Source organism: Megascapheus bottae, chromosome 10, assembly GCF_031878675.1.
Source record: "Megascapheus bottae isolate mThoBot1 chromosome 10, mThoBot2.hap1, whole genome shotgun sequence".
In the NCBI taxonomy this organism is placed as follows: Eukaryota; Metazoa; Chordata; class Mammalia; order Rodentia; family Geomyidae; genus Megascapheus; species Megascapheus bottae.
The window spans coordinates 65655841-65795252 of NC_143518.1; the positions used below are offsets into that span (position 1 = coordinate 65655841).

General features: G+C 57.7%; 2 protein-coding genes across 2 annotated transcripts; one reads left to right on the forward strand and one right to left on the reverse strand.

Moving 5' to 3' along the window:
• Nucleotides 1-25148: 25148 nt before the first annotated feature.
• Nucleotides 25149-100121, forward strand: Itpkb (inositol-trisphosphate 3-kinase B). Its single transcript, XM_090341559.1, has 7 exons — nucleotides 25149-26723; nucleotides 95157-95256; nucleotides 96511-96724; nucleotides 97977-98181; nucleotides 98678-98779; nucleotides 99377-99448; nucleotides 99823-100121. Exons 1-7 carry the CDS (start codon nucleotides 25149-25151, stop codon nucleotides 100036-100038), a joined length of 2484 nt encoding a protein of 827 aa, XP_090197685.1. The 3' UTR covers nucleotides 100039-100121.
• Nucleotides 100122-115165: 15044 nt separating this feature from the next.
• Nucleotides 115166-138812, reverse strand: Stum (stum, mechanosensory transduction mediator homolog). The gene is made up of 3 exons (XM_090339972.1): nucleotides 138613-138812; nucleotides 117640-117819; nucleotides 115166-115404 (listed from the first exon to the last, which is right to left on the reverse strand). Exons 1-3 carry the CDS (start codon nucleotides 138797-138799, stop codon nucleotides 115370-115372), a joined length of 402 nt encoding a protein of 133 aa, XP_090196098.1. The 5' UTR covers nucleotides 138800-138812; the 3' UTR covers nucleotides 115166-115369.
• Between the last annotated feature and the right edge of the window lie 600 nt (nucleotides 138813-139412).

Consider the following 139412-nt stretch of genomic DNA (forward strand, 5'->3'; position numbering starts at 1 on the left):
CCAGACATTTCTCAACTGGTTTTCATTCCAGTTTTCAAGAGCCACAAATCACAACCCCTGCTCGCCACAACTTCTCCTGAGCCCGCCTTCCTGAGCCTTCCCCTCCCCAGCAAACCCGGCCCCCATTCTCTCCTCAGAATCAATCTTACACTTGTCGTTCTTTGCTCTCTCCCGGCCCTTATTTCCAACTGCCGTACGTTCTGGTGTGATTATGTGACTGCTGCCGGTCAGCTTTGTGTTGATGTAACAAATAACCCTAGGAACAAGAGGTTTCAGTCCAGGGTCATCTGGCCTTGTTGGTTTGGGGTCTGTGCACTTGTGGATCAGGGCACAGGTGGCTAGCTGCCCCACTCCTGGGGCTGGGGGAGCAGAGAGCCATTCTGAGACCCTCTTTCATGGTAAGACGCATGGCCTAACAGTCCCCCAACCTCCCCACAGGGCCTCCAGAGATCTAGCCTGTGGTGCGGGCGCCCTAGAGGGACACCCGGACCCATACTATAGCAACTACCCGCCTTTATAAGCTGAACGGTTTGTCTTATTAAGACAGAGAATCAGAGAAAAAAACGATTTCAGAGGATGTCATTATCTTCTCTTGTATATATCTTAACCTATAGCACAAAACTAGACTTAAAGTAGGATTTACCTCAACAAATTGCTTACTGGGTAAGTAAAGCCTTCTGAAGGGTAATTTGTGTCAAGACCCAAATTTTTTCTACTCCCCTTTTCTAGCCCCCTACACCATCAAAGGGATTTGTTTCTTCGCACCTCTGGGCTTTGTCAAAAAAGCCATATTCCAGTATAATTTGATTCCATTGTAATTTGTATATTTTATTTCATTCATAAAAAACATTAGTCTCCTTGGGGTGGGGGGATAGCTGGGCACATTGCTGCTGAAAATAGAGATCACATCTCCCAGCCCTGTGGCATTATAGAAATAGCAGTGTTCCCAGGTCCTTAGAAAGAGAGATTACATTCATTCTCCTTTCTCAGTTTGTCCCCTCGGAGTCCTGGACTGCAGACATAATGGCTCACATTGCAGCAACTCAGTTGGGCCTTGGGAATGGAAGCCACAGCATAGAGCATGTGTGTGCATGTGTGTGCATATGTGTGCATGTGTGCGTGGTGCATGCACGTGTGTAGTTCAGGGTAACATGTGTGCTTTGTGTGTGTGCATAAGCTCTTGGGTTCCATCTCTAGCACTTAATAAAATCAAATAGCGGGGGGAGGGAAACGGGTACCAAGACATGTGAAAGGGTATCAATGTATGTGAATTAATGCACCTTCTATCTGGCAAATATCATGTAACCCTTTACTAATTACAATAAAAAAATATATTAAAAAAAATCAAATAGCATCCATGAATCTTACTGATAGCAGAATAGTTTTAAATCTCTAGGTAAACATAACAGAAAACAAAGCTAAAATGTCTCTGCCCATCCCAGCGGCAGGGTGAGATGTGGACACAAACATCACTTATTCAGAGCGCTGGCACCGACGGGCCCCGACCCTCTGTCTGGACATGGTGGCTCACATCTGGCCAGCCCGTGTGGAGGCCGCAGGCTGGGTGAGGGGGCAGTGGCCACAGGGTGGTGAGACGAGCTGAGTGGGGAGGGGGAGGAGAACCTTCGCCAAGGCCAGAGGAACGACTCAGCCTGGGCTTCGCCAGCAGCCCCGGAGTTCTCCTCGGAAGCGCTGTCATCTGCTCAGCCCTTCTTGTTTAACAAGATGGCTGAGCGAGCTGGTGCTGGGTCTCAGGCCCGTCATGAACCCCGGCTACTCGGAAGGGTGAGATCCGATATGTGGTCTTCCACGGAGCCCCACTCCCATCCCTACCACACTATTTAACAGCTCGTCATGCCATGCAGCCATCACTCGAGTTCCAGAACATTCCCACACCCACCACAGGCCTCCATCCACCCTAAGCTTTCCTCCTCAGGCCCCGCTCCCCCACCCCAAGCTGCCATCGTCACCCCAGAGGACGTACCGACTGTACACACTCCATGTGAATGCCAAACAACAGCCTAGGCGCTTTCCTTCTGCAGCCGGCCCGCTGCTTAGCACAGTGCTTCCGAGGTCCACCCACGTCACAGCCAGCCAGTCACAGCCAGCCAGTCACAGCCAGCCAGTCACAGCCCAGGATTCCCACTCTTCCATCAGGCTGAGGTGGATTCTACCACACCTGTCGGCACCGTTGCTTACCCTTCCCCCACGGAGGGAAGCTTGCAGGGGCTCCCGGTCTTTCTGTAATGTCTCTGCCAAGGGAATTTTGCCAGACCTGGAAATGGGGGGTCAGAGGATCCTCTGATTTGGGTCATCTCGTCAAGCCCTATCACTTTCCGCGTGGGGCTCCCCAGTGCCCTCAACTGTCCTGGGGTGACACAAGGGGGGCCAGAGGCGTGGTGCGTGCCCTCTGCCTGCAGCCTCACTGCGGCACTAAGGAGAGACAACACGAAGTCTGGGTGACCTCGGAGAACCCTCCAGTTCAGAACCTGGCAGAGCCTTTCTTGTGGCAGATGGGGTCCACCTCCTTGAGGGACTGTGGTTCAGGCTGAGGTGGGAGCGCTGGATATGCCACCTCCCTGGCAGGTCCGCACGAGCAGGTGGCGCAGGGCTCCGGTCAGCGACCCCCTCGTGACGCACGCACTCCGTCCACATTTCCTCCACTTTGCACGCACACGGCCAAGTGTGGCACATCTACTCACTGATCTCACTTGCCGGAGCCTGGCTGGGGAGCTCCTGGCTGGCGGGGTGCCAGGTGGCAGCCCCCAGGTCCCTGGCACACGTGGGAGGCAGGACCGTGGTCTGCAGAGTGGAAGATGGAGTGAGCAAATCAATACGCCAGACACCCCTGAAGCCTGGGCAATATTTTCTGGGCCAGCCCTGCCTGGGGCTTGAACTCAAGGCCTGTAGGCTGTTCCTATGTGTGTTTACCCAAAGCCAAGGCTAGTGCTTCAATTCCAGCTTTTCACTGGCTAACTGGAGTTAAGAGTCTCCTGGACTTGCCTGCCCAGGCTCTGAATCACGATCCTCAGATCTCAGCCTTCCGAGTAACAGGTCAGATCAAGGCGTGAGCACCACTGCCACTGACCCTTGGCAGCTTGTTCGGGATTTTTTAAATATTTATTTCTTTTTGCCAGACCTAGGGCTTACACTCAGTGACTGGGCACAGTCCTTGGCTCTCTTCAGGCTGACGCTCCACCACTTACGCCCCAGGACCACCTTCAGTTTTCTCTGTGTATGTGATCCCAAGGAATTGAACCCAGGGCTTCCTGCATGCCAGGCAAACATTCTACCACTAGGCCAGGCCTGGACCAGCTTGTTTATTTTGCTTTGAAAACAATTGCCAGGTCTCTCCCAAACCCTGGCAGTCAACCGTTCAGCTAGCGAGCACTCCCTCGTCCAAGGAAGAAGAGACAGAGCCCAGAGCTGCTTCCCTCCCTCCCTCTCTCCCTCCTCCCTCTGTTCCTCCAGCTTTTTTTTTTTTTTTTTTTTTTTTTTTTTTGCCAGTCCTGGGCTTGAGCTCAGGGCCTGAGCACTGTCCTTGGACTTTCTCAAGGCTAGAGCTCTACCACTTGAGCCTCAGCACCACTTCCAGCTTTTTTCTATGTATGTGGCACCAAGGAATTGAACCCGGGTCTTCATGCATGCTAGGCAAGCACTTTAACCACTAGGCCAAACTCCTGGCCTGTTCCTCCATCTTTTCCTCCCTCCCTCCCTCCATCTTTCCCTCCCTTCCTTTCCCTCCCTTTTCCTTCTCTCCATCCCTCCCTCCCTTCCATTCTCCCTTTCTTGCCTCTTCCCTCCTTCCTTCTGTATCCAGAGCTTTCTTCACACTGCCCTCCCGCAGCCCAGCAGCCAGGACAGTGGATATGCGGATGGCTTTCTGGCAGCTTCCAGTGCAGCTCAGTCCTAGAGAGGTGCTGTGGCTTATCTCAACATTGTCAAGATGGGAAATAAATTCTCATGTAAGCAAAAGGCCAAAGAAACCCAGGCTGGGGGTGGGAGGAGAGCTCAGGAGAGAGAGGAGACAGAAAGGAGAAGTCCAAGTCTGACAAACTGCAGGCCAAAGAAAGGCCTTTCCCTCTTTTTTGTCCCTAAGAATAAAAACTCCCCGACAAGGCCGCGTTCCTCTCCCCATTATGGCCAGAGGCCCGGGCCCCGAAAGCATTTGTTCCCAATAAACAGAGGTGGGCAGCTTGGCTGGGCCGTTCTTTTCCTTTGAGAGTCAAGCAAGCTGTTTGTGGCCCTAAAAGCCCTTCTGCTTGCCATCTGCTCTTTGAATTACTGGGACCCCGTGGGGTTTGCTGAGGGTTCCGGGGCCCAGACCCTTATTAGGCTCTGGAAGAGCTCACCGCGCCTGCAGGAGGCCATGGACGAGGGAGGAACGGCTCAACGATGAGGTCAAGACCCAGGTGCTCCCAGACTACTGGTGCCGGCTGTGGTGAGAAGGGGCTCTAACCATGAGGTGGAGGGTCACGAGACTTTCGTGGTCAGATAAGCTTGGACTCAACTGTTGGCCCCCCGATCTACTGGACAAGCACTTCTCTCTGAACCTCAGCTTCTGCCTCACAAAATCAAATGAAGAACCTGCAGGAAGAGGAGGGCCTGGCGAAGAGCCCGGGAAGGGGCTGGCCGGGCAGCCGAGGCCTCTCAAGGTCACAGGTAGCTTGGCGAAGTCACCTCAGGTGAGGCTGAGTCACAAAGAAAGGAGATCAGGAGTGTGTGGAGCCCCGCACGTGCCCCCCCTTGTGGCGGGGGGGCCACCAGGTGAAGGTGAGATCTCTCTCTGATGGACCTGCACCTGTGTCTGGGCATCACACGCTGCCATCCTGAGCATGGAAGGTTCTAGAAAACGGAGCACATGTCTATCTTGAAGCTCTCACCTCCCCTGAACCAAGACTTCTAACCAAGAAACTCATGGAGCCCTCTCTGAGCTAACTCCACTCTTGACTCTTGGTGAAAGCTGGAAATGGTTTGGCTAAAGCCAGCAGACACGAGGCCTTGGGACAGAGACAGTTCTGGGTTCTGCTCAGTTTCTGGTTTCTGTTCTAACTAGCTATGTGACCTTGCCCCACTCCTTCCGCCTCTACAGGCCTGTTTGCTGGTCTTGAAAACAAAAGCACAGTCTCAGATGGTTTTTTAAGGTCTTTCTTGCTCTGAAACTCTGTGACGATGCATCTGCCAGAGGGATTCCTTCTGTGTGCCTTGGACAGCATCCAGCCTCAGGATTACTTACTCCGAAAGGCACTTGTTCCTTTGTTTGCTGGCCTCAGGGGAACCCAAATGTTTTATGATGCTATGGGGGCTGGGCATGCCTGGCAGCTGGTGCCCTCCGCCCAGCCTCCTTGTGTGGTCAGACACCTGCCTTCAGGGAAGTACTGCCCAGACAACAGAGGCGTCCCCACCCCGGCAGGCAGTCGGGAGCTCTGTGATGGTTCCCCCAGGGAACTCCTTCAAACCACGACTTATTTTCAGCAACTTATTGAAATGGACGTTTCTGTCAGTCCATCTTTTATTACTGACACAAGTATCTATGAGTCCGAACTTGTAAAGAAGAGGCTTTTGTTGGGGGGCGAGGGGGTGATTGACTCAGTCTGAAAGCTTCCAGGACGCAGTCAGGCCTCTGGTGGGGTGGGGGTGCTGGATGACAATGTGGGAGGGCATAGTGGACCAAAGCTAGTCACCTCATGACCTGGAAGCGAAAGAGGGAAGCAGGAAGTGCTAGCGTCCCACAATCCCTTTCTAGAATACCCCCCAATGACCTAAAGGCTTCTCATTAGGTCCTTCCTCCTAAAACGCCCATCGCTTGCTGATGGAACCGTGGGCATTTAACAACAGGCCTTTGAGGAAGCCTCCCGATCCAGACAGGGCTAAGATGACCTCATGGTCTCCACAGCAAGGGTCAACTGTTCATACGGAACTTTGAGCAGATTTCCAATGAGCATCCACTACTGAGTACCTACTGCATGCCAGGCACACGCGAGGTGCGAGGTGGCATGTGCTAGGTGTGGGGTCTTCCAAGGAGCCAGGCCAGCTCTGGGAAGAGCCCCCGGGGCACACCCACGGTGAGAGCACAAGGTGAGAAGCTGGCCACACGGGGACCACTGTGGGGGCAGGCCGGGCGCAGCGGGCATGGGTGCTCCCGGGACAGAGGGGAGGGGGCACTCTGGCTCTCCTTCTTCAGATAGGAGAGCCGGCCGTCTGGGAGAATCATGGCATGTTGTCCAGCAGGATGACCGCAGACGAGGCGCCCGGCCCGGTCTGTGGAACCAGAATGTTCCATCCTTCTGCGGACCATCAGTGGCTCGGGGGGACCGTGTGGAAGCTCTCCAGAAATAGGCTGGACCTACTACAAGAGCGTTCCTTCTCCTACGAGCTATCTGACATGGCACACCTGGATTCCCAAGTGGGACTCCATGTAACTTTAGACAGTGAACAGAGGGAAGGGGGAAAGGGTGAAGCGAGGTCGTGGCCCTCTCCGAACTTTGGCTCCAGCTGGGCCTGAAACACAAACAGCCCAGTCGCAGGCCCAGGATGGTACCGCTGGCCAAAGCTACTTGTACTGGGTTTCTGGCATCTGCTTCCATCGGCGCTTTCTACTACACTAAGTTCTGTTTTAAAACAAATAGAAACTTTTAAAAAAGACAAGACATATCAGGTAGAGTTTGAAAACACAAAGGAGTTGATCCAGGGAACAGCAAGGAGAAAGAAGAGCCAACTCGAGAGGAGTTACCTAGCATTGACACGGAAGGAAGGCCCTGGGTTTGAGCCCCACCACTAAAACCTTGTCCAGTGGCCTTGAGGAACTGAGGAAGAGTACGGAAAGGTCTGGAATGGAGTTCCAGACTCCCGGGAGTGTGGGAGTTGGACAGGATGCAGGCCTAGCCCAAACCCCCGCTCCCCCGCCCACATCATCCTCACGGAGGACGAGTGGCCCCATGGACAGGAATGTTTTCCCAGCCCAGCAAAGCTGGAGCACCACACTCTGGAGTCCTCACTCCTCTTTCTTTCCTCTCTGCCCAGCAGGAAATGTGTTTCCTCTCCCTCGCATTTCTTCCTAGTTTGTACTGTTTGTTTTTTCTTTTGCCAGTCCTGGGGCTTGAACTCAGAGCCTGAGCGCTGTCCTTGGGCTTTCTCAAGGCTAGAGCTCTACCACTTGAGCCATAACACCACTACTGGTTTTTCTATGTATGTGGTAGGGAGGAATCGAACCCAGGTCTTTGTACATGCTAGGCAAGCACTCTACCACTAGGCTAAACTCCCGGTCCACTAGTTTGTACTATTAAAAGAAGTCCTTGCTAAAACTTACTTGTATCTTCTGAGCCTCTTTTGTTTGTGAGCCTCCTTGAAACACTTTTCCAGCGCCTGGGAAGCTGAGTGAAGCCCTGGCCCAGCCCTGGTGATCGGGTGACTGCATCTTATCCTGTACACACGGAGCCACGTGTGAAGACCACTGCCGGGAGAAGACACTGAAGAACGTGGAGAGAGCCTTGACCTGTGGGAAAACAAATTCCAGAGAAGAGGATGACAGAGACGCAGGTGGAGACATCTGAGGTGACAGAGGAGGACCTGGAAGGTTCGAGGCCATGAAGGGAGAGAGCTGAGCTGGGATGAGGCCTTGAGTGCCAACCCAAGCGTTACGATGCCCCATTTGTTTGCTTAAATCCCAAGCCATCTTTTCATTTCCCTCTCTTGTTGTGTGTTCCGTCGCTGAGTCCAGTGCTGGACTCAACATCCTAGCTGGAGCGAGGAGGGCCAGCCCCCCTGTGTGGCCCTGAGGGCGTCCTCACTCAGTTCTGGGTTACTTATCCCCCCCCCCCGTCCATCCTGACGGGTGGCTGTAGGGATGCTGTGATTTTTATTTGCATTTTGCTGCTGTTTGGGGAACTTCACCCGTAGGCTGTTCTGGCAGAGCGTGGGTGAAGCTGGGTTCTCACTTCCTTTGTATTCCCGTCCCTCTCTTGGTTTCATGGGGACAGCAGGGGAAATGGGTGAGGAGGGGCAGGGAGAATTTGGAGCAGAGTGGTGGTGCCCCCTGGCCTGGCTTTGTCCGTGCAGCCTGGGCTCTTCCAGTGGGGTCACTCACACTGTCCTGTGGGAGCCAGGCCTTGTGCCATGGCCCAGGTTTATGGTCCTGCCCCAGAGCCTTGGCTGTGGTTGGGATTCACGCCCCCCCCCCACCTCCCTCGCTGCCAGCTCTCCACAGCAGCCTTTGCTGTCACTTTCAGTCAGTGGAAGCGGAAGCACGAGGACACTGGGTGCTTGGCATGGCCAGCCTGGGGGACCAGGGAGGCCCTCAGGCCTCCAGTGACTCTCCTGGCCCCCGGCCAGGCCTTTGGGGCCCGCTCCACTCTTCCTGAAGCTGCCCTTGCTTCCCCTCCCTCCCTTGGAAGCTTATGCCTCTGCTCAGTGCTGCTGAATCTCTTCTGTTTATTTTGACTTCTTAATTCCTTTTTGAGGAGAGACCATTGTCATATCAGCCAAGCATAACTCAATGGGAAACTTTCAATACTCCATCTTAGAAGAAAACCTTTTTTTTTTTCAGTCCTGGGCTTGACCTTGGGGCCTGGGCACTGTCCTTAGACACTTTTTGCTCAAGGCTAGCGCTCTTGCACTTCAGCCGCAGCACCACTTTTGGCTTTTTCTGAGTATGTGGTACTGAACCCAGGGCTTCATGTATGCTGGGTGAGCCCTCTAGCCCTAGGCCACGTTCCCGGCCCAAAAAACTTCCTTTCTTATTATGTTATAATGCTATCTGTCTCCCCTGTTGGAAGGCACATTCCTTAAGGACAGGGATTGGGCGTCTTTGGTTTTTAAATCCAAAAATAGTGCAGAACAACAAGTGCTTGATGACTATTTGTAGGATGGATAGTGAGTGGTGGATAAGTCAACGGACAGATAGTGAATGGATAGATAAATGGGAAGAAAAAAGAATAGGGGTGAGCAGTAGATGAGAGGATGGGTGGATGGACAGATGGACGAATTGATAGGTGATGGGTAGATGGATGAAGGGGTGATAGTGAAGGCGTACAAGGATAAGTGGCTAGGACACGGATGGATGAGTTATTGGGTAGGTGAATGGATAGATGGGCAGACAAATGGGTGGATGTTGGGTGGGTAGATGGATAGATGGGTGGGTGGCTGGTGAATGGATGGATGGGTAGATGCTTGAATGGGATAAGAAATTAGCAGGCTTTCCCCATGGTTCATGAAGGGGGCCAACATGGAGGGGATAGGTGGATTTGACTCCCACGAGGGTCAGAGGGGAGTGCCAGTGTATGAGAACTCAGGGGAGACCAAGGGCCTTGAGTCAAAGGAAAGTTGGTGGTTTATGATAAGCTGAGGACTCTTGGGCCCTTTGTTGAAGGAATGGAGTTGTCGTGAGGAACAGAAGAATGAGTTGAATTTGGATTTTCTGTGCTTGAAACCTTTCGGCTGCCTGACACAGGGCTGACATCCAGAAGAAAACAGCTGGTTGGTGTGTGGGGAGTTGTCAGCAAAGGTAGAGGTTGAGGCAATGAAGAGAGAAGAGAAGGGAAGGGAAGGGAATGGAAAAGAGAAGAGAAGAGAAGGGAAGAGGCGAGGAGAGGAGTGACTTAACCACATGTAAAGTTTGGGAGAAATCAGAGGTGAAGGCTCTGATTCCACTAAACCTCCAGTTCCAGGAAATCTCCAGAAATCTCTATTTAAAGACAAGCAGGTGTACATGTTTGTGCCCAGCCTGGCCCCCTCCACGTCCCACCATGGATTCCCCACTGAGGGCTTCCATGGCACATGCAGAAAATGCAGGTGACATGACCCGGGAATTCATCGCTTCAGCCGTGGACATGGGATTTGCTCCTCTCTGCAGCCCCTCAAGTGCACAAGGTGAGTCATGGAGCTTCTGAAAATTCAGCAAGGTGTAAGCATTGTGGTGCTCCAGCGAGCTGAGCACCAGACCGAGGGCTCAGGGAGTCTGGGAAGTTCACTTTGGGGAGCTCAGGCCTAGGGAGCCCCTCCTTCCCAGCCCGCCCCCCTCTCCCCGCCTTGTGCCTTTCTGTCTGAGGGAGCGGGTGATGATTGCGTGCTGAGTCTCTGAGTTGGGTCCTGAGGCCAGGCTGACCACCACGTCCCCGCATGTCATCACAAGAACTCAACCATGTGTCCTTGGGTCCCAAGGGACTTCAGTCACCGCAGGCCAGTCTGAGCCAGGAAGGTTTTATGAATTTCTCAGCCTTCTCCATCTACCTGGAGGACATCAGATAAGGTGTATCGCCGGATGATCACAAACAAAACTTGGGCTCACGGATACAGATCTTTATTTTTGTGGTGTATTTACTTATACTGCATAATTAATATATACGAAATGTTCATATAACGAATATTTTCTAATCATGTGCTTCCAGTGTGCTGGCCCCTCGAGGACACTGACTGAATGATGTCATGGCCTCGTTTACTCTCCCTATCATTTCCATGTTGTCACTTGTCACTGCGTAAGCGTACCCCTTCCTGGGCTCATCCAGTCCCAGCTGTGTTGGAATTCAGATCCCTTCCCTAGGCGGTGGCTGGGCTGCCAAGGTCTCCCAGACACCCCCTTGGGAACGGCCTGCAGCCCAGGGCCCTCCCGTGTCCATCCCTTGGGAGACGCATTCACAAATGGACTGAGGGCTTCAGCTCTGAGTGTCTCGAGCCCTGCTGGCAGCAGCAGGAGGAGCAGAATGGACAGAGGCAGGCTTGAGCTCGCACACGTCTCTGTAGTGGTGTATCTTGGATACATTGGTCAGCTAGCTGCTTTGAGGCCTTCTGCCCGCATTATACTGTGTGTGTGTGTGTGTGTGTGTGTGTGCGCGCGCGCGCGCGCGCGCGCACATGCGCGCGCTGGGACTTGAACTCAGAGCCTTGAGCATTCCCTGGCACCAGGAGAGCAAGGTTGGTGTTCACTCCCTGGAGCCACACATCCAGCTTTTAAAAATTGAAATAGTATCCATTAACTTGCATCTTTTCTTGCCAAACCACTTTCCCACTGGCTGGGGATCTGGGGAGAATGGAAGGAAGGGTGGCTGCAGCACACAACGTGTCCCAACTGAAGATGGCAGCTTCCCCTGCCTGCTCCCCAGGGGAGGGGACACGGCCAGCACCAACACAGCACTCCACACTGCAACAGCGTGGAGCGAAAGACACCACGCAAGGACAGCCTCCACCACGGCTCGCTGCTTCTGTATCTACTTGCTTGTTCACACGCTGGGGATGGAAGTGAGGCCCCTGAACAGCAGGCGGGCATCCACCCCGAACTCCTTCTCCACCTCAACACCTCTGCCTGGCCATGCCAGCCATGGTGACTCACCCAGCTCCGTGGACCCCTGCCAGTGGTCACACTGAGGACACACTGCGGAGGCAGGCGGGAAAATGTGGCTCCGGCTGGCTGCTGACCAAATGAGCTTTGAGGGCTATTTGTCTGTGGAAGTGACAGGCAGAGGGAGATTTGTATCTCAAACATTGCTTTGGTTTTGTAGTTACATTCGACTCCTTATAACACGGTGTTGACCCACCATCCCATGTCTGTATACATTTAAGGAACTTATAATAAAAAATGAACTTGCCCATGCTGGGGTACCCTGGAGAATACCTTTCCTTTAAGGGTGGGGTAATAAATTGGTGAGCTTTGTGTTCCAGTAATAAAACCACTCAGAGGTTCAGAATGAAATCTTAGAGAAGTTAAAGGCTTGGCCCAAAGCTGTGAAGAAGCCAAAGTTACAGGTGAGTCCAGAGTCCTAGCTCCAAAGTCCGTATTCTCTTAATGACACCTTGTCACAGCTTCACTGGCCACCAGTAATTCAGCACACAATTGGAGCCGTTAAATACTGTCCATATGAATAAGTACCTGGAAGGGTGATGGTGGGTAGATAAATGTGAGCATGGGTAGGTGGGTAGGTGGGCAGTTGGGAAGATGGGTGGTAGGGTAGATGGGAGAGATGGCGTGTGGACAGTGTATGGACAGACAAGTGGTTGGGTAGGCAGATGGGTGGATGGGAAGTGGAAGGGAGGATAGGTACATGCAAAAGAGAGGGGGGGAAAGTAGTGGTTAGGTAGGTGGGTGGATGGACAAGTGTTTGAGTAGATAGATATATGGGTGGGTGGGTGGGTGGGTGGTGGATGAATTGGTAGGTGGATGGTTGGGTGGATGGATGGATGAGTGGATGAGTGGATGGGTAGGTGGCTGTGTAGACAGATGAGTGGATGGATGGCGGGGTTGGGTGGTTGGGTGGATGGATGAATGGGTAGGTGGATGGGTGGATGAGTAGGTCAGTGGATGGATGAGTGGTTGGGTGGATTGATGAGTGGGTGAGTGGATGGGTGGGTGGTTGGGTGGATGGGTGAGTGAGTGGGTAGATGGGTAGATGGGTGGGTGAGTGGGTGGTTAGGTGGATGGATGGGTGAGTGGTTGGGTGGATGGGTTGATGGTTGGGTGGATGGATGAGTGGGTGAGTGGATAGATGAGTGGATGGGTAGATGGTTGGGTAGATGGGTGAGTGGGTGGATGGATGAGTGGATAGGTTGGTGGTTGGGTGAATGGATGGATGGGTGGGTGTATGGATGGATAGGTCGGTGGTTGGGTGGATGGGTGGGTGGGTGAGTGGATGGGTGAGTGAGTGGGTAGATGGGTGGGTGGATGGGTGGGTGATTGGGTGGATGGATGAGTGAGTGGATGGGTGGGTGGTTGAGTAGTTAGGTGGATGGGTGAGTGGGTGAGTGGATGGGTGAGTGGTTGGGTGGTTGGGTGAGTGGATAGGTTGGTGGATGGGTGGATGGGTGGCTGGATGGATGGATGGATGGGAAGATGGGTGGGTGAATGGGTAGATGGGTGTGTGGATGCATGAGTGGTTGGGCGGATGGGTAGACGCATGAGTGGGTGAGTAGGTGGGTTGGTGGGTGGATGGGTGGGTGCTTGGATGGGTGAGCCAGGGGGTGAGTAGGCTAGTGAAGGTGGGAGTGTGGATGGGAAGGGGAGGGAGGAGAGGTAGGGGGAGCGGGAGAGGGTGAGTGGATGAGTGGAGGAAGGGAATGAGTGCCTGAGTTACAGTACTGTTCCTTGAACACAGCACACTGCTGAATTTCATCCACATTAAAGATTATATGAGTTTAGTTAATATTAAACTAACATTGGTTATCAATAATAAGCTATTCTATTATCAATAAAAATTATTGAAAAATTAACATAACTACTTCATGAAATAAAGTTGTTCTTTAAAGTAACATCTCATTGCTCATCGTAAGTGTTAGGAAGCATGAATTATTTCTATTTAGTGTTTATAATGCAAAAACAAGAAGACAGGAGGCAGTGTTTGCTGGCTAGTGTTTCGTAGACCATTTCAGCCACGAGGCTTAGCAGCCATCCTTTCCAATGCCCTCACTGTACGCAGAGCCTTTGGAGACGAGTGAATGACTGACTGTCTTGTTATAGGCAGAATTTCACTTTCGTGTGTGTGCATATGTAAACATGCACGATGTGTTATATATTTGTACATACGTGTGTGTGCACGCAACACATGCACGTGTAAACACACACGATGTGCTACATATTTATACATGCATGTATGCATGTGTGCACACAACACATGCACGTGTAAACACACACGATGCGCTACACATTTATACATGCATGTATGCATGTGTGCACACAACACATGCACGTGTAAACACACACGATGCGCTACACATTTATACATGCATGTGTGCATGTGTGCACACAACACATGCACGTGTAAACACACACGATGCGCTACACATTTATACATGCATGTGTGCATGTGTGCACACAACACATGCATGTGTAAACACACACGATGCGCTACACATTTATACATACATGTGTGCATGTGTGCACACAACACATGCATGTGTAAACACACACGATGCGCTACACATTTATACATGCATGTGTGCATGTGTGCACACAACACATGCACATGTAAATACACACGATGTGTTACACATTTATACATACGTGTGTGTGTAATGTATACCTGCGCACACACACACACATACACACACACACTTTTGACTTTTCCAGCCTGCCCACACGTGAGGGTCGCTGCCCACAGTGGGCCCTGGCCAGGCTCCAGTATGTCAGGATATGTGAGTGTTTCTCTCATGCCTCAGTGCCCTGGAACCCCAGGGCACCCGGAGGCCCAGTGCTCACTCGGCTTGCAGATTAGGAAGGGGGGTGTCCATGGCTGCAGGACACCACTCAGGAGAGCTGGGGCTCAGCCTGTGTCCCCGGACGCTTTTCCAGGGCTCTACCTGTGTGAGAGGATGAAATGATGGAGAGAGTTCAGGCCCTTGGCCTCCCAGACCTCTGACACCCACCACGCTTTTACGCTGTCCTTGTTTGGACATGGTTCAAGCTCTGGCTCCCTCTCTGGAGCCAGACGACTCCCCAGAACCTCAGGATTCCTCCTCTCAGACACTGAGGCTCCCCTTCTCCAGTACGGCCATGCAGTAGGCAATGGTGGCCTGTCTGCCAGGCGTGTGCCCTGACCCCTCAGCTTCCAGGAGATGGACACAGAGGGCTCCTGTCCCCATTTTCCATCTGTGCCCCTGTCTAGACAGCTCTTTCTCCTTTGCCTAGGAAACTCCTAATTGCCCTTCAGAGTCCAGTGAACAGCACCTTCTCCTGACACCTTCCCACCTTTTCTTGTAGCCCAAGGCCAGCCCAGTGCTGTAACTCTTGGATACTCTAAGACAGAACACCGCAGCTCTTACTGAATTACAGCTCCTTTTAAGCTTGACTCCCAGTCCGTGGGCACTGTGAAGATCAGTACAATCTCTCTCCATTTCCTTCCCCTCCCACCCACCTCCTGCTGCCTGGACAAGCCACAATGGCTGGATGAGTGAAGGAGTGGCATTAATAGTAATCCCAGAAGCTAAAATGGTGCTCGTAAATTAAACAGTGGCCCCCACTGCCTCCTGCTGCCATCCTTGTAAGGAACAGAAGAACTGGGGTGAGGAAAACTCCCCTTCCTGCTAGAGAAAGCAGAAGACTGCGGGGGACCCGTTGGGAGCCTCTGCGGCTCGACGGCTCCGGCTCACACTTCACATTCCTTTCCGGTCCTGAATCCATATGTGATGGAGCCAGAGGGGCGCGGAGGCTTTCCTCCCGAGACCTCCGAGTTCAAGGCCACCACCAACCGGGACCACTGAGGTGGTGCCTGTGCCTCTCGCCAGACACGCCTGCTCTTGGTTTTGTCCTACAGGGGCCCTGGGTGTCACAGGGCCCAGAGATCCCGAGAAGGGCACCGGGCGTCTGCTGAGCAGCCCCTGTAGTTTACACGGAGGCTGCTTATACGGACGCAGCGACAGTCTGCTCAGCAGGCCCTGGGTTCCAGCCCAGCTCAGCCCAAACACCCCAAACAAACCTAAGAAACACGGGACAGTCTTCCAGTCCCACCCAGACTCCCCACGCTCGCGCTCCTGCCATCCTCTGACAGCGGGTCACTCTGCACCAAAATGAAGTTCTGCCACTGCAGCCGATGCCATCCAGGTTTCAGTCGTCACATTTTGAGGTGAACAGTAATCACATCTTTTCAGCCCAGCTGTTACCAGTTCGTGTTGCTTCTAGACAGGGCCTTGGCCGCAGACCCAGCCTCAGACGGTTGCTTGAGTAGGATTTGCAGCGAGCCATCCAGCGAGGGAGTGTGCTAAGGTTGGAAAGCATTTGAAATGAGGTCCCTGCTTCCCTGTCCACCGGAAAATGGATCCACCTGAAAGTACCTTAGGCTTTGCTGCAGAAATATTTCCAGAGCACATGACCATATTGAAGGAAGGAGGGAGAGAGGGAGGGAGGGAGGGAGGGAGGGAGGGAAGATCTGTTATCATAGTGTGCTCAGGAAGGGGTCTAACTAGGACTGGGGACAGAGCAAGGAAAGAGCATGACTGACTGTGTATGGAGAAACCTGTCTTCTCACTGGGTAGCCCAGTCCACTGCCTCAACCTTCCACGTTCTGGGAATATGCTACCCCAAAACAGTCAATGATTTAAAAAGTAAGGATCAAGCTGAGTGCCTATAATCCTAGCTGTTCAGGAGGCGGATATCTAAGTGAGGAGGAGAGCTGGGCTGGGCTGGGCTGAGGCCTCGAGCACTAACCCAAGTGGTCTTTCTTTTTTTGCCAGTCCTGGGCTTGAACTCAGGGCCTGAGCGCTGTCCTTGGACTTTCTCAAGGCTAGAGCTCTACCACCTGAGCCTCAGCACCACTTCCAGCTTTTTCTGTGTATGTGGTACTGAGGAATTGAACCCGGGTCTTCATGCATGCTAGGCAAGCACGCTACCACTAGGCCGTGCTCCCAGGCATTTCTATGGTTCCCCTCGGGAAGGTAAGAGATGCAGATCGAGATGAACATCTCGTCCTGAGAGGCAGTGAGAGGCCTCTTGGGCTCTAACGGGTCATTTGAACTTGGAGAGGGACGTCAGCGGAGGACACTGTGGCTTTCTGTGGGAGCTCTACGCAGGAGCGGCCAGGCCACTGAGGGGACTCAGCCCCTGCTCAGCTCCTTGACCTCTCTGCCATGGTCCTGAGTCCAAGTCAAGTCCATGGGAGAGATGGAGGCAGACCCCGCCCTGCTCAGCCAGGGAGGGTCCTGGCATCGGGCTGTGGGCACAGGCCTCTCTGAGCCCACCTCCATGCGCAGCCGGCAGGCTTGTGAAGTCTGCCTGGCGTCCCACTGCAGGGTGAGCTCAGACCACAGCAAAAAGCATCTGCGCCTCTCCTGTTTTGTGCCAGCACCTGAACTTAGAGCCGGGTACGCTTGCTAGGCCGAGTATTCTTGCTCACAGCTGGTGCTCTACCACTTGAGCCACAATTCCAGCCATTTGCTTCTCTAAATCGGGAAATCGCCAAGGGCCTAGCAGGTGGGCCCCAGCTGGCTCCTCTCCCAGGCTAGGGGGTCAGAGCTGAGCCTGGGGGAGCTTGTGCCTGGGTGCTCAGAGCTGCAAGGCCTGCGGGCCTCACACACACACACACACACACACACACACACACCCAGGCGCCCTTCGCTGGCTCCAGCTCTTGCTTCTCTCTTCCAGCTCCCAGGCTTCTGAGCACAAGTTTTCCTCCCATCATTGTCATGGCTTCTGTGAGAAGGAACCAGGGTCACGGTCCCACTCCGTGCCCAACCCACCGGTGCAGAGGGCAGCAGCCTGTGGCCGGCCTGGCTGTTTAGCTTGGGCGCGGGGAGCAGGCCAGGACTCCCATGGAGGGGCACTCGGGCTGCCAACTGGCAGCTGAGTGTGTCTGAATATGGGCATCGCTGTTGAGAGGTTATGAGACTGCGGAGCGGAGAGAAGCCGCTTGGCAGGCCCACGGGAGCCTCCCACCCCTCTGCCCCACTGTACAGCAGTGGGAGCCCGGCAGGCAGCACAGGGAGGGTCCCCCCCCCAGGCCTGGCACAGCAGGGTCTGTGGGGAGGGGGTGGGGAGGGAAGGCTGGGGGCGCCCTGGCCCCGCCTCGGGGTGCAGGCAGAGCAGCCCCTCTCCTGGCAATCCTGGCTGTAGACTCCGTCCTTCTGCACAGTGACGTGCTCGATTGCTGGCTTCAAACTGTTTTTATAAAGTGATGACTTACATCATTGGCACGTATTTGACATGTTGTAATTGGGAAGTTTTCACACACGCACACGCGCATGCGGTCATGTGAACTCATCTTCACCCCCTCCCAAGGTGACCTCTTCCCTTCCCTGGGCCCCCCAGTTCCATCCAGCCACAAATCCACTTCCTGTTACCATAGTTTGTTTTCTAGAGTTTCCTTTTTTTAAAATTAAGGAATTAACATTGATTTTTACATCATATTTTCAATGATGTTTTTAACAAACAAGTATTCAAGAAGGGAATCTCTATATACAATCTGGCACTTGGATTTTAGAACATAATTAAAATTAGGCTGAGGGTTTGTATGTCATAGATACATATTAATCTATGTAATAAAACATTATGTCTATAGAGTCATAAACTTTTATGTCTCTATGTAGTTGTGTTTATATTTCCAATACCATGTCCATAGCACTGGGTACGCAAATATTGAGTCATCACTCTTGTACTGTTTGGATCTAAGAGCCACATATTAAGGCTACCATGCGCCTTTTGTTCCTTAGAGGAAATCATACAGAAAGTAATTTTTGGTGTGCTTCTTTCATTCAGCTCAGCTACGTGTGTGGGGGGTGAGAGGGAGGGAGAGGGGGAGAGAACCCAGGTCTGCACCTATGCCTGCTGGTATCAAGACTTGAAGTGGAGGCTTTCGTATGGCTGATCCTCTACTACCTGGGTCACATCTCCAGCCCAGCTTTTTGCTGGTTCACTAGAGCTGGAATCCTACAGGCTTTTGTGCCCAGGCAGACTCAGCCTTGACCCTCCAACCCTCAGCTCCTGGGTAGCAAGGGTTACAGGTGGGAGCCACTGACGGATGTGCCCCCAGCTGGTTTGAACTTCAGCCCTTTTCTTAGGCTCAGTGGTTCATTTCTTTTCATTGACGCACGCAATTCTAAAATTATATGGAAGTCACACCACCACAAGTTCTTCGTCCACTCACTTCTCGATAGACATTTGAGGTGCTTCCGACGTTCTGGTTGATCCAGGCAGAACTGTAAAGCTGCGAGGGACATTATGTGCGTGTTCTCCCACTCTGTGGCTCTCGCCATGCCACCCCCAGGGCTGAAGCCGAGCCCAGCGTGCTTTGCTGTCTGGCCAGTGCTCCATCCAACTGAGCCCAGCCCCCGCCCCCTTTCGCTTTTTTTCCATGCTCTTTGTGCTGTTTGAGACAGGACTTGCTACACAGCCCGGGAGGATCTGGTCCTCGAGTCTCCTGAGAGCTCTGAATACAAGTGGTCCACTCTGCCAGCTTCTACAGTTTTGAGTTTTTAAACTTTGATGTAGTGCAGTTTTAGGGTTGTGTCTAAGACATATTCGTCATGATCATGATTCGATCATGATCGCAGAGATTTTCCCTTTTCTCTTTTCTTTTGTGCTTTCTTTTCCTCTTTCTTGTTTTTCCTTCCTTCCCTCCCTCCCTCCCTCCCTCCCTCCCTCCCTCCCTCCCTCCTTCCTTCCTTCCCTGCTTGCTCCCTCCCTCCATTTCTCTTTCTTTCTGTGTTAAGGATTGAAGTTGGTGTCCACTGTACTTCCTAGACTGGCATTCCACCGCATGAGCCTTCCATCCAGGCCCCAGTGCGTCTGGTCGTGATCTGCTGCTAGGTTTCCATCATCGCTGGGCCTTGAGCGGGCACTGTGTCCACCTCCCCTCCGTGGTGGTGCAGCCTCTCAGGCGTCCCTGCCTGGGCTGGCTCACCACGGTGCTCCTCCACAGACCTCCCACACTCCCCCCAGTCCTCCCACACTCCGCCCAATCCCCCCTCCCAGGCAGTTTAGAACAACTGTGCACCCAGCCATGGGTTGAGAAGGGGTCTGAAGAAATTCTCGGCCTGGGCTCACCATGTACCATGATCTGACCACTTCGACCTCCCAAGTAGCTAGGATTACACTCGTGAACCGCCACACCCAGCTCCTCCTGTGTTTTCTTACACAGTTTTCTGCTTTTCCGTTTGACCTATGCGCTATTTTTAAGTTATTTTGTATAAGACACAATGTATGCCCTGCGTTTCTTTTTTGCACATGGACATTCAACTGTTTTTGCCATCATCTGACAAAAACATTTCCTTGGGGCCGGGAGTTTGGCCCAGTGGTAGACTGCAGGAAGACCCAGGTCAGATTCCTCAGTACCACATACAGAGAAAAAACTGGAAGTGGTGCTGTGGGCCGAGGGTAGAGCTTTAGCCTTGAGAAAGCTCAAGGACAGTGCTCAGGCCCTGAACCCAAGCACGGGACTGGCCAAAACCCCACAAAACAAACAACAACAACAACAAACCCATTTCCTTTTCTTCTACTTTTCTGCCTCTCTGTCAACGCTGACTCTCCCATTGTGGATCTACTTCATGTGAATTCCACGCCAGGGGTTGTCTGCCCTCTTGAGTCATCTGGAGAGGTTCCGTGGAGGTTGGGCCTTCCTTCATGCTCAGGCTGTGGGCTGCACAGCTGCTCTTTGTGGAGAAGCCAGCAAGCCCTGTGCCTTCCCAGCCCTGCGCGTCCTGCTGCTGGAGAAGCGGAGTGTCCTGCCTCCTTCTGCCTGCACTGACCTTGAACCCGGATCCTCTGGTCTCCATTTCCCAAGCCATTAAAATGACAGGCTTGAGCCACCGTGCCCAGCACCGCCCAGCCTTGATTGCTGAAGGTTCACAGCCCCTCCAGGCATTTATAAGAGGTCTTCCACTCATTAAGCTGTTTCTGACTGGTTTAGATCCTTTATATTTCAGTACGATGCTTATAAAGTAAAAAACAAAAAACAAAAGACAATGAAAACCCACGGGAATGGAGTGATTCCACTGGCTCGGTGGGTCGGTGGGTGGGGAAGACCTGAGCCTTAGGGTGCACGGATACAGCAACAGCTCCACTTCTTCAGGTCGTCTATTCTCTTGGTAATTCTTTGTAGTTTTCCTATTTATTCCCAAGCATTTCAATGTATGATAAAGGTGTTATTTCAAGTTTTTCTTATTCTGTGAGTACATTAGCATACAATTAATTTGGGCACGTGGGTTTTGTATCCTGTAACCTCACCGCTATGGGTGAATTATAAGATAGACATTGGAGCCCTAGTACCTCAGAATCTGACCATACTTTGAAACACGTCTTTAAAATGGTAACTAAGGAGTCAGCGCTGGTGGCTCACCCCTGTAATCCTAGCTACTCAGAAGGCTGAGATCTGAGGATCACAGTTCAAAGCCAGCCCAGCACTAAAGTCTGTGAGACTCTCATCTCCAATTAACCACCAGAAAACTGGAAGTGGGGCTGCGGCTCCAGGGGTAGAGCGCTAGCCTTGAGCTGAAGAGCTCAGGGACAGCGTCCAGGCCCAGAGTTCAAACTCCATAACCAACCCCCCCCCAAAAAAAAAAGAACTGAAAGTGGAGCTGTGGCAAAAAAATAAGTGATAGAGCACCATCCTTAAGCAAAAAAGCTCAGGACAGCACCTACATCCTGAGTTTAAACACTGGGGCTTGAACTCAGGGCCTGGGCATTGTCCTTGGACACTTTTGGCTCAAGGCTAGCGCTCTGCCGCTTGAGCCATCGTGCCATTTCTGGCTTTTTCTGTGTATATGGTACAGAGGAATCGAACCCAGAGCTTTGTGCTTGGTGGGTGAGCCCGCTACCACTACGGGATTAAGTTTAAATGAAGTCGCTACAGGGGGCTCTAAATCATGTCACCAGCATCCTTCAAAGAAGAACAGATTACAACACAGAATACAGAGAAAATGGTCTATGGATACGTACTGACAGGAAACCACGTGAAGGTACTGAGCGGAGATGGTCTAGGGCAAGGAGAGAGAGGCTTCGCTGGAGACAGCAGTCATTCTGGAGTGGTCACTCCATTTCATCACATCTTTAAGGCCTTGGGTTCAGTTCTAGCACAGAAGGAAGAAAGGAAGGAGGGAGGGAAGAAAGAGAGAGGAAGGAAGGAAAGCCAAAAGAAAGAGAAAGGGGGGAGGGAGGGAAGGAGGGAGGGAAGTGAGAAGGAAGGAATCCTAACATCTTAATCTCATATTGCCAGCCTCTAAAATGATGGAAAAAGAAATTTAGTTTTTAATCAGGTGGTACATTTCCCATGACAACCTTAGGGAAAAAAGAACACTTTTTCTAAAGGTCACTGATGACTTCTAGTAGCTTTTAAAAAATGGATACCATAATATTTTCTGAAGACAATCATCTTATTTAAATGAAGACAATCTTACTTTTTCATTTTCAGTATGGATAGTCTGTGGCTTCTTTTATTTGTCTTGTGACCCGGGTTAGCACTTTGAATAGGACATTGAAAGCAAGTGTCCAAGCAGGCGTGCTGTCAGTTCCTGGAGGCTGAGAGAGGCTAGGACTTCCATGCCTCATTGCTGGGGGGTGGGGGGCAGTGGCAGACCTGCTTGAGCTGAACCTTGTCCCAGCCAGCCAGCGGCCTTCGTTTCCAGGCCTTCACTTCTGTTGGGGAGGCAGCCCTCCTCCTGCACAGTGTGGAAAAGCAGCTGGGGGTGGAACTGTCTCCACTCCTCCAGCTTGCTGGGCTCAGGGCTGGGGACTCTGTACTTCAATCCTTCTTCTAGAAGATGGGGCATGGAATCCCTCCCTGGTAGAGTTGTGAAGAGGACAAATATGTATATTTATAATGCACCTAAGTGCGTATCTGGAAAATACCAGGTGCTTTGCCAGATTTGTACAATTTTGCAATTCTGGAAGCTACTAGATTCCCTTGTACAGCGCCGGCCCACCAGGCTGGCTCCCAAGCATTAGCTTTGACCTCTTTCTCTCAACCCCTGCAGCTCTCAGCAGCAGCTCACCTTTCAAACTCGTGAGATGATCACCTGGTCCCACCTGCATCCAAGACGGCACTGGCGTCTGCAGGGCACACACCCCCGCCTGCTCCCTGGGCCTGCTTTGCTGGGCACACGGCTAGGGAAGGCTGGTGGCAGCGTGGCTGCAAGGTGAGAGGCCTGCACAAGGCTTTCCGGGGGCAGAAGCTGAGCTCTTGAGGCCAGGTACCCCCTACTAGGTTCTCTAGCTGCTTCTCGACACTGGTGTTGGCATCTCTGAGGACACAGCTGGTCAGACGCAACTCCAGTGTGTGTGGTGGGGTCTGGCAGTTTCTCTTTCTTGCCACTAGGGAACCAAACCTGGGGCAGGGACAGGGCTGGTGTCTTTTCTTAGACTGCCCTAAAGCCTGCATAGACTCTGGGCTCTTTTTATTCAGCCCCAGTGAGCGGGAGAAGAGGGTCTGTGGGGGTGGGGGGAAGAGTTGCCAGGGTCTGACTCCCAGGAATCGCTGGCTAGCAGATCTCGTGTTCCCGGTTTGCATTTGCCATGAGAAGGCTGCTTTTGCTCACTCACAAGGCACGGCGACACAAGCGAGCAAGGGATCTGTGTGTCACGGGCAAAGTCAAACCTTCCACCTAAAGCTCAGCTGCAGCTGTCAGGACGTCTGAGGCTGACTCTGGATTTCAAATCTCCCGAGCCCAGCAGCTGTGTTTGCCCTGCTTCCACGAAATGCTGTAGTTTTAAGAGTGGTGAGCTATGCAAAGCACACTTGCAGCGCCCCGGCTGGGGGGGAGAGGGGTCCCTGCCAAGTCACCTGTCCCCACCAGGTCACCTGCAGTGCCCCTACTGTGGGGGTGCCTGCCAGGTCACCTGCAGCGCTCCAGCTGGGGGGGGGAGCCCGCCAGGTCACCTGCAGCACCTCAGCTGGGGGGGTCCCCGCCAGGTCACCTGCAGTGCCCCTACTGTGGGGGTGCCTGGCAGGTCACCTGCAGCGCTCCAGCTGGGGGGGGAGCCCGCCAGGTCACCTGCAGCACCTCAGCTGGGGGGGTCCCCGCCAGGTCACCTGTCCCCGCCAGGTCCCTCTGGCCTTCCTCCCCCGCTTCTTCTGAGGGTGAGGGTTTCTGACGTTGCTCAGGACCACGCACTTCTCAGGATCTCGCTTGAGAATTAAATACAACACGGGGTGCGCGCCCGGCGTGTGCACGTGTGGGCAAAACGTGCACGGTGCGCGTTCACACGCTAGCAAGCCGCCGCGGAGCCGGGGCGCCCCGGGACAGCCCGGCCCCGGGCCCGCCGATCCCCACCCCGGCCTCCGCCCCGGCCCCGCGCCCGCCCGCGGGGCGACCCCGCCCGCCCCTAAATCCGGTCCCCGGCGCGGAGCCTGCACGGCCAGGTGCCTGCGGATTTGCACGTTTGGGCTTCGCAACGCGACGCCCCAGGCCGCTCTGCTCGGCCCCCGCGCTCCGGCCGTGGAGCTCGGCTGGGCCCCGAGCTCGGGCCGTGGCGCTCGGGGCCGTGGAGCTCGGCTGGGCCCCGCGCTCGGGGCCGTGGAGCTCGGCTGGGCTCCGCTCCGCGCCCCGGGTTTGCAGACGCCGCAGCCCGTGGAGCCGGGCGGGCGCGCCCTCCCCGCGGGGGGAGGGGGGAGGGGGGGAGGGAGGAAGGGGGGGGGGCGTCCGCGCGGCGGGGAGCCGACCATGGAAACTTTCTTCAGCGTTTCCCTCCGCGTCCGCCGAGCAGCGGAGTTCAAAAAAAGAAGAAGAAAAGAAAAACTTGTTCCGCTGAGCTCAACCCGGCGGGCTGCGACTTCCTTCCTGCGCTCCTCCCGGCCCCCGCCTCCTCCCTCCCCTCCCCTCCCCTCCCCTCCCCGCCTCCCCACCCAGCTTTTTTTTTTTTCTTACTTAGTGGGAGCCCGGAGCGGCCGGGGCAGAGCCGAGGCGGCGGCGTGCGGGCGCCCGGCCGAGCCCCTGCGTCCCGCTCCGTCCCCGTCCGGCCCCGCCGCCCGCCCCGCTCCCCTCGCGCCCCGGGCGCTCCAGCGCTTTTTTCTCTACTTTTCCGCCGTCCTGTGCTCGGAGCCTGCGCCCGGGAATGTAGCCGGGGACGGGAGCCGAGACCTCGCGGGTAAGCTCGGGCTCGGGCTCCGCCGCCTGCGCCCCCCCCCCCGTCCTCCCCGGCGGAGGAGCTGGGGCGGCGCTCGGCCGCCTTCCGGGCGGGCGTCCGCGGGCGGCGGGGAGCGCGGAGGCCTGGCTGGGCCGCGCGGAGGCTGCCGAGCCGGGGCGGGCACCCGGAGCCCCCGAGCGCGGCCGGGCCTGCGCGGGCGGCCGCGGACGCAGGTGTCCGGGCGTGCACGCCGGCTCGCGGCCCCGGGCGCAGGTGGACAGGTGTGCCCGCCGGCCTGGGCCCGCTGCCCGGGCTGCCGAGCCTCCCCCGGGCGCCCGCGGGCCCACGCGCTCCGCACCCCGGGGTCGGCGCCCGGGTCCAGGCCCGGCTCTCCGGGCTTCGGGGGTGGCGGGGCGCGGAGGGGGCAGCGGGTCCCGGCCGCCCCAGACGGCCGTCTGCCCGGCGCAGCTTCTCGGGGGCCGGGGGGCCGGGCCGGGGTCCTGACGCGTCTGCTTCTCTGTCTCCACAGCGTCCCGCGGTCGTCCATGGAGCTCCGGGCGGGGTCCGCGCCCGCGGCGCCCCCCGCCGGCCCGGGCCGCGCCGCTCCCCGGGCGTCCTGAGCGGGGCCCCGCGGGCGGCGGCGGCGGCGGGGCGGGGCGGGCGCCGCGGCCCCAGTACTATGGCCGTGTGCTGCTGCGCGCTCAGTAGCCTGGTGGTCATGAGCAGCGCGGAGCAGCGCCCGGGCGGCGGCCCCGCGGCCTCGCCGCCGGCCGGGCCCGCGCTCAGCCCCGGCGCCGTCTTCAGCCCCGGGCGGGGCTCCCGGTTCCTCTTCCCGCCCGCCGCGGCGCGGCCGCCCGGGGAGCCCTCGAGCCCCGTGGCCTGGCGCGGCGCCCGGCGCCGGCTGAGCGGCCCCGGCAGCCCGAGCCCGGCCGCACGCCCGCCGGGCAGCCCGCCGTCCCCGGGGCCCGCGCCCGAGGCGGCCCGGGGGAAGCTGCGGGCCCTGCGGCGGGAGCTGCAGCACGTGCGGGTGACCCGCACCGTGGGCCTGTTCGAGGCGCACATCCAGGCGCAGCGCGCGGCGGCCCGGGCGCGCTCGCCCTCCCCGCGCCCCGCGCGCAGCAGCAGCCAGCCCCCGGGCCGCGCGCCCGCCCCCGGCGCCCCCGGCCAGGAGCGCAGGGCCCGGTCCTGGGGGGAGCCCAGCCCCGACAGCCCGGGCGCCGGCCCCGCGGAGGACGAGGAGCCGCCCGGGCCAGCGGTGCCCGCGCGGAGGGAGGGGGGCGCGGCCCCCGCTGCCCGCCCCCGCGGCTCCCCCACGGCCCGGGGAGCCGGGGGCCCCCGGGCGTCCTCCTCGGGCCTGGCTGGAGCCATGGCCGGCCAGGAGGCCGCCGCGGCGCCCACCGGCACCCCTTGGCCGCCCCGTCCCGCCCTGCCCGAGCAGCCTGGCCAGCTTGAGAGGAGGGGGCAGGTGGCAGGCCAGGACGCCAGCCCCGCCCCAGCAGAAGAGCCCCCGGGGGCGCTGGAGAGGGGGACTCTGCATGGTGGCGCGCCAGGCTCCAGAGGACCCCGATCCCCAGAAAGGCCAGAGGGGACAGCTGTGAATGTGCCAAGCCCAGCGCCCTCCCCGGCCCAGACCCGGGCCAGGCCGCCTGGAGACGCGGGCTCTGCCCCTTCTGGGAAGGCCGGAAGCGGAGCCCCGACTCTGGGCTTGCTGGGGGGCAGCCGAGGGGCCCAGCCAGTTCCTGAGGAGGTGGCGGCAGGAATTCCTTCTGGCGGAGTGCTGGAGCCTTTGCCCTGCTGGGAAAACAATGTGAGAGAAGCACAGCGCCTTCCTGGGGACAGAGCGGACCCGCAGCCTCGGAGTTCCAGGGCCTGGCTGGGCGCCACGGAGGACCCCGGCCCGGCCTGGACGTGTAGCACAGGGGCACAGTCTGTGGGGACTTGGGAGAGTCCTGCCCATCACAGCGACCCTGAGGATCCGGACAAGGCGTCCCCGAGAGACAGCTGCAGCGCCCCTGCCATCCCCGCCGTCATCATCACGGACATGGGTGCCCAGGAGGACCCGGGCGTGGAGGAGCCCCAGGGGAGCCCCGGGGGCAGTCTGCCCCTCAGGAAGCTGTCCTCTTCCTCTGCCTCTTCCACGGGCTTCTCTTCCTCCTACGAGGACTCCGAGGATGATATCTCCAGTGACCCCGAACGTACCCTGGACCCCAACACAGCCTTCCTGCACACCCTGGACCAGCAGAAGCCGAGAGTGGTAAGTCTGAAAGGGTTTTTAGAATTCGTGCTGCTGTCGGCAGACCTTGTCTGCTCCTTTTCCCCCCTCCCTCGCTGTTTTTGCTTTCTACTGAGTTGGTTCTGAGGAAGTCACAGCCACCAGCGTTTTTCTCCAGGTGTGTGAGCTGGGGCTAGGAGGGCCTCTGACCATACCCATTGTCGTTTGGGCAATGAGTCTGTCACCCGACTGTTGTTTCCACCTGTGGTTTTAAAGGCACTCCCTCCAGGATACCCCTCTTCGTGGGAATATGGGTGTCACCCAGAGCTTCCTGCTGTGTCCCCACAGTGAGTGAGCAGAGCTGCCGGGTGTCACTTCTGACTGATCAAGTGAAACACTTACGCAGGGATTCATTCGAGCTGCCAAAGATGTCATCACATTAACCTGGCCTTTACTAGTAGGCCAGAACAATGAGTGAGGATTGGGTGACAGGCCTGACACCTGGAGATGTGTTTGTGGTAGGCCGTGGGGGAGCAGCCGCGGGGCCTCGGTAGGGCAGGCCAGGCCAGGACGCCGCGGTATCGTGTGGTAGAGTGACGGAGGTGTAGCTTGATGGATGGATTCTAGTGGAAACCGTGCTGTTAGCTGTGCAGGTTCTTTGGTGACAGTGTTGGACGAAGTGGAGCTGTCTGCAGTGGGCACCTCAAGGTAAGAGAGTGTGCTGGCACAGTGGGTCCCTTTCAGGCGTGTTTTCTCGTGGGTCTGTGGGTCTGGCCTGCTGGGATCTGGTCTGGCCGCGGTGTGAACAGCTGATTCCACGGTGTGGATCGTCGTAGTCTCCTCACCATCTCGTGGGATCTGTTCTTCTCGGAACAGTCAGCCTTTCTCTTGGCAGAGCGTGTGGGGATTCCCTTGCTTCAGGCACGAGGGGTTGAGCTGCCTGGTGGTGGCCTGTGGCAGTGGCCTTGGGACCCAGCCTCCGCGGGCTGACGCCGTCCCCTGGGCCTCAGGAACTTCTTCCGCCATAGCCCACGGCTTTGGGTTTCTGGCCCTCAGCCTTTGCTCTGGGGCTTTGGACTCCGGAGCATGCTTCTCTCCTGCATCAGCTTCAGAAATCAGTCTGTGTTTTGAAAACCAGTCATTTCTTTTCCAGTTGCAGCTGGTGGTCTGGACACAAGGGTGAGTTTGGTGTCAGGACAGAGCCCCAGGCTTCTTGCACCTGCCACCTGTAGAGAGGAAGAGGAAAGGGCCGGCGGCCTGGAGTCCTCCCTGCTACTGTAGAGAGGGAGAGAAAAGGGCTAGAGGCCCGGAGTCCTCCCTGCCACCTGTAGAGAGGGAGAGGAAAGGGCCAGAGGCCCGGAGTCCTCCCTGCCACCTGTAGAGAGGGAGAGGAAAGGGCCAGAGGCCCGGAGTCCTCCCTGCCAGCCAGCAGTTGAGGGCCCGGGGAAGAAAGGCACATACTCCTCTGCTTTTGAAACCCTGAAGTTTGGCCGCATGCCAGGTGGCTTTAACTTGTTCTCCAACTTGTTGCCCTTTCTCGTGGTGGGTTAACAGCTCTTGCTGGCTGGTTATCAGAGCAGTTTGTGTAGCCTGATGCTGGAGACGAGGTCTTGTCTGCAAATGCACTGAAGATGAGATACCTAATGACGGTGATTTTTTTTTTCCCCGTTTGCTAGAGGAGAGATTCCAAGTGGGAAGCTAGAAGGGTAAGTGATGTTTTCAAGTTAGGTAAGAAATTTTGAAGTAGCAATGAGGGTAGCTTGTTGTTTCCCTCCAACATACAAATAGGTTTTTAGATACCTCGAAGTAGAAGGAGGGAACGCTGTCCCTGACCTCCCCCTCTGAAGTGTGTGTGTGTCTGTCTGGGGGTGGTAGCCGGCTGGAGATTATGGGAGGGGGGGCTTTCAAACTGTGGCTGAGTGCTTGCACTGTAAGCAGAGTTGTTGTCCTCCTCCTCCACCTCCTCCCCCCCCTTGTCCTGGGGCTTGAACTCGGGGCCTGGATACTGTCCTTGGGCTTTCTCAAGGTTAGTGCTGTGCCACTTGAGCCACAGCACCACTTCCGGCCTTTTCTGAGTATATGGTACCAAGGAACTGAATCTGGGGCTCTGCGCGTGTGGGGTGAGCACTCTACCATCAGGCTATGCCCTGGCCCCGAGTTTTCTTCTTGAATTCACTGTGGTGCTGGAGTTTACCTGTGATGCCAGAACATGTGTTCTTTGAGCCAAAAAGCACCTCTTTCTCAAGACCCATGCTGTCTCCAGGAGGGCCAGACATTGGTCCCCGGGACCTCGCCCGCCGGGCTTCTCAGTGTTTGGTGGATAAAAGATGAGCCTGGGCGGTCAGCCGCTTCACCCCAAGCTGAGTTCTTCTCTCTGTGGCACTGCAGCTGGGCACTGGACTCCGGCAGAGGCACTGGTGCTCCCAGGAGGCCTGGCAGGGGCGGGCACTCGCCTGTCTCCCGCAGAGGACATGTGGATGCAGTCCACAGACTCAGAGCCCCCAGGGGCCCCGGGGGCCTGTGCACTGCTCTTCCAGAGAATGACGGCGTGACTGTGTGGTCCGGAGGGGACTGTCACACGCCCGCCTACAGTGAGTGGCTTATATTTGGACACGTGGGCGCTGCTCCGTCAGACTCTCTCCTTTTAGCCAAGTCAGACTGGCTCTCGCTTTTCCACGCTCTTCTCTGTTGGTCCGTGTAAGACGGTCTGGGCCCCAGGGGAGAAGTACTATAGCTTGTATTGATTTTCCCAAAATTGTGCTATCAGTTATATGTACACAAACAAAACAAAGCTGAGCCCTGGTGGCTCACACCTGTAACCCTAGCTACTCGGGAGTGTGAGATCAGGAAGATCAAGGTTCAAGGTCAGCCCTGGCAGAAAAGTTTGTGAGACTCCATCTCCAAAATAAGCACCAAAAAAAAAAAATCAGGGCTGGATGCTTGAGGTCAAAGACCTTATCAAAGATGAAAGTATTTGACCACCATAAAATCCACATAAATATTGATTGCCAGTATTGCTTGTCATGCAAATGTTTAGGCTTTGCCAGAGACTGACCAGGCCTTTCGATGTACAAGAAAGCCTGATGAACTAGAGGCTGGATCCAGCCATCCTCAGAACCAACTGAGAATTGCTACTTGCTGCTGAGTGCTCTTCTGATCTTGATGGCACAGTTGGGAAATATCGTGACAGACTAGATTATTTTCATGTCGCTTATTTCATTCCTAGGAGCACTGATAGCATTGCTTTGGCTTGTTTTGTCAGGTGTCAGCTTAGTGAAATGTGACATTTTTCAGGTATTTAATAGAAAGGGTTTATAATCTAGCAGGGAAGTCTTTAGACTTCAAATAGACAAGTAGTTCACAATTAGCTCAGGAATTCCTCTACCTTGCGTTGAAAGGAGCGGGGAGACCTTTGCCTCAGCGGCTATGGGTTTTGCATTCTCATTCCCACAAGATAAAACTGACATTGTGAATCAGGAAGAGTTCACTGCTTACAGGATCGCCACATAAACAGTCCCCTGGGGTGCCAGCTATTTCGTGGAGATTTTACATGACCAGTTGCAAGAGTGTTCCTTGGCCATACACCATGAGGTGACAGAACCAAGAATGAAGCGTCACCTCGGAGGCCTGGGGAAGGCTGCCGTCTTGGTCTCGTGGCTCTGCGTTCGGCCTCATGTGCCCCTGGGTCTCAGGCCTTGTGCAGTTGCACAGAGCTCTGTGCAGTTGCAGGACTAGGGATTCCTGGAAGACTTAGGCTCCAAGAGACATGGATAAAGAACTTACAGCAGAGGTGCCTGTTGTATTTGGGTCTCAAGGGAAAGGCCAAGCACGACCCCTGTGTGTGGAGCCCGTGTGCTGGGCTCAGGTCAAACCCCAAGGCAGGGCGTCAGGCTTCAGATAGTCATTTCACTCCCATTTGTTTGGTGCGTGTCGCAACAATTCTGTGAAGAATGCGTTGTTAGAGAATGGAAGTGTGGCTCAAGTGATAGAGCATCTCCCAGGCAAGTGTGAATCCCCGAGAGCAAGTTCCAGCACCACCAGGAAGGTAAAAAGCTCAGTGTTAGGAATCCATCTCCTCCCTGGGTTGATCTTTACCTGGGTATTCTATTGACTTGATAGCACATAATGGAAACGCATTCAACCAAAGTCAGAGCATTAGCTTGTATTCCTTCAAGGTTTTGCTTCTCTTAGTTCACCCTTCACACTAGCTCTGTGAAGCCTTGTCACTAACCAGGGCTGGGGACACATCTCTGTGGAGCGAGGCCCTGGGTGTGATCTCTAGCCGTCTAAAATAAAGTAGCTTATACATAACAAAAAAGTCAGAGCTCGGGCCGGGAGTGTGGCCTAGTGGTAGAGTGCTTGCCTAGCATGCACGAAGACCCGGGTTCAATTCCTCGGTACCCCACATACATAGCAAAAAGCCAGAAGTGGTGCTGAGGCTCAAGTGGTAGAGCTCTAGCCTTGAGAAAGTCCAAGGACAGTGCTCAGGCCCTGAGCTCAAGCCCAGGACTGGCAAAAAAACCCAAAAAAGTCAGAGCTCAGGCGATGGGGCAGAGTGGACCTCTGCACGTCCCTCCTTGTGTCCTTTCCTAGTGGGGCTGGGAGTGGTTTTTACCTCCCCATCTATGTGGCTGTAGAAAAACAGCCCCCGGAACCTGAACAGTGGTGAGGATCCCTTCCTGGTGCCACTCTCCCATCCTCCTGGTGGCCTTGTGTTTTACTTTGTAATCAGGTTCTGGTGGAAAGGGAAAATGAAATGATAATCACAGTTCTCTCTGATTTGGTGGCCAAGACGAGGACTCACCTGTCCTTGCAGTGATGTGTTATGATGCAGGCCTGGGCCCTCCCCCCCCAGCCCTGGGCCCTCCCCCAACCCTGGGCCCTCCCCCCCAACCCTGGGCCCTCCCCTCCAACCCTGGGCCCTCCCCTCCAACCCTGGGCCCTCCCTCCCAGCCCTGGGCCCTCCTCCCCCAACCCTGGGCCCTCCCCTCCCAGCCCTGGGCCCTCCCCTCCCAATCCTGGGCCCTCCCCCCCAACCCTGGGCCCTCCCCTCCAACCCTGGGCCCTCCCCTCCAACCCTGGCTTTCCTGAATCTGTTGGTCCCGAGCATCCTGGGAGGTTTTACCCTTGGCCCTTGGGCATTGGTGGCGTTTCTTTCATTACCTCTTCTGAGGGGCTGTCTACACAGCCTCCTCCTGCAGGCATCCACTTAGTCATAATGAATAAACCCATTGTACTGTTTTCCAAGAAGAAGCAGTGATACATTTTCTATCACCACACTGAGGGTGTGTTCAGCCTGCAGCGGAGGGAGGGAGGCGGAGAGGGGTTCCCTGCCGCCTGTGCCTGCCTGCCATCTCCCTTATTATTGCGGCAGCCAGAGCTTGGGGCGGGCCCTCCTGGCTGGGGTTACCTGGGCAATTACAAGGGAGGTCGCTGCCCCCAGGCAGTGACCAGCAAGTGTTTTCCAGTGTCAGCCACATTCTTTCCAGGCTCAGCTCAATTTGTTTTGCTCTTCACCATGGCAATTGATGACTAGGTTGTAAACCGTGTAATTGGGCCGATCTCCTGCTAAGGGCCCAGTGGGTAGGGGCTGGTGTTTGTCCACTCCCCTGCTTGGCACACATGTGTAATCGTTTCTTTACAAGTCGGTGATCTCAGGGGTAGAGTTAGTAAGACAGGCCTCCCTCCTTACCGAGGGCCGGGCGCTGGCTGTGGGCAGGAATGGGGCGGGCGGGTCTCCTGTAATCCTTATCACACCTGAATCTGTGAGCAGGAAACTGGAAAGGCTGTGTGTGGGACAGTCAGATAAACAGTTTAGTCTCCTGACAATGTCAAGTGGAAAATCCAATTGCCTGCCAGGAGTCCGAGCACTGGCTAGGAGATTTTGTCAGGGCCACATAATCCCAAAATGCAGATTACTGAGCGGAGGGCTGGGAGATGGGAGGGGAAGCGGCCGAGGCAGGATGGGTGAGGCCACTGAGAGATGCACTCACTGCAGGGGCCTTCCAGTTGACATCTTCGTCTTGATGGGCACCAGCCCTCCTGATCCCTCCCTGCTCCCCGGGCCAAGCCTGCGTCAGTGCCACCAAGCGTCACGCAGGACCCCGTCCCCCTTCTGGGAACTTTAGTGGGTGACCCTAAGGGTCAGTAGTGGTTGTGGACTTGGCAGCTGACCTCTTCGGGCTTGGTGCCCTGGTCTGTGAAGAGGACGCACTTGTAGCCTTCCGGCCTCCTGAGCTCTCTGTTCAGGTTTCCCCGTGGAGCCCGAGCCCCTCCTGCCCGCGTTAGCTTTAATCACAAAAGCAATGTTGTTTGGAAGTTTTCTCAGGAGGAGGCTCGCCTGCACTTCTCTGTGCTGTGCCGGGAATAAGCACAGGCGGCTCACGCTTGTGATGCTAGCTACTTACGAGACTGAGATCTGAGGATTGTGGTTTGAAGCCTGCCTGGGCAGGAAAGTCCAAGAGAGTCTCCAAAGGCGGGACGTGGAACCGTGGCTCCCGGGGTGGGGGTGCTAGCCTTGAACAGACGCGCCAAGGAAGAACATCCAGGCCCTGAGTTCAAGCCCCCACACTGGCACGTGCCTGCCTGCATGTGCACACGCATACACAAGGAAGTAAGTGAATAAAAACATGGAAAAAAAAATTAGAAATAAGCCGCACAAGCTTTCTGCCATGGCAGAGCCAGCTCTGAAGCAGGCATGCCAGCCTGGCACTGCGAACAGCAGGGATAGAGATGGGTAGACGTCCTGGCCTTCTGGCTTCGTGGTCACTGGGAGGTCGCCTCCGCCTGAGCGGTCACTCTGGCCAGCATGCACCGGGCATGCGGCCTCTCAAGAGCACACCAGTGGTGTGAGAGGGACCTGGGGTTTGAAGGATGGTGTTGAGCACTGATTTGCCACTGCCTTGAGCTGGCTTCTCACCTGTGGCCTGGAAAGGGAAAAAACGGATTTCAGCCAAGGCTTCAGTGTTTAACAGTCCACACATCTGTCTTGAGTGCCTCTACTGTAACCTGGCCCTGGGATAGTTCTAGAAACTTCTACGTGTCTTCCCAGGGAGCTGGGTCTCCCTTGCAGTGGCTCTTCATGCAGAGACGTACATGTCACACCCAGTGGCTCCCCAGAGAATGGGCGTTGGTGTGGTGCAAGAAGATGCCGGGGCTGTCACTAGGACAAATTTGTCCCTGCCAACAGACACCTGGAATATTTGTAAAACTCAGGAAGCAGTTGTACGACCACTGCACAAGCACACTCGTCAAATATAGTTAACAAATGGTGAATCCTCACCGGCCATGAAACGCAGAATGCTTCCAAGCTTGCCGGGGAAGCGAGAGTAGAAGAAGAATTGGGGTTGGGCAGCCCGGGTGCAGGCCTGGGGGGTGTGCCACTGCGGTGGGGCTGTGATAAAGGCCTCTGGCGTCGGGAGGTTGGAATGAAAGGGGAGACATTGGATCCCAAGATGGATGCCCAGCAGATGCAGAGTGCAGAGCCTGGGATCTGGAAGTCGCTGTGGTGTGTGGTGGTGTCACTCCTCAGTTTCCTGGCTCCTGCATGCCTGTGCAACACACACACACCCCTCCCTACACCTTCTGTCATCCAGGGCTGAGCCTGCCTGCCTGTCTGCTCCGGAGCTCCGCCTCAGGCTCATTCAGACTTCTCCACTGCCCAGCTTCCAGCACCAGGACAGTGGCCCTCTTGCACCTGCATGACCAGTGTGGTTTGAGCCCCGGGCCTGGGGATAAAGGAGCCACTCTTCATTCCTTCCCACGGCCTTGACCCCCCCCCCTTTTTTTTTTTGCCAGTCCTGGCTGGGGCTTGAACTCAGGGCCTGAACACTGTCCTTAGATACTTTTTGCTCAAGACGAGTACTCTGCCACTTGAGCCACAGCACCACTTCCGGCTTATTCTGTATATGTGGCTCCAGGGAATTGAACCCAGGGCTTTGTGCTAGGCGAGCACTCTACCAGTAGGCCATGCCCGGGCCCCAGGCCTTGACCTTTTGCTAAGCCTTTCTGCCTCGGCACTTTTGCTTTTAGTCTGTCTTTTCCCACGAGGTCTTTGTTTTTTTCCCAGGTCTGGAGGTCTGGCAGAGGTCCTGAGTGGCCGGGGTTACAGGCCTGTGCTGATAGAGCTTTTAAGTGGGTCTCTAACTTGCTTTCTAGTGTCCCACCTGGCCACCCTCAGTGTCGCAGGCGCTGGGTAGTGATGGCACAGGCGGCGGGATTTGTCTCCAAGGAGGCCCTTGCCTGCAGGAAAGACCTCTCTTTGTTACCAAGGCTGTGAGCGTGAAGAACTTTCCGAGCCAGTCCGCTGTCGGCACAGAGTGACAGATTCGGGCCGGGGACCAGCCTCTTTATTCTGGTTTGGAGGTGGAAACTGGACGTGGTCCTCTGGGCACAGAAGCCATGGCCCTTGGTGCTGGGATTACAGATGTGTGCCATCATGCCTGGCACTGTGTCTGTCCTTTAGTTATTTGTAGCTTCTGCAGGGAAATGATTGAGAAGGGACCCGTGTGTGCATGCGTGTGTGCGCGCGTGCGTGTGTGTGTGTGTGTGTGCACGCGTGTGTGTGCACGTGTGTGCGTGCTCGCGTGCATAGGTGTGCACGGGTGTGTTTGCATATGCTTGTGACTTGGTGGTTTTGTCCCTTCCCCTGCCATTTGGCACCTGGTGTCCATGCTGCTTAAGCAGGCCTTCCCGACATTAGAGGCACGAAGACTCAGGACACAGCCCCTGGGCTCCATGGCCCACGTGCCCACTCTGGCAGTGTTACCCCTGCCTGAATGGAGCCCAGCATCAGTCCTTGCTGGAGTCTACCCTGAGGTGACAGGGTGGAAGGAAAGCCCCGTCCAGTAGGCCCAAGCAACCAGCTCAGCACTGAGAACCGAAGCAGCCTAGCCTGGCGTCACCCCAGGTCTGGGTGTGCCATTTGCCACCACGGCCATCTCTTCTGCTGTGCAGGGGTGTGTGAGGTGGCTCTGCTCCCGTGGCTCTGGCGGCGTGTAGAGAGGTGTTGATCCTGGGAGTTGCATCTCCCCTGGCTAGGCCTCTGAGGAGTGCCTGTCCACTCTGAACGTGCTGGTGAGGGGCCGTGTCCCCTCTGGAGTGCTATGCCTGACCCCAGCTGGGAGGGCGTCCAGGGGCCAGAGGCTACGCAGGAGCAGGGCTCAGGCAGTCCATGGCAAGCCTGCAGGACAGAGGTCCCTTATTGCGGGGCCTGGAAATGTACACAGGACAGTAATTAGTTTTGATTTCAGGGAAAGCCATATGGAGCAGCGTCTGAGATGCTGTTTACCTTGTGGTATTACACTGTATGTTAACCCCCCCCCCCAGCTGGCTGAGTCAGGAGCTGTACCGAGCCCTGCTGGCGGGGGGGGGGGGGGGGGGGGTGACTCCGCGTCAGAGCACCTGCAGGAGGTAGGGCGCCGCCCTGTGTCCCTGCACCACGGAGGAGAAGTCCCGAGCGCCCTTCCTGGCTTCCTGACTTTGGCATTGGGTCCTGGCCTGAATTTTCTGATCTGTCACCACCCTTGAGGAAGGAACCGGAGTCCTGTGGGAGTGAAGGTGGCAGGGCGTCCAAGGCCGGGGGCCTCGGGGGCCTCGTGAGCCGGCGGGGACTGGGTCCTGACGGGGTGCGGGGGGCACCGGAGGCCTGGGCTCCACACCACACCTCTGAGAGACGAGGGCTGGACCTGGGAGACGGTGTGTCCAGGGCTGTCCCCAGTGTCGTGGGAGAGGCCGGACACTCACTCTCTTCTCACAGAGGGGAGTGAAACAAGAGCAGACTCTTCTTGGAAGGAATGCGCCTTTGTTTAAAAGCATGGGCCTAATGGACGCGTCTGAGGCAAGAGCAAGTTTCTGGAGCTGCTCTGCAGCCCTGGGCTGCACGCTGCAGGGTGAGGAAGGCCTGCGGCATGGCTGTGGGACCCGGTGGCCAGGGACACAGGCCTCCCGGGAGCGCCGTGCGGCATGGGCCGAGTCCCAGCAGACAGGGGCTGGTTCTGTGGGCACAGGTGCATCCCCGGCCCCAGTCATCCAGCAGCCAGGCCTTCTGCAGCTGGCGGCCCCGGCATGCATCTGCAGATCCTTCTAACGTAGCATAGGAAGACCAGCCTGCACGGAGGTACCCCAGTGCTCACAGCCCTCAGGGAAGTTGGGTGTTGAGAGGGAGAACGTGTCGTTTCAGAGGCGTTGCCAGACTTCTCCTAACCGGTGGTCTCGGGTCAGCAGAGAACCGAGTCACAGAGTGTTCTCCTCATAAATGGGACCGCTGTGGAATGTCACCGTGACCGCGTGGACAGAGAGTGGCTGGGACTGGGAGGACAGTGGGCTCTCTGAGCCTCCTGACTGGCAGGGCTGCCAGCCTCTGCTTGGGTAACCCTAAGGGTCAGAAAGGCGAGAGGCTTTTCAGAGGCTGCTTACCCACAGTCAGGGTGGACGCGCCCTAGGCGTGTGTTTTCTTCGTCTGGGATGACAATGCCTGCCTGAATTTATCTCACCTTCCACAGCTGTCTGACTGGGAGTCAGGGCCATTGCACTGTGGTCCAGGGTTTGAACTCAGAACCCCTAGGCAAGGTTCTGCCACGGAACCTCTCACAGCCGTTTTGAATTGTTCCCTAATGGCAGATTTGGATGTAAGTGTTTATTTGCCATCCCTTCCATGAATGATCTGACTCTAAGCCAGGGTAGGAGGTACCAGGAGAATGGGCAGAGCATTGAGGCCCTGGGCCGTGGTGACGGGGCCCGGTCCTCCTGCTCTCAACATTCTCTGTCCAGGGGTCATTCTTGGTGGGAGCTGTGGTGCCAGGGTGGCGGCCGGCCCACATGCCTCACCCCCCAGCCGTCTCCACAGGACACCGCCCAGCCCTGGTGACTCAGGTGCTGTATTTAGGGAACATTGTCCAGAGACGGTTGGGCCTGAAAACAAAAAGAAAAATGAACGCACAGCGTTCCCTGGCCACGTCCCTCTGCTTTCCCCTGGGCTTCTCTGAAAGAAAACAGTGAAGGAGAAGGAAAGGCCCAGCCAGAGCCCTGCGATCCTGAGCCTGCCCGCTCCTCAGCTCCCTAGGGCCTGGAAGTGTCTGGAGGACGTGTGTGCCCCTGTGCAGTAGGGAGGAGGAACCCTGAGTCTGGGGCCCGGAGACAAATCTTCCACGCTCTCCCCACCGCCCATCTGGGTGCTCAGCGGATGGCCCGGCACTGAACGAAGGTGGGATGCAGGCAAGTGACGATGTTCTGATTTTCCTTTTCCTGTTCACTGTGTGTTTTCGGGGTACCGGTGAGGTGCTGTTTTGAAGTTACTCAGTAGGGCTGGTTACATTCCTGGTTCAGATCAAAATGGGGTGCTTGTGCTCCACCTGTGTGTGGGTCCACGAAGTGCCTGCGGTCACTCCTCCAGGGTAACATCTTCCTTGTAAAGTTCATCTGCTGTGAACTTGCATTCCTCCGGGGTGGTTGAGTGTGTTTGTCTTCTGGTTTCTTAAGGGCCTGAGCACTGTCCTTGGACTTTTTCAAGGCTAGAGCTCTACCGCTTGAGTCACCGCGCCACTTCCAGCTTTTTCTGTGTATGTGGTACCAAGGAATCGAACCTGAGTCTTCATGCCTGCTAGGCAAGTACCCTACCATGAGGCCAAACTCCAGCCCCGTCCTCGTTTTTTTTTAAATATTGAGTTCCTGTTTTTGAATTTATGCTTTGCAATGACCTCTAAGTAATAAGCGCATGGAAGTTAGCAGTGTCTTTGCTGAGCAGAATGCATAGCTCTGTGTTTCTGGTACCTGGCAGAGGGTTTGATCTACTCTGTTACTGGTAAGCTTTCAGAAACAGGCGAACTAAGCGCACTCAGCCTACGTGTGCGTGCGGAGGTGGGGAGGGGTGCAGGCAGGTGAAGCTTCTGAGACACGTGGTAGTGCTCGACAGGCACGTGGCGTCCCAGTCATGGAGAGTCAGCTGTGACCTTGGACGTGCCCGCTGTGGAGCAGGCTTAGCGCCCCCGGTGTGTTCTGCTGTGGGAGTTTCTGTGCACCGGAGGCGTTCAGCCCTCCACACCACTGAGACAGCCAAGGCCTCCTCGCCAAGCCCTGGGCTCACCCGTTACCAAACAACCCCGGAGGAGACAGGACCATAGGATCGCCGGAGGGTGGCCTTGGCCACATAGTGAGATCACGACCCGCCGCAGGTGTCCTGAGGGGCGAGGCCCTGGGCCAGAGGCCACAGTCTTGGACCTCGTCCTGAGTGCCAGGCTTCTAGCCTTCCCAGGTGGAGGTGTGTGGAGTCCAGGACAGAGGCCAGCCCTCAGGTCAAGGGCACGAGAATCGTTCTCAGATGGTGCTGTTCCGGCCCAAGTTGGAAGCGTGCAGCTCCCGGTGATGAGAAGGGGAGACCGTTTAACGCATCGGGCCTCCCAACGCCAGAGCGTGCAAGCCCCCGAAGAGAAGGCGGGCCTCGGAATGTCGAGTTTGCTCCGAACTCTTCCTCCTCTTCTCAGGTAGCAAACCAGGTCAAGTTTTGTAGAATAGTCCGGACCAGTAGGTGATGCTATAGTAACCACCTCTGCGCCAGCGGCTGAAAAGGCAACAGAGGCAGCCCCAGCTCCACCTGCCCGGCTCTGGGTGACCCTGGGCTGTGGGCCCTGGTCACCTGGTGGAGGCAGAGGGGATGCAACCACAGCACAGGGGAGTAACGTGTCGCTTCTGCTTGCATTTGATCAGCACGCCCGTCTCCAGTTCCAGTCTCACCCACGGGGGTGCAGGCAGGCCAGGCCTCTGGAGAGCTGGACCTGCGTGGGCCCAGCCGTCAGATGTGCAGGAATGTGCGACACCCGACTCCTTCAGAGCCCGGATGGGGCTTTGGGTGTCCAAGGTGTGTGGGGGCCATGTCATTGGCCTGGTTTTTGTGTTTGTGACTGTGGTGGGAGAGGAAGTTTTAAAAATGAATACTGTGTGCAAGTGCCGGCCTATCTGACGGAGGGACGGGGGAGTGGCTGCTCAGGACGTGGTCAGCTCATGTCCATGTGGTAGGAGGAAGGGAATTCACAGCTGTGTCGAGGCGTGCCAGCAGTAGTGCCCACCATGGCTTTACAACACCTAAACAAAGCCCTGCAGAGTGAGGCGGCTTCTCCGTCCAGCCCGGGCTCTGGGAGGAGGAGATAGGGAGCCAGCTACCGCCGATCTAAAATGGGATGAGACCGGAAATGGGGAGGGCGGGCCCGGTCCTTGTCAGCCCCTACACAGGGCACTGAGGGCGTCGAACACAGATACAAATAGTAGTCGTGTGCCACTTCACGGGAAGTGCCACTTCACATGGCGTGCGGTGGACAGTACGCCCTGGGTGGAGCGGGTGATCACTCAGGGATACTGAGGCAGGCAGTCTGCCCACGGGGAGGGCCTGGTCTAGGGTTTCCTCAGACCCTGTGTGTGTTAGTGAATGTGTGCGTATGGTGTCCGTGTGTATGCACATGTGTGTGTGCACACGTGGGCATGGGTCTGTGTGTGTGTGTGCAGGGCTGGCTGCAGCAGTCGTGGGTGCACACATGTGTGCAGGGATGTGGCCGTGTGCACACATGTGCCCAGAGATGCGGGAAGCCGTGGGGGATGCCATCACTGACCAGCCTGGTTTGCTGACAGCCGCCTGCTCCTGGTGGCAGTTATCTTCTCTCTCTTCTCTCCCTCTCCTCTTCCTTCCTCCTGTCTCTCTCCTCCCTCCTCTAGCAGAAGCCCTGGACTCGACATGATGCTGTGGCTCTCTGGTGTTTTCATACCTTGGTCTGTATAGTTTGTGTCTCACTGAGTGGGAGCCCGACAGGCTCATAGGACCAGGCAGTGGGGGGAGGGGCTGGCAGGACCCCAGGCTTAGGGACAGGAACAGGCAGGGGCATGCAGGCATAAGTGTGTAGTGGCCTGCTCAGAGACGAGCTGGGGTACAGGGGTGCAGGGCCACAGGGTGGGGGGAGGTGGAGGGGCGCAGGCTGGGGTGCAGGGGTGCAGGCTGGGGTACAGGGCCACAGGCTGGGGGGGTGCAGGGGTGCAGGCTGGGGGGGTGCAGGGCGGCAGGCTGGGGGGTGCAGGGGTGCAGGCTGGGGGGTACAGGGGTGCAGGGGCACAGGCTGGGAGGTGCAGGGGTGCAGGCTGGGGTACAGGGGTGCAGGCTGGGGGGTGCAGGGCCGCAGGCTGGGTGCCCCCACTTGCCGTCCCTTCACTAGTGGAGAACTTGCCAGCCGTGGGCTGAGGGGCCCTGACATTCCCAGGAGAGGCTGTGGGGGGCTGGGCCCCAAGTTGGGGTGAGTCTGTGTGTGACAGGAAGGTGGCTCCTCCCATCCTCCCCTGCTCTGAGGTCTCCGGAAGACGCAGGTGCTATATATAAAACCACCGCCATTACCTCAGCCCTGTGAAGTTTCCACCGTCCCGGGGTTGCTGTAGGCCTTGGGGAGGAGACTTCCGGGGCCCCCGGGGGCCTGAGACAGAGGGGCCCTGGAAATGGACCCCCACCTCCTGGCTCGCTTCCCGGGCTGCAGGACCCACCTCCCTGACACCGTGGGAGGACACAGAAACCCCACTCACCCCAGCCTTCCCAGCCTCCTCTGCCCGGGGAATGCCCCTGCTCCTGGGGTAGGACAGGCCTCCCCCCGCGGGGCCCTGCAGGGCCCTGCCCCTCCCTAGCCTGTGACATACTCAGACCCCTCTCCTGCTTTCGTAAGTACTTCTCCCTCTGGGCATTCTGGGTAAGGCCGGCCAGCTAGACCCTGGGCACCTGGTGGCCAGGAGGGGTCAGTGTCGTGGGCTGCCCCCGGCCCTGGAAGGTGTGCACTTGCTGGAGCGTCCTGGAGCTCCATACCGAAGAGCAGTGAAGAGCCACGGCTGTGTCCGGCCCTTTGTGGCAACACCTTCTGCTCTCTTTCTTTGGGGGGCCGTGGGGCTTGAACTCTGGCCCTGGGCGCTGTCCCTGAGCTCCTCAGCTCAAGGTTAGTGCTCTACAACCCGAGTCCTAGCCCCACTTCCGGTTTTCTGGTGGTTAATTGGAGATAAGAGTGTCATGGACTTTTGTGCCTGGGCTGGCTTTGAACCATGATCCTCAGATCTCAGCCCCTGAGTAGCCAGGATGACAGGTGTGAGCCACCAAGCCTGGCCATGTTCTGCTTTCTTTCTTCTTCTTTTACTTTTTGCCAGTCCTGGGCCTGAACTCAGGGCCTGGACGCTGTCCTTGGGCTTTTTCCTCAAGGCTAGAGCTCTACCACTTGTGCCACAGCACCAGTTCTGGCTTTTTCCTATGTATGTGGTACCGAGGAATCGAACCCGGGTCTTCCTGTGTGCTAGGCAAGCACTCTACCAGTAGGCCAGGCTCCCTGCCAGCCATGTTCGGCTTTCTGAATGTGGGAGCACCTTCTCCTCTTGGCACTGGAGCTGCAGGTGACGCAGCCTTCTCTGCTGACTTTCCTCTTACCTGAGGCTTCCCTGTGGTTCCCCCATTCCTAGGTGTGAGGCCAGGCCCTAGGAAGCACAGGTGCTCCCATCTCTTGTCCCCTGCTCCCCTAGAGATCAGAAGGCTGGCGGCTCTCCTCCAGACTGCCGGGGCCTCCCGGCAGCAAATTGGGGTTCCTGAAATAAGGGGCAGGGACTGGAAAAATTAGAAGAGAGACAAACACATCGGGTCCAGGAGGTCTGCAGCCCAAGCAAAAACTGCCGCCTCGTTTATTCTTAACTCAAAGTTTTTATCCCTTCCCGAGACCAGGGCACTGCCAGGTGTTACATCCAGATGGTTAATCAGGGAACTGTTGGGGGTTACATTCATATGGTAAATCTCAGATCAATAGAACAGGAGAAGGCCAAAAAGCAATAAGACAATCAAGCAATTATCTGATGCAAATCAAAGTACAGTTTGATTCCACTCTTGCTCCCGACATATCCCCCATCTTTATTTTAAAAGAAACACAAGTGTAATTTCTATTCTTTCCACTATCTCTAATTATCTCATTATCCTGTCTCACTTTCCAAAAATGACTGGTCCCTTCATCTAAAGGGGATAGATGGGAGGAGATTCAGCTTCTGTGACTTCTTCAAGCTGACTCAGGGGCGTTGTCTCTGTGCTTGACCAGGGACCTTAAGAAGTCTAGCCTGTTTTATTAGGGATTGCAAGGATTAGATATCAGGAATGATAATTTGCTCCAAACTGGAGATCATATTTTAACATTTAACAACTGCACGAACCATTTTTGGCTACAATAGTGTAGTTACATAGCACCCATTTGCAAAGGCCTTTTCTTGATTGTCTGGGGAACTAAATTTCTGCAACCTTAACAATGCTTCAGTTGTCAGATCTAAACAGATTAATAGAGACACAAGTCTCAGATCCACAAACTTTTCCCGAATTTGTGGCTGGTGTCAAAAATAAATAAATAAATAAATAAATAAATAAATAAATAAATAAAAATTTCGCTCAATTAGGGCTTTAAACTACCCACTATCACAGAAGATTGACAAGTTCCTGCCCAGTTATGAAAGGCACGGGCATTAGTAAGGCATGCTTACAAACTATTCTATGACCTCCCGGCTCTGATTAATTTGATCGGCCAAGCACAAGTGACTAAGATCTGACACCATCTCTGCCATCCAAGCAGAGGCTTTCTGCATCGTGTCCCAGTAGAGTTTCTCCACACAGGGATAAATGTCCCATTGGCAATTCACTTGCTTAGTTTCTGGACTTGAACTCAGGGCCTGGGCACTGTCCCTCAGCTCTCCAGCTCAAGGCTAGCACCCTGCCACTATTGAGTCCCAAACTCAGGGCCTGAGTGCCGCACCTCAGCTCTGCAGCTCAAGGCTTGCACTCTGCGGCTTCGAGCTCCAAAGCAACTCTGCTGCCAGATTAGACCCCACAATCTCACAGGGACTTTGCTTCGCCCGGGGTTGGCTCAAAACTGCAGTTATCAGATCAGTGAGTCCTACAAAAAGGCCACGTCTCTCCAATTAGAGCAACAAGGTGGTCGACACAGAAATAGTCTCTAAGCATGAGCTTACCTAGAACCTGGAAAAGGCCAAAGTTACATCTGAATAAGGATTGCTGTTCTTCTCCAATGGGCTAGCTGGAAGTTACAAGAGCAAGCTGAAATAGTAATTAAGCAATTACTTTGGTAGTCCTGATTTTCCTTTTCTCTCTTTCTTTAAACATTTAAGACAACTTCACTTTCAAATATTGTTTAGAAACCCATTTCCAATGTTCTTAATAACTTTTACTGATACTGGCTTAAGCAATTAACACCTTAGCCTTTATTTGCAATTGAAAAACCTTTAAGGGCACAAAGAACTCCTGCCCTCAGGCCCCCTAGGGCCCAAGGCACTCCTCTTGCCTTTTAGAAAAAAGGGGGTCTTATGCAGTTTAGATTACTGTCTAAAACTCCAACAACAGTTTAAACTCAAATAACAGTTTTTCCCTAATGCAAGAACTATAGACATCAGTGCACCAAAAGTCTAAATCTGGACTTAGTTTCCTTCCCTTTTTTTTTTTTTTTAAACATTCCTTTAAAATACTAATCACATTGTCCACATTTTACCATCAGATTTCTAGTATCAGTTTGCAAGAAAGGACAGGCAAAGTTTCTGACGTTAATGAACAATTTTACATTTAAATCTCTAATACATGTTTCCAAACTTTAACTTAAAGTAATAAATCCCAAATTCCCTAACACCTCTGTGCTGAACAGGATACAATGTTTACAATGTAAACAGCTGTATGCCCTGCAATAAAATGCAGATTTCAGGATCTAGAAAAATATTTACCAGTTTTTCTTTAAGACAACACAATAATTCTATGAGACATTGTAAAACATTCAAACCTAATATTTTTCTTGAAGTTTTAAGCTTAGATTTACCCAATTGTCTTTGTGTTTAAGTATAAATTTGTCCATTGTTTTATACAGCATGCTGACAATTTAACCTTGAACATGTTCACTCACTCATTCACACACATTCATACTCAAAGATCATAAAGCGCGCAAAATTAATATCGGCCGTTCAATTTCCGGAAGTTTGTGTCAAGAGAGTTTTGCCAATTTTACTCTTACAGGTGAGAACCAGGTTCGAAACAAAACTTTTTGCAAGGCAACTTAGCTGGAATTTATTTTTCCAGGGCTTGTTACAACTGCAGACATGGGGGAGCGGCCATGCTAGGCCCAGAAATGTTCAAATAAATAACAAGGATGTGTGCTTGAGTACGCACAGAAAAACCATAAGGATCCATACTTGGAAATGGTACCAATTTTAAAGACAAAAACTGGACAAAGAAAAATATGTAACACGAACAAGACAGAGAAGCGGAGACTTTTAAATAATCAGACATTGACATATAACAAGAAAATTGGACTCAATTAAATACACTTAACACAAAAAACATGAGCTCAAATGAATGTTTTCACCAAACAGTTATTTTTAAATTTAGACATGTCTTGCTGGTGGGACTCTCAGGTATGCCTTGTTATCGACAAGAAACTCAGAAGGGGAGGGGGGGTCAAGGCGTCCCTTGACCACCCAGGCCTCTGTTTTAGGCTCACAGTGCACCTTTTCAAACAAACAAACAAAAATAAAATAAAATAAAATAAAAATAAAATGCAGACATACAAGGGGGTCGGCCGACTTCTACTTACCTCTGGAGGCCTTTGCTTTTCACCTGGGCATCTTTTACAAAAAAGGTTATTAAGAAGAGGGCTGGTAAAGACAAAATAATGTCACATATTAAATTGTGTAGAGTCAATAAATATGTTAAAAGGTCCCTACATAATAGTAAAAGGAGGAGAAACACAGCTCATATGAAAGTGTGGAACAAGTGGATCAGTAGCAGTCCCGATTGACATGCACAAATAACTCAGGTCCTTCCCACGTCGCAGGATGCACCACTGGAGGGTTGGGGGTGTAGGCCCAGTGAGTCGCTGCTTGGATGGCCACTGTCACTCTCCACGATCCGAACGCAGCGTTCAGGCAGCCAGCGGGCGTCATTTTCTCCTTGTGAAAAAACACATACATGCCCTCGACCCCAGGTTAGAACAGGATCTGGTCCGTGCCAAGCACCAGTTAGGGGATCCTTCCATTTTACTAAGGCAAAAGGACGCTGCGCTCTTTTTTCCCAGAATCGCTGAGCAGCAGATAAATTATTTGAATCCAAATTCAAAAAATTTAAAACAAATAAAGCATGATTAAGTATATTCACAGGGGTAGCGGGATATGACTCTCCTTTCTGTATTTTAGCAATTTGATGTTTTAATAATCCATTAGCTCTCTCCACGATGCCTTGACCTTGAGGATTGTAAGGAATGCCTGTAATATGAGTGATATTATAGGAATGGCAGAAGGATTGAAATGCTCGGCTTGCATAGCCAGGGCCATTATCTGTTTTTATTTGCGAGGGAATCCCCATCTCAGCGAAGCATCGAATGCAGTGAGAGATACAATGTTTAGTGGCTTCCCCAGCAAGGGGGGTGGCCAAGATAAAATTAGAATAAGTATCTACAGTAACATGAACATATTTTAATCGGCCAAATGATGGAACATGCGTGACATCCATCTGCCAAATGTGATTAGAAAGCAGTCCTCGTGGATTTATGCCTAAATGGGGGGCTGGTGAAAAAGGGACACAGTTGGAGCAAGTCTTAACTATTTGCCGCGCGGCTTCTCTAGATAATTTAAACTGTCGGCGCAAGGCTCGACTGTTTTGATGATGGATGGCATGTGACTGCTTAGCAAGTTCAACCTGAGTTAAGTAAACTCTGGTGGCGGAGTCAGTAACTGCATTGCCCTCACTTAAAGGGCCAGGAAGATTAGTGTGAGCTCGAACAAAGCCGAAAAAACAGGGGTGGTTGCGAGAACAAAGCAAAGTTTGTATTTGGCGAAATTGGGTCTGAATATTGGAGTTAGTAGTTCCAATAAAGGGAACAGTTTCTATGACTTGAAGAGCACGAATTACATATTGACTGTCTGAGTATAAGTTAAAGGGCTCGTCTTGTAACAGGACGAGTGCTTGTAAAACAGCCTCTAATTCCACCTCTTGGGCGGAGGAAAAACCTGTAACCCAAGATTGAGTTTTCCCATTAATGGTCAGAGCAGCCGTTCCATTTGAGGATCCATCTGTAAATACCAAAGCGGCAGAAGATAAAGGCAAGGCCTGTACTATGGAAGGAAATAGAAACGTATGACACGCAGCAAATTGGAGAAGTTTGTTAGACGGGTAGTGATGCAAAATTTTTCCCGTATAATTGGCCCAAGCAATGGCCCAAGGATCGCAATGGGCGAATAGCCAATCTTGTTGTTGTAAATTATATGGGACACAGATAAAATGAGGTTCCTGACCTAAATATTTACGGGAATCCACTCGGCACATGTGTATCAGATTAGCTACCAATTCGTAGTAGGGGGTCAGCACTTTGCCGGGTGTTGATGGTAGATAAAGCCATAAAAGTGGGCCATCCTGCCACAATACAGCAGTTGGGGAGTGAGAAGTAGCTAAAATGTAAACTCCCCAGGGTTTAGAATAGTCACAATAGGTCATTTACCAAAGTAATTGCTTAATTACTATTTCAGCTTGCTCTTGTAACTTCCAGCTAGCCCATTGGAGAAGAACAGCAATCCTTATTCAGATGTAACTTTGGCCTTTTCCAGGTTCTAGGTAAGCTCATGCTTAGAGACTATTTCTGTGTCGACCACCTTGTTGCTCTAATTGGAGAGACGTGGCCTTTTTGTAGGACTCACTGATCTGATAACTGCAGTTTTGAGCCAACCCCGGGCGAAGCAAAGTCCCTGTGAGATTGTGGGGTCTAATCTGGCAGCAGAGTTGCTTTGGAGCTCGAAGCCGCAGAGTGCAAGCCTTGAGCTGCAGAGCTGAGGTGCGGCACTCAGGCCCTGAGTTTGGGACTCAATAGTGGCAGGGTGCTAGCCTTGAGCTGGAGAGCTGAGGGACAGTGCCCAGGCCCTGAGTTCAAGTCCAGCAACTAAGCAAGTGAATTGCCAATGGGACATTTATCCCTGTGTGGAGAAACTCTACTGGGACACGATGCAGAAAGCCTCTGCTTGGATGGCAGAGATGGTGTCAGATCTTAGTCACTTGTGCTTGGCCGATCAAATTAATCAGAGCCGGGAGGTCATAGAATAGTTTGTAAGCATGCCTTACTAATGCCCGTGCCTTTCATAACTGGGCAGGAACTTGTCAATCTTCTGTGATAGTGGGTAGTTTAAAGCCCTAATTGAGCGAAATTTTTATTTATTTATTTATTTATTTATTTATTTATTTATTTATTTTTGACACCAGCCACAAATTCGGGAAAAGTTTGTGGATCTGAGACTTGTGTCTCTATTAATCTGTTTAGATCTGACAACTGAAGCATTGTTAAGGTTGCAGAAATTTAGTTCCCCAGACAATCAAGAAAAGGCCTTTGCAAATGGGTGCTATGTAACTACACTATTGTAGCCAAAAATGGTTCGTGCAGTTGTTAAATGTTAAAATATGATCTCCAGTTTGGAGCAAATTATCATTCCTGATATCTAATCCTTGCAATCCCTAATAAAACAGGCTAGGCTTCTTAAGGTCCCTGTTCAGGCGCCAGATGCCGGGGCCTCCCGGCAGCAAATTGGGGTTCCTGAAATAAGGGGCAGGGACTGGAAAAATTAGAAGAGAGACAAACACATCGGGTCCAGGAGGTCTGCAGCCCAAGCAAAAACTGCCGCCTCGTTTATTCTTAACTCAAAGTTTTTATCCCTTCCCGAGACCAGGGCACTGCCAGGTGTTACATCCAGATGGTTAATCAGGGAACTGTTGGGGGTTACATTCATATGGTAAATCTCAGATCAATAGAACAGGAGAAGGCCAAAAAGCAATAAGACAATCAAGCAATTATCTGATGCAAATCAAAGTACAGTTTGATTCCACTCTTGCTCCCGACACCAGACTTCACCAGTTGTAGAGTAGAGGGGTGGAGATGGAGGCAGGGACAGCACATCTGCTGGAGATGGAGGCAGGGGACAATGTGTCTGCTGGAGATGGAGGCAGGGACGGCGCATCTGCTGGAGATGGAGGCAGGGACGGCACGTCTGCTGGAGATGGAGGCAGGGACCGAGGGTCTGCTGGAGATGGAGGCAGGGGCAGCGCGTCTGCTGGAGATGGAGGCAGGGGACAATGGGTCTGCTGGAGATGGAGGCAGGGGACCGCGGGTCTGCTGGAGATGGAGGCAGGGGCAGCGCGTCTGCTGGAGATGGAGGCAGGGGACAATGGGTCTGCTAGAGATGGAGGCAGGGACAGAGGGTCTGCTGGAGATGGAGGCAGGGGACAATGGGTCTGCTGGAGATGGAGGCAGGGGCAGCGCGTCTGCTGGAGATGGAGGCAGGGGCAGCGCGTCTGCTGGAGTCCCCCTGGTCATGCGTCTTCTTGAAGGGGAACGGTTTCCAGGCTCTGGGCTCGTGCTGGCCCTGGGCAGGACAGAGGGCCTGGTCCAGGACCCCAGGCCCTGAGCTCCGTCACACCTTTCTGAGGCTGTCTTAAGGAGTTGGCTCAGGCCCTGGCTGGGAACAGCTGTGGACTGCAGCCTGGGGGGGATCAGAGCCCAGCGTGGCTCCCCAGCCACCAGCAGTCTTGGGTGATTCCTATTAGACCGTGTCTGAAGTCCTTGCAGGTGTGGGCTGTGTGTCAGGCCCCGGGCACAGCCACCCGCACCACGTCAGACGTCTCAGCTGCAGTGACCCTGCCGCCCTCACTTACATTTTTTAAGTTTAATTTTTAACTATTCAATTCTTTCAAATATTCCTTTACACAAACCCATGATTAATACTCATTGTCACTTAATGGTTAACAAAAAGCAGCAGGTGTGGTGGCTCACGCTGTCATCCTAGCTACTCAGGAGGCTGAGATCTGAGGATCGGAATCATGTTGAGTGAGACAAGTCAAGGCCAAAGGAGCAAAAGGCACATGGTACCCTTCATATGTGGATGTTAGATCCAAACAGTGCAAGAACGATGACTCAATATTTGAGTGCCTGATGTCATGGACATGGTCTTGGAGATATAAACCTAACTACATAGACATAAAAATCTATGATGGGCTATATACTCTATAGACATAATGTTTTATTACGTAGATTAATATGTGCTTATGACATACAAACCCTCAGCTTAATTTTAATTATGTTCTCAAATCTATGTGCCAGCGAGTATGTGCCAGGAGTCCCTTCCTGAATACTTACTTGTTAAACATGACATTTAAAATATGATGTTAATAAAATCTTAAAAAAAAAAAAAAAGAGGGGCGGGGAGTGTGACCTAGTGCCTGCCTAGCACGCACGAAGACCCGGGTTCAACTCCTCAGTGCCACACACAGAGCAAGCAGCCGGAAATGGTGCTGAGGCTCAAGTGGTAGAGCTCTAGCCCTGAGAAAGTCCAAGGACAGTGCTCAGGCCAGGACTGACAACAAGAAAGAAAGGAAGGAAGCAGGAGAAGCTGGGCGTGCTGGCTCACGCCTGTCATCCTAGCTGCTCAGGAGGCTGAGATCTGAGGATCGAGGTTCAGAGCCAGCCCGGGCACTAAAGTCCAGGAGACTCCTATCTCCAACTAATCCGGCTCGGGAACTGCTCCAGCTTCTTGCCTTCTTGGCTGGCCGGTGTGTAACAGGAATTGCTGGGCTCCCCCCTTACTCCTCTTCACGGCCACTGGGTGTTGGCTGCAGTCCCAGTGTCCCCTGGGGGACGCCACGATATCCCTGGATGCAGGGAGGCTCTTGCTGCTGGTCAGGGTCTCTCAGAAGGCTCCAGCGCCTCTCGGTCACCTTGAGCAGAGCAGGCTATGTGCTTGGTGCCTGAGAGCCGTCTTCATGTCCTGGGACGAGGTTCAGGCGCCCAAACAAATTCACTTCCTCCCTTGCTTATTTTTGTTCGCCATAAAAACTTCAGCATTGCACAGAGAAGCTGCCTAGATCCTTTGATCACATTCCGAGTTTCTTCGTTCCTTCACTTTCTGTACCAGGGCTTGAACTCAGGGACTGGAACTCTTGCTTGGCTTATTTGCTCACGGCTGGCACTGTACCACCTGAGCCATGTCTTCTCCGGTCTGGTTAATCGGAGGTGGTGTCTCTAAGGACTTTTTCCTGGGCTGGCTTCAAACCTCGACCTCCAGTCTCAGCCTCCTGAGTAGCTGGGATTACAGCTGTGAGGCCACAGCTTGTTTTTTGCTTTTTTTTTTTTAAAAAAACTTCATTTTGTTTTCCATAGCTATAATCTGCTTTTTATCTCTTGATTTTTATCATTTAAACCCATTTCAGATTTTCTTAGTTTTTTGGGGGTGGGAGTGGGGACACAGTATTTGGGTTATACTCAGCGCATTGTACTTGCTAGGCAGGGTGAGCTACACGTCCAGCCTTGGTTGCTTCGAGTGTGTGTGTGTGTGTGTGTGTGTGTGTGGTGTGTATGCGTGTGTATGTATGTGGTGTGTGTGGTGTGTATGCATGTGTGTGTTTGTATGGTCTGTGTGTGTGTATGTGTGTGTGTGTGTGGTGTGTGTGGTGTGTATGCGTGTGTGTGTGTATGTGTGTGTGTATGGTCTATGTGTGTGTGTGTGTGGTGTGTATGTGTGTGTGTATGTGGTGTGTGTGTGTATGGTCTGTGTGTGTGTGTGTGTGGTGTGTATGCGTGTGTGTGTGTATGTGTGTGTGTATGGTATCTGTGTGTGTATGTGTGTGTGTGTATGTGGTGTGTGTGTATGTGTGTGTGTGTGTGGTGTGTGTGGTGTGGTGTGTATGCATGTGTGTGTGTGTATGGTCTGTGTGTGTGTATGTGTGTGTGTGTGTGGTGTGTGCATGTATGGTCTGTGTGTGTGTGTGTGTGTGTGTATGTGGTGTGTGTGTATGGTCTGTGTGTGTGTATGTGTGTGTGTGGTGTGTGTGTGTGTGTGGTGTGTATGCGTGTGTGTGTGTATGTGGTGTGTGTGTGTATGGTCTGTGTGTGTGTATATGTGTGTGTGTGGTGTGTGTGGTGTGTATGCATGTGTGTGTGTATGTGTGGGCGTGTGTAGTGTCTGTGTGTGTAGTGTGTGTGTATGTGTGTGTGTGTGCTGTCTGTGTGGTGTGTGCATGTGTGGTATGTGTGTGGTGTCTGTGTGTGTCTGTGTGGTGTGTTTGTGTGCATGTGTGGTATGTGTGTGGTGTCTGTGTGTGTGTGTGTGGTATGTATGTGGTGTGTGCGTGTGGTGTCTGTGTGCGTGTGTGTGTGCGTGCGTGCTTGCTCACGCATGCTTGTGCACGCCTGTGTACTAGTCCTAGGCCTCAAATTCAGGGCCTGGCACTGTTCCTGAGCTTTTTTGCTCAAGGTTACTTTTCCACTACTTGAGCCAACGCTCCATTCCCGGCTTTTGGGGATTGGCGATAAGAGTCTCAAGACGTTCCTGCTAGTCTGGCTTAAAAGTGCAGTGCTCGGATCTCAGCCTCCGGGGTTGTGAGGCTGCCGGCGTCCGCCCCAGGCTGCTGTTGCTTCTGAATAGGTCTCCTGCACCCCGATCCTCTTCTTCCTTCTTTCCACCTCTTTTATAATTGGTAGGACAGGCGCACTCCACCTTGCCAGCTTACTGTTTGTGATTGAGGTCTTTGGAACTTTTTGCCCAGGCTGGCCTCAAACAAACCTCCATTCTCCAGATCCCAGCCTCCTGAGCCATGAGCATTTCAGAATATGAGCTCCTGTGCTTAGACATGTCACGTTTCTCTTTATTATTGGCACAGGTCATCGGCCTGTGGCTTAAATGAACACAGAATAATAACATCCTCATTCATGAATTATCCCATTGAGACCTCATGTTTGATGAGGTGCACTCTGTGACCCTCTGACCTCTGGCCTGAACTTTGAACTATTCCCTGCCCTGCTGACATTACCAGCATTTACCTGTGGGCAGCCTTGCCCTCGGTGGCATTTGTCAGCTAGGCAGAAACACGCATGCTCATAAAAGTTGCCTTCTCTTCTCAGTTTAGTCACTTCCTTGGGAAATGTTCCTCTCAGGGTAGGTCAGGGTCAAAGGGCAAGGCCAAGTGTGGCTGGCTTGCTTCACTTTCCCACACTACTCTCTGGGAAGGAAGACCCAACAATTTCAGGGCCACATACAGAGTGCGAGTTCTCCCTTTCTCCACAATCCCTGGGCTTTATTTGTGGTTTGCATTGTCCAGTTGTCCCTTACAGCCTAGATTGGTAATTCTTCTGCTATCAAGAGCAGCTCTGCAAGTTTCTTTGTGCAGATGGTACTTAATTACACTTTCGTAAGCTCCCTGTCCATCTGGCCACATGCCAGTAGTGGGGTTATTTTTTGCCAGTCTTTGGGCTTGAACTCAGGGCCTGGGCACTGTCTTTGGGTCTTCTCAAGGCTAGTGGTCTGCCACTTGAGCGACAGCACCACTTCCAGCTTTTTTCTATGTATGTGATACCGAGGAATTAAACCTAAGTCTCTGTGCATGCTAGACAAGCACTCTGCTACTAGACCAAACTCCCTGCCCCTGGGCTTGTTTTTTTAATAGAATAAGTTATTTACGGATGTTATTCCATCCAGTGTTAATCTCTGAAAAGTGTGCCTCATTTGCAACAAAGCTTTTGTTCCTAACTGGCCTAGTATAGATTCCTTGTGAAGCTGGTTTTCATTGGCCTGCCCTGGATGTGGAGACCAAGTGGGGACTGATTTTCACTGAACTGTTTCTTCTGCAACCAGGAGTGTGGAACTGAAGACAGGGCTTCCTAGAAACTCCTTTTTGAGCCCCCAGAGGCAGTTTGTCTGATAGCTGGTATCTGAGTGCCAGCTGGCTGGCAGTGGCTACCCCCACCCACCTGAGTGAGTCCTGGCTATCTGTCCACCTCCACTGCAGAATTGCATCCGACACACCCAGGCCCGGAAAGCCAGACAGAGTGGCGGCGAGGGCCTGCCTGGAATCCTTGTAATTAGAAGTGGAAAAGGCTGTGTGAGCGCCTGTGGTTGGCTTCCTCCTCCACGCACAGGCCCCAACCAGCTTTAGAAGCTGGTGTATAATCTGCTCCTCCGCTCCCTGGAGCACGCAGAGGGGTTGTCTGGGCCTTATCTGTGATAATCCAGAAGCTGGACCAGAGTAGAGTTGCATTTTGTTTTGTTTGTTTGTCTCTCTTTGCCAGTACTGGGGCTTGAACTCAAATCCCTGAGCTCTCATTCATCTTTTTGTGACCATGGCTTTTTGCTGCCTTGTAGACTATTCTGCCCAGTCTGGCTCTGAACCTTGATTCTCAGGTTTCAGCCTCCTGAGTAGTTAGGAGCGTAAGCTACCTGCACCCAGCTCAGGTAGAGTTGTTGTTTTGGGGGGGTTTTTGTTTTGGTTTGGTTTTTTGTGGGGTTTTTTTTTTTTTTGGTGGGGGGGGTCAATCATGGGTCTTGAACTCTGGGCCTGGGTGCTGTCCCTGAGCTCTTAAGCTCAAGGCTAGTGCTCTACCACTTTGAGCTACAGTGCCACATCTGGTGTGCTGGTGGTTAATTGGAAAGAAGAGTCTCAACAGACTGTTGTGCCGAGGCTGGTTTTAAACCTCAGACCTCAGATCTCGGCTTCCTGAGTAGCTGGGATTACAGGCGAGAGCCTCCAGCACCTGGCCCAGATAAGAGTACTTTTAACCTGGGCCAGGAGCGTGGCCTAGTGGTAGAGTGCTTGCCTAGCAAGCACGAAGCCCTGAATTCCATTCCTTGGTACCACAGACACAGAAAATCCCAGAAGTGGTGCTGAGGCTCAAGTGGTAGAGCTCTAGCCTTGAGAAAGTCCAAGGACAGTGCTCAGGCCCTGAGTTCAAGCCCCAGGACCGGCCAAAAAAAATGTTTTTAGCGTATTTGGGGTCTGGTACCATTTTAAAGAGCCACGGAATCCCTTTTCCCGGAAAAAGATACATTTCACAGGCCATTGAGTTCCTCCAGGAGCTTTGTAACTTGAAGCCTGTGTCCACCTGAAGTTTTAGAATTCAAAGGCTTGTTGATCTGGGATGTCCCTCTCTACTTACAGAACTGGCTTCTAGAAGGTTCCCAGGGTGGGGGCCTCTTAGGCTAACTCGCAGGAAACCACTGTCCAGTCCACAGGGTTTCACTGCCACGTATTGCTATGGATTATTTTTATCATTTGTTTCTTTTCAGAGCAGCATTGTGGTATTATGTTCAGCATATTCTTTTCAAGTTGTTTACAGCCTCTGCCTGGAACTGTGCTGGAGTTCTCCCAGGGTGGTGTGGGAATGGAAGGAGGTGCATCTGGTAACTCAGCATGTCTGCTTCCCAGCCTCCCCCTCTCAAAGCCCGGGCAGCTTGGAATAGAAGAGAAGAGGGGGACTGGGTTGACGTTTTTGTGGCTGCCCGAGTGCCTGGGAGTTGGAAAATGGAAGACACATTTCTTCCAACTTGTCCACGACTGCCTCCCTAGCTAGCACTCCAGGTTTGCTTATTTAAGTTGACTGCCCTCCTGGCACTCGGGGCTTGCTTGTTTAAGAGGCTTTGCTTCATTCCCCAGGGACTGGGGTTTCTAATTCCTCAGATGACCTCTCTGGCTGACAGGGAAGTCTGCGGAGCTGACTTCAGCCTCGAGGATCTGCTGTCAGGAGTCTGGAGAAAACTCGGTGTAAGTGGGCGTGCCTGCAGGGAAGAGTGCTCCTGCTGTGCCGCCGGCTGGCCTCTTGAATGGAGAGGAGGCAGTTGCAGTCAGAGTCTTCCTGGTGGAGGTTAGATAGTCACATGGCGTAAAGGCATTTTGCATATTTGGGTTTGGCCCAAGAAGCTAGTTAGTTGGTAAGTTGTTGGGCATGAGGCCAGAGTGGGGGAGTATCTGAACCTCAATTCCAGTTTTGTATTTCTGGAATCTCTTCCATCTTCCTGTCCATTAGAATGTTTTTGAAAAATAAAGGGATTAGCTCCTAATATTCTATGAAATTTTTGGACGATTTTACTATGTGAGAGACTGGCCTTGAGTATGAAGAGCCTGTGGGTTGCTGACCTTGAACTTTTCTTAGACCTTTTTGGTGTCTCATTGTTACTGATGTTCTTTTCATTTGCTCCCTATGCTGGAATTCATCTCAAAACGTTTGGCCAAACAAGAGCGATACTGTGCTTCTTTTTTAAGCCCATACTTCTCTCAGTAACTTTCCTTTCAAATTCTGACTTTTATGAGGAATTTGTTCAGATTTTCTCATGAGCTGTGAAGGTAGAAACCAGTTGGTCCCAGATTTGGGCACACATTGGGGACTCTCCATGTATTGTTTAAGTAGCTGATGACCTCAACACTGCCTGTTGTTGACAAAATGATGCGCTATGTTATCTCAAGCCCCTGTAAACTTTCTTTCCTTTTTTTTTTTTTTTTTTTTTTTTTTTGGTCCTAGGGCTTGAACTCAGGGCCTAAGCACTGTCCTTGGGCTTTCTCAAGGCTAGAGCTCTACCACTTGAGCCTCCGCACCACTTCTGGCTTTTTCTATGTATGTAGTACTGAGGAATTGAACCCATGTCTTTGTGCATGCTAGGCCACACTCCTGGCCCCTCCCCTGTCAGACTTATCTGCATGCTTTGTCACATCTTTTTGTCTACTTCCCTACTGAGAAAATGTCACATTCTCCAGAGAGACAGTTTTCATTGTTGCCTGTACAGGAAAGAGAGAACTGGATCCTCCTCCATCCCGCCTTATACCTCTTCTTCAATGTGCAAGTTTTATACAGGAAATTCTCAGACATTGACCAGTTTTGCTAACTATTTGGGTGTGACCAGCCTAGATTATATGATGATTTTTGAAGATAAGTTGTGTTAATACTCTCTTAGCCATGTCTAATTACATTTGGGATCTAATTTAATGAGTTAATCATTTGTAATTGGCCTTTTATGGCTTGCTAAACATTCTGAAGTGCTTGCAGCATTGTTTACACTAATCAGTGGGCCCCCTTTTTTCATACTATGAAGATAATAAGTTAAGCTAAGGACAAACCATCAGCTCTCTGAGCGTCCTCTACCTAGCCTGGGAAGGTGCCTCCCCTCCCTGCGGAGGCCACGCCCTCGCCTGTGCAGGCCCCGCCCTCGCCTGAAGAGGCCCCGCCCTCCCCTGCGGAGGCCCCAATCCCCTGCGGAGGCCCCAATCCCCTGCGGAGGGCCCCCCCTCCCCTGCAGAGGCCCCGCCCTCACCTGTGGAGGCCCCAACCCCTGCGGAGGCCCCGCCCTCACCTGTGGAGGCCCCGCCCTCACCTGCGGAGGCCCCGCCCTCCCCTGCGGAGGCCCCGCCCTCGCCTGCGGAGGCCCCGCCCTCCCCTGTGGAGGCGGCAGACCTCTGCAGGCTGCTGGCAGGCGGGGTGGACAGTGCGCATGCACAGAGGTGAGGGTTTTACAAGCTGCTCCTTGCGCGGCGTTGTGCAGAAATCAGACCTGAATCCGTTGCCTCTGGGGTGAGGGCGCCTGGAGCCCCTGTTCCAAAGGGGACACGGGGACTCGGCGCGCTCAGCGCTGGCCCCTGCGCCCACATGGGCTTGGCGGGGCTGGGGGCGTGTCTTCCCGGGCCCCGCCCAGGCCACGCCCCTCACAGGCCGACCGCGCGCGGGGCACGCTGGGAGGTGCGGCCCCTGCGGCCGGGTTTTCCGGGGAGGGGCGCGGTCACCACGCAGGGACCAGGGCGGAGGATGGCGGCTCCTCCCTGTCCAGACGGCGTGGCCTGGCCGCCCCGGGGTCCGCACGGAGGATGGCGGCTCCTCCCTGTCCAGGCGGGGTCCCCTCCAGGGCAAGGCCGTGGCCCCCTCTGCCCCCCCCACTCCAGGCCAGCCCCCCCCCACTCTGGGCTGGCTCCCTCTCCATGGTGGTCCCCCTCCAGGCCAGCCCCCCCACTCCAGGCCAGCCCTTCCTCCAGGCCAGCCCCCCCCACTTCAGGCTGGCTCCCTCTCCATGGTGGTCCCCCTCCAGGTCAGCCCCCCCCACACTCCAGGGCAGCCCCCCCACTCCAGGCCAGCCCCCACACACTCCAGGCCAGCCCCCCACACTCCAGGCCAGCCCCCACACACTCCAGGCCAGCCCCCCCCACACTCCAGGCCAGCCCCCCCCACTCCAGGCCAGCCCCCACACACTCCAGGCCAGCCCACACACACTCCAGGCCAGCCCCCCCCCACTCCAGGCCAGCCCACACACACTCCAGGCCAGCCCCCCACACTCTAGGCCAGCTCCCCACACTCCAGGCCAGCCCCCACACACTCCAGGCCAGCCCCCCACACTCTAGGCCAGCCCCCCACACTCCAGGCCAGCCCCCACACACTCCAGGCCAGCCCCCCACACTCTAGGCCAGCCCCCCACACTCCAGGCCAGCCCCCCACACTCCAGGCCAGCCCACACACACTCCAGGCCAGCCCCCCACACTCTAGGCCAGCTCCCCACACTCCAGGCCAGCCCCCCACACTCTAGGCCAGCTCCCCACACTCCAGGCCAGCCCCCACACACTCCAGGCCAGCCCCCCACACTCTAGGCCAGCCCACACACACTCCAGGCCAGCCCCCCACACTCCAGGCCAACCACACTGAGGACTGGCTCCCCCTCCAGACAGGTCCCCTCTCCTGGGCTGGAGTGAGGATGCTTTCTCTCCACTGCCATCTGCACCTTTCTTCAGGCCCACAGACACCCAACACCCAGGATGGCCTCCTTCCCCAAGCCGCCTCTTGGTCCCAGCAGGCCTTGTGGAATGGCAGCGCTTAGCGCTCGGTGTGGCTCAAACACTGGTTATGTTTGGTTTGACAAGTTTACTGTTAGGAAAATAAATCACCTCCTGCAGCGGCACCAGCTCAGATTGTCCCTCGGAAGGTGTGGTTTCTTTGGGAAAGGTGAAGTTCCCGGGGTTGGGGACTGCTGTAGCAGAAGCAGTGACGTGGGTGAACCTTCCTTAAGCTTCTTTCCCGTGCGCACTCCCTCAGCTTCCCCAGTTCTGGCTGGCCCTGGAGGGCCCCAGACTGACAGTGCAGAAATGGGTCGGGCAAAGCCACTGCCTGGGCCTAGTGATCCAGGAGGGACTGAGTTAAATGGCGCCCTCTCTAAGCAAAAGGTAGTCTATTGCGCTCATTTCTCTAGGAATGGTGCCAACTTTTTAGCAGAGAGTAGCCATGGGGGCTCCTGAGAAAAGTGTGGACACCTGGGCAGAAAGGTTTCCTTTTCTGTCCCTCCATAATAAAATACAGGACCCACCAGCTAGAGCTTTGAGTGGCCCTTCTCATCAGCCATGACCTGATGCCATTTCCTTGTTTCTTCTGTTCTCTGGTAGGTGTGTCCCCTGGTCTTAGGCCAGCACTTCTGCCCTTCTGTAGGAGTGTGGATGTGGGGTGGGGGGCTGGGAGAGGAAGGGCCCTGGTCAGGGGGCTCTTGGTGAGGAGAGAATGGCTGTTTGCTACTCGGATTCTACAGAACTGGGGAGTGCTGATGGTGGGGTATGGGCAAAGAGTCAGAAGGACTCATGGGGCCTCATGGGACTCATGGGGACTCACAAGGGTGGGAGAAGGCGGGCAGGGAGGTGCCCAAGTGAGCTCTTCAGGCCTGATCGGCAGCTTAAGGAACACAATCACTCTCCCCTCCCCCCCCCCCCCCCCCCCCCCCCCCGCCCGCACACGAAGCTCTGCAGGCTCCGTAGGTCGGTGCTGAGGGCCTTGGAAGAACAGGAAAGTTGAAGTTTTTGAAGCTGAGCATGAGGACAGTCTGTTGGGGTTTCCTTTGTGTGGGGTAGAAAGGACACCGTCGCCTCTGGGGAGCAGGAGTGTGGCCTGCACGGATCCCGTGGCTGGCTTCTGATGCGGTGTCCCACAGCCTCTGAAGCTCCTGGAGTGCGAGTGCGAGCCCCCAGCGTCCTGGGGCGGCGGCATGTGGGGGAGTCCACATCCCTGCCCGCCTGCAACTGGACGTGCTCCTGCAGGGTGGAGGCTGGTCAGCGTGGGCAGAGGAGCAGCTGGCCAGGCCGTAGCACCCTGCAGGCCATGCACCCGCAGGCCGCAGCACCCCGCAGGCTGAGCACCCCGCAGGCCGCACACCAGACCTCCCTGAGAAGCTCAGCCTGGGTGGGTGGGCTGGGGAGTGGAGCAGGCACCCGGGTATCTGGGTGCATTTACTGAGTGTTGGTTGTGTTCGGTGGTTTGGAGACTGTCCTGAAGGCTTGTCACCGAGAGCTGCCCATGGAGGGGACCTCCTGCCCCAGCCTCCTACACCTGCTCCATCTCTACTCGCTCACGTATGCCCTCTCCAGGGGAGGAAGCCATGAGGGGTCTGAGTTTCTCAGAGCACGTGACCCTTCATTTTGTGCGGTAGCCTAGGCTCCCTGGGAACTCCTCCCCAGCTTGGGGGGGAATGGGGGGACTCCTCCGCAGCCAGGGGGGAATGAGGGGACTCCTCCCCAGCCTGGGGGGAATGGGGGGACTCCTCCGCAGCCTGGGGGGAATGGGGGGACTCCTCCCCAGCCTGGGGGGGATGGGGGGGACTCCTCCCCAGCCTGGGGGGGATGGGGGGACTCCTCCACAGCCTGAGGGGGATGGGGGGGACTCCTCCCCAGCCTGGGGGGAATGGGGGGGACTCCACCGCAGCCTGGGGGGAATGGGGGGGACTCCACCCCAGCCTGGGGGGAATGGGGGGGACTCCTCCCCAGCCTGGGGGGAATGGGGGGACTCCTCTGCAGCCCCTGCAGTGCTCCTCTGGATCCCCAGCTCAGCAGTGCTCGCCTGCCCTGGGAGCTCCCTCTCTCTGTCACCATATGACCAGCAGGCCACTGCTCTGCCATCCTGCCAGCTGCACCAATGGCCACCGAGGACTTTTCCTCCTTGGCTGGAGCCTTCCCTTCCCGGGCTCACCAGGCTCTTATTATGGGCATGTCAGAAAGCCAGAGCTGTTTCCTTATGGGAGGTGGAGGGGGTGAGAGGAGGCCAGAGGGCCATGCAGAGTTCAGGGCACCCAGGAAAAATGTGCAGCATTGTTCCCAGCCCTCGGCTCTTCTCTGGTCCTTCCAGAAGTTGCTAGTGTCCAGATAAGACTGCTTGGAGTCTGGTTTCCTCCCTTTCGGGGCTGCCAAGCTCAGCCCTCTTGACTTTCAGCAAGTAGACACGGCAGGTGGAGAGATGGGCAGAAGCAAGGCACTGACCCTGCCCAGGGCTCTTCTCGGGGACCTGCAGCTCTGTGAGTAACCGTGTGCTCGCCCTGGGGCCAGTGGCAGGTGGGCGGACACCAGTCTGGATGGGCTGACCTCTGCACATCATGGCCGGCTGCTTCTCACTCCGGCTCCATGCAGCAGCTAGCTAATCTTGGGGTCCCCGCCACTCCCTGAGAGCTCTGTCCTTCCCAGGCCCACCCTTTCTAGGCCCTGCTCTGAGTCTGGGGAGAAGCAGGGGAGGGGAGGGGCTTGTCTGACAGGAACCTCTTGTGATGGCTCAGGGCGCTCTCAGTGGGGTCTCTGGGCTCTGACTCTGGAGCTCAGCCCTCTAGTCCAGAGGCGAGTGGCCGGCCGGGTGAGGGATCTTGAGGAGTCTGATATTCTCAGACATTTCCTGAGCACTTGCTTGTTGCCAGGCATGGCGCTGGGTGCTGTGTAACAACGATAAGCCAGAGCGAGTCTCACCTCCAGGTCCGTGATGCGGTTTGGTGATTCCCTTGGCCCTTTGCCAGTTGCATCTGTGACATTTAAGGACGGAAGCAGACTGGAACCGGTCTCGCAGCCACAGCCTGCAGTGCCCGGGGCAGTGCCCGTTCCCCAGATCCCGCTGGGTCTGCTGGCCCCGGGCTGGTGTTTAGCCAGCTGTGTCTGTGACCGAAGCTGCCCCAGACAGAGGCCCCTTTCCACGGGGGACCCCTGAGCATCCAGCTGTGGCAGCCCACCCACTGAGGCTGAGAACTGGCATCCTGGAGGCAGTCTTCCGTGTACAGTTCTGGTTCTGTGCCCAGGAAGCTGGAGTGTTGTCTCCACATTAAAGTCACCTGGGCCAGACACGGCGTTTTTCTCCTGTGACCTCTTCCCTTCACCACGCTGCGGTGGGGGCCAGGAGCTACCACGCTTGGGCGATGGTCCAGGGCTGTACATGCCACTGTGCCCAGCGTCAGCCTTTCCCCAGCAGAAGTGGCCAGGTGGTATTGTCAGAGGCCGAGTCAGAGCTGTCACCACACTGAGGGGACAGGAGCCACTTGTTCGGGTGGACACGTTTGGTGACTACAGTTTGTTTACCAAAGGCCTGGATGTAGGAGCCGTGTGGTTGAACTGTGCCTGCTTTCCTGTCCTTCCTGTCGGGAGCTGGCACTGTGGCCTGTGCCCCATGCGGTTTCCCAGAGTGGGCAGATGTCCTGCCAGCTTCCCTTTCCTAACAGAACATTACAGCTCCCGTGAGGCTCCGGCCACATCTCCCCTGCAGTGGACCTCTTCTTGAAGAGTCCTCTAGCTGGTGTGTGGGCACTGCGCTGTCTTTCTGCTGCTGACGTGGGCTTGAATCTTGGGGGCCCATCGGCTCTCGTAACGATTACTGTCTCCAAAGGGACTCAAGAAATCGTATCAGCTGATGCTTCCCTGAGCTCCCGTGAGAAAAGTCCCTAGGACAGTGGTGTCCCCAGGGGCCAGGCCTGCGCTGCTTCCTCTCCGAAAGGTGGGACCGTGCAGCAGATAGTGAAGTATGGCTGCCACGGGCCAGCTGGGATTCACATGCATCTACCTGGCAACAGTGGCCAGAGAACGTGGAGGGTGACAGGACAGTAGCCTATAGCTCCTTGCATATGCACTTATAGTTCCATTAAGTCTCACCGAGGGGGAGCCTTCCTGAGGCAGGACCTCAGCCAGGCGACCTGAAGGGTGGAAGTCACTGGTGGAGGAGGGGAAGGAAAGCAGCCCTGAAGGCTAGAAGGGGCCATTGTCTGTCTGTCCTCCAGGTGCCCTGCTGCTCCCTGTCCCGCTCTGTCTCCCGGTCCTTCTCCCAGTCCCGTGCCCTTTCCTCCTTCCTCTCTCACCACACCCACTGTGTGGGGGTAGGGTCCTGGTAAACCCCTGCTCCTCCCCACCCCCACCCGCTGCCTCTCCTTCTCTTCCTTCTTCCAGCTGTCTTCTAACCTGCCGTATGCCTGACCCCTGCCAGGAGAGGCAGGTGAGGAGGGGCAGAGCCCGGACCTGCAGGGAGCCTAGGATACTAGTGCCTTGTCCTGCTGGACAGCCCAGAGCCACGATGGGCAGAGTTTGCCGCCCTCCTCCCCCCACCACGTCTTCCTTCTGCACAGCCATTGCTTCATCTCCTCACAAGTGACATATGGACTTTTGCCCTCTTCAGTTACTCATTGTGGCTGAGCGTTTCATTTTGTTTTTGCCTCCGTGCTGGGCATGGAATCTACAGCAAAGCATCAGGCGAATGCCTTCCCATGCTTACTCCTCTCATGCTTCTGTGGCGTCTCCGAGCTTGGCGGCCGCGTTGGTGCCCGTGCCCAGCCTCGTTCTTCTGAGGGAGATCCTGTGGCGGCCAGGGGCGTTAGATTACCCCATTCTCATCAATATGTCACCGTGGATGACGCGTGCTCTCCAGACAGAGGGATACAAATCCGTCTGCACTGACCCATGATAGCACAGACCTTGAGCTCAGATAGGTGGGACTGGCTCCTGTGAACCACGACCTTCAGACGGCCATTGGTTCAGATGGCTTTTCCAGTGGTGAGGACCTTACCACGGGCACAGGCAGGTAGCGGGGTCCTTCTGGCTCCGGTGTGGCTGGCGGAGGGCCTCCCAGAGCAAGGCCTGGTGGGTATTGTAGATGCTACAGATGAAGATGAAACCCCTGCACCACATGTCCCCTCTAGCAGGGAGAAGCCAGTGCTGGTTTGGGGTGACTTTCTCTTAGGGGACTAGCCAGCAAACTTACTGTCCAGTCCACAGCACCCTTGGGAGCAGGGACGGGGGCACTGGGACCAAGTTGGGCCCCAGCTGCTCTGGAAGTACAGTGAGAAGAGAGAACAGCAGGCCCACAGGGCCTTCAGAAACTTAGCACTCAACTGAGGTCCCCTGTCTCTTTCGGAAGCCTTGAGACTCGCTTCATGGGACGCTCCCTGCCCTTTCCTGTGACTGGGACAGAGCAGCTGGGCGAGGCTCTTTCTCCCCAGATGGAAGGTTGGGCCAGGCTGAGGCCTGTGGGAAGCGTGGTGGCAGCTTGGAGGAATAGAAAGTGAGCTTCAGGCAGGGCTCAGGGCTCTCACCTCGAGGTCTGCTCCTTGGTGTGCGACTGCCTTCTTCCATCTTCTCGTTTATGCGCTTGAACATTATGTTGAAGACCTGATAGAAAACAGAGACACAGCAGTGTTCCCGTAGCAACCCCCCCCCCAGAAGAGCTGAGGTCCGTAGGCATTTCAGCTGTGACGCCCAGACCTGCTGTTCCCATCGTGACCCCGTGGGTCATCTGTGTGGCCCAGGCACCAGGGGACCCAGAGCTGCAGGGGACCCAGAGCTGGAATCCCCGGAGACCCCAAAACCCACCTTGGGTCAGGGCCAACACACGTCGCTGAGGTATTAGGAAAAGTTGAAGTTGGGCAGAGCACAAAGTTTTCCTAAAGACATCAGCCTTAGGACAGGCCGTCTCTTCACTGCTCCTTCATCAGAGTGTTCTCCATTGGGCCAACTGCGCTAGCCAGAGCCACTGTTTTCGCCAATTTCAGGGGGTAGGTGCAGACGTGCTAGGTCTCCGGGCCTGATTCGGGCTCGGCCCAGGCGTTCCTATACATCCGGGGGTCTTGTGGGCTGCTTTTAGAAAACTTGCTTGCTGGGCGTGCAGAGCTCTCCCTGCCTGAGCCACCCAGCCTGCCTCTGAGCTGGCGCTTCTGAAGCCTCAGGACCTGAGCTTGGGGTGAGAACAGAAGAAACCATACACATGTGTACATAGTTCCCTTCAGGAAAAGATATGCTTCCGTTCAGTAGCCCCAAATGCAAGGGGTGTGTGTGTGTGTGTGTGTGTGTGTGTGTGTGTGTGTGTGTTGCCAGTCCTGGGGCTTGAACTCAGGCCTGGGCACTGTCTCTGAACTTCTTTTGCTCAAGGCTAGCACACTACCACTTGAGCCACAGCCCCACTTCCCATTTTTCGTGTTTATGTGGTACTGAGTAATGGAACCCAGGGCTTGCATGCTAGGCAAGCACTCTACCATTATCAGCCCCAAGAAATCGGTTCTTTAATTGTACAAAAATTCATAAGGTAAGCACCTTTACAATTTTAAGTAAGTAGTTTAAAAGTGTGGCATTAAACACATTATCAGCTGGGTGCTGGTGGCTCACGCCTGTAATCCTAGTTACTCAGGAAGCTGAGATCGCAGGGTCTCAGTTCAAAGCCAGCCTGGACATGACACACATGAGACTCCAGTGAACCACCAGAAAACCAAAAGTGGTGCTGTGCCTCAAGTGGTAGAGTGAAGAGCTCAGGGTCAACACCCAGGCCCAGAGTTCAAGCCTTGTGATCAGCTGTTGTGCAAGCAGCATGAGCCCTCTTCTCTAGAACTCATCCAGCTTTGCAAGCCTATAGAAGCTAAGTCAGTGGTAGAGTACTTGTCTAGCCCACATAAGTTCTGGGGTTCCAGTCCCAGTACTGAAAACAAACCAGCAGAAGCTTAAATAATTGGCCTTTCCCTTGCCCATCCCTCAGCAGCCCCTCTTCCGCTTTCTTCTCTGTGAAATTGATGCCTCTCGGCCCAGGTGGATCCATGCAGGATGTGCCTTTTGTTTTTAGCTTACTTCCCTGGCACACGGTGTGTCCTCAAGGGTCACCCACACCCCTCCTGTGGACCCCAGCTCGTCCCCTCCTTTGAACCCACACCGAAGCAAGTCTGGCTGCGTAGAGATGGCAGTGGAATGATGGTGTCTGCTGGGGAGGAGGATGTGTTGAGCAGACAGCTGTGTGTGAGTGAGCCGGGCTGTGCCGGCGTGCCTGGCCTTCGACTCCTTCCTCAGCTGACAAGCCCAGTTCTCTATCTGAACACAGGCGCGTGCCTGCTAGGTTTGTCAGAGCCTTCTGATGAAAGGTAGTTGAGGTGGAGCGGGGCGTGGCCAGGCAGGCCCAGTTCCCCACCTCCTGCCCTCCCTCCAAGGCCTCTCCCCAGCCGCCCCCTCCCTGGGTCCTCGGGGGTCAGTATGGGGCTCAGCATCCCTAGCCAGGGCCAGCGGCACGACGTGGACGGTGCCACTACTGTCAGACTTGTCCTTTGCAATTGAGAGAACCTGGGGCGTGTTTCAATGACACACCAAGATCTGTGCCTAGGCCCTGGTTACGGGGCATGTTTTAAATAATCCCTTGTCCCCTTTATCCCCCCCTGCACTGGGCAGTGCACCTACCCAGGGACAGCCCCACTTGTTACCTGTGGGCACTCCCACGGGCCACCCGCAGCGCCAGGCCTGAGGGGCAGGGCCAGCCGTCCATGCCCAGCCAGGCCCTGTTGCTTGCTCTGGAGCAACCTGTGCAGGGCAGAGGGGGAGGGGGAGCTCTGCACAGAGCTTCTCCTATTCATTTGGATGGCCAGATTCTGGCTTGTTTGAAAAACAAAGCCCTGACACTGGCCTGGTTGCTTTTTTGGTCATCCACTGCCCCTTCGTCTGTGGAGGTTTTAAAGAGTTCACTGGTTGGGACTTTAAACATAGGCCAGTTGTCACACGTCTTGGCAAAAGAAGGGATCCCACTGGCCCTAGGAATTCTCATAAAGGCAAACCTCACTCCTTGGAGAGGGCTGTTTTAATTGCCAGCCTCTGAAAACCCTGAGGAGGCCCAAGCCGGGGCGTGGACAGAGGCCAGACACGGTCACGTGCGAGAGTATGGGGCTGTGAGGGCAGAGGGATGCCTGTGAGTGGGAGCAAAGAACGTCCGTCATTCTTCTGGACAGGGCCCTCCCTCCTCCCATTTCTCTGTGTGGTGGATGGGGAGGGCGAGGAGGGGGAGGGCAGGGGGAGGGAGTGGGGGGAAAAGCTAGGCACTGATTAATTAAACACTGCAGCGCCCTGCTCTGCGAGGGGCTTGTCAGTGCTCGAGCACCGGAGCACAGCTGGTGCCCGGAGCCCATGCCGCCCCTCAAGGGGCCCCGTGTGGGTGGTGTGTCTCAGCCCCCCCCACCGCGGGAGCAGAAGGCAGCACACAAGTGGCCCCTTCACAATGAGGCCAGCTTGTGATGTTGCTGGGGACCCTCCCCAGCTGGCATCTCAGTGGGCGTGAGTGCCGGGTGAGTCTGGGCGGGGCCTGGGAGGGAGCTGGGAGGGAGCTGGTGTCCCGGCCTGCGGCCTGCATGGCCCACATTCCTTCCTCCTAGGAGGCCGCGTGGTCTCCACGCGTGGTCTCCATGGGCAGAGCTGTCTGAGGACAGAAGGCAGGGTGCCATTCTCCTGCCAGCACCCACGTGGGGCAGGGACCAGGGACATAGATCCACAGCAGATGGCAAGTCAGATGTCAGCTCTGCGGGTCCCGTGCTCCATGCTGTGTGGGGCCATGTGGGGCCATGTGGCCTGTGGGAAGCTCTCTGTGCTGACCCTGGCCTGACAGCCCCAGAGCTGGCCTCCCAGGCCCTAAGCACAGCAGCACCATTCACCACCCCTGCCCTCCCCTCACCACCCCTGCCCCCTCCCCTCTCCACCCCTGCCCTCTCCCCTCTCCACCCCTGCCCTCTCCCCTCACCACCCCTGCCCTCCCCTCACCACCCCTGCCCTCTCCCCTCACCACCCCTGCCCTCTCCCCTCACCACCCCTGCCCCCTCCCCTCTCCACCCCTGCCCCCTCCCCTCTCCACCCCTGCCCTCTCCCCTCTCCACCCCTGCCCTCCCCTCACCACCCCTGCCCCCTCCCCTCTCCACCCCTGCCCTCTCCCCTCACCACCCCTGCCCTCCCCTCACCACCCCTGCCCTCCCCTCACCACCCCTGCCCCCTCCCCTCTCCACCCCTGCCCTCTCCCCTCTCCACCCCTGCCCTCTCCCCTCACCACCCCTGCCCTCCCCTCACCACCCCTGCCCTCCCCTCACCACCCCTGCCCTCTCCCCTCACCACCCCTGCCCCCTCCCCTCTCCACCCCTGCCCCCTCCCCTCTCCACCCCTGCCCTCTCCCCTCTCCACCCCTGCCCTCCCCTCACCACCCCTGCCCCCTCCCCTCTCCACCCCTGCCCTCTCCCCTCACCACCCCTGCCCCCTCCCCTCACCACCCCTGCCCCCTGCCCTCCCCTCACCACCCCTGCCCCCTCCCCTCTCCACCCCTGCCCTCTCCCCTCACCACCCCTGCCCCCTCCCCTCACCACCCCTGCCCCCTCCCCTCACCACCCCTGCCCCCTCCCCTCTCCACCCCTGCCCTCTCCCCTCACCACCCCTGCCCTCCCCTCACCACCCCTGCCCCCTCCCCTCTCCACCCCTGCTCCCTCCCCTCTCCACCCCTGCCCCTCCCCTCACCACCCCTGCCCTCTCCCCTCACCACCCCTGCCCTCTCCCCTCACCACCCCTGCCCCCTCCCCTCACCACCCCTGCCCCCTCCCCTCTCCACCCCTGCCCTCTCCCCTCACCACCCCTGCCCTCCCCTCACCACCCCTGCCCTCTCCCCTCTCCACCCCTGCCCTCTCCCCTCTCCACCCCTGCCCTCCCCTCACCACCCCTGCCCTCCCCTCACCACCCCTGCCCCCTCCCCTCTCCACCCCTGCCCTCTCCCCTCACCACCCCTGCCCTCCCCTCACCACCCCTGCCCTCTCCCCTCTCCACCCCTGCCCTCTCCCCTCTCCACCCCTGCCCCCTCCCCTCTCCACCCCTGCCCTCTCCCCTCACCACCCCTGCTCTTTCCACCACAGTTGATTTTAGTGGAAGTGTCAGTGACCCTGTAGGGTTTCCTTCTTGAGGCATTCCTTCCTGGTCACTGTCTGCACATAAACTAGCAACCCAAAGAAGCCAATGTCCTATGGCTCCAGGGGAGCAGGCCGGAGGGGGCCGTGTTCCCCGGGGATTTCAGACAGCAGCTCTGGGCAGGGGCAGGGGCAGGGTTTGTGGGTCTTCTCCTGAGTCTCACTTTCCCTGTCTGCCTGGAGCTTTAGGCCATGTTCCTGAAGGCCATGGTGGTGCTCTGAACTTGCCACTTACACCCCTACCACAGACGCTGAGGATGGGGGCTAAGTGATGGCATCTCTGAGCCCTCAGGGAATTGTCCCACTTTCCTTAGAAATCACAGTGACCCTCCCAGTCTGGTCCCATGTGTCCAGAAACTGGGTGGCCCTGGGGACATTCTCTGGCAGCATCACCCCATGGTGATTATTGTCTGGGTGGCCGCCCGCCTCCGCCGGGGATGGAGCCGGTTTGGAAGCCTGTTGGCCTGCCTGGCTCTCTCTCTGGCCCCTCCTGAGTCCCCAGGCCTGTGTGGGTGGGGTGTGGCCTGTCTGCCAGCTGTGTGACCCATCTCCTGCCTGTACCAACTTGCCTCCTTAATCTGGGGTTGGTTTCTGTGATAAGACTTCCCTGTTATCTTCATCCCCCCTCCTCTTCTCCCACTCCCTCCTCCATTCCCAGCTCCCTGTTTCTGTGCCTTATTTCTCAGCCCAGAGGAAAACCTCTGCTGGCCTGCAGCCCTGAGATGCTCCACCACGGGCTTGCTCTGCCTCCATCTCCACAGTTTCAAGGCCCGCACAGCAAAATTCCTTCTCTTGTACCGATTGAGTATCCATAATCCAAAAATCCAAGCCCTGAGACGTTCTGAGCACTCATATGTGAGTGGAGAACTCTACTCCTGACTTCATGTGACACAGGCACACTAAAAATATTGTATAAAATGGCTTTCAGACAGAGCTGGAATGTAGCTTAGTGGCAAAGCGCTTGCCTAGCAAGTGCAATGTCCTGGGTTTGATCCCCATTACCAAAAAAGGAAAAGACCCCCCAAAATACAGTTTTTTAAAAATCTAAACAGGGCCGGGAGTTTGGCCTAGTGGTAGAGTGCTTGCCTAGCATGCACAAAGACCTGGGTTCGATTCCTCAGCACCACATATGTAGCAAAAAGCCAGAATTGGTGCTGTGGCTCAAGTGGTAGAGCCCTAGCCTTGAGAAAATCCAGGGACAGTGCTCAGGTCCTGAGCCCAAGCCCAGGACTGGCAAAAAAAAAAAAATCTAAACAAAAAGGACTTTCAGACCATGTACAGAAAGTGTATATGAAACATAGAATTTCATATCAAGGGGTCCAGGAATGTGGCCTAGTGGTGGAGTGCTTGCCTAGCATGCACAAAGACATGGGTTTGATTCCTTGGTACCACATACACAGAAAAAGCCAGAAGTGGTGCTGTGGCTCAAGTGGTAAAGCTCTAGTCTTGAGAAAACCCAAGGACAGTGCTAAGACCCTGAGTTCAGGCCCCAGGACTAGCAAAAAAAAAATTTTCATATCAAGAATTGGATTCCATGCCCAAGATTTCTCATTTTGTATATGTAAATACCCCAAAATCAGGGAAAAATCCAAAATCCAGTACACTTGTGGTCTCAAGCATTTGAGTTAGGTTTGTTCAGCCTGTGCATGTCCTCAGGCTTCTCAGTAGTCACTCGTGTGCTCACTTTATAAGCACTGAACTGAACACCTGGGGCATGCCAAGCGGTCCAGCTGAGCAGGCCCTTGTGCCTGCTCTGGGGAGCTGGGGTGTCGGTCGAGAGCCAGGCAGTCAGGTCACAGTGGTAGAAGCTTCAGGAAGGCCTCAGAGGGCAGGGCCAGGTGGGGCCCCTCCTGTCCCAGGGTTGCTGGGAGGCTTCCCCAGCCAAAGCTTATCTGTGAAGGTTCGTGGAAGAAGAGGCCGTGAGGCCAGGTCTCGCCTGTTGAGTTTGGTGGCTGGGCACAGAGGAAGATCTGAATGAGCAATGGCTAAGAGACCGGAGAGGACTTGGCAAGACAGGGAGCTGGTAAGTGGACCGGTGTCCAGCTCCTAGGAGCTGGGTGGATGCAGGCTGGCAGGCTGTTGTGGAGCCCCAAGGTCTGCACAGATTGAGTGTGTGTGTGGTTGGGGCTTGAACTCAGAGTGTGGCACCGTGCCTCAGGATCCTTTGCTCAAGGCTAACACTGCTTTCTCGCTACAGTTCCCGGAGGCTTTTTGGTAGTGGAGATAATAGTCTCCTGGACTTCCCTGCCTGGGCTGGCTTCAAACCTCAGCCCTTGGATCTCAGCCACCTAAATAGCTAAGGTTACAGGTGTGAGCCACCAGTGTCCAGCTGCACAGATGGAATTTTGAAGTGAGACGTTGTGAGGCAGATAAAATAAGCTGTGGACTGCCTGTGGATGTCCAGACGCTGTGACTGACGTCTAGGGAAGGAACTCTGGTGACAGACTCTGGATGGGAGTGCTGTTGTACTCCCACCAAAGGCTGTTTGCTTGCCAGTATCAAAAAGCACCTTCCTTTCCTTCCCTCCCTCCATTGCCTATCCCCCCTCCCCGCCTCCATCTCTTTCCATCTTAGTTTCACCCTCTGCACAGGCTGGGAAACGGGTAGCCTCTTGCATGCTAACTAAGCAAGCACTTGAGTCACACCCCAGCCGTCACACACACTTCCCCACAAGAAAGCCGCATAGTCGTCTGCATGCGTGCTCTGTATCTTTGTCACCTTTGACTGGAGCTTAACAGTGCCCACTTCAGACCAGGAATACGAAAACTATTCTCCCTCCCCTCCCTTCCCCTCCCCCCTCCCCTCCCTCCCTCCCTCCCTCCCTCCCTCCTCTTGGCTTGAACTTAGGGCCTAGGTGCTGTCTCAGCTTTTTATGCCCAGGGCCAGCACTCTACCACCTGAGCCACAGCACCACTTCTGGCTTTTTCTGTATATGTGGAACTAAGGAATCAAATCCAGGGCTTCATGCATGCACTCTACCACTAAGCCACAGTCCCAGCTTACCCTCCTTTCATTCATATGGTAAAAAAAAGTTTGGTAAGGTGAGGGCTACGTCTTGTGACAGCATCATTGTAGGTGGCTTAGAGGTTGTTTTGGTCCTTCTTCACCCTGCTTTAGGCAGATGGCTTTGGCACATCTCAGATGAAGAAAGGAGATGATAGGTTCAGGAAAGAGGGAAGGCTGTGTTGCCCACACTCACTGTTTAGAATGGATGATATAACCAGGGGTTAGGGCTCAGCTAGAGCCCACGTTCATACGCATGCCCCGTCCACTGCCTTCCCCATTTAGCAGATGGCTTATATCACCTAGTAACATGAGGCCACGCAGTGTGTGAGGGCCTCTGACACAGGCAGAGGGCTAGAGGCATGATGGGTTCCTGACACACAGACTTGAGTTCAAGTCCTCACTCTGCCTGTAATGGGTTCTGTAGTCTTGAGTAAATTCTGACGCCCACCTGAGCTCTTGTGTTCTCCCTGGTGGATCAGGACAGCCTTGGCCCCGTCCCCAAGGGCTGCTCTGAGCACGGCAAGACGTCATGGTGCATAGCGCCCTCTCTGAGGAATGGATGCCACATAGACAGGCGAAAGGCAGGAGAGAGGGCGATGGTACAGCCGCAGCTCTTTGGTGCGGCTGCGGGAGCCAGAGTGGGGAAGGCAGACGGAGAGCTGGGACTCGCTCTTTCCTTCTCTGCTCAAGGATATCTGGAACGGGTCCACTTGGCTGTTGGGCTTTCCCATAAGCATCCACCTCCCCTGAGGTGGGGCAGAGGTGGGAGTTGTCCTGGATGAGGAGCTGCTTCCCCACTCGCCCCCTGTTTCATTTCTTCAGCCTCCCTCTGGAGGGGACTGTCACCCAGCATCAACTGTCCACAAATGCGAGTGAGTCCCAGGCCAGTGCGCTTGTTAATGGTCACCTGTGCCTCAGGCCTCGTCTTGGAGTCTTAATTCTTAGGAGGTCTTGTGAGGGAAGTGCAGCTATTCACACCTGTTGTACGGATTTGAGGATGACAGGTGTCTTGTCACTAGATGTCACTCTAGTGAGCAGGGCCGGAGCTCAGATGGAAGTTTCTGCTGACTTCCAGACTTGTGCCACCATCTACTTCACTACCAAGGGCACAGGCTTTCCAGCAGTCGCTGTTCTCATCTAAAATGGCCCGATGCCGGTGCCTCGCATCTGTAGTCCTCGCTGCTTGGGAGACTGGGCTTTTTGAAACTGTGCTTCACGACCAGCCTTGGAGAAACAGGTTTCTGAGACGCCCTTCTCCAGGGAGAGCTAGACATGGCGGTGCAGGCCTGTTGTCCGGCTACCAGGAAGGCAAGCCTAGGTGCACAGTAGGGAAGGAACGGAACGTGTCTCAGCGCTCGGCAGTGAGGGCCGCTCAGCTCCTGGAGTTCTCGTCACTCTGGGGACATTTTTGGAAAGTTCAGGGTGATTCGCAGCACATCCCTAAGTCGGAGACCCGGGAGGAGGCGGGCGCAGGGTCTGCGGCTCTCCTGGATGACACTGAATGTTAGCGGGCCGAGCGCGGCCCGGGCGGTGGGGGTGCTCGCCCCGCGGGAGCGCGGGGGGCAGGGAGCTGCCGCCCTGGGATTTCAGGCGTGCGCCCCCGGCAGGCACCCCGCGCCCCCCGCACCCCGCTGCGGTGAAGTTTTCATTGGAAGACACACGCGTGGCCTGGAGAGTAGGCTCTGCGGCGGCAGCCGCCCCGAGGGCGCTGGGGCAGGGCGGGGGGGCCGTCTCGAAATGACGGCTGTTACCGGCGGAAGGCCGTGCGGAGGGCGGGGGCCCATCTGGACAGCCTCGGTCGGCTGCCCTGGGCTTTCCACCGGTCCGGGAGGGGCGGACGGACTGACTGGGCGCGGGGCGGAGGGCTGCGGGGCCGGAGGTGGGCGGGGCCTCCGGCTGGGGTGGGCGGGGCCTCGGGCCGGCGGGGCGGGGCCGCAGGCCGGGGTGGGCGGGGCCGCAGGCCGGCCGGGCACTCCCGGCGCTGGGCTCCCCGCGGGCCGCGTCCGCACTCTATGGCCTGCCGGTTAGCCCGGCCGAGGGGCTGGGCGCTCCGAGCCGCGGGAGAAAGGGCCCGCAGGCCTCCTGGGGACTGGGGCGGCTCCCGGTCCAGGTCTTCTCGCCGAGCCCCGGGTTGGACTCGGTGAGAAGACGCAGACGGTTGCTTTGCTGAGCCGGGGCTTCAGGGCAGAGCGGGCCGCCTCCGGCACGCCGGCCGCCGGCCTGGCCACGGGGTGCTCGCCGGGGGCGCCCAGAGTGGCAGCGGTTCCCGGGTCCGGTACCCACCGCCGCGGCGCCCGCCGGCCTCCCCCGCGCCGGGCCCACGCCCGCCTTTCCGAAACCAGTGGAAGCTTAATCCGCTCCTCCAACCGCTCCCGGAGGAGACCCCAGACCTCCACGTTCAGCCCGCGGGACGGGGAGTCGGGTTCCCCTCATTCTTGGCTGCGGCGTTCTCCGCCTCTCAGATCTGCGGCCTCCACGCGCCACGCCCTTCGCAGCCCTACCCGCCCGCCCCGGCCCTGCGCGCTCCGCCCGCGCCGGGGTCCCCGCCCACCGCGGCTGCTCGCCCGGCTCCACAGGTCCTCGTCCGCTCAGCCTGGCTCCGCCCCACGGCCCCGCCCCCTCCGGCCCCGCCCACCGCGGCTCCTCGCCCGGCTCCACAGGCCCTAGTCCACTCAGCCTGGCCCCTCCCCCTCAGGCCCCGCCCACCGCGGCTCTGCGCCCGGCTCCACAGGCCCTAGTCTACTCAGTCTGGCCCCGCCCACCCTGGCCCCGCCCACCGCGGCTCTGCGCCCGGCTCCACAGGCCCTAGTCCACTCATCCTGGCTCCGCCCCGCGGCCCCGCCCCCTCCGGCCGCGCCCACCGCGGCTCCTCGCCGGGCTCCACAGGCCCTAGTCCTCAGTCTGGCCCCGCCCCGCGGCCCCGCCCATCCTGGCCCCGCCCACCGCGGCTCTGCGCCCGGCTCCACAGGCCCTAGTCCACTCAGCCTGGCCCCGCCCGCGGCCCCGCCCCCTCCGGCCCCGCCCACCGCGGCTCCACCCCTCGCGCGTCATGGAAAGGCGGGGCGGGGCCACGTCCCCTGCGCCCGGCGATGCCCGCCTGGGGTGCGGGTGAGGAACCCGTCCCCACGGTGCCTTAGCCCTGCGGTGACTGCTTTCCTCCTCCACGCCAGGCCGGCGTGGGAGCGGTGTTACCCCTCCACTGTGTCACTACCCATCCCTGGCCCTGACCCACTTTAGAAATGTCGGGCGCAGCGGGCGCGAGGGCCCGGAGTGGCCGAGCCCGGCGGCTGCAGCCCGCAGGCCCGTCTGGCCCTGCAGGGACCCGGTTCCTTGTCTGGAGGAGCCATTGCCGTGTGCCGTGGGCTTTCCGTAGACGGCCCTTCTTGGCTGGCACATAAACGTCACGTACTGACTGGTTCTCTTGTGCGATTTTTCACACGAACGACGTTCAGACAATAGTCTTGGTCAGCTTTCATATCCTCGCTTGGCATCTGAACAGCCGCGCCAGAGGTGCACTCTGTAGTTGCATGAAGCCACTACTGAGTGGCAACATGTCTGGCTTTCCTTTTAATTCCTTCCTTTGTTTCTGGGTCTGTTTGTTTTAAGCGTTCCCACCATGCCCACAGAGGCTGTGACATCTGCACAGGTGAGATGGTCGGCCACAGCAAGACCTGTTACTGTGCTGTCCCCCCACTCCTCCTTCCAGGGTCTTCAGTCAATGGCCTGTCTGTCACCCGGGACGATGCCACCTTCTCCAGACCTGCAGGGGCTGTGAGAAGCCATGGGTGTTAATGACAGTCCTGTCCTGTGCCCCGGGGCCACAGTTAGGGGCATCTTTGCCCGGAAGAGGGGATCTTCCATCTTCCTCGCGCTCAATCTCCAGGTTTCCCCAGCTTGCAACCTGATCTCCCTAGGGGATCAGGTGACTAAGGCTGGCTCCTGGGGGCAGGGGTGTACCTCCTGCCACTGCAGGGTGGGCCCCAGTTTCCTGGCTTCAGATCGTGGGGCCAGGCGTGTCTGTGGTTGGGTTGAGGTCAGGTTGCCGGGGGGAGGAACGCGAGGCTGCTGGGAGCTCCACCCCTGAGCTTGCTCTGGAGGAAACCTCAGCTCCACCTGCTTCTCCCACACACCTCTTCCTGCCTCCTCCCTTGACACAAAGGGCTGTCCCCAGCCCTGGTGGCATCTTGCCTGGGTTGCTAATAATAGAGAGGGTGCACCTAGGGGGCTTAAAGCAGAAGAAGCCTTCTCAGCTCTGCTCATGTGAACTCGTCCTGGAAGCCCTGCCTCCTCCCTGGTGGGAGGAGGGGGGAAAGGGTGTCGCGTCCTCTGGGAAAGAAGATGGATGGTCCGGCCTCAAACTGTTAGCCATGCAGCATTTCAAATAGCATTAGGCTTCCAACCAAGGCTGGGTGGAGGGGTTGCCAGTGTGAGGAGAGCTGCCAAGAAGAGCAGAGAGGCTTCTGGGAGACTAGGGGTCCTTCTTATCCACACCGCAACACCATCTTGTTTCTATTGGCTCCTTTCAGGGCTCAGGAGAGTAAAAGATGTGTAGTTTTCCTGTTGTCTGCAAGCCATCTACCCAGCTCAGTGGGTTGTCTGTATAAATTGCTCCAAGAAACATTTAGAAATTATTTAAGAATGCTTCTGCGTAGCTATCCTAAGTTCTCCCCGCCCCTTTTCTCCTCCCTCTCCCTCCTTCTGCTTCTCCCTCTCCTTTACTCTAGCCTGTGTTGACCTCTGAGTCCTCCTTCCTCAGCCTTCAGAGTGCTGGGATCACGCGTGTGTACCCCCGTGCCTGTGCCCTGAGTTCACAAGTCAGGGTTCCCGGGTGACTCAAAGCTCTTCTGCTGCGCAGCAGTAGCTTGCACACATTTTGCCGTCTTTTGTGGTTGCAGAGCCCTTTCCCATCTGCCTTCTCGCTGGGTTGTCATGAAACTCTGGGAGCCAGGCCCAGGCTTGTCTTCTCTTACCCCTGTTGACAAGGATGAAGCCAAGGTGTGCTCAGGGTCTGGGAGACAGGCCAGGTGGTGGAGAGGGAGACCACACTGTCTCGCTTCTCCATCTTGTCTCCTGGGGCCTAAAACCTCTCTGAACTTTTAGGAAAGAACTCTGCTGTTCTTGGGGCCTTGTTAGAGGGGCTTTTCTGAACTGCCACTCGTTTCCTTAGAACTTTGAAGCTGAGCTGACTGGCAATGCCAGACCATCCCTGGCTTTATACCATGCTAAAGCAGCAGGAGATAGAGTGGGTGTGGACAGTATGAGTTTCTGCATTGCTCTGAACACTAGACTCACCTGCAGATAGGACACACTGGAAGACCATGCATTAAAGGCACCCTTCGGCAGCCAGCTGTTCGCTGTACTCAGTGGAAAATATGACTCACAGCCGGGGCCAGACTGACCCTGGGAGCAGCCAGACCGACCATCCCTGAGGATGATGCAGTCTCTGCCTGTGGATTGTAAGGAATGTGGGAGCAGGCAGTCTAGGTTCTAGGGTTTAGTTTTTCCCACTTCTGTTTTTGGGCTTGGTTTAGGCCCCTTTGCCCGATGCTGAGTATTCCAGCAGAACTGCAGAAGCTGGCAGAATTGCTCTCCGGCCTCCGAAGGTGACAGGGGAAGGACTCCAGCGGAAATCTGTGAGGCTGCATTTGAGGAGTGAGGTCAGGGCTCAGAACAGCGCTGCAAGTGCTTTAACACTGAGAGGAGCCGTGGGGACTCCACATGCTTGTGTTCTCTGTGCTTGTCACAGTGGTGGAGCAGTGAGTGCCTCCTCTGCGGGAAGGCAGGGTGTCCTGCCCAAATCCTACCCCAGGTGATGGCAGAGAAGCCCAGGAGCCAGCTAGGCCTGTCAGCCCCCACCCCCATGCCATCCAGCCCTGCTCCTCCTCCTCCCGTAGCTCCCCCAGGCCATGTCGGCATCAGGTCCCTGGTTGCAGAGCTTTCCCGTGCTGCTCCATTGCTGTGTCTTGTCTGTGTCCCTATCTGTGTTTGGTTCAGGGTCCATGTACCACATCCTTGTCCGGCTCTGTACCTGGGGCTTGAGTGAAGGGGCTGCCCTCCCTTCATGGCTGCCCTCCCTCCATGGCTGCCCTAGGATGCAGGCTAATGCTGTGCAAGCATTTCCATGAGCCTGGCCTGAGGCTGCTCATGGAAAGTACTGTGAGTTCCGTTTTCCTGTCCCCTGCGAGCGTTTCCCCTTGGGGTTACAGCACCACTTCCTCCTCTTCACCAGGGAGGCAGGCACTGGTAAACACCAGCCAGGCAGCGCCCCCACCCCCAGGACCTCCCTGGCTTCCTGGTTTTGTCCTTTGTCTTTAACATTCCCCAGGGTGGGAGGATGGCCTCTGGTCCAGTGCTCAGAGCCCTGCAGTGGCCTTGGACTTAGAAGCTGCAGGAAGGTCACCCTCACTGGGAGGGGTCAGCTGGGGTCACCTTGGTGGGGACACAGTTCACACAAGTCCCAGGGTCCTTAAGAAGGATCTGAAAGTGGGGACTTCCAGAGCAGGACTTGGGGAGCAGGTATAAAGGAAAGGGCACAGAATACTGGAGTAGGTGATTAGGAGATCTCAGATGCATAGCTCATCCATCCGTACTGTGAAGAATACCTGCCATGCTAGCTCGGAATGACAAAGAACCTCTTCTGAATCTGCCTCAGCTTCTTTCAGAGCTGCTCCAACCCAGACTCACCACACGTGAAGATGGCCTGTGTGGGCCAGAGCCCCGCCTGGGATGATGGGACACGGGGCGTGTGGGGCATCTGTGACAGAACAGCCAGGAAGGGGACACAAGCCAGGCCCCTGTGTGTGCAGCCCCAGCCATTATGCATTATTCAGGAGAACAATGCAACCCAGGTCATGGCCTGGTGGGTTTCCTGCAGCTCTGGAAAGATCTCAAGGCAGGCCAGATATAGAAGCTTCCATGGCAGGCATGCCTGTCGGGTTTCCTACTTTGTGAGGAGACATAATAAAGGGGGAAGGCCAGGAAAATAAACAAGAAGCCTGCATCTGCTGGTCAGGATGCGTCTGTCTGTCTGTCTGGGGGCAGACAGCTGCCATGTGGGCCAGGGCCCCCCTCTGCGTCTCCCTCTGCCCCAAGGAGCAAGACCACCGCTGCACTGCAGCTGAGCTTTCTGCAAACCACCCGCGTTTTCCAGGTGGACCTTTACAGGAGGCCTGTAGATGGCGGGTAGCCCTGGACTTGTTCCCCTCCCCAGACCCCCCCCCCACGCCCTCCCTCCAGCCCCTTCCCACCCCCAGCTCATGCCTCCTGCACAGTGCTCATTGGAGGGGCATGTCCTGTCATCACTGCCACTCTGCGAACTGGGAGGGGGGTTCACAGAGCAGGCACCCACTCAGGGAAGTCCTAAGTCTTGGCCTTATGGAGCCTGCGCAGGGGAGAGGGAGTCCTGTGTGATCCCCGGACAGGAAGGCCAGGAGGAGGCCTGGCTTGTGTGTGACACCTGCTGCTTGATGACGTGTGTGCGTGTGTGCATGTGCGTGTACAAACAAGTTGCCCACAGTCCTGAAACTTTGAAAAGAAGGAAAAAGGACCTAGATGATCATAGCATAACTAAACATGCTATCCATTATCAACTTACCTTCCATCTTACTCAGGAGGATTTGAGGATACCCAGAGCGTATTTGCATGCAGTACAGTAGAAGATAATAAATAGAAATCTGAGGCTGGGTGGTGGTTGGTGGAAATCAATATACAGTTGATGTGCGGAAATGCCTACTCACAGAACTGCTGCGATCAGTCACTTTCTACTCAGGTGTTTGAAGTTGATGTCTGGAGAGTCGCTTACTGGTAGAACACTTAACTCGGCATGGGGGAGGCCCACCTGGGGTCTGACCCTCAGCTTTGCAAAATGTATGAACAACTGGGTAAATAAAAATAAATGCACACGGCCTATCTTCCTCTCTCCCTTCACATTATAGTAAAATTTTCCATGTATCTTTCTCCTAATTGAGCTGACGGTCAGCTCTAAGGAGGTCCTATAACTTGTCCACTTCTCTATTGTTGAATGCCCAGTTGTTTCTCAGTGCTATTTTAATGAGGAAACAATGGTTTAATTAACGTGATTTTTTGTGCGTGTAATTTTTTCCATATCTTAGTGCGCTTCCTTAAGTAGGTTTCCAGAGGCAAAATAAGTCAATGAAAGGTTGAGCCATTTTATGGTCCTGGAAACATTATTGGCTGGCTGTTTTCCCAAAAGATCACATGCAGTTTTGGACAGGACCCAGCAGAGGACTGCTCTGAGCTCCCCCAGCTCTTCAGGCCTGTGCCATCTTTGCTGTGTGCTGGCTCACTTGAAAGGCAAGCCGTGTATTTTCAGTGTGTGTGTGTGTGTGTGCAGGGGTTTGTGTGTGCTGCCAGCTGGTCATTGGCACCAGATTTGCTTGTACCTTTGACAGAGGGCTATCTATGCAAACCCACGGGGTTGAATACCTCAACCATAATAGATTCTATAAGATGGGGATTCACCAGCGTACTTGTTTTCCTTTGTGGGCCTTTTGCTTCCGACCCTGGAGTTTTACGTTTACATAGTCAGGGGCTTGGCAGTTGTTTCTGCCATTTACAAAGTTCATCTGCTTGCAGCAGGGGGCCTGGTGAACCCTAGTCATCCTGGCTTAGTTTTTCCAGAAGCTTCACCTTCTCTTTTTCCCCAGGGCGTCCCCTCAGGAACGAGCCCCAGCAGTTTCTAGTGGGTTTGGCACCTACAGCAGATAATTATCTTCAATACTCCCCTCTTTGGAAAAAGTAAAATAAAGAATAGAAAAGAATCACAGAGGTGGCACTTTTATCACTGAATTTTGCGTCTGTGGCCGTGCTGATCAATGTAAAGGGCGGTGGCTATAATGGATTTGATCCTGACGGTGTCTATTCTGTACACTGTGGAACGGGAGAGCTCGCCTTGCGTGTTGGTCTGCAGGGTGAGGAAGAACACGGTCGTTTCTTTGGGGGCCTTCTAGAGATCTGTGAAACTTCTTTGTATATTTGTCGTGCATCATCTTTCAGGCGCGCAGGCAGAGGCGGGGTTTGAAGGCTGGGCTGTCCAGCTCTCCATTCACCCTTTGAACCAACAGCTGATTGTCAATCTTCTTTCTTTTGAAAACTTTCTCCTACTTGAAGCAGCAGACGTGTACTGGATAAGAAAAGTCACGGAGATGATCTATCAGAAGCGTGAGAAATGCCAGGAGCCACGGTGCCGCCCTCCTGTTTACTTGCGCCAGACCGTTCGTCTGCGCTGGTGAAATAGCGCACTCTTGGCAGGGAGGTGGCACAGGGCTTGGGGGACAGGCTACCCCAGTGCTCGTTTTGTACCTAGAACTCAGACAGCAGGCACAAAACTCCTCAGGGGCTGATAGACCCCTGGGCCTGTGGGTACAACCCACCCTTTATATATGACTATATCTCAATAAAATACTGTTTGTCTATCCTATCAGCTGGAAGTAGAAAACTGATAAAGGCACCCTTGAGCTGGACTGTGAAACGAGAGCAGCTGAGCAGTGTGTGGGGACGACGGGCTTCAGAACTAGAACCATCTAAATGAGTTTCTGTGTGGGATATGCGGCTTGTAAAGCATAGGGAATGAGTCTCTCTGAAGTGAGGTGAGGCTTGTGTGTGCGTGTGTGTGTGTGCATGAGCGTGTGTGTGTGCGTGTGTCATGTGCGTGTGTGTGTGCGTGTGTGTGTGCATGTGCGTGTGTGTGCATGAGTGCATGTGCATGAGTGTGTGCGTGTGCATGAGCGTGTGCATGTGCGTGTGTGTGTGTTCGTGTGCGTATGCATGAACGTGTGTGTGTGTTCATGTGCGTGTGTGTGTGCATGAGTGTGTGTGCATGAGCGTGTGCGTGCGTGTGTGTGCCCTTCTCTGCCTCTGTTTATCTCTTCCCAGGTCTGGAACCCCCCACTTCCTCAGCCCGAATGCCACCTTTCCCACCCAGCGTCCTCTGCTTTCTCCTCTTCCTCCCCTCTGACTTCCTGCAGCCCCAAGCCTGTGCCTTCTTTCGTAAGGTCACTGTGTTTCCACCCTCTGTTCCTGGTCCCCTGAGCCGCAGGCTCCCTGGACATAGGCCTGAGCTAGAATGGACGGGGCTGGGTGGGGATGGGCTCCCTAGAGGGCTGGCTGGCCTCTGCTGAGCCTTCCGGGACGCTCCTTCCTGGCTGGGTCATGCTCTGGAGGCCTGGCCTTGTGCCCCAGTATTCAGTGAGCCACCTAGGGTTCCCCGGGCTCTGTCTGCCCCGGGCAGCCCTAGGCCACATGTGGGGAGAACTCAGCCAGCCACGCTCTCACAGCTCCGGCCATCACTGAACCGCAGAGGGCTGGTGGCCTGACAGGCTGAGGGACCTACTGGGCCCCCGCTCTGCCCCGTGCTGCCCTGGTGGTGGCACTCACACTAGCCTTGGGAGTTGTGGCTTCCAGTTCTTGGTTTCTGGGTGTGCCTGAGGCTCCTAGCCTGTCCCAGAAACCCCAGCCCAAAGCCAGGCCCCTGGGTTCTGGCTGGGCTCTGAGCAAGCCTCCCTCTGCCTTCCGGGAGAGCCTGGGACGGCAGTGCCCTGGGCTGGCTGCAGCCAGCAGCGCTCTCAGGAGCCCAGGTGCAGAGGCCCTGCCAGGAGGAGGAGCAGGGGACCTCGGAGGCCTTGGGCACGGGTAGTGGAGTCGGGGAGAGAGGAGGTGCTGACCTGGCTCGGCCTAGAGCAGGAGCTGGAATTTCCTGGCAGGCTCGGGCAGGGGAATTCCAGCCACAGGGCCCCGCACAGAACAGCACGGGCAGCTGTGAACACACAGTGCTGTGGACAGAGGCAGGGGAGCCGTGGAATGGAGCTTGGTTATTGGGGGCCAGCCTAGTGTGATGGGCACAACCATCACTGAGGGGCACAGTGTGGAGACAGGGGTCACAGGAAGACCCACGGGGGCGGGGACAAGGCAGGAGCTGTGCTGGAGACAGGCGGGGGGGCGCCTGCTGCTGGCATGGGACAGTGGCTTCCCAGATGACGGTGGTCAGTGGTGTGCTTCCTCCAGGAGCTGTGCCAGGTCCCCGGGCCCCACAGGGGGAGCTCCAGCCTTCATTCAGTCTGAATCTGTTTATTATTATGGCCTCATCAGTCCTCTGGGGTGAGGGCCCCAGACCTGGTCTGCTTGTGTCTGTCTACCCAGAGACCCCGGACTCCTGGCCTCCATTCTTGCATGCATGGTCAATTCTTTTTTTTCTTCTTCTTCTTCTTTTCTTTTTTGCTAGTCCTGGGCTTGAGCTCAGGGCCTAAGCACTGTCCTTGGGCTTGCTCAAGGCTAGAGCTCTGCCACTTGAGCCACAGGACCACTTCCGGCTTTCCTATATATGTGGTGCCCAGGAATCGAACCCCGGTCTTCATGCATGTGAGGCAAGCACTCTACCAGTAGGCCACACTCCCAACCCTGCATGGTAGATTTTTTACTGAGGAGCTGGTAGGGAGCAAGAAACTCTCTTGCTCCTGGCGGGTGGCAGACTGGCGCCTAGATCCCACTGCCTTCTGGTCCCTGCGCCATCTTGTGTGCCCACCCCCGGGAGCCCAGCACACAAGGCCACGTGGAGGGAGTTGGAGCAGATGGGAGACTGCCCCCATGTCGCTCCCCTGTGCTTAGCTCTGGAGCAGCCTGTCCACCCCTCTTGGGCAGGCTGGGGAAGGGAGATGGCGGGCGGTCAGCCCGGGGTGAGCTGTTGTGGGGGCATTGCCATCCACGAGGCCCCTGCCCGAGCTCCCACACGTCCCTGGCATGGCAAGCGTTAGAAAAGAGGACCAGTGAGTCTGGGGCCGAGTCTGCCCTCCACCGGCTTCCGTCCCTGCTGGCTGTCCTGTGAAGGGAGGGGAGGGGCACGGGCAGAGGGGCTCCAGAGCTGCCCCTGGGCAGTCCTGTGGGACTTCACCACTCGCTTCCTTCTCCAGTGATTGGAAGGACGGCTGGGTGAAAGCATTTCCGTTGCATTTTTCCGTTTTACTCAGAGGCAGATGTGCCCTATAAGAGCAGCAAGAGTTCAGGGAGGGAATCAGCCAGGTGCTCTGTTCCCTGCAAGTGATGAGACCTTCCTAGGTGTGGGCGGTCCCCAGAGACCCGAGGGGCTGTGCCGGCTGTGTGGGGGGTCCTGAGGGGAGTCTGGAGTGGGCTGTGGGGAGGAGGAGTCCTGAGGGGAGTCTGGAGTGGGCTGTGTGGAGGAGTCCTGAGAGGAGTCTGGAGTGGGTGTGGGGTGGAGGAGTCCTGAGAGGAGTCTGGAGTGGGCTGTGGGGTGGAGGAGTCCGGAGAGGAGTCTGGAGTGGGCTGTGGGGTGGAGGAGTCCTGAGAGGAGTCTGGAGTGGGCTGTGGGGTGGAGGAGTCCTAAGAGGAGTCTGGAGTGGGCTGTGGGGTGGAGGAGTCCGGAGAGGAGTCTGGAGTGGGCTGTGGGGTGGAGGAGTCCTGAGAGGAGTCTGGAGTGGGCTGTGGGGTGGAGGAGTCCTGAGAGGAGTCTGGAGTGGGCTGTGGGGTGGAGGAGTCCTGAGAGGAGTCTGGAGTGGGTGTGGGGTGGAGGAGTCCTGAGAGGAATCTGGAGTGGGCTGTGGGGTGGAGGAGTCCTAAGAGGAGTCTAGAGTGGGCTGTGGGGTGGAGGAGTCCTGAGAGGAGTCTGGAGTGGGCTGTGGGGTGGAGGAGTCCTGAGAGGAGTCTGGAGTGGGCTGTGGGGTGGAGGAGTCCTGAGAGGAGTCTGGAGTGGGCTGTGGGGTGGAGGAGTCCTAAGAGGAGTCTGGAGTGGGCTGTGTGGAGGAGTCCTGAGGGGAGTCTGGAGTGGGCTGTGGGGTGGAGGAGTCCGGAGAGGAGTCTGGAGTGGGCTGTGGGGTGGAGGAGTCCTGAGAGGAGTCTGGAGTGGGCTGTGGGGTGGAGGAGTCCTGAGAGGAGTCTGGAGTGGGTGTGGGGTGGAGGAGTCCTGAGAGGAATCTGGAGTGGGCTGTGGGGTGGAGGAGTCCTAAGAGGAGTCTGGAGTGGGCTGTGGGGTGGAGTCCTGAGAGGAGTCTGGAGTGGGCTGTGGGGTGGAGGAGTCCTGAGAGGAGTCTGGAGTGGGCTGTGGGGTGGAGGAGTCCTGAGAGGAGTCTGGAGTGGGCTGTGGGGTGGAGGAGTCCTGAGAGGAGTCTGGAGTGGGCTGTGGGGTGGAGGAGTCCTGAGAGGAGTCTGGAGTGGGCTGTGGGGTGGAGGAGTCCTGAGAGGAGTCTGGAGTGGGCTGTGGGGTGGAGGAGTCCTGAGGGGAGTCTGGAGTGGGCTGTGTGGAGGAGTCCTGAGAGGAGTCTGGAGTGGACTGTGGGGTGGAGGAGTCCTGAGAGGAGTCTGGAGTGGGCTGTGGGGTGGAGGAGTCCTGAGAGGAGTCTGGAGTGGGCTGTGTGGAGGAGTCCTGAGGGGAGTCTGGAGTGGGCTGTGGGGTGGAGGAGTCCTGAGAGGAGTCTGGAGTGGGCTGTGTGGAGGAGTCCTGAGAGGAGTCTGGAGTGGACTGTGGGGTGGAGGAGTCCTGAGAGGAGTCTGGAGTGGGCTGTGGGGTGGAGGAGTCCTGAGAGGAGTCTGGAGTGGGCTGTGGGGTGGAGGAGTCCTGAGAGGAGTCTGGAGTGGGCTGTGGGGTGGAGGAGTCCTGAGAGGAGTCTGGAGTGGGCTGTGGGGTGGAGGAGTCCTGAGAGGAGTCTGGAGTGGGTGTGGGGTGGAGGAGTCCTGAGAGGAATCTGGAGTGGGCTGTGGGGTGGAGGAGTCCTAAGAGGAGTCTGGAGTGGGCTGTGGGGTGGAGTCCTGAGAGGAGTCTGGAGTGGGCTGTGTGGAGGAGTCCTGAGAGGAGTCTGGAGTGGGCTGTGGGGTGGAGGAGTCCTGAGAGGAGTCTGGAGTGGGCTGTGGGGTGGAGGAGTCCTGAGAGGAGTCTGGAGTGGGCTGTGGGGTGGAGGAGTCCTGAGAGGAGTCTGGAGTGGGCTGTGGGGTGGAGGAGTCCTGAGGGGAGTCTGGAGTGGGTGTGGGGTGGAGGAGTCCTGAGAGGAATCTGGAGTGGGCTGTGGGGTGGAGTCCTGAGAGGAGTCTGGAGTGGGCTGTGGGGTGGAGTCCTGAGAGGAGTCTGGAGTGGGCTGTGTGGAGGAGTCCTGAGAGGAGTCTGGAGTGGGCTGTGGGGTGGAGGAGTCCTGAGAGGAGTCTGGAGTGGGCTGTGGGGTGGAGGAGTCCTGAGAGGAGTCTGGAGTGGGCTGTGGGGTGGAGGAGTCCTGAGAGGAGTCTGGAGTGGGCTGTGGGGTGGAGGAGTCCTGAGAGGAGTCTGGAGTGGGCTGTGGGGTGGAGGAGTCCTGAGAGGAGTCTGGAGTGGGCTGTGGGGTGGAGGAGTCCTGAGAGGAGTCTGGAGTGGGCTGTGGGGTGGAGGAGTCCTGAGAGGAGTCTGGAGTGGGCTGTGGGGTGGAGGAGTCCTGAGAGGAGTCTGGAGTGGGCTGTGGGGTGGAGGAGTCCTGAGAGGAGTCTGGAGTGGACTGTGTGGAGGAGTCCTGAGAGGAGTCTGGAGTGGGCTGTGTGGAGGAGTCCTGAGAGGAGTCTGGAGTGGGCTGTGTGGAGGAGTCCTGAGAGGAGTCTGGAGTGGGCTGTGGGGTGGAGGAGTCCTGAGAGGAGTCTGGAGTGGGCTGTGGGGTGGAGGAGTCCTGAGAGGAGTCTGGAGTGGGCTGTGGGGTGGAGGAGTCCTGAGAGGAGTCTGGAGTGGGCTGTGGGGTGGAGGAGTCCTGAGGGGAGTCTGGAGTGGGTGTGGGGTGGAGGAGTCCTGAGAGGAATCTGGAGTGGGCTGTGGGGTGGAGGAGTCCTAAGAGGAGTCTAGAGTGGGCTGTGGGGTGGAGGAGTCCTGAGAGGAGTCTGGAGTGGGCTGTGGGGTGGAGGAGTCCTGAGAGGAGTCTGGAGTGGGCTGTGGGGTGGAGGAGTCCTGAGAGGAGTCTGGAGTGGGCTGTGGGGTGGAGGAGTCCTGAGAGGAGTCTGGAGTGGGTGTGGGGTGGAGGAGTCCTGAGAGGAATCTGGAGTGGGCTGTGGGGTGGAGGAGTCCTGAGGGGAGTATGGAGTGGGCTGTGGGGTGGAGGAGTCCTGAGGGGAGTATGGAGTGGGCTGTGTGGAGGAGTCCTGAGAGGAGTCTGGAGTGGACTGTGGGGTGGAGGAGTCCTGAGAGGAGTCTGGAGTGGGCTGTGGGGTGGAGGAGTCCTGAGAGGAGTCTGGAGTGGGCTGTGGGGTGGAGGAGTCCTGAGGGGAGTATGGAGTGGGTGTGGGGTGGAGGAGTCCTGAGAGGAATCTGGAGTGGGCTGTGGGGTGGAGGAGTCCTAAGAGGAGTCTAGAGTGGGCTGTGGGGTGGAGGAGTCCTGAGAGGAGTCTGGAGTGGGCTGTGGGGTGGAGGAGTCCTAAGAGGAGTCTAGAGTGGGCTGTGGGGTGGAGGAGTCCTGAGAGGAGTCTGGAGTGGGCTGTGTGGAGGAGGAGTCCTGAGAGGAGTCTGGAGTGGGCTGTGGGGTGGAGGAGTCCTGAGGGGAGTCTGGAGTGGGCTGTGGGGTGGAGGAGTCCTGAGGGGAGTCTGGAGTGGGCTGTGGGGTGGAGGAGTCCTGAGAGGAGTCTGGAGTGGGCTGTGTGGAGGAGGAGTCCTGAGAGGAGTCTGGAGTGGGCTGTGGGGTGGAGGAGTCCTGAGGGGAGTCTGGAGTGGGCTGTGGGGTGGAGGAGTCCGGAGAGGAGTCTGGAGTGGGCTGTGGGGTGGAGGAGTCCTGAGAGGAGTCTGGAGTGGGCTGTGGGGTGGAGGAGTCCTAAGAGGAGTCTGGAGTGGGCTGTGTGGAGGAGTCCTGAGAGGAGTCTGGAGTGGGCTGTGGGGTGGAGTCCTGAGGGGAGTCTGGAGTGGGCTGTGTGGAGGAGTCCTGAGAGGAGTCTGGAGTGGGTGTGGGGTGGAGGAGTCCTGAGAGGAGTCTGGAGTGGGCTGTGGGGTGGAGGAGTCCTGAGAGGAGTCTGGAGTGGGCTGTGGGGTGGAGGAGTCCTGAGAGGAGTCTGGAGTGGGCTGTGGGGTGGAGGAGTCCTGAGAGGAGTCTGGAGTGGGCTGTGTGGAGGAGTCCTGAGAGGAGTCTGGAGTGGGTGTGGGGTGAAGGAGTCCTGAGAGGAGTCTGGAGTGGACTGTGGGGTGGAGGAGTCCTGAGAGGAGTCTGGAGTGGGCTGTGGGGTGGAGGAGTCCTGAGAGGAGTCTGGAGTGGGCTGTGGGGTGGAGGAGTCCTGAGAGGAGTCTGGAGTGGGCTGTGGGGTGGAGGAGTCCTGAGAGGAGTCTGGAGTGGGCTGTGTGGAGGAGTCCTGAGAGGAGTCTGGAGTGAGCTGTGTGGAGGAGTCCTGAGAGGAGTCTGGAGTGGGCTGTGGGGTGGAGGAGTCCTGAGAGGAGTCTGGAGTGGGCTGTGGGGTGGAGGAGTCCTGAGAGGAGTCTGGAGTGGGCTGTGGGGTGGAGGAGTCCTGAGAGGAGTCTGGAGTGGGCTGTGGGGTGGAGGAGTCCTGAGAGGAGTCTGGAGTGGGCTGTGGGGTGGAGGAGTCCTGAGAGGAGTCTGGAGTGGGCTGTGTGGAGGAGTCCTGAGAGGAGTCTGGAGTGGGCTGTGGGGTGGAGGAGTCCTGAGGGGAGTCTGGAGTGGACTGTGGGGTGGAGGAGTCCTGAGAGGAGTCTGGAGTGGGCTGTGTGGAGGAGTCCTGAGAGGAGTCTGGAGTGGGCTGTGTGGAGGAGTCCTGAGAGGAGTCTGGAGTGGGCTGTGTGGAGGAGTCCTGAGAGGAGTCTGGAGTGAGCTGTGTGGAGGAGTCCTGAGAGGAATCTGGAGTGGGCTGTGGGGTGGAGGAGTCCTGAGAGGAGTCTGGAGTGGGCTGTGGGGTGGAGGAGTCCTGAGAGGAGTCTGGAGTGGGCTGTGTGGAGGAGTCCTGAGAGGAGTCTGGAGTGGGCTGTGGGGTGGAGGAGTCCTGGGAGGAGTCTGGAGTGGGCTGTGGGGTGGAGGAGTCCTGAGAGGAGTCTGGAGTGGGCTGTGTGGAGGAGTCCTGAGAGGAGTCTGGAGTGGGCTGTGTGGAGGAGTCCTGAGAGGAGTCTGGAGTGGGCTGTGGGGTGGAGGAGTCCTGGGAGGAGTCTGGAGTGGGCTGTGGGGTGGAGGAGTCCTGAGAGGAGTCTGGAGTGGGCTGTGTGGAGGAGTCCTGAGAGGAGTCTGGAGTGGGCTGTGTGGAGGAGTCCTGAGAGGAGTCTGGAGTGGGCTGTGGGGTGGAGGAGTCCTGGGAGGAGTCTGGAGTGGGCTGTGGGGTGGAGGAGTCCTGAGAGGAGTCTGGAGTGGGCTGTGTGGAGGAGTCCTGAGAGGAGTCTGGAGTGGGCTGTGGGGTGGAGGAGTCCTGAGGGGAGTCTGGAGTGGACTGTGGGGTGGAGGAGTCCTGAGAGGAGTCTGGAGTGGACTGTGTGGAGGAGTCCTGAGAGGAGTCTGGAGTGGGCTGTGTGGAGGAGTCCTGAGAGGAGTCTGGAGTGAGCTGTGTGGAGGAGTCCTGAGAGGAGTCTGGAGTGGGCTGTGGGGTGGAGGAGTCCTGAGAGGAGTCTGGAGTGGGCTGTGTGGAGGAGTCCTGAGAGGAGTCTGGAGTGGGCTGTGGGGTGGAGGAGTCCTGAGAGGAGTCTGGAGTGGGCTGTGGGGTGGAGGAGTCCTGAGAGGAGTCTGGAGTGGGCTGTGGGGTGGAGGAGTCCTGAGAGGAGTCTGGAGTGGGCTGTGTGGAGGAGTCCTGAGAGGAGTCTGGAGTGGGCTGTGGGGTGGAGGAGTCCTGGGAGGAGTCTGGAGTGGGCTGTGGGGTGGAGGAGTCCTGAGAGGAGTCTGGAGTGGCTGTGGGGTGGAGGAGTCCTGAGAGGAGTCTGGAGTGGGCTGTGTGGAGGAGTCCTGAGAGGAGTCTGGAGTGGGCTGTGGGGTGGAGGAGTCCTGAGAGGAGTCTGGAGTGGGTGTGGGGTGGAGGAGTCCTGAGGGGAGTCTAGAGTGGGCTGTGGGGTGGAGGAGTCCTGAGAGGAGTCTGGAGTGGGCTGTGGGGTGGAGGAGTCCTAAGAGGAGTCTGGAGTGGGCTGTGTGGAGGAGTCCTGAGAGGAGTCTGGAGTGGGCTGTGTGGAGGAGTCCTGAGAGGAGTCTGGAGTGGGCTGTGTGGAGGAGTCCTGAGAGGAGTCTGGAGTGGGCTGTGTGGAGGAGTCCTGAGAGGAGTCTGGAGTGGGCTGTGTGGAGGAGTCCTGAGAGGAGTCTGGAGTGAGCTGTGTGGAGGAGTCCTGAGAGGAGTCTGGAGTGGGCTGTGGGGTGGAGGAGTCCTGAGAGGAGTCTGGAGTGGGCTGTGGGGTGGAGGAGTCCTGAGAGGAGTCTGGAGTGGGCTGTGTGGAGGAGTCCTGAGAGGAGTCTAGAGTGGGCTGTGTGGAGGAGTCCTGAGAGGAGTCTGGAGTGGGCTGTGTGGAGGAGTCCTGAGAGGAGTCTGGAGTGGGCTGTGTGGAGGAGTCCTGAGAGGAGTCTAGAGTGGGCTGTGTGGAGGAGTCCTGAGAGGAGTCTGGAGTGGGCTGTGGGGTGGAGGAGTCCTGAGGGGAGTCTGGAGTGGGCTGTGGGGTGGAGGAGTCCTGAGAGGAGTCTGGAGTGGGCTGTGGGGTGGAGGAGTCCTGAGGGGAGTCTGGAGTGGGCTGTGGGGTGGAGGAGTCCTGAGAGGAGTCTGGAGTGGGCTGTGTGGAGGAGTCCTGAGAGGAGTCTGGAGTGGGCTGTGGGGTGGAGGAGTCCTGAGGGGAGTCTGGAGTGGACTGTGTGGAGGAGTCCTGAGAGGAGTCTGGAGTGGGCTGTGTGGAGGAGTCCTGAGAGGAGTCTGGAGTGAGCTGTGTGGAGGAGTCCTGAGGGGAGTCTGGAGTGGGCTGTGGGGTGGAGGAGTCCTGAGAGGAGTCTGGAGTGGGCTGTGTGGAGGAGTCCTGAGAGGAGTCTGGAGTGGGCTGTGGGGTGGAGGAGTCCTGAGGGGAGTCTGGAGTGGACTGTGTGGAGGAGTCCTGAGAGGAGTCTGGAGTGGGCTGTGTGGAGGAGTCCTGAGAGGAGTCTGGAGTGAGCTGTGTGGAGGAGTCCTGAGAGGAGTCTGGAGTGGGCTGTGGGGTGGAGGAGTCCTGAGAGGAGTCTGGAGTGGGCTGTGGGGTGGAGGAGTCCTGAGAGGAGTCTGGAGTGGGCTGTGGGGTGGAGGAGTCCTGAGAGGAGTCTGGAGTGGGCTGTGTGGAGGAGTCCTGAGAGGAGTCTGGAGTGGGCTGTGGGGTGGAGGAGTCCTGAGGGGAGTCTGGAGTGGACTGTGTGGAGGAGTCCTGAGGGGAGTCTGGAGTGGGCTGTGGGGTGGAGGAGTCCTGAGAGGAGTCTGGAGTGGGCTGTGTGGAGGAGTCCTGAGAGGAGTCTGGAGTGGGCTGTGGGGTGGAGGAGTCCTGAGAGGAGTCTGGAGTGGGCTGTGGGGTGGAGGAGTCCTGAGAGGAGTCTGGAGTGGGCTGTGGGGTGGAGGAGTCCTGAGAGGAGTCTGGAGTGGGCTGTGTGGAGGAGTCCTGAGAGGAGTCTGGAGTGGGCTGTGGGGTGGAGGAGTCCTGAGGGGAGTCTGGAGTGGGCTGTGTGGAGGAGGAGTCCTGGGCTGTGGGGTGGAGGAGGCCTGGGGCCCTGGCGTCCTCCCCTCTCGTGGACTGCCCCTGCTGGCCATGGCCAGGAGATTCCTGGCCCACTCCCCAGCCTCTACCATCCAGAACAGGTTCAGAACCCCTCCTCCACACCACCCCGCAGGAAGCAGGGAAATGGTCTCCAGACCAGCAGCCTGGGTAAGTTGAGGCAGAAGGAAGCCAGGGGCAGGTGAGCCAGCCCTCCGCAGGGGAAACCCACCTAAAAAACCCACTTAAAGAAGATGCTGAAACATTGTTACCCAACACAGAAAACCACAGTAAGTGGTGGGCATTCTGCCCCCTGGGTGCGGGGGGGATGAAGGGCTGGCAGGGGCAGGGGCAGGGGCAGCCGTAGCCTGAGGGCCCAGCCCCTGGCCATTCTGCCAGCCTCCAGGAGAGGGAGGGGCTGCCATGCTCACACTACAGAGGGAGAGCGCTAAATAAGCACCCAGCTTCCCCAGGCTCCAGAGACCCCTGTACCCGGGAGGGTGACAACTCCGCCAGGAAAATCACACACGGCAAGATGGCTGTGCAGGAGAGGGGCGCGGATACGCCAAGTCCTGCTCGTGTTGGGGTTTGCTAGCACGCTTGTTGGGCCACCTGTGCCTCGGCAGCCTCTGCATGGACAGAGGCCTGGCTGCTGGACGGGGGCGCAGCCTCTGGCTGGCCCGGCCGGGAGGGAGCCTGCAGGAGCAGGTTCCCTGGGGACCGGCCCAGGTGCCGACGTCCACACCAGACCCCACGCCCTGCTCTTGTAGGTGTAGCTTCCGATCCATGCTGCTCGCGTGGACTTTGCCAGGTTTCCTCGATAGAAATCCCTTCGGTGGGGCTCCCCCCGCCAGCAGTGGAGTCCCAGGCTCCCGAAGACCCCCCAGCCAAGCCCCAGCCAGGGCCGTGTTCCCAGGGGCGCTGGAACACCAGCGCTCCAGGACAAATGTTGGGGTGCCACTGACTGAGACCTCCGCCCCTCAGGACAGGCCCATTGGCCTGGGGTTTGGCTCTGGAGCCTGGGGGCTTTTCCTCCCCAACGAATTTCTAGGACAAATGGAGGAGGTGCCAGCAGCCCAGGGCTCCTCTGGCCAGGCTGGGCTGTGCGAGTGAGGCGGGAGGTGGCATTTCAGGCCCCCCCCCCGTGTCCCTGGGGAGGCCCGCTCACGTGTCTGGCCTCGTAATGTCACCCGGGCCAGGCTGGCAGAGCTGTCTTGTCTGTGTGGCCACTGGCAGAACCTGTCCTGCTACTGGCGCCCCGTGGAAACAAGCTGGGTCCTGACTCGTCAGCCCGGGGGGCCTGCAGGACACAGGGCTCCTCTGGGACTCACACCTCACACTTGTGCGCTGGTGCAGACGTGGCTCCGGGCACCCTGGGGTTGCATGTGAGGCTGGCATGGGCAGGACTGCCAGGCAGGGCCTGCGTCCTGCCTGTCGGGGTCTTTGCCTTCCACTCCCCCTAGAGGAAGAGCAGCATGGTCAGGCCTGCCGCTGGCACTGCCCCACAGGCTCTTTCCCTGGGGGCCTCAGGACAGCTCCCATGGGCACAGCAGGCCCTGCATGGAGAATTCAGTGTGCAGCCATCCTGTTCTGCTGAGAAGCACTGGGAACCTGGGTGACTCCACCAGCCGGGCATGGCAGGGCCTGAGCTCTAGTTGTCCTGGCTGTAAAGTCACGTATTACTGAGGAGACGTGATGTGGTCTGGGGCCCGTGGGCCGCATCGCTCCCTGGCGTCCACAGGTACTATCTGCAGCCTTGGACATGTTGTCTCATCCCCGTGCCCCCGTGAGGGTCCCTGAAGAGGGGGGATGACCTTCCCTCACCCACACAGTTCTCACCAAAGACCCCGCACCAGGGCACTCTGCCCAAGTGCGCTCACAAGGTTGCATTGTCACCGTGGCTGGGACAGCGCTGTCTCCCTCCATTGGCCTCCACGGGCCAGGAAGAGGGACTGGGCTCTGGAGCCCCAGGCTGGCACAGCGGTGGAGGAGGCAGAGGGAGGAGGGGTCAGAGGCCATCAGCGGCGAGGACGTCCCAACAGAGGCCCCACAGTACGTTTCCACCCTGTGTAGCCACGACTTGTTTGCATTTTCTAAGGTAACAACAAAATCTGCGGGGAGGAGAGGACAAGGCAGAGATGGGCCGGCTGGCAGGCACCCCGCCACTGCCTCCCAGGGGACAGGCTGAGACCCTGCCTGTCCTCTGGCCTTGTCCACCAGCCTAGGCTTGAGCGGAGTGGAGGCCGCCCTCCAGAGCGCCGGCTGTGCCCAGCGTCCCTGCCCACCCGGCCTCCCACTCTCCTCCTCCTCTCGCCCCCCATCGTAGTTCCCTAGAGAACGGACTCCAGGAGGGAGGAGAGGAGAAGAGGCAGAGCCAGGAGACTCCAGGAGGGAGGAGAGGAGAAGAAGGAGCTGCTGGCCGGCTGGGGAGGGAGGCTCAGGAACTTTTCCACATAGGGTGTAGGGTCACCTCCATTCCTGGGCAGCCAAAGGAAGATGGTTTGGCAAGACTGCCGTCCTCACGGTGCCCACTCCTGGGAAGTTAGGACAGGAAGGAGGCAGTGCCGAAGCCCACCCGACATCCTGCCCACGCTGGCTGGCTGTGAGGCCTGCCCACAAGATGGTCCCAGAAAACACGGGGACAACGGTCCTCGCGGCCACCGGTACCTCGGGCGCGGGCCCACTAGCTCTGCCTCACAGCAGAGACCGTGGAGAGCAGGCCGGTGGAGGCAGGGGCTGTGGCCAGTGAGAGGCCTTGGGCGGGGTGGCAGGGGGAGGGAGGGCAGCGCGGGGTGAGGGCAGCGTCGTGGGGACTGCACCAGGTACTCAGAGGTGGATGTGGGGGCCCAAGATGTGGGTTCTGAAGGAGGCACAGGTGAGCTGTGCGCTGTCCCGTGGCCCGGGGAGGACACAGTGGTAACGTGTGCCTGGCCGACGCGCTGTGCACAGCACCTCTCCGCCGATGGACAGAGGAGGTTGGCACGGGGGAGAGGAGATGCAGGGCCTGGCCTGGCACCAGGCTTGTCCCCATAGTGATGGGTGGGGGCAGTGGATCCTCAAGCCAGACTTCCGTGGCCAGAGCTGCTGGCTCCACCACGCCCTGGGCATTATCTTTGCAGGCTCGGCTCCCTCAGTGGAAGGGAGCACCCGGCCCTGGCACAGCCCCTCCCTCTGCTCGGAGGGTGCCGGGGGTCTGCTAGCCAGGAGCTAGCTCCCTGACTGGGAGGGGGCGTGCTCAGCGGGCCAGCCCGGCGTGGTGGGGCCACCGGAGCTGCCTCTTGTCCAGAGGAGGACATCCCAGCACCTGCCTGTGGACCTGCGGGGGCAGCCAGGGACACAGGGGCCGGGCCAAGGATGCGAGAGGACTTCCCTGGGCGGCCAGAGCCCTTCTGGCACCCCGCGGGGCTGGGCTCAGCCCCAATCAGCCGGGCAGCCCTCACCCCAGACCCAGGGAGCAGGAGCATGCAGGGAGAGAGGCCAGCTCTGTCTGCGTGCTGCTGTTTAGAGACCTTGAGAAGTAGGTGCAGTGCTCACGCCTGCCATCCTAGCTGCGCAAGAGGCTGAGGTCTGAGGATCAAGGTTCAAAGCCAGCCAGGCACGAAAGTCCGTGGAACTCTTATTTCCAGTTAACCACCAGAAAACCAGAGTGGGGCACAAGGAGTAGGGTGGTAGCCTTGAGCTGAAGGGCTCAGGGACGGCGCCCAGGCCCAGAGTTCAAGTCCTACACATCAAAAAAAAACACAAAACCCTTGAGTAGCCTAGCATAGTGGCTCACGCCTGTCATCCTGGCTTCTCAGAGGGCTGAGATCGGAGGATCAAGGTTCAAAGCCAGCCGGAGCACAAAAGGACCGGAGACTCTTATCTCCAATTACCCTTTAGAAAATGGGGCGAGCAGGGCAAAGCGCCCCTGACGGTGCTTGGAGCCTGTGGACCGGCCCCCTGGTCCCGAGGCCACAGGCAGTGAGCTCCCTTGCTTTGAATTCACTCCAGTCGGAAAGCAGCAGCTTGTCCTCCTAATGGGGCACTTTTCCTTGGCTTGTTTCTAGAGCAAATCATGGAGGAAAATCAAAAACATGGTGCACTGGTCCCCCTTTGTCATGTCCTTCAAGAAGAAGTACCCATGGATCCAGCTGGCGGGACATGCAGGTAGATACTGCCCTGGGGCTTCCTTAGGGAGGGGCTTGGGGTGTGTGGGAGGGGTTTGGGGTGTGGGAGGGGCTCGGGGATGTGGGAGGGGCTCGGGGATGTGGAGGGGCTTGGGGTGTGGGAGGGGCTTGGGGTGTGGGAGGGACTCGGGGATGTGGGAGGGGCTTGGGATGTGGGAGGGGCTTGGGGTGTGGGAGGGGTTCGGGGGATGTGGGAGGGGCTTAGAGTGTGTGGGAGGGGCTTGGAGACATGGGAGGGGCTTGGTATGTGGGAGGGGCTCCTGGCCTGGGCACTGGGGGAAGAAGACACAGCTTCTCTGAGATGTCCCCACCTGGAGTGTGGTACAGTGACAAAAGCTGTGTTTCCTCTGCCTTGTGAGTGAGCCCAGACACCAGTGAACACTCCAGTGTCTGGCCCCATGCTCCTGATACCCATATACTCTCCACCCTCTGCCCATCCATCTCTTCCTCTTCCCAGCTCTTTCTCTCTCTGACACTCTTCCAATTTTACTCCCTGGAACTGGTGGTACTAGTGTTTATGGTCTGCCCACCAGACATCCCCCCAGACGAAGCTGCTTTGCTGAGCGTCAGCTGTGCCTGTGTCCTATGGTAGCAGCGTTGAGGGTGGGGTGGTCTCTGCCCCAGGCTGCCCTGGGGCTTGTGGAAGCTGCAGATGAGTCACAGGCCCTGCCAGGTGGAGTTGGCTGGGGTTCTGGTCAGGGTGTCAGGAGGGAGTGAAGTGTCTTCTGCCTCCCCTCTAGCGGCCACCTGTGGACTTGGTCCTGGCCAGCACGGGCGTTTGACCTCAGGGCCCTGCACTTGCTAGGCAGGTGCCTGACCACCTGAGCTGTGCCTCGAGCCCTCTTCGCGTTGGTTGCTTTTTCAAATAGGGTCTCACTCTTGCCCTCACTGGCCTAGGCTGGGTTCTTCTGCACGCGTGCACACCTCCACACCCCACCCCTCACCAGCTGTGAGGTGAGACGGGCTCTTGACCTTTACTCAGGCTGTCTTTGAACCACAATCCTCCAGACCCTCTGTGTCCCAAGTAGCTAGGAGTACCCAGTGCTTCTTTCGTGCCCCCGACCATGCTAGCTCAGCCTGGCACAGGGTGGATGGTCTGCTAAGCTCTCATCAGGAGTACCACCCAGTCCTGGACCCAGGAAGGGGGGCGCTGGGACCCTCCAGGGGCTGCCTGGTGTGTGATGGCCCCTTGCCACCACAGCTGGGGACTCAGGGCTTCTCCCTGGACTTGCAGGGAGCTTCAAGGCGGCCGCCAACGGTCGGATCCTGAAGAAACACTGTGAGTCGGAGCAGCGCTGCCTGGATCGGCTGATGGCCGATGTGCTGAGGCCCTTCGTGCCCGCCTACCACGGAGACGTGGTGAAGGACGGAGAGCGCTACAACCAGATGGAGGACCTGCTGGCCGACTTTGACTCCCCCTGTGTGATGGACTGCAAGATGGGCGTCAGGTGAGCCCGGCCGTGTGGAGGGCACCGCCGTGCAGCTTTTCCCTGACAGCCCTTCCTCCTCCGGGGAGCGGGGGACCAGGAAACAGGCGCTGGCCACCCTCCAGTCAGCTGGGCAGGCTGAGCGGGCAGAGCAGCAGGGTAGCGAGAGAGGGCTGCAGGGAGTGAGGAGCAGAGGGGGCCCACTGGCTGCCCCGGCTTCAGCTGTGCCAGCCTTGGCCAAGGAAAAGGCCAGGCGGACCCTTGGCGTCTTAAACGGAGGTTTCTTGGGACCTGGCTCTGTGGGGACAGACCCTGTCCCAGTTTGGGGGTGTTCAGAGCTGGTGACCCCAAGGATGTTGGGAGCTGGGGTGCTCTCCGCTGCCCCTGCTGCTTGCCTCTGCACCAGGAGAAGGCCCAGCTGGCCTTGACCACGCTCGAGCGCCGCGGGCGGGGCCTGCCAGGTCCTGTCTCCTGAAAGGTCGAGTTCGCACCCAAGGATTTGGGGGCTCCTTGCCTTGTTCTTTAGTACAGATATCCATTTTGATAGAGTACTTCCTGAAACCCCATCATCTCTAAGATGTAGGCCTCTATCCAGCCTAGCGATGGTGGAACGAGCGTGGGGACCCAGGGGCCCCTCTGTTCCCTCGGGTGGAGGAGACACCACCTCCCCAGCCCTCTGCCGACGGCCGCCTGGGGCCTGCAGCTCTGGGTGTCTGTCTGTGGGCGGCAGGGCCCTCTCGGGTGGAGGCAGGGCGAGTCACCCCTCCAGGTCAGAGGTGGAATCCTGGGTGGCTCAGGCCCTGCCCAGCTGCCTCCTCCAGTGTCTCTGGCCCTTGCCAGTCCACCAGCCGCCTACCCACGTGTGCATTTCTGAGCCCGGAGGGCCTCCAGCCTGCACCTCAGCCCCCAGGTGCCTGCCCTGCTGCTGCCCCCAGCTCCCAGCACACGTGGGAAAGGCCCAGAGCTGTTGAAGGCAGACTCGGCCTCCACTGAGGACAGGGAGACAGGGTGGGGAGGACAGAGCAGTCTGACGCTCGCCAGTCGCGGCTCAGAAGCTAGCTTTACAGAGGGCCCCCTCCCGCCCCTGCAGGCCTGGGCTGCCCGGCCCTCCTTGTGGCCCATGGCACAGGCTACCCTGCGCCCAGTCAGTCCCGGCCGCCTGGGGCCTGGCCCTGGAGAGCGGGCCCTGGCTCGGGGCCGCCCAACTGTCCCCAGCTCTTGTTCCCCCGGGGTACCAGGGCCCAGCCTGGCCCTCACAGCCACCCCCACCCAGGACGTACCTGGAAGAGGAGCTCACCAAGGCCCGGAAGAAGCCGAGCCTGCGGAAGGACATGTACCAGAAGATGGTGGAGGTGGACCCCGAGGCCCCCACTGCGGAGGAGCAGGCGCAGCGGGCCGTGACCAAGCCCCGGTACATGCAGTGGAGAGAGACCATCAGCTCCACCGCCACCCTCGGCTTCCGGATCGAGGGCGTCAAGGTGAGGGCGGCAGGGACCCGCGCCAGGGACCCCGCGCCAGGGACCCCGTGCCCCGGATGGGGCCATCGGGGCCATCATGGCCTCCAGCCCTGCCCAGGGTCAGCGGTCTGCTCACCAGGGCCAGGCCCTGAGCCCCACCGAAGCGGCTTCTTCCCTGGTGCCGAGGGCCTCCCCCGCCTGGCCTCTCGGGGCCCTGGGCTCCTCCTTTGCCCCGCTGGTCCCCGGCCCCGAGCTCCTGCCGCCAGACTGCCCGGGAGCAGAGGAAAAGCCAGGGCCCTCGGAGTGCACAGATCCCTGGGCCTCGTTGCAGCACCCCTGTCTCTGCCTGTGGAGCTGCGGGGTGCTGGGCATCCCCTCCTCCCTCCTGCAGTGGCTGCGGGCCCGCCCCCCCCCCAGATGACCAGGCGGCACCGGGCGGCCGCTCTCAGCCCCTGTGGGGCTGGGCCTGGCCCTGCCCTCCTGGGCACTGCTGATGCCAGGACCATTCTCCTCGCAGAGGGAGGACGGCTCTGTCAACCGGGACTTCAAGAAGACCAAAACCAAGGAGCAGGTCACGGAAGCCTTCAGAGACTTTACCCAAGGGAACCAGAGCATCTTGGTGAGCCAACTTCGGGGTGACCCTGCCGCCCCAGGTGTCCATGGGCTCGGCCCAGGGCTTGGGCGCCTGCTGGGGGGGCTGGAGCCCCTGCAGAGCCTGCCAGGAATGCAGTGCCTGCTTCTGCTGGGGGCTCCAGAGAGCTGGGGTCCAGCCCTGTCCGCTGTCACTGCCCCCCCAGCGGGCAGTCCCGCCTCGCTGTGTGCCACAGCCCAGGGTGGGGAGGCCCCAGAGCCACCTCGGTGAAGCACCCCGGCTCTGAGCCCGCAGACAGGCATCTCGGCTCACAGGGCCCAGCCGCTGTGCTGGGTGGCCTCCTGGTGGAGGAATCCAGAGCTGCAGAGCCGTTCACCTCCTCCTAGACGGGGGGCCCACACCTCCTCCTAGACGGCCATCATGGAGAAAGGGTCTGGCTGGCCAGGAACTGGCTCCGCCCACTGCCTTCTCTGTGCCTCAGTTTCCTTGCTGGTAGCTGAGGTGGGAGTTAGTGGAGATGGTACCAGGTTACTCCACTTTTGATTCAGGGACAAAACTGCTGCGTGGAGCATAAAGCCCTGGCCCAGGGCCTTGTGTAAACAGAAAACTGGTCTCTGTTGCCAGGTTGCCTACCGGGACCGGCTGAAAGCCATCCGTGCCACCCTGGAGATCTCCCCCTTCTTCAAGTGCCACGAGGTATGGATGACGCCTGTGCCGAGCCCAGGGGCAAACGCCACCTCACACAGGCTGCCAGGACCCGGGGTGGCACCGGGGAGGGTGGTTGCTTGCTGAGGGCAGAGGGGAGCCTGGCCTCTCGCTGGCTCTGCAGTTCTGCGGCATTGTGTGGACTCAGGCCAGAGCCGTCCTGGTTGTGACCTAGACATAGTGCAAGGTGCACAGCCGAGCGGCGGGGTAAAGCAGTGTGCCCCCCCACAGCCACCACCCCCGGAACCGGGCAGCCGGCCCCGCCGCGGGCTGGCCCTGTTGCCCAGCTGGGAACAATAGCAAAAGCACTGGGCAGACGAGCGGGGCCAGTGCAGGCCTTCATCCACCCCCCCGCTGCTCCGCAGGTGATCGGGAGCTCCCTGCTCTTCATCCACGACAAGAAGGAGCAGGCCAAGGTGTGGATGATCGACTTCGGGAAGACCACGCCCCTGCCTGAGGGCCAGACCCTGCGCCACGACGTGCCCTGGCAGGAGGGGAACCGAGAGGACGGCTACCTCTCCGGACTGAATAACCTCATTGACATCCTGTCCGAAATGTCCCAGGGCGGCCCACCCTCCTGAGCCCCCTCCTCCTCCTCCTCACCCCCCTCCTCTCCTCCCTCCTCCTCTCCACCCCCCTTCTCTCTACCCCCTACTTCTCCTCCCCCATCTCTCTCCCCCATCCTCTCCTCCCCCACCCCTCTCCTTCTAACTCCACTCACCCGAACTGCACTACCAGACACTTTGTAGAAGAGGAGAGCTTTTCTTGTTCTTTCTCTAACGTGAAGCTTGGAGGTGGTGTTTCCTCGTCTTCTCTCTGTAAATAGAACTGCCTACTAGAAAAGGAGCTGCAGCCCAGGGTCAGCATCCTGGACAAGTCCCCAGGCTCAGAGCGGGAGGGAAGGCTGAGGGCGGAGGCCCTGCAGGCCCCTGGCGGGGGGCTGCTGCCCCCTAGTGGCCAGTGTGGCAGCACACTTCTCCAAGCAGGAGGCCCAGCGCGTATTCCAGGAACTCAGCGGAGGCCTGCCAGGACTGCTAAGTGAGGACCCTGCCAGCCTGGCCTGCCCCACCACCTGGTACTAAACCAGCTTGGGCAGATGCAGAAGCCAGGAGCAGGTGCCGCCAGCCTGGCTGAGCCCTGGGGCCCAGCCTTGTCTGGGGAATTTGCAAAGCGGAGCTGCAGGCGTCTTTCCACCAGCCGGCCCTGCTCCACCTCCCCCTCTGCGTTGTGACAAGGTCTGAGGCCCCGTGGGAATGCTCGGGGCCTGTGGCGTCCCTGGACCCCCACCCCATCCCGGCAGGATGCTGGGCCCTCGCCTCCTTGTATCCTGGGCGCTGACTGGTCAAGGCTACATGCATGAGGCCCTTTGTGGGGCCAGTCCATAATGGTCGCAGGTTTGGGCCAGTTCAGACCAGCACTAGGTCCAAAGGAATCAGGGATCTGTCTTCCTGGCACCATTTCTGAGTTTCCCCAGAAATCAGCCTATAGCCTAAGAGATTGCACCCCAGATTCCCTCCCTCATAGGGTGGGGTGGGTGTCTGCCATCCCAGGCTTTGCTCCCTGGAGTCTGGGGTCCGTGGACCCGTCCTGAAGCCTGGGCAGCTGTAAAGCAGGTCTTGCTGAGAGGACCGCGGTGGCTTAGAGCACAAAGCCCCCAGCTCCACCGCTACTGGACACTGTGCCCAAGACTGTGCCCCAGGAGAGGGTCGGGAGGGAGGGTGGCATGAGGAGCCTGCCGGGAACCTGGCTGCTCAGGGACTGACTGGATTGGGTGTGGGGTGTGTATACCCAGCCTGACTGCTTCGGAGAGCTGCCTGGGTCCCCAGTGCGGAGGGGTGGCTGTCAGTCTACTCGTGACACGCTTCCCCTTTCCTGCCGGGTGGGTGGGTGAGTGACAGTTGGCGGGGGTGGGGCCGGGCCTATGCGGATGTAGAAGTACAGATTTTAAAAAGGAAATCACATACATTTCCTGGCTCCTGCTGAAGGGCGGTGAGCTCCGGCGTGGGCTGCCTTGCAAAGGTCGCCCCCTCCCCGCCCGGCTGAGCGCAGGCTGCCTGGGGCCCCAGCAAGCTCTGGGGGAGCATCCAGAATCACGGCTGCCACCCGCCATAGGGGAACAGCCGGCGCTCACTCCTACATAAAAGTTCCCTCGCTGGATCTAGGAAAAAGCATTTCCAAAAGCAAACTAATTGTATAATCAGAAATTACAGGGACCATTCCCCATGTGAGAACAAAAGACCCAAGCACTTTAGCAAGGCGCCGGCCGTTGGCAGACCGGCCCTTACTCCGGGGGCGGGGCCTTGGGTTAGGCTACACTTGTAAATGGCATAGCAGCATCGTCTCTGCCCTGCAGCGGGCGTTTTGTTTGGGTTTTGTACTTACTGTGCGGTCTCTCCCACCTTGCCTGCACCTTCTCCCGTGTGCAGACAGATGAGCCTTGGAGTGGAATTTTCTGGAACCTCCCTCACAGTTTGAGGGACGCTGCCCTGTGTCCCCTCTGCATCCTGGTGGGGCTCTGAGGTCCTGGCCATGCAGGGGCCAGGAGAGAGGGCCCTGGGCCGGGGCCCAGCCGTCAGCCGGGCGCCTGCCCCCCTTCCCCTGCGCTTCTCCAGACGTGCCTGTAGAGTCCTTTCAGAAGCTGTTAAGTTATATTTATTTTGTTGGGTTTTTTTAATTGCACAGAACACTAAGACCGAAAGGCTGGACTGTTCTTGCGAGCTTTGCCTGTGACCTTCCTGCTAAGGGCAGAGCCCAGCTCCGCTCAGCCCTGGGGCTCGGGCCCGTCACGGCTGTGTTTCGCTCCCAGGCCACATCCGAGTGCCCTCCCCAGCTCTCCGCACCCCTCCTCCCCTCAGGACCCGGGCACGGGAACTAGCCTCCCTCCCCCACGCTGTCAAATGACTGTTAGGGCTTCTGCCCCCCAATAAAGGCTTGGAGAGCAGCGCTGCCAGTGTGACGCTTGCGAGCCCAGTGGGCGGGGGCGCTGGGGTTGCCCGGCAGCGGTGCCAAAGACCAGGAGTGGCACAGGCTGTACCAGCTTGGTCCGAGGAAGGAGGTGACGGAACCCAGAGCTTGCGCCGACTCGAAGCTGCTCCTGCCGTCCTGACGTGGGAAGGGCGTGGCGTCGAGAGCCGTCCTGTCCAGGCCCTGGGCTCTGGGTACCAAGGGCCAGCTCAGCACTCGGTGGCCAGTGCCGGCCAGGGGAGGAGCCCCCGCCCTCTCCCGTGAGCTCCGTGGGTTTGCTGGGCTGAGGGTGCAGCTTTAGTCTGGGTGAAGCGCAGACCTCGGACCCCACGGGGCCTGCTCGCGGCAGGCCTGCGTCTTGACTAATTGTGATCATCCCCATCCACGAGCTCTGGGCTCTCACCAGCCACACCAGGGCGGTTCTGCCGCTGCCCGCGGGGCAGGACAGCTGCCGAGTCTTCAGAGCCCACGGCCCAGGCACACACTGGGCTGGGCTGTGCCTGCTCTTGCCGGTACCCTGGGCCGGCGCTGCTCCGCAGGTGACCAACCTCAGACCTCATGCCCCCACCCCCCCGTCACCTGTCCCTCCTCCTCCTCCGCGCCTGCACATCGGCTGTCCTCAGTGAGAAGCCCTGCTGCCACTCTCTTCCAGGACTGAGCTTGGCCGCCCTGCTGTCCCCAGCTGCGAGGGGGCTTCTGGCCACCACTGGAGGGCCCGGCTGCAGCCCCCCAATCCAGATCCCACCCTGTCCAGCGGGCCCTGGGCCCCCAGGCCTGGGAGCCTTGTCACTGCTGGCGGGAGGCTGCCCTGTGCCCGGAGGCTGTGGCTCGAAGGACAGACCATGCCAGGCGCCTGCCACCAGGCCCACCAGGCCCCATGCCACCCCAAGACACTACCACCGCCGTGGTCCACTCAGCCAAGACCTTCCTGGGCGGCCTGTGCCCGGGGGCAGCACACAAGAAGCCACAGTCAGGGCCACCAGCCGAGGTGGACATGCTAGGCAGGGTCTACTCCAGGCTGCCGCCAGCCGCTTCCCACCATCGCTCTGCAGAGGGCGCTGTGGGTCTCCGGTGCTCAAGAAGGCCCTGGACCCGCCTCCATCCACCCTCCCTCCCGACCACACGCCCGCCCTCCCACCTCCCCACCACACACACCCAGCTTCCTCTCTACCTCCCACACCTGCCGTGTGCAGCCGTTTCCAGGGGAGAACACGGACATGTTAATTTCTAGGATTTCCAACCTGGCAAAACACATTTGGGTTGATTTCAAAATAGTCTCTGCCAAATATGAACAAGCAGCAGCTTCTCAGGGCAGTGAGCTGCTGACAGCAGCTCGGCCCCTGCAATGGGAGCCCGGGTTTGGGTCCTGGCTGAGTTCCCCTGTGGGAAGCTGGGTGCAGTGCAAAGTGCTCAGACTAACGAAGAACTAGAGTCCTGGCCTGGACCCCTGGTGGGACCTGGGAAGAGGGGCTTTCCTGGCTCTGCCGTCTGCTCCTGACCTGGCCCCTCCCTGGACTGCAAGGACACAATGAGACTGAAAAAGAGCCATATCCCCCAGTGGGCTTGGTGACAGAAGCCACACACACACACGCACACACCTCTCCCCACCTGTGCTATTATAGCGTGACCCACAGATCAGAAAACCAGTGCTCCGAGGAGTCACACAGCTAGACACTGCAAGGACCGGGATTCGGGCCCAGATGGAAGGCGTGGTGGAGAGGAGGCAGGCAGCAGGAAAGCACCACGGTGGAGGCCATGGGCTCACGTGGGTACCCAGAGGCCTGACCACACCTGGAGCAAGAAGGCCACGCCAGAGCCTTGGTTCTCACAGTCAGCTCAGAGGCCAGTGTGAATTACCAGAAGGGGCAGGGGCTGGAGGTGCACAGCCTGGAGTCCCCAGGGCTGGAGGGGGGGCTCCCTGGGGGGCTGGCAAGGTGGGCACGGCTGGTCCTGGCTGGAGAACCAGGGCGAGGAGGCGCTGAAGCGGAGAAGGTGCTGCAGGAGGGATGGGAGCCAGGGAGGGGTGACGGGCCTGGGGAGAGGTCGAGGTTAACTGGGGAGGGGTGAGAAGCAGCAGAGGGTGGCAGACTGGTAGACTAGAAGCGGGAGACGCCCCTCCCTCCAGGGAGCTTGTGGGGGAAGCAGCCTGAGGGCAGGGGCGGGTGGTCTGCTCACAGGTGCCAGCGTCATCCAGGCAAAGCTGTCCTTGGGCCACGGGACTCCGGCCAGCGTCCAGGAGCTGGGCCTGCGTGGGCCCTGGGCACAGAGCTGGGGGCTGAGCCCGGGGAGGCAAGCTGAAAACCCGCACTCAGGCTGTGAGCCTCGAAGCTCAGCAGTGCAGGCAGGAGTCCGTCCTGGGGTTCCAGGACTCCAGAAAACAGCAGGTTCTGAACCGTTTCTTGTTGAGGGTTCTGAGTGGCGTGTAGCCATCTCGTCAATACAACAAACCCTTGCGGTGACCTGTCCATGACGGGCCACGTCATGGTGGAGTCTGCCAGAGCCACAGGCTCTCCTCGCTGGGGGAGTGAGAGGTAGGGAAGGGGGGACGGAGCTCCCACACTCCCAGGACCTAGAGCCACCACAGAGGCCTTCTGCCCCCAACAGCGCAGTCTGGGCCTCCAGCGCGTGGCCTGGGAGGCTCCGGTGCCTGAGCCGCAGTGGTGGTTTTACTTCCTTCCTCAGCACTGAGCGTCCACCAAGCGGAACTGGGCGTCCTGTCCAGAGCTGCGTGTGAGTGTGAGTGTGACTTTGTCTTGGTACCCAGCTCTGCAGCTAAGTTGTCCAGACCTTCCCCGCAGAGGCAGCTGCCCGTCTGTGTCCTGGGCTCCTGGGCGCTGCTCTGGCTTCTTCCACACTGTCCATGCTGGGGTCATCCTGGAGCACAACAGCCGCCCAGGACTGAAGCCCACGCACGTGTGCGCACGTGCACACACACTCACGCACACGCACACACTCACACACGCACGTGCACACACACTCACACACGCACGTGCACACACACACACGCACACACTCACACACACGCACACTCACACACGCACACACACACGCACTCACACTCACACACACTCACACAAACACTCACACTCACACACACGCACACAAACACACACACACACTCACACACACTCACACACACACTCACACACACTCACACACACATGCACTCACACACACACACGCACACACACACAAACACACACTCACACACTCACACACACACAAACACACACACTCACACACACACTCACACACACTCACACACACACACACACGCACGTGCACACACTCACACACACTCACACAAACACTCACACTCACACACACGCTCACACTCACACACACGCACACTCACACACACACAAACACACACACACTCACACACACTCACACACACGCACGTGCACACACACACTCACACACACGCACACACTCACACACACTCACACTCACACACACTCACACACTCACACTCACACACACGCACACTCACACACACTCACACACTCACACTCACACTCACACACTCACACACACTCACACACTCACACTCACACTCACACACTCACACACACAAAAACACTCACTCACACTCACACACTCACACAAACACTCACACACACTCACACGCACGTGCACACACACACGCACACACACGCACGTGCACACACACACACTCACACTCACACTCAGACACACGCACACACTCACACAGACTCACACTCACACAGACTCACACACTCACACTCACACTCACACTCACACACACGCATACACTCACACACACGCACACACACACTCACACACTCACACTCACACTCACACACACTCACACACTCACACTCACACACTCACTCACACACACGCATACACTCACACTCACACACACTCACACACATGCACACACTCACACACACTCACACACACGCACGTGCACACACACACGCACACACTCACACTCACACACACGCACACACTCACTCACACACACTCACACACGCACACTCACACAAACACTCACACACACGCACACACACTCACACACACGCACACACTCACACTCACACACGCACACACTCACACTCACACACACTCACACAAACACACTCATGCACACAAACACAAACACACACACACTCACACACACGCACACACTCATACACACTCACTCACACTCACACACACACAAACTCACACACACGCACACACTCACACACACACACGCACACACACTCACACACACGCACACACTCACACACACTCACACAAACACTCACACACTCACACACTCACACTCACACACACGCACACACATACACACTCACACAAACACTCACACTCACACACACACTCACACACGCGCACACACTCACACTCACTCACACACACTCCCACAAACACACACTCACACTCACACACACTCACACAAACACTCACACACTTGCTCATGCTCACACACACACTCACAAGCACACACACACACACACACACGACTGCAGGTTGGTTGTGGGGCTGGGCATGTGGCTCGGCTGCAGAGCATGCACTTTGCCTGCAGGAGGCGCTGAGCTGCGTCCTCAGCACCACACAGGGCACGCACGCATGCACACACGCACACATGCACACACGCACGCACGCACACACGCACGCATGCACACACACCCCGGGGAGGAATGATCCACGCACTCAGCAGGCAGACACAGCCTGGGGCCCCAGGAGCCCGACAGCCTCAGCGAGAAACCCAGCAGCTGTCTGGCTTGGCCCACGCCTTGCTCTTTATGGAGATCACAAATCCTCAGCAAAATCTGCTTATAAAGGAAAAAGCAAACTATTCGTCCATGCTGACTCTGTGCAATAACAACGAATATATCACCTCGTAAGTGAAGGAACTCGTTATAGACTCGCTGTGCTGTTTTATCTGGGACAGTCTGGCACTTAGTGTTCGACATTTGAAGTGCGCAAGGCTCGCAGACCAGTAAAGCTGTCGAGCGATTCATTTACAGGGAGCACAGGTTCAAGGGTGGATGATCACTTCCAGATGGGTCAAGATTGCAGACAGCCTCTTTGTCGTCATGGGGACGGGTGCAGGGCATCTGGAGGCAGACACAGCTGTGTACTCCGCTCTGCGGCAGGGGGGGGGGGGAGAGCGGGCGGGGAAGGGGGGCTGGGCGGGGAAGGGGGTGCTGGGCCGGGTCTGGGCACAGGCTGAGCCCTGAGCTCCTTGGGCACCCAGCTCTGAGCTCATCCTGTGACTCCAGGCCACAAAGGAGCCCCGCACCTTCCCGGCCCCAGCCCTCCTCCGTGGGCTTTGAGGGGGGGCAGGCCCACACCCGGGGCTTCTCAGAACTTGCCTGAGCCCCACCACCCAGGAGCCACGTGACAGCCCCGGGTGTAACCAGAGCGTGGCATGAGTGACATGATGGGTAGGGGCCCTGGGGTGGGGATGGACCAGGGACCGCAGAGTCGAGCGCAGTGAGGACCAGAGGAGCAGCACAGGAGGGCGGCCAGGGTTGGTCAGTCAGGCTCAGTACTGAGGGGACACGGGGACACCGCTGGCCCCGCCACTCCTCCCCCACGCGCCTCCTCGCAGGCCCGGAGCCCCAGGCTGTCCCACCATCCCTCCCCCGCCCCTGCCAGCCGCCTAGGCCTGGGGGGAGTCTGAGGCCTCAGTGCCCGGCCTGAGCCCCTGGCCCCCTGGGACCCGGCCTTCGTCAATTGACTCTGAGTGTTCTTAGGCCTTAGCTTCTCAGCCCAGAGCATCTGCAGGGCTCAGGGCTCAGGGCTCAGGGCTCAGGGCTCAGGCCTAGCACAGTCTGGGTGATCGGGAGACGGTGACACAGCCTGACTGAGGCAACACACCACACCTGTGTGGGGCCAGGGCAGCCTGTCCCCGCATCACCTCTGTTCTCAGGGAGGCCCCGGTAAGCCTCCCACCAGCTCCTGTGCTCCAGAAGGAGGGCTCTCCCGGCCCTGGGTTCAAATCTGCCCCCACCCCAGGACCGTCCCGGGAGGATGCTGGCTCCTGTGGGCACCGACGGAGAGCTGATAAAGCCCACAAGGCATCGATGCTGTTGACTGCTCATTCATCTTATGGTGGCCGCCATTTTCATCAGGAATTGGTGCACCCACCAATGAATGTGAAGACAGAGGTGGCTGGGGCGGGAGGGCAAGGCGGGGTCTCCACGCTCTGTAGGAACCAAGCTCAGATGCCAGGGCCCTGTCAGTGAGAGATGTCTTCTTCTTTTTTAGCCAGTCCTGGGACTTCACCTTGGAGCCTGAGCACTGTCCTTGGGCTTTCTCAAGGCTAGAGCTCTACCACTCGAGCCTCCCTACCACTTCTGGCTTTCTTCTATGTATGTGTTACTGAGGAATCAAACCCAAGTCTTGGTGCATGCTAGGCAAGCACTCCACCACTAGGCCACACGCCTGGCCCAAGATGTCTTCTTCAAGAGCACAAAATAAATCATTTTGATCAAAAAGAGCAGAACTCCTAGTAATAGGAACATAAAGAGATTGCCACTCACAGTTCAAAGCTCAAAGGTACACAGAAAGTTCTGAATGCCCCCACAGGAAGGCGCTGTTATGTGTTCAGGTTATCAGGGCTGTAGTGGAGGAGCCCAGAAGGCAGGGGAAAAACCAAACACACAGCTCTGGTTAAAACAGACAGACAGAGGCTGGGAGCATGGCCCAGTGGTAGAGTGCTGGCCTAGCATGCACAAAGACCCAGGCTCGATTCCTAGGTACCACATGCATAGAAAAAGCCAGAAGTGGTGCTGAGGCTCAAGTGGTAGAGCTCTAGCCTTGAGAAAGTCCAAGGACAGTGCTCAGGCCCTGAGCTCAAGCCCAGGACTGGCAAAAAAAAAAAAAGCCATGAGCACCCGTGGAGAGATAACATAAATGAGTATCGTCCTTACCGACTAGCTAAGAACAGCACTTGCACAGAACAACATGTACATAAATTATTATTAGATCTACAAAATATTGAAACATTATGAATTTGCAAAACTCAAAACAAAAAACAGCACAAAACATGTGGACTGGAGCAAACCTGTATCAGAACAGGAAAAGGAGGCCAGGTGAGACCATGAATCTACTGAAACAGAAAAGAGCTGACAGCCTTAAACAAGAAAGCTAATGTAACAACGTCTATAACAGTGTATCTATTCTGAAGGTGGAGCCCAGTCTATTATAATCCCAGCACTGAGGAAGCTGAGGCAAGAGGGTCACTTCAGGCCAGCCTGGCTACGTCACAAAAAAACCCCAACTATATTAACTTTCTTTTCCTATTCGTTTACTTAGAATATATTAAATGGCCAGATACCAGTGGCTCATAGCTGTAATCCTAGCTACTAAGGAGGCTGAGATTGTTCAGAGTTGAGCAGGAATGTCTGTGAGACTCTTATCCCCAATCAAAATGCCGGAAATAGTGTTGTGGCTCAAAGGAATAGAATGCTATCCTTAGGGAAAAAAAGTGCAGAGACAGCACCCAATCCCTGAGTTCAAACCCAACACACACACACACACACACACACACACACACACACTTAAATGACATAAAGTAATAGCTATAATAATACATTATTGGGCATGACAATTGTTTTAGATAGACTTTATATATAATCTATCTAAAACAATGAAAGATTGTATAATCGTAGCACTTTGGGAACTCTTGGGAACAAATTTAATGGCAATCTAAAATAACTCTCCTAAGCTCTCACATACATGGCCTACAGCAACCCTAAGAAATAACTGAAAACTTTATTGCGAAGAAAATCACTAAAGCCATTAAAACATTCTTTCTGCTAGAAAACACCATTTTGTGCAAAGGAAAGTAACAAAGAATGAATAAAGGAACAGAATATCATGGGAAAAGCGTCACCTCCTCCTGACAGAGCACGGAAAAGGCAAAAACACCAAAGCCAGACACCCAGGCGCTCGCGCAGCATTGCAAGGTGAGCTCAGCGCAGCCCAGCCCCCGTGAAGCGTGCTCTCTGCTGACCAGCCAGGGACCCTGTGTGTCCCTGCTCTCGCTAACCTCCTGCCTCCCCCAGCATCCGGCAGCTTCCTTTTCTGACAGTAGGAGGCGGGCGGGGTCCCCTTCAGCAGGTTTGGGATATTTTCAACGTCAGAGTGGCTTTTGTGACGGCTTCCTTGCTTTCTTTGCCTCGAGTGTTGGCGTGAGTGGCACTGGTGGCACTCGCCCTGAGCCTCCACCCTCAGGGACAAGAGCATTTTACCATGGTTTTAGAGCGCTACACTTCCATTAAATGTTGGAAATTAGCTTATTGAAGTTTAAGATAGATGTGTCTATAATGAGCTTAAATCTTGCATCAATCATTCCGCAGAGAAAGCCCCAAGTCCCCGTACCTTTACTGGTGACCCTAGAACACGCTGAAGGAGACGCTGTAACTGCCACTAACTTTCCCAGAGCCCGGGAAGTGCTCCGGCTCACCCAGAGAGGCCAGCATCTCCTAGGACCCTGCACAACACTACTCAAAAGCCACAGTGTCTCCCTCGCACGTCCAGCAACCCATCAGCAAATCCCAGCAAGGGGGCAGGGCATGGCATGAGTCCTTGGTCATGGTTTCCTGGGACTCTGTCCTACAGAGCAGGGGGGGATCAGCCAAGCAGCCCTGAAAACGTCAGAGTGGCAGCTCCCCCCCCTTAGACATTAGCCACAAGGAGAGAGAACCCAGGTCCGCCCACACCGCCCTCTTGGGGGTGGAGAAGCTGCCAGCTCTGGGTAGAGACAGAACTGCAGGGCCAGGGGGCCTGGGATTCATCCATGGCCCCTGCACTTGACGTGAGCCTAAATCGCACCTCCGTGTTTTAGAATAGGAAACCACACCTGTCTTGGCCTCTTTGGGAAACTGATACACTCTCAGCCCGTTGTCCGGGCTTGGGAGCTTTGCAAAGGTCATGGCAGGTGTGGGAGGCTGGGAAGAGCCCGGGAAGAGCCACCTCCATCTACCTCACTCCATCTCCAAGCAGGAAGCAGACAAGATGTTGGTACACTAAAATAAACTCTTCCTAAACTTCCACTTTGTGAGACGGGCCTTTCACGGGAGCCCCTGAAATGCTTTGGTCCCAGGTCTACATCCCTGTGACTGGCATGGGAGAGGGGCGGACGCGTGCCGTCATCCAGCACCCTTCCCTACTCTCCCACCAAGACCTCGAATGGCTCCACAGCTGGCTGTGAGCACTCCTGACCACATGCATGAGCATGTCTCAGAACTCTTACAGGAAAGCTTTCCCTAGTGGACAAGTCCAGTGGCCAAGAAAGTGGACTCCTGTGTCCCCATTTAAAACCTGGTACACGGGGTCGGGAGTGTGGCCTAGTGGTAGAGTGCTCGTCTAGCATGCCTGAAGACCCGGGTTTGATTCCTCAGTAGCACATACACAGAAAAAACTGGAAGTGGTGCAGGGGCTTGAGTGGTAGAGCTCTAGCCTTGAGAAAGTCCAAGGACAGCGCTCAGGCCCTGAGTCCAAGCCCCAGGACTGGTGAAAAAAAAAAATCTAGGGTGGGCATGGTGGCTCACGCCTGTAATCTTAGCTACTCAGGAGCCTGAGGTCTGAGGATCAAGGTTCAAAGCCAGTCTGGGCACTAAAGAACCAGAGACTCTTATCTCCAATTAACCGCCAGAAAACCAACAGTGGTGCTGTGCCTCAAGAGATACAGTGGAGATAGAGTGGTAGCCTTGAGCTGAAGAGCCCAGGGACAGTGCCCAAGCCCCTAGTTCAAGCCCCATGACCCACAAAAAAAACCAAACAAACCACCTTGCACTCTGCACATATTCCTATATTCCTGTCTGGGCCACCTCTCCACAGCCACCATCGTTACCGGGGAGTGGGGGACACCGCCTCCCCAAAGGTGCAGCGAGGCCTCCTCAGGACCCACCGTCTGCAGGGCATTGCATTCACCCCAAAACTGCTCCCGGGCGAGGACGGCTCTGCAGCTCCTCAGTGAGGCCTCTGCCCCGTTCCTCGTTTGTGGAAATCGGAAGTGAAGCTCACGCCTGTACCCCAAGGGTGGTGCCTCGTCCCACGACTGCTGGCTCGGTGGCAAGCCTTGCCGCCTGCTACCATCGTGCCAGGGCGAACATCCCACGGGGCGGCCGAGGTTGAATTGGGCCTGGGGCCTGAAGCTCTGGTGTTGAGATCTGAGAATGAGGACGCGAGGCCACAGGTGTCTGGGAGACCAGCAGAGGCCATGTGAATGTGCACACGTGGAAAGCGGAAGAGGAGGAGAAGGCTTCCAAAGCTCTATTTCCAAGGATTTAAAAACACAGACAGCAACTTGGAATGGCAGAGACGCCTCGCATTATTCATTCTCCACAGAGCCTGCCATGGACACAGGTCTGTACCCGGCTTCCTCTCCCAGGGTGTTTCCCATCACGGAGAGAGCAAAGCCATCGCAGCACGGGTAGTAGCACTGGCAGAGGTGGAGAAATGACCTGCTCGGTGCCTCTGAGCAGGGGCTGCAGAGTGGAGGGTTTCGGGGGGCTGCCCACTCCCCCGAAGGGGCTGGCGCAGGCCTGGGTCCCCTGGGCCACATCTGGACCCGAAGCTTCCCCAGCTCCTGGCATCAGTTTTTTTGCAAGAAAGGCTGTGGTCCTTGGAAGGGGCTGGGGCGGGAGGAGGCAGGATAGGGGAGCTGGGAGCAGGGGGTGCTGTCGGAGGGCTGGACGTGGACAGCCGGTCACCAAACAGAACAAAGAGAGGCCCAAACGAGCTGCTGGCAGCCCGGAAGCCCAGTGGCCTCGGCGTGGGCTTCAGTGATGTGCAGTCTTGTTTTTTTTTTTTTTTAAGAAGATGATTTTTTTTTTTTTTTTGGCCCCTTTCTCTTTCTGGACCCGCTCGCTCCGGCCGGGCTAGGCCCTCTTTCTAGCTCAGGCCCCGCTCGCTCCGGCCCCGCTCGCTCCGGCCCGCTCGCTCTGGCCCCGCTTGCTTCCGCCCGGCTCGCTCCAGCTTGCTCTTGGCCTCGCTGGCTCTGGCTCGGCTCGCTCCCGCACGCTCCGGTCCTGCTCGCTCCGGCCCCGCTCGCTCCGGCCACCACTCGGTTGGGCTCTGTTCACTTCAGCTCAGCTCGCTTCTTTCGCTCTCTGTCACCGTCGCAGTCTTGTCTCTGCCACTTTTCCGGTTTGGTTGTGTCTCGTCTCTGCCACTTCCGGCTTGGTTGTGTATGTGGGATACCAAGGAATCGAACCCGGGTCTTTGTGCATGCTAGTCAAGCACTTTAACCGCTAGGCCAAACTCCCGGGCCCTGCAGTCTTGTTTTTAAGGGACATGGCACGTGTGCCATGGTGGTAGACCTGGCCTCGGGGCGCAGGCCCTGGAAGTGTATCATGGCCCCTCGGGCTTCTTCCTGTGGAACCACCCCTCCTCACACCCCGAGGCTCTGCACTGGGGCGAGAGTCACAGAGACAAAGGGGCTGGAGGAGTGGAGGGTCTGCAGCCCCAGAGGGCGGTCGCCCCCTCTCCAGCCCTCCCTCAGGAGCCTCACTTGGTGATCCCCAGTGACCAGAGCTGCTCACAGCGAGGGTCACCCTGGGAGGGTGCAGGGAGCCCGGGCTGGAGCCAGCAGCCTGAGGTGACAGCGGAGTGTCCCCACTGCTCTCCACCCAAGCAGCCCCTGGGGACAGGCCTCAGAAGCCCCGGGCCAGGTTGTCTTTCTGAGACCTGTCCCCAGGGGCTCTGAGGAAGCACAGAGACGCCACAAAAGCACGGGTTGGGGCAGCAAGGGAGAAAGGGCAAGAGTGGGGACCTGGGGGGCGGGCAGGATTCCAATTCCCATGTCAGAGAGCTGTGGGGTCTGTGGGGAGCCTGGGGCCGAAAGCAGCTGGGACCCCCCCCTCCCCAGCCTGCGGGCACTGGCCCCGCCCCCGCCCCCTCACTGGGCACTGTGTCTGCCCAGCCATGTGCCCTGGCCGGGTCCTCAGGCTGGCACCTGGAGCTGTGCATGTTAGCACTCCCACATTAAAACAAACAGACCTGCAATGTCCAGCCCTTCTCTTGTTTTGGGTCCCTTCCTCTTAGCTTCTGGTGACTGCTTGATGGTCTCCACTCAGCCGTGGGGACCCAGTGTCATCCCAGTACCCGGCCTGAGGGTATGATTTTCAGATCAAGGCTCACGACTTCATAAAATTGCTTGGCAAATCTGAAACCTCAGAAGCTGTCCAGCGCCGTATCCCAAGAAATTCAGTGGCAAGATCTCACGGTACCGTGGCTATTTACAGTTTTTATTGATCCCGGCCGACCTGACCAGACCCAGGGCTCTGCAGAAATCACTGGGGGGGCACACAGCAAATGGATCATATCATCTCTAATCCAAGATTTCTGAATGGGGAGACGCAGAGCAGGGCCGGGAGGGCCCTCCTGCCCCTCACACCTCACTATGGCAATTCTGTGCCTGGACATCTGGAGCCCAAGTTTCATGGCACCAGCGAGGGTACAAAGTTCAGAAGCCCTCCGGCCCTGGAGTGGGTGCTGAGGCAGCGGGGATAAGGAGGTGCCCTGGGGGCCCAGGCCGTCCCCAAGATCCCGCTAGCTGCCTCCCCACCCCCTCCCCAGCCAGCCCCAGCTCTGTGGCCCTCTGAGGTGGCCGCGTGGGGTTTTGAGTCCGGGGGTGGGGATGGGGTATCCCTCACTGTCCCCCAGACAAGCCATGCATGCCTACGGCCCTCGCTGCCCCTGTGGGCCCAGCAGCCTCCGTGTCCATGCTGTGGGCACTGGCTCCTGCCACACCAGTGCTCGAGGCCCGTGCCCGAGCCGAGGGCCGGGCACCGCCTGCCGAGGAAGCAGGTGTGTTTTCAACATAAATGATACTTTTCAATATCCTCTTTCCTCCCCGATCCAGGAGGTGCAGAGGAGAATGTGGAAGGGCCTTCCTGTGCCTGAAGCCGCCTGGCGCAGCCCCACTGGGCCCAGACTGCCCGCCGTCCATCCTCCAGGTCACAGCTGCTGCGGGACGCCCTGCTCCTTATACCCTGGGGAAGGAAGCAGAGGAGAGGCGGCTCACACCCACTGCCCGTCAAGGGCCTATTCACACAAGGGCGTAAACGAGTGCCCTGCTATCCCATGACTTCTCCCAAGGGCCTGGCTTTTAATAGGAAACAAAGGGAGCTGTGGGACACTGGGCTTCCTGGGAACACACAAGACCAGGGAGTCAGGGCAGAGGCTTCTCTAGAAGGCTATGGATGGGGCCCGAAAGCCACCCACTGCAGAAATGGCACCGCCACACTGGTCTGGTTTGCTACTGCAGTGCAGAGTTTGGGAGAGTGCAGGAAGTGCAGGGAGGAAGGCAGAGAGACCTGCACCCGTGTCACATCCCAGTGTCACAGATGTCATACCCCGGGGGCCAGAACAGAGCTGGGGCTGCAGTGCTGTGAGCTTTCAATTCAGCGTGGATGGGCTGGGCTCGGTGACTCGGCTGCCTGAAATCAATCCTCACTGCTCTGGGGGCTGAGGTCTCAAGATGGGTTTGAAGCCATCCTGGCCAAACCAATCTCCAGACTCTTTTTCTGATTAACTAGCAAAAGGCCAGAGCTAGAGGACTGGTTCAAGCGCCCTGGCCCCTCTGGGAGAGTTTACAGAAGTGGCCTGGGTGAAGCCTGTGGTGGGCACTGCCAGACTGGAGGGGCTGAGCTGGGGGGAGGCCTGGCAGTGCCCTCCGGGGCCTCTTCCCACCCACTCACCTGGGGTTCTGTAACCCAGGGCAGTGGGCACTGGCAGAGGCGTGAGGGCACGTTACACCCCAATAAACAGAACTGTCCGCTGACGGGGAGAGTGAGTGTCTGTGCAGGGGTGAAGCCGGGTAGGGGTGGAGGTCATGGAGCGAGGCCACAGCACGAGGCCACGTGGGCTGCACACACCACAGACTCACCTTGGGAAACTGCAGCAGCACAGACAGGACAGGCAGCAGAGGAGGGTGAGAGAGAGAGAGAGAGAAAGGTCTGCAGGCAGCAGCCAGTGACACCTGACCTCTGAAGTCAAGACGACCCCTGGGGGCCCTGGAGATGACCGAGATCTGCCAGGAAGCCTTGTCCTCAGATAAGGGGACTCTGCCCCTGCAGGCCCGTCACCAGCCTGCTCTGCTCCCAGCCCACCGGTGCTCCCCACACCCCCACCATGCGTCCTCCACACGGAGCAGGGCCAGGACGGGCAGAAGCGCCCACGGCCGCCCTGGGGAAGTGCCAGGCTGGGGGATGGCAGGGGTGCAGGAAGACAGACACCTTGTTTCGGTGGGGTGTGATCCCCGAAGCCTGGTGGGTCAGAGGCTCGTGGCCACTCAGCGGGGTCTGGGCAGTGGCAGCCCAGAGCTGCGGAGCCAACCCGAGCAGGGGCTGCTGTGATCCAGCCCGTGCCCCTGCCCAGCTTGGCCCCCATCTCCCAGGGAGGGCCCGGTGACACCGGGGAGGGCCTTCTCTCTGCCGTCACTGTGTGTGTCTGGGGACACACTTGCATGGCAGAGCCCTCTGGGGAGGAAGGCGCTCACAGAGCCGGTGCTGTTGGAGGGGCGAGCGGAGCATCTGCAGGGATGGAGGCTGAGCTGGTGGCTGTGCAGGGTGGGGGAAGGGGGCACGTGGCGGGCTTTCTCCTGTGGCCCTTGAGAAGCCTTCTCCAGGGTTGGAGGCGAGGCCAGTGCGTGGGCCCTTCTCACGTGTGTGCTGTCCTGTGGCCGAGGTGATCGGCAGTGCGTGGTTGTGCTGGGTGCAAGGCCCCGGGGAGGGCAGAGGTGAGGGGTAGTGGGCAAGGCCCAGAGACCTGGAGCTGAGCATGGAGGGCCTGGGCCTGGAGGGACGGGAAGGGGTGGAGGGGCCGGGGACCCCTTCAACGTGTGCTGTCTTGGTAAGCCTGAGCTCCTCACTTTACACCCCGCCATAGAGTGGATTGGTGGTGCAGAGGGGCCACTGCGGGGGAGAGGAGGGTGAGTGCAGGCCAAGCAAGCTGGAGGGGGTGAGCCTGGGACCGAGCTGGAGGGGCCGAGCTGGGGGGGCCGAGCTGGGGGGGGACTGAGCACGGTGGGGGGGCCAAGCTGGGGGGCTGAGTGGGGGGGCGAGCACAGTAGGGGGGCCGAACTGGGGGGGTGAGTAGGGGAGGGCTGAGCACGGTGGGGGGGCCAGGCTGGGGGGGTGAGCAGGGGGGGGCCGAGCACGGTGGGGGGGCCGAGCTGGAGGGGCTAGCACGGGGCGGGGAGGGGAGGGCCATGGGCGGGGACTTACTGGCCAGGATCACCATGTCCATGCCCCAGAAGATGCTCATGATCCAGCCCACCATGACGACGGCCGTGAGGACCTGGATGAGGGCGGCCGCCACGTTCAGCCAGAAGACGCAGCACACGTGCCTGTCCGGCAGGTCGGTGCGGGCGCCGCACAGCACGGCGAAGGCCGAGACGAACGTGCCTGCGGGCGGAGGGTGGGCAGAGGGTGGGCTGGGAGGGCGGGCAGAGGACGGACACAGAGGGTGGGTGGAGGGCAGGCGTGGAGGGCGACAGTGGTGCCCACCGCTCCTCTGCGCCCGGGCCGGGCCCTGCAGCACGCACAGCCCGTCACGGCCAGGCGGGGAGCACCAGGTTCCCAGCCAGCGCAGGCTCGGGTGGAGAGGGTGGCCAGTGTGTGGAGTGGGGCAGCTGGGGCCACCCAGGGCGAGCCTGGAGGGGAGTGGGGCCTGCAGGGCCAGGACATTGCCCTGCACGAGTACACGCACACACGCGCACACACACACGCGCGTGCACGTGCACACACGCGTGCACGCACATTGATTACCGAGGGCCAGGGGTTGCCAAGAAATCGCTGTGGCTCCTCAGCCCATGCACACAGGCAGGCAGGGAGCCAAGGCTGGTGGGAAAGCAGCACCACTGCACCGCCCATTCCTCCCGTCAGATTTGCCCCTGGGGTAACTGTGCCACTGGCAGGGCTTCATCAGGCCAGGTCCTCAAGTCAGCCCTGCCAGGCCAGTGTCCTCTGCAACCACATCACCATGGCTCCGTGGCTTGGGTGACATAAATTCCCGCCTCCACAGCTCCACAGGCCAGCACACCCGAGCCTCCCCCAGCAAGGAGGCCACCTGCATGCCATGCCCGCTGGCCAGCTGCGGCCATCTCCTCCGTCTCCACACCCCGAGTGCCCTGCCCCCTCTTGGAGAACCTGGCTGGCTTTAAAACTCATTTCCCTCCAGCCTCTGCTGCAGGTGCTGGGATTGCAGGATGAGCCACCAGGCTCAGCTCAGAGATCCCTCAGACTGCAAGTCTCACACCGCCACGCGCCTTCCCGCAGGACTGCTGGCAGGTCAGGTGAGAGGAAGAAGCTCGGCCAGCCTGGTGCCAGTGTCTATGACGTAAACAACGGCCAAGACTGGGCTGAGCTGGGAAAGCAGGCACTGGTCACAGGCTGTTGAGCAAAGAGGCTGCTTGGTGGGTGTCTGTCTGGGGAGACCACCTTGGGGGTTGTCTGTCTGGGGAGACCACCTTGGCGGGTGTCTGTCTGGGGAGACCACCTTGGCGGGTGTCTGTCTGGGGAGACCACCTTGGCGGGTGTCTGTCTAGGGAGACCACCTTGGGGGTTGTCTGTCTGGGGAGACCACCTTGGTGGGTGTCTGGTAAGCAAGGAGAACCCCTTGGCAGGGTGCTGGCTCTCCTGAACTCTGAGAAGCACGAGGAGACACTGTAGCCCGTGACACAGCCGCACCCCATGCATCAGATGTGTGAATGGACCAGGGAGGACAGGGCGGTGACAGGTCCTGGGGCCAGGTAAGGTACTACACCTCGTGGGGCTAAGGGGAGGGGAGGATGACATAAAATTATGGCTCAGTCCCTTCTGCAGATTGTTTTAAATGGCTTTGCACATTTTCATACAAAGAGATGTTAATTATTTTAAATGAGTCTCTCCTTAAATAAAGAGCTCTTGCAACCACATGTCAGCTTTCAATTATCCACAGCATGCCGGCCACAATGCTAGCGCTGGGTCCTGGCACGTAAGCCCAGGCCAGCCTGGACCAGCTACGGTCACACAGTCACAGTAGCGATTTCCATCTGGCCACGTGGCCTGGGGACCCCACGTGGCCACAGTGGGCGGGGGCCTTGAGGGCTCTGCTCTGAGCCAGCAGCAGGCAGCCCCTGGGAGGTGGCTGACCAGCCCGCACCACGCCGACGCTGCGTCCAGCAGGGACAGGGAGAGACGGGGGCCGTGAGCAGACTCTGGAAGGGCTGTCCCATGACTCCACGACAGCACTCCTGCTATGAGAGCGGCTGCTCAGCAGGAGCGGAGCAGGGCGGGGACGGGAGGCAGGACTCGGCCTGGCAGATGCCAAAACAGGCTCTGTGGAGACGCTGAGGACACACATTTCCTATTAGGGCAAGGAGGCCCCAGAGGGCGGGGCGGGGCCAGCAGTAGGAAGACAGTGGCTGGGCACAGCACCTGTGTGTAGACACAATGCAGGACTTTCCACCCGAGGATACAGAACCGGGGGTGACACCGGCACCCCTCTCCTAGATCTGAGGATCATGGTTTGAAGCCAGCCGAAGCCGGAAAGTCCATGAGACTCTTACTGCCAGTTAACCCCCACGAAGCTGGAAGTGGAGCTGTGGATCAAGGGACAGAGTGCCAGCCTAGAGAAGAAAAGCTAAGTTGACAGTGTCCAGGCCCTGAGTTCAAGACCCAGTACTAACACAAAGACACACCATCACAGGACTCTGCTCCAATCGACCCCAGCGGTGGCTCTCACGTGCCCAGGCAGCAAGGCCAGGCCCTCACTCATCCTCTAGTCCACGGCCCCAGGGCCTGAGAGCTGCCGAGCCAGCCACTTCACCCGGGACCTGCCGGCCGAGCCCTGCCTGTAACCACCTCTCTAGCCAACATGCCCTGCTGGCACGGAGCTGAGACAAGGCTACTGGAGACCCTGCCCAGGCTAACCTGTCTTTCTGGACCCCCAGCCTCCAGCTGGGAATCCCCAGCTCCCCAGTCCACTGTCCTGCGTGGACGCCTGTGTGCTAGGGCTCACCTCTCCCACCCCACTCCAGGCCACGCAGTCTGTCTCCCACACGACAAGGACAAACCAAGAGGGCTTTTACTAAGCGAAACATGTATGCCACAGAAAGAGCCCTGCTCTGCTCCTGAGCTCACCAACACGCAGACCCCAAAACATCAGCAGCACAGCTGAGACTCCCAGAGGAGCTGGGACCCGAAGACACTGGCACAGTCTCGGGGTAGACGAGTCCAGCTGCGCCGTGTTTACCTTAATGACTCACCGAGGGCAGAGCTGATGCGCTCACGGCAGATACCGATGGAAATGCGGACCTGCTTCTCAGAACCCTCACTTCACAGGCTAATTTGCATAATGGAGTGCTCATTTGCATATGCAGATGTACATGACAAAATGAACACTCTGGCAAGCCAATCACTCAATTAACACAATGTTGTACATCTTAACTATATATAATTCTTATTTCAGACACTGAAAAATGGGGGGAGCCCTTTTCCCGATGGAATTGAGAGTTTAAAAGATGTCACCATGGGGAGCGCAGGTGACAAATCCACTGGAGGGAAGATCAGAAGCACAGCCAAGAGAAGAAACTGAGGCTTGAGGACTTCTTGGGTGACCAGATCCAGCAAGGCCTCAACTCCTCTGTTCTCTGGCCTACCTCCTGGGGAAGCCGTCGGCTCCCTCGTCTGTTTAAGCTGCAGTTGGTTTCCTGACACTTTTAACTGTGCGTCGTGACTAACCAGCACCATCTGGCACAGAGCTCTGTGTGTATTCACATGGCACAAGCCTGTGGGAACGGCATGGCCGCATCCGAGGCACGGAGACAAAAGCCCTGGGAGGCAACCAGCTTGGCCGCAGGCAGGACGGCCAGGGGCAGGGAGGCCGCGCCAGGCAGGCCACAGCCGGGCAGGCAGCCTGAGGACCCCTTGGCAAGCCTGCGGAAGCAGTCACTGGCACCTGCACAGAGCCGGAATCTTCACCTGGGAACGGCCCCTGCCAGCTGTGTCAGCACAGGCCATGCGCAGCCTGTGGCGAGCCACACTCCAAAGCACCTCCTTCCTCCTGGCCTGGCCTCCCCATGGAGGTGGTGAGAGAGGAAGGCTTGACTATGCCACGTGGCTGGCTTCAGGCTCAGGAAGCTGAGGTTCAGGCCTGGTCTGACACCGGGTGACCCGAGAGGCCGCTGGCCTGTGGCCCTCACATCCTGACGGGCTGCCCCAGCCTCCCACCAGCTCTCACGTCCTGTGCCCTGGTCCTGCTGCACGACAGCTAGAGCCCGTTTCTCAAACTGGATCTGCCCAGAACATCCACCGAGTGACCGCTGTCCAGGACCATGACACGGGGGCTGTAGGGCGAGTCTACATGCTAAACGCATCATAAAATACATTTGAAAACACCGTTCTGGGCCGGGAGTTTGGCCTAGTGGTAGAGTGCTTGCCTAGCACACACAAAGATCCGGGTTTGATTCCTTGGTACCACACATATGGAATAAGGCTATAAGTGGTGCTATGGCACAAGATACAGAGCTCTATCCTTGAGAAAAATGCAAGGACCATGCTCAGGCCCTGAGTTCAAGGCCCAGGACTAACAAAAAAAATTACTCTAAGCCGGGTGCAGTGACTCACTCCTGTAATCAGGAGGCTGAGATCTGAGGAGCAAAGTTCAAAGCCAGCCTCGGCACAAAAGGACCTGAGACTCTTATCTTCAATTCACTACCAGAAAACCGGATGTGGGGCTGTGGCTCAAGGGGTAGGGCAGTAGCCTTGAGCTGAAGAGCTCAGGGACAGCGCTCAGGCCCAGAGTTCAAGTCCCACGATGGACTCGCCCCCACAAAAAAAGAAAGAAACAAAAATAATTTTTAAAAAAATATTCTAAGAAAGGATCCAATGGCACCAAAACAAAACACAGGATTAAGAGCCTTTAGATTGAGGTTTTCTTACCGGACTGGAGACGTGACTCAAGTGGTAGAGAGCTAGCAATGAGCAAGAGAGCTGCGCGGCCCTGAGGTCAAAGCAAAGCAAAACAAAACAAGAACCCTGGTGCATAAGGCCACCAGGTACTCTGCTGTCATCTCCACCCGTCAGCCCAGAGACCAGGAGGCCAGCTGCAGGACACTGGGCCTCAGGCTGGGGCAGGGTGGGCTTCTGGGATTACGGTGGAGGGAGGGGGCCTGGGTGAGGAGGCCGGCAGAGGGAGGCTGCCTACGGGCACCACTCGCCACACCAAGCCTGCATCTGGCGTGGCTCCGGCCTTCTTCTGCTGGAGGTCTACCCGGCCTGGCAGGTTATTTACATCACTGGTGCTGGGCTTCCTCAGGTGTGCGGGCTCTGGCTGAGCCCCCGTGGCTAGAAAACCAACCCAGATGCTCCTCATTCAACTCCGGGCTCTTGATCAAGAGCAAGGCACCCACCAAAGACCACATTCTGAAAACCCGGATGGAGCTCAGATGACAGCCTGGGACAGAGAAGCGTCCCTGAAGCGGCCACAGCCACCTGCAAACCCGAGCCAGGGCCCTGGGAAGCAGCCTGGGGGAGGAGTGGGCACAGACAGCGGCAGGCGAAGGAGAGGGGCCCTGCCCTGCCTCAGACGGCACAGAGCCAGAGCCTTGCTCCTCCTGGAAACAGCACTCCACACAGAGGCAACCGCGTCAACCAGCCAGAGAGGCTGCAGCTCTCCAGGGCCCGGTCTGCTGGGAGGCAGCTCACACCATCAGCCTGGCGCTTCTTGGCCTATCCATGCCAGGCGCTGGGGTCACCATACACCGAGGCCCCTAGAAGGATTGTCATGTGGATGCTCTCCAAACCCTGCAAGCCTGCCGGCCTGCCAGCCCTGCTCACACCCACCAGCCTGCCAGCCCTGCTCACACCCACCGGCCTGCCAGCCCTGCTCACATCCACCGGCCTGCCCACTCCTGCTCACACCCACCGGCCTGCCAGCCCTGCTCACACCCACCGGCCTGCCAGCCCTGCTCACACCCACCGGCCTGCCAGCCCTGCTCACACCCACTGGCCTGCCAGCCCTGCTCACACCCACCGGCCTGCCCACTCCTGCTCATACCCACCGGCCTGCCCACTCCTGCTCACACCCACCGGCCTGCCAGCCCTGCTCACACCCACCGGCCTGCCCACTCCTGCTCACACCCACCGGCCTGCCAGCCCTGCTCACACCCACCGGCCTGCCAGCCCTGCTCACACCCACCGGCCTGCCCACTCCTGCTCATACCCACCGGCCTGCCCACTCCTGCTCACACCCACCGGCCTGCCAGCCCTGCTCACACCCACCGGCCTGCCCACTCCTGCTCACACCCACCGGCCTGCCAGCCCTGCTCACACCCACCGGCCTGCCAGCCCTGCTCACACCCACCGGCCTGCCCACTCCTGCTCACACCCACCGGCCTGCCAGCCCTGCTCACACCCACCAGCCTGCCCGCTCCTGCTCACACCCACCAGCCTTCCAGCCCCTGCTCACACCCACCAGCCTGCCCCTGCTCACACCCACCGGCCTGCCCACTCCTGCTCACACCCACCGGCCTGCCAGCCCTGCTCACACCCACCGGCCTGCCAGCCCTGCTCACACCCACCGGCCTGCCCACTCCTGCTCACATCCACCAGCCTGCCAGCCCTGCTCACACCCACCGGCCTGCCAGCCCTGCTCACATCCACCGGCCTGCTCACTCCTGCTCACACCCACCGGCCTGCCAGCCCTGCTCACACCCACCAGCCTGCCCATTCCTGCTCACACCCACCGGCCTGCCAGCCCTGCTCACATCCACCGGCCTGCCAGCCCTGCTCACACCCACCGGCCTGCCAGCCCTGCTCACACCCACCGGCCTGCCAGCCCTGCTCACATCCACCGGCCTGCCCACTCCTGCTCACACCCACCGGCCTGCCAGCCCTGCTCACACCCACCGGCCTGCCAGCCCTGCTCACACCCACCGGCCTGCCAGCCCTGCTCACACCCACTGGCCTGCCAGCCCTGCTCACACCCACCGGCCTGCCCACTCCTGCTCATACCCACCGGCCTGCCCACTCCTGCTCACACCCACCGGCCTGCCAGCCCTGCTCACACCCACCGGCCTGCCAGCCCTGCTCACACCCACCGGCCTGCCCACTCCTGCTCACACCCACCGGCCTGCCAGCCCTGCTCACACCCACCAGCCTGCCCGCTCCTGCTCACACCCACCAGCCTTCCAGCCCCTGCTCACACCCACCAGCCTGCCCCTGCTCACACCCACCGGCCTGCCCACTCCTGCTCACACCCACCGGCCTGCCAGCCCTGCTCACACCCACCGGCCTGCCAGCCCTGCTCACACCCACCGGCCTGCCCACTCCTGCTCACATCCACCAGCCTGCCAGCCCTGCTCACACCCACCGGCCTGCCAGCCCTGCTCACATCCACCGGCCTGCTCACTCCTGCTCACACCCACCGGCCTGCCAGCCCTGCTCACACCCACCAGCCTGCCCATTCCTGCTCACACCCACCGGCCTGCCAGCCCTGCTCACATCCACCGGCCTGCCAGCCCTGCTCACATCCACCGGCCTGCCAGCCCTGCTCACACCCACCGGCCTGCCAGCCCTGCTCACACCCACCGGCCTGCCAGCCCTGCTCACACCCACCGGCCTGCCAGCCCTGCTCACACCCACCGGCCTGCCAGCCCCTGCTCACACCCACCGGCCTGCCAGCCCTGCTCACACCCACCGGCCTGCCAGCCCTGCTCACACCTGCCAGCTCTCCAAGGTGGGGTCCTGCTAGGCTCCAGATCTCCCAAAGTCCTGGGGTCCCATGGGCGGCAGCCTCCGCTTACTCTTCAAGATGCCTGAGCGCTGCAGTGAGCGGGCCCAAAGGGGCAGAGCCGAGCCTGGGCTGTCCTGAATGGGACAGGCCACAGCCTGCGGCCCTGCTGGTTCAGAGGCGCTGGCAGAGGACCACAGTGAGGCGCGAGGGCGATGAGGATGCTGTCTCATCCGAGTGGGCACGGGGCACTGCTCTGGGGCCAGATATGTAATCATGCGTTCCTCTCCGAGAGTCTAACAAGATGAGCACTGTCCCTGTGCCCATTTTCCATCTGAAGAAACTGAGGCACACACCCACCGGGGGCAGGACGAGGTCTGGGAAGCGCCCTTTGGATGAAGTGACTCGTATCTGGGGGGCGGCCGGGACTTCCCCGCATCCCAACTCCAGACGCACAGCAACCTGCTCTCCAGAGCCTCAGGAAGGCAGGGAAGCCGGCCTGCAGGCTGGCCGGGGCGGGCACCGCCCTGGCGGCTCTGACCCGGGCGCAGAGGCGCTGCTGGAGCTGCAGGGCTGCAGGGCTGCAGGGGCATCTCCGGCCGCCCTCCGCAGGCTGCCGAGGCTGATGAAGTCGGGTGAGCCAAGCCCTGAGCCCCATCCCTCCGCGCTCGCTGCCGGCCCTCCCTCCTCTGAGCTCTTCCAAAGCGAGCCCAAAATGCCCTGAGCAAGTCCCCACCCGGGCTGGGCTGGCCAGGCACACGGACGGGACGAGACCAAGGCCCCCCCGGCCTCCGGCCAGGCCGCCCCCTGCTCTGGAAGCACGAGTGGTGCTGCACCTCCCTCCAGGCCTCGAATCCCGAGTGGGCGGCGGCCGTGAAGGGTGCTGTGCACGCAGGCAGCCCTCGTGTCTCCCAACGCGCAAACGCCCCAGCACGGGCGGGGTCCTGGCATCTTGCGTTTGGCTTCCACGCAGAGATGAGCTCTGGACACTGTCTGCCCCCACCCACTGCGTGGCCATTCCCATGTCCAGCACCATGTACATCATAACCACCAATGCGGTGGCGTTCTAGCAGTTCCCAGGCCTTATTCTTCACAAGCCCGTGGGGTTCAAGCCCCGCGGCCATGCCAGTTATGAGGAAATCCCCTGCCCCACACCTTGGAACAGTCCTCTTCTCGGGAATTAACACGTAACGCTAAGCACAACCAGATGCCCAACATCACCGACGCAAGATGGGGCCGCCAAGTCCCGTGGGTCCATCTGCCTGGTCTCCTAATTAAATCTGTTTTTCCTTAACCACGTGCTTTCAACAGGGATCTAAAACCACTTCTTTTCTCCTTCCTTCCTTCCTCTCCCTCCCCCCCACCTCTCGTGGTTTTGAGACGGTCTCCAGGCTGGCCTAGGACCCATGGTCCTCCTGCCTCAGCCTTCCCGGTGCTGAGACGGCAGGCATCAACCCCAGCACCGGCTAAAAGAACCACGTTTTCCGGCCTTTAACTGCTGGGCTTAGATTCTCACGCTTCCTGGTTTTCTGTCGTGAGCATCCGGCACCTTAGCTGTGTCATGTGCTCCAAGGGATTCCGCGGCATACTGGGCTACCATGAAGAAGGTGTCCCCGGGCTCAACACGCCTGGGCAGTCCACGCTCCTTGTCCCCAGAGGAGGCAGAGACCTGAGAGGCGATGCAGGCCAATCTGGCCTGCCTGGAGAGACAACAGGGCCACAGAAGCCGTAAGAACCCCCACGTGAGCAGGCCTTCTCCCTCCAGGCCTGCTGGCCAGAACTGCCGTCAGGAGCCGTCTGTAGAGCTCCAGCCATGGACTGCAGGGTTCGTGGTGCTTCTTCGCAGCATGTGCGGGAGCAGCTATGGGCAGCTGCCAAATTCACCACCTACTACTCCCCGCCCGCAGCCCAGCCTCATCCTCAGGGCGCAAAGCCCCCACAAAATCATGTTTATGGAAATTACATCACCATGGCAACTGCAAAGGTCTCACAAGTATGTTTAAAATAGCAAATTAACAAAACCCACTTACAAAGATCGAAAATCTGTTCCTTTATGGCCATTAGTGAACACAGAAATTCTCCAAGAACACAAAATGCATTTGATGGCAGGAAAAAAAGTCAGTAAAAGAGCTCTTGACCCAGGATTAATGGCTTATAGAGAAGAATCTGTGAAGACAGAGGCTGATTTTTCTAATAGAAGGTTGTACTTTGGATGGATTCTAGAAAAAATGAATCCACGAGTTTCTGGTGCAGAAAAATGTGGGGAAAGACCTGGACTGCTAAAACACTAATTTCTTACCTTTCTATTTTCACATCACTGATATTAGTACCTTCCCGACTCACAAAGACAATTCCATTTTTAACTCATAGGTTTTTTAGCAGTTGCATAAGCTTCTGCTGCTGTGATTTAGCCTGGCTGAAACTCTGTTATAAAACCTGCTCTCAGAAGTCTGCACCCGAATCAGGCAGCCCAGCCAGACCCATTTCGCTTTTGAAGTATTGGATGGGTGTGGCCATAAAGATGATGTTTTTAAGTAGATGATGCATTAAGCGTGGTGCTTTTGCAAGATGTATAGTGCAATCGGCGTATTTTGATGACTCTTCTCATAACAAGGAATCACTGGAGTTTTAACAATGTAAACAGTGGAGGATCTTTTTGTGAGTGAAGAAGAAAAACCAATCCATGCGACTGATTTCTCTTTGCCTGGCCTCAGTCTCCATGGGAGAAGAACAGAGGAGAGAGGAGCAAGAAAGCAAAATGACTGGGCTCAGAACAGGAAGGATGTGGGTTGAATGATGTCTTACTTTCTGAAGCTTCTGCTTGTCTCCTTGTCTGCTAGTGGAGACAGAGATGGAATCGCTGAAGCCAGAGCAGAGGAGACACTGTCACAGTGAAGGCGCCAGGCCAGGGCTGGGAACAGCCTCCCGGGAGACAGTGTGGCTTCCGGCCCTCTGGTATGCTTGAGAAGAATGGGCAGAACCCCGAGTCCTAGGGTAGAGGGTCCTCAGGGCAGGAGCAGGCTGCCACAGGATTCTGCCAGGGGAAGAGCCAGGGTCAGGGTCTCACTCCATACCCACTTAACTCCTTTCCCTGGCCATCTCTTCCATCCCCTGAGACTATGGCAACCAAACACCAAGAGTCATTTAGAGGCTAAAAGCAATTCTTAGCCTGCAGGAAGCTTGGGGCCCCACCAACCGGCTCTTCTACAGCTTCCAACAGGAAGACTGTTAGAAACCAACTTCTTCAGGGAAATCTGGGAAGAGGGCGGCAAGAGGGGAGCGTGTGCTAGGACTAGGTGTCCAGAATCCCACAATCCAGCAGAAGTGAAACAACCATGTCTATGCTCAGGGGCTCTGGCTGGAAGTGAGGGCTCTCGGATGAAGTACAGCTGCAGGAGGTGACCTGCTGTCCCTGCCCCGGCCTAAGAGGCAGCCAAAGGACAGAGCCTGGAGAGCAGGAGGGAAGCTGAAGGAAAGGAGCCAACACTTTGACCCCCTCCTCCTTCCTTCCATCCTGGACAGTGCCAACCTTTGGCCAGAAACTTGGAGGATAGAGTCAAGGATGCTATGGTATATGTTGGGGTGGGGGTGGGGGTAGATTCTTGGGCCCAGAGCAGGACAGGAGAGGGCCTGGCCTCATGCCATTCAGTACGGAAGCTTAGGGTTGGTGGGCTGGGTTCTGGGTGGATGGGTGGCCTGGTCAGTAGAACAAGCTGCTCCAACAGAGCTTTGTCCACTTCTTCGGAGCACACTGCCCAATTTGATTACCTCAGCTCCCTCAGCACAATGGTGGAAGTAGAAATGGTAACTATTCCTGCTTCAATAGGTACAAATTGGCGGGGGGCAGTGAGTGAGTGCGTGTTGTAAGGAAGGACAGGGCCTAGTTATGACACACCGGGGAAGAACTCCAGGTCTCAGCCCCCAAGGTGCATCCCCAGCTCAGTGTCGGCCAGCAGTGGCTGGGACCCCTGGGTGCTCAACAACGGGAGAAGATGTACAAAAGATACCAAACAGAGGACAGACAAATCTGCATGCTCCATCAGGGAAACCCCGCCAGAGTGACAGGTAGACCAGATGTCTGAAAGGACAGCTTCCTGATTTCAGGGTATTTTATTTTCTGTTCTCTATGTAGACTGCCCCCAAAACACTGGAAATCACCTGTCTTTTCCCTTGTGGTGGGATACATCAAAACCCAGACAAGGAGCCTGGAAACATGAAAAATGAGGAGCTGAAAAGAAGCGCAAGGAGACTGAGGACTCCCCGCCCCCCTTCTCTGAGTCTTATCTTCAAAGAGTGCTTGCATCCATGTCCAGCCTCTCCAGACACAGGATGACCTACTTTCATGGCCTCCGGGAGCAGACACAGACACTAGAACTACCTGTGGAGTGGGCTGCATGGAACAAGAGACCACACAGTGGGCCCAGCCAAGAGTGGGCCCAGGGAACTGGGGATCTCACCAGATCCACGGCTCTTTGATTTCCCTTTAGTGAACTTCCCAACACCAAGGCTCGTATCTTTGGAGGCCAGCGTCTGAGTACTGCCCGGTCTCTGGGTGCCACCAAGCCTTTCTGCAACTGACCTCTGAGTGCAGCGTATCTGGACTGCCACTCATGGGGCCTCAGAGCCTTGGCTGCTCCTAACATGGTCATGTTTACTTTTTACTCTGGTGAGTCAGGCAACCAATGATTCTGGAAAAACTCCACTTGCATGTTCAACCCCCATGGCCCCTCAGAGCAGCCAAGGTCAAGGGGCCTCTCTCCCACGGCCTAGGCCTACACAGCAGCTGCAGACATTGGTTGCTGGTCTGAGTCGGCTTCTTTGAGGTCTGTGGGTGATTCTCGAACTCCAACTGAGATACTAAAAGGGAACAACCAAGAAAATAAAGACTTCTCCCCGACAGAGCTGCACAGTGGGCCCTGTTGTACCCCTGTGAAGCATTCCAGTGCGTGACCAGAGCACAAGGTCCTGCCCAGCCACAAAGAGGATGATCGGGCGCAGTGCTCACTCTCCTGAGACCTGCGTGACTGGGCTGGAAGTGTGGCTGTACCATGACTGCCCTGCGAGCATGAAGTTCTGAGTTCAAACCCCAGTACCACACACACACACACACACAAAGAACTCCATGAATGAGAACCAAGCTATTCTGATGGTACAGGAACACTTCAGTCTCAAAAACTGCAGTCCACTTTTGTGCCTTTAGTATTTTAATGAAAGAATTTAAGGGTCTGGAAAAATCTCCCTTGGGGACCTAGACCTTGCCTGTACTGTCACTTTGTGCCAATAAAGTGGGGCTCTTATGGAGTCCCCAGAGAACCACTGAGTCAGTTAGAGCTGGCAGACAGAAGGGATGACAAACGAGGGAACAGAACTTGGATTATGTGTTTTACTGGGTGGGAATTGGAGAGGTAGCTTCCAACCTTAGATTAGATTAGACAGACAGATAGATAATAGATATTAAATTTTGTATCTTAGAATGCTTTTAAATTGGTAGAAAAGTTACAAGAACCTTACAACAGCTACAATCTACTCTTAACCCAGAATGCCAACTGCTACCATTTCACTGCTACCATTCTCTGTGTGTCTTTCTCTCTCCATTCTTATACTCCTGAACAGCTTGTGAACAGGCTACCTGCATCTACACCTTCATTCCGTAGTATTTTTGTGTTTCAGTTACTAAGCTGGGTGCAGTGCCTGTAATCCTAACTACTCAGGAGGCTGAGATCTGAGAATTAAAGTTCAAAACCAACCCAGGCACTCAAGTCCATCTATGAGACTCTTACTTATTTCCAGTTAACCAACAGAAAATTGGAAGTGGTGCTGTGGCTGAAGTGATAGGGCGGTAGCCTTGAGCTAAAGAACTCAGGGACAGTGCCCAGGCCCAGAGTTCAAGACCCATGACTGACAAAAAAAAAAAAGGTGGGGATGGGGGAGTTTGGCCTAGTAGTAGAGTGCTTGTTTAGCATGCATGAAGACCTGGGCTGGATTCCTCAGTACCACATACATTGAAAAAAGCCCAAAGTGGTACTGTGGCTCAACTGGTAGAGCTCTAGCCTTGAGAAAGTCCAAGGACAGTGCTCAGGCCCTGAGTTCAAGCCCAGAACTGGCACAAAGAAAAGAAAAAAGAAAACTTAAACCTGCAGTCGTCATGTCGTCCCCATGAAGTCAGTGGTCTCATTGAATAATGCCCTTCCGGCTGTCCTTTTTCCCTTCAGCACTGGATCCAAGCCAAGATCATGGTTTTAGTCTATTTAATCTGATCTCTCATGACAATGATATTTTTGAAGTATTTTAAAACATGCTGCTCAGTTTAGGTCTGTCTGCTTCTATGGTTTCTTGTGAATTAATTCAAGTTATGTCAATGAAAGATGTGTTCCTCTGGAGATGTCACATCAGGAGTATGTGATATCTATCTGCCCTTCATTGGTACATTAAAGTTTGATCAAGATACCATTCACATATCATAAAACTCATCCACTTCACTCAGAGGCTTCTTAGTATATTCTTGACATAGAGAACTCCTAGCCCCCCAGTTCTAGAGTACTGAGAGTGTTTTCCTCACCTGAACTCATCGTAGTCAGTCCTCTGCCCAAAACTCAGTACAGCACTGTCCCTCTGCGGTGTGGAGTCTTTTCACTTCCCGTCCTCTGCGGTGTGGAGTCTTTTCACTTCCCGTCCTCTGCGGTGTGGACTCTTTTCACTTCCCGTCCTCTGCGGTGTGGACTCTTTTCACTTCCCGTCCTCTGCGGTGTGGAGTCTTTTCACTTCCCGTCCTCTGCGGTGTGGAGTCTTTTCACTTCCCGTTCTCTGCGGTGTGGAGTCTTTTCACTTCCCGTCCTCTGTGGTGTGGACTCTTTTCACTTCCTGTCCTCTGCGGTGTGGAGTCTTTTCACTTCCCGTCCTCTGCGGTGTGGACATTTTTTACTTCTTGTCCTCTGCAGTGTGGGCTCTTTTAACTTCCCGTTCCTCTCCAGTGTGGACTCTTTTCACTTCCCAGTGCGTGGCCTGTATGACAGGCTTCTAGGGAACCATAGCACTACTTGGTCAAGGCTTAGTCGAGGTTAGTTTCGTTCACCCAGCCTGCAGGCACGTGTCTTCCCCTTGCTGTGATTTCCCCTTGCAATCTCAGGCGTCTGAGGAGATGCTGAGCACATGCAAACGTGTATCCCGCCTCTTCTCAAATGTTGCCCATCTAAAGTTGACAGCGATGGTCAAACCAACCTCCCAGACAGACGAATCAGGAGGGTTACCTCTGTGACTACCTGTGTCACTGCTCATCAGGCTCGCCACTTCAACACACACAAAGCATACACATTTGTGTCCACCACCCCACAGTGGCTAGAACACAAAAGTCTCCTCAAGACAACCGCCCCCCCCCGCCACCCCATCACCCTGAGCGAGCCCAGAGAACTGTGGCCCTTCTTCCCTGCCGGCTGGGAAGGCGGAAAAGTTGGTGGCAGCCCAAGTCCCCTGAGTCGCTGAGGGTACCTCGGTTAAGGGAGCGTTAATGCGGCTGGAGCTGCCTAGTGGGGGTCAGCTTCCCAGACTGTAACCAAACGCCAGAGGGAATCTTCCTACAAGAGTGACTGTGACATGGGTGCGGTGGCTCACGCCTGTCATCCCAGCTACTCACGAGGCTGAGATCTGAGGATCTTGGTTCAAAGCCAGCCCGGGCACTAACGTCCCTGAGATGCTTATCTCCAATTAACTACCAGGAATGTAAAGTGGTACTGTGGCTCAAGGGTAGGGCAGTAGCCTTGAGCTGAAGAGGTCAGGGACAGCGCCCGGCCCAGAGTTCAAGTCCCACCACCACACACACACACAAAGAAAAAAAAAAGAGTAACCATCTTCTTGGCTCCTGGTTTCAGGATTTCTGCCCACCTAAGTAAAGCAAGGGGAGGCTTAGTGGAGAGGGGGTACTACTGATGATTTCAGAGCTTGGTCTACAGTGGAACATAACTCCACCACTCCCTCCTGCCCCAAGATGGCACCACGAAGTCCTCGTCCCACAGGAACAGCTGCTGCACCCCCTGGTACAGCTCAGCCACCACTGACCTCTGCAGAACAATGGGCCAGCGTTCACTGTCCAGGAGAGGCCGCCTCGCCATGGATGGGCCTCCATCCAACCTCAGCCCAATGCCGTGCTGGCCCACTCCGCTGAGAACAGCTCCGCTGGGACCCACCACCCCCAGCCTCCTCTCGGCGGCCCGAGCTCCATGGCTGCCTGCCTGGGGCCTGAGGAGTCTGTGGAGGTCTCACAAGGCAGAGGAGTCTCCACCCATCACTTCCTCAAGACTGCAGGCCAAGGGGCCCCGAGAAACCTCCAGTGTTCCAAACAAAGTAGTGGAAGAGAGACTACATGTGAGACTGGGAACAAGTAACAGAAGAGCCACAATCGGAGAATGCACCAAAAAGCACAGGACGGTGGCTTCCAGAGAGACGCGCATCCTACAGTGCAGTCAACTCTGATGTGGCCTTCCACTCCACAGTGCACCCGGCCCCTCTGATCCAGGAAACAGCTCTCGGTCGGGACGATGCAGGACGGGGAGGAGGGGCAGCGAGGAGGAGGTCCTGCCTGGCGCCTCGCAATCACACCACGGGTGGGAAGGAGCATCCCTTCATGTCACCAATGGTGCCTTGGTCCCCAGGCTGTTCCTGGGTCTTCCTCAGAATGACAGCTGTCAACAACCACCTCCTCCTCTTCTAACACCCTGGTGCCACGTGCCTCGAGCATCTTGGCCCTGTGTCTCCATCATCAGGTCCTATGTGCCTCCAGCATCTTGGTCCCACGTGTCTCCATCATCCGGGCTCCCTGCCTCTCAAGCATCTTGGCCCTGTGCGTCTCCATCATCCAGGTCCTGTGTGTCTCCATCATCCGGGCTTCGTGCCTCTCAAGCATCTTGGCCCTGTGTGTCTCCAGCGTCCTGCTCTCACGTGGCTCACCCTCACTCTTGATAAGCTGGCATCTCCGGTGCCCAGAAGAAATTCCCAGGCAAGAAGATGTCACTAACGTGGAGTGAGAGGACGACGGCCCTTACCACCCACGCTGCCCTGCAGCCAAGGAGGGAGACGAGCCACCGGTGGAGCAGTGATCACGCGCTCCATTTGACGGGAGGCTTCGTGGGCTGAAGGGCTGCGACCAGGCCCACGGTGCTGAGAATCGGGTGAAGCCCGTGTCTTGGAGGTGCCACAAATCTGGTGTGGAACTGTACACACTCGTGCCCTGCAGGCATTCTGGACAGCCTGGTACTCACTTTGTTTCTGAGACCGGCTCCTGGAACAGAGCCCAGGCCGGCCTCAAATTCATCATGTAGCCCAGCTGGTCTAGAACCCTCAACCCTCCCGCCTCAGCCTCTCAGTGTAGGGCTGCATACAGGGGCCACCTTGCCCACCTCTCTGCCGCTCATCTCCCACCACGTTTGCCAGGAAAGCACTTCTCCACAGCTACAGACTAGACTGAAAGCCCACGCCCTGCCCATTACTGCAGACGCTGAGCTTCGTGAGGACAGGGACGGCACCCCCTGACGAGGCCCCGCCATGCGCAGGCTGGAGCACAATGGGAGCACAGTTCTCCAGAGAGGGACTTGGCGAGGCTGCTGGGCCTCAGCTGAGACACGAGGTCCCCTCACCCCCCGACCACACCACTGTCACAGGGAGCTGTCCTCACCTCCCGGAAGGAACACTGCTCCTGCAGTGATGGATTTAAACTGTGGATTGATCATACATGGAAATGAAAATACTCTGGCGATACGATTCAGTGAGAAAAGCTGTCAGGGTTTAATTGCACCTATTTCTTTTTTACACTTTACAGCTACATGATTTTAAATCCATACACGACGGTGTGGTGACTCTCTATGACACGGGAGCCATTTGAGAATTCCACAGTCAAAAGTGCCAAGACCTGATTCACACACGCACGCAACACTGTAGGGTGTGAGCTCAGGGCTCTTAGGTGGCTGTTCATTCAAGGCTAGTACTCTACCACCTGAGCCACCCCCCCACTTGCATAAGGAAAGAGAAGTGGGAGCCAGGAGCGGGGCCCAATGGTAGGGTGGGAAGCAGCATTTCACCCGACGGAGGGACCCCACAGGCTGTCAGCGGTCAATGGAGCATCCGTGGAGCGATCTGAGACCAGGGAGCTTTCCAGCAAACTACACTCAGCTTGAGACAGGGCTGCGGCAACAAAAGAAACTGGGGGTTTTGCTGGGCGTGGTGGTTCACACCTGCAATCCTACTCAGGAGACTGAGATCTAGGATCGCAGTTCAAAGCCAGCCCCAGCAGGAAGGTGCATGAGACTCTTATCTGTAGTTACCCAGAAATCCAAGAGTGGTGCTGTGGCTCAAGTGGTAGAGCGCCAGCCTTGAGCAGAAGAGCTCAGGGCTCTGGGATACAGGCCAGGCTGAGTTAAACCAGATGACTGACAGGAAGAAGGAAAGAAAGGCAGGCGTGAGGGAGGGAGACAGGCAGGGAGGGACTGGGAGGTTTTAAGGCAGCAAAAGAAAGCCTCAGGTTTGCATGATCTGCCCAGGACTCCGCTGCACGTGGAGTGGGAACGCATGAGCTCAGGAGCAGGGGGCCCTGCTGCTCAGGGAAGGCCTCACCCCGCAAACACAGAGTGCAGGACAGCCCCGTCTCGGAGAGCTTCCCACACCCCAGACACCCCCATTCCGTGTCACCCCAGCAAGGGGAGCCCAGTGAAAGACAATGTCTGCATCAGGTCTCAACACGTCAGGTGTCTAGCCAGGCACGGTGGTGCACGCCTGTAATCCTAATGACTCCGGAGGCTGAGACCTGAGGACTGAGGTTCAAAGCCAGCCAGGGCACTAAAGTCTCTCGGTTAGACTCTTATGTCTAATCACTAGAAAACGGGAAGTGGCGCGTGGCTCAAGGGTAGGGTGGTAGCGTTGAGCTGAAGAGCTCAGAGACGGTGCCCAGGCCCAGAGTTCAAGCCCCATGACCCCCCTACACACACAAAAAAAAAACATCAGGTGTCTGCACGCCAGGGCACAGCAGCAGCCTGGTTGACCTGGCTAGTTTGCTCATTTCCCCCCTTCTTCTTCTGCTTTCTTAGGAAGTTCTAAAATACAGACACAAAGATCTCACAGGACTCTGATCTGGGCAAGGGAGCTGAGAGGGAGAGGCAGGTTCCCACGGAGGGCTCGGGGTCACTGGGCTGCAGAGCGGGCGAGGGGGGCTTGGAAGGGTCTCTCAGGGGTGGGGGCTGGGGGACTGTTACACAGGGCACACACACGTACACACACGTGCACACACACGACACATACCCACACATATGCACACATGCACACGTACCCACGACACTTGCACACACATACACACATGTGTACACACACGTACACACACATGCACACGACACACATTTGCACATGTACACAAATGCGCACGCGTGCGCATATGCACACGCATGACACGTGTGTGCACACGCGCACATGCGGCACACATTTACCCACATACACACACGTGCACACACACGCACACGTGCACACACACGTGCACGCGCCCTCGCTGGACCCTGCAGCCCCGGCCCATCCGCTCCACGGAACTTTTACTCCAAAGCCAGACAGCGGTGACGACTCCATAGCTTGAGGACCAGGGCAGGTGCTGGACGCAACACACCCCCACCCCGGAGGACGATAGCCGGAGACCGAGAGCCCGGAGCAGAGCCCGGAGCAGAGCCGGGGAGCAGAGCCGGGGAGCAGAGCCGGGGAGCAGAGCCGGGGAGCAGAGCCCGGAGCAGAGCCCGGAGCAGAGCCGGGGAGCAGAGCCGGGGAGCAGAGCCCGGAGCAGAGCCCGGAGCAGAGCCGGGGAGCAGAGCCGGGGAGCAGAGCCGGGGAGCAGAGCCGGGGAGCAGAGCCCGGAGCAGAGCCCGGAGCAGAGCCGGGGAGCAGAGCCCGGAGCAGAGCCGGGGAGCAGAGCCGGGGAGCAGAGCCCGGAGCAGAGCCCGGAGCAGAGCCGGGGAGCAGAGCCCGGAGCAGAGCCGGGGAGCAGAGCCGGGGAGCAGAGCCGGGGAGCAGAGCCCGGAGCAGAGCCGGGGAGCAGAGCCCGGAGCAGAGCCGGGGAGCAGAGCCGGGGAGCAGAGCCCGGAACAGAGCCCGGAACAGAGCTGGGGAGCAGAGCCGGGGAGCAGAGCCGGGGAGCAGAGCCTGGAGCAGAGCGAGACCCTGGCGGGCTCGGTCCAGGCGCTGCAGCGGACGAGGCCCCAGTCAGCGATGCCGGGTGGCTGGGGGACTGAGTAGGGGCCCCAGGGCTGCCCTAACTCTCCTCTCAGCAGGACTCATCGGCAGCCAGAGGACAGGGAGGGGAGGGAGGATCAAGGGGCAGGGCGGCCTAGATATGGAGGGTGGGGGCCCTGGGGGACCCGGGAGGACTAGGGGCTCTGGGGGTCCTGGAGGGCCCTGGGGTAACCCTGGGGGGTCCTGGAGGGCCCTGGGGTAACCCTGGGGGGTCCTGGAGGGCCCTGGGGTGACCCTGGGGGGCCCTGGGAGGCCCTGGGGTGACCCTGGGGGGTCCTGGGAGGCCGTGGGGGGTCCTGGGGGGTCAGGGGCTCTGGGGGTCCTTGGGGCGGGGGCTCGACTCCGCTGAGCCAGCTGTGAGCCCAGCCTGAGAGACCAGAACGCAAGATTCCTGGCTGGCCCTGGAACCCGAGCCCAGCTGGCGGGGCGGGCGTGGGGAGGGGTGGGGCGGGGCGGCCGGGCCGGGGAGCCTGGCTCCCCCTCGCTCCCCCTCGCCCCCCCTCGTTCCCCCTCGCTCCTCCTCCTCCCATCTCGCCGTCCCTCGCTCTCCCAGGGAGGCCACCAGGGCGCCAGCACCGCGGGAAGCCAACGTCCCACGTCTAGTCCGGCCGCCCGCGCCGCCCGCGGGCCGAGGGCACACCGAGCCTCCGGGGGGGCCCAGGCGGCCGGGAGCGGGGCCCCGACCGGGGGGGGACAGCGAGGGAGTAGGGAGCGGAGCCGCGGAACGGGGAGCGGCAGGGCGGCCGCCCCGCTCCAGCATCGCCCAGAAAGTTTCCACACTTTCCTGGCTGCGCCCCTCTTGGCGGGTCGGAGACCCCCGCGCCGCCCCGCGCCGCCCCACGGCACCGCGCCTCCCCACGGCACCGCGCCGCCCCACGGCACCGCGCCGCCCCGCGCCGCCCCACGGCCCCGCGCCTCCCCACGGCCCCGTGCCGCCCCGCACCTCCCCACGGCACCGCGCCTCCCCACGGCCCCGCGCCGCCCCGCGCCTCCCCACGGCCCCGCACCGCCCCACGGCCCCGCGCCGCCCCGCGCCTCCCCACGGCCCCGCGCCTCCCCACAGCCCCGCGCCGCCCCGCGCCTCCCCACGGCCCCGCGCCTCCCCACGGCCCCGCGCCGCCCCGCGCCTCCCCACGGCCCCGCGCCTCCGCACGGCACCGCGCCGCCCCGCGCCTCCCCACGGCCCCCGCGCCTCCCCACAGCCCCGCGCCGCCCCACGGCCATCCTCGTCTTACCCAGGCCCGGCACGAAGGTGTTGAGGAAGAGGCAGAGGACGGCCACCGGGAAGGGCAGGTAGGGGATGGCGGCGCGCAGCGGCCCCTTCTTCTCGCGGACCTGCACGACTACCCCGCTGGACGCGGACGCGGCCCGGGCCTCCCCCGCCGCCGCCGCCGCCTCGGGGTCTTTGCGCGAGGGATCCATGGCCGGCTCTCGGCAGCCGGCAGCCGCCGCCGCCAGTGCCCAGCGCCCGGGGCGGGGGACGGCTCGGCGCCGGCTCCGCCCTCCCGCGCCCCACGCGGCGGAGGAGGAGGGCGGGCGGGGCGGCGGGACGGGGAGGGCGCCCGCTCCACGCCCGGCCCCGCCCCGGCCCCGCCCCCTCCCCGCCGCGGAGACGCCGGGCGCGGGGCCAGCGGCGGGGATGGGACGCCTGGTCCTCCGGGCCGGTGACCGGGGCCGCGGGCCCGCGCGCAGCGCCCTCGCCGGTCCCCACGAGCTCGTCCCTGCACACCGCCCCCGCCCCTACCCGAGACTCGCGTCCACGATCACGCACTGGGAACGCGAACGGAGCCGGGGCGGGGGGGGGGGGGGCCGTGGGCGGGGCCGGAGCCGTGGGCACGAGGCGTGGGGCCGGGGGCTCGGGGCGTAGGGCCATGGTGGAGTCGTGGGGTCGTGGGGGCGGGGCCGGGGGAGGGCCGGAGCCGTGGGCACGAGGCGTGGGGCGGGGGCTCGGGGCGTAGGGCCATGGTGGAGACATGGGGTTCTGGGGCTGAAGGCTCGGGGCGTAGGGCCGGGGCGGGGTCAGGGGTCGTGGGCG

What these genes read in the sequence shown, in the direction of transcription:
- Itpkb (XM_090341559.1), top strand. Translation starts at nt 25,149, where the DNA reads ATGGCCGTGTGCTGCTGCGCGCTCAGTAGCCTGGTGGTCATGAGCAGC. An exon ending in CCAGCTGGCGGGACATGCAG is followed by an intron (nt 95,257 to 96,510) that starts GTAGATACTGCC and finishes CTGGACTTGCAG; the next exon opens with GGAGCTTCAAGGCGGCCGCC. An exon ending in AAGGGAACCAGAGCATCTTG is followed by an intron (nt 98,780 to 99,376) that starts GTGAGCCAACTT and finishes CTCTGTTGCCAG; the next exon opens with GTTGCCTACCGGGACCGGCT.
- Stum (XM_090339972.1), bottom strand. Translation starts at nt 138,799, where the DNA reads ATGGATCCCTCGCGCAAAGACCCCGAGGCGGCGGCGGCGGCGGGGGAG. An exon ending in CACCTTCGTGCCGGGCCTGG is followed by an intron (nt 117,820 to 138,612) that starts GTAAGACGAGGA and finishes CTCCGCCCGCAG; the next exon opens with GCACGTTCGTCTCGGCCTTC. An exon ending in GGACATGGTGATCCTGGCCA is followed by an intron (nt 115,405 to 117,639) that starts GTAAGTCCCCGC and finishes TTCCTTCCCCAG; the next exon opens with GGTATAAGGAGCAGGGCGTC.